Source organism: Sturnira hondurensis, unplaced genomic scaffold (genome assembly GCF_014824575.4).
Source record: "Sturnira hondurensis isolate 20B ecotype Veracruz unplaced genomic scaffold, ASM1482457v3 Scaffold0020119, whole genome shotgun sequence".
In the NCBI taxonomy this organism is placed as follows: Eukaryota; Metazoa; Chordata; class Mammalia; order Chiroptera; family Phyllostomidae; genus Sturnira; species Sturnira hondurensis.
In genome coordinates this window covers 1925072-2061250 of record NW_028092750.1, presented here as the reverse complement: position 1 = coordinate 2061250, position 136179 = coordinate 1925072, and the positions used below count along the sequence as shown (strand labels likewise).

Below are 136179 nucleotides of genomic sequence, written 5' to 3'. Positions count from 1 at the left end.
AGACTCTCAGAGCCGCCTAGGCATCTGACCCAGGCACTGTGCCAATCAACTTGGGGTCGCTCCGCATGGCGCTTCTGTGGTCAGTGGTCCTGGCTCACTTCACCAGCCCTCCGGGCTTCTCTGAAGCCCAGAGGGCCATACTCCCAGTCCACAAGCCACATGTCCAGAAGGAACCAGGGCCATAACCCCATCTAGACTGTGGGGCTTCTGCCCACAGAGGGTACCTGCTTCTCCACCTGGAACAGGGTCTCTGCAAATAAATGCCACAGCTGGAGGCAGCTGAGGGCCACCCCAGGCAGCCGCTCTGGACACCTGTCTTGAGACCATCACCACCATAGGTTGGGACCCCCATACTGATTCAGGGACCCATGTTGGCCGTTCTCCCAGTCTTCTCTGGGCCCATCTGCAGAGGTGCCACCAGGTGAGGGAGGCTGCTTAGAAGCTGGCTGCAGGCCACTGATCCATATTCCAGTTCTAGTGTGTTCTCAGGGCCCAGCCCACCCTCACCTCCTGCCTGCTTCGGATTCTACAGTAGACCAACCCCAGTGCAGCCGCCCATCAGCTTGGGTGGTTCCTCATCAGAGGAAGGCACCCTTGCACCCTCGCTCCTCCACTGTCTCCAAGCGCTGGAGGCCCCCCGGGCTTCCCCAGATCCTGAGCGCAGAGCTAGCGGTGGAAGAGCTGGGATGGGCCTGTCCCAGACTGTGCCCCTAACCCTGGTAACCAGTTCAGATAACCTCTCCCCCTAGAGCTTCTGTCTTCACCCCCACCCCCGGGAGTACCTCTCCAGCCCCAGGGAGGACCGAATGACAGCACTAGCCTGGCAGCAAGAGGACCTGGCTCTGCCACGCTTGGCCCTGTGACGCTGGCCAGCTGCCCCTCCCTGGTGCCTCTGCCCAGCAACCCTTCCTGCCACAGGCAATGAGAAAAGCCAGCGTCTAGTCTCCAGGCAGCCAGAGGGCTGGCTGAGCTACTGAAGCTGCTGGGATCCTCGGCAGCTGTGGTGGTTTGCAGGGCTGGCTGTCGGCTCCATTGCAGAAGGAAAGGCGATGCCCTGCACTGCCCCTTGCTCCTTCTCTGATTCCCTTCCTTCCCCTGAGCAAGTCTGAGTGCAAACACAAGCTCTACCATTTGGTGACATGTGCCCTGGAGTGAGTCATTTCACCACTCTGAACCTGAGTGTCTTTCTCTAGACATAGGGTAATGACAGCTCCCAGGGTTTCCATGAAGGGTGAGATGCCCTTTGAACAGACCTGTCCCAGTGCCGGCAAACAGGAGGCTGTCCGTGAATGGGCCTCCTCTTCCTTTCCTCTGCCGGACCACTTCTCAGCTCCTGGACTGCTCTCTGCCTATGGCAAAAGGCAACTTCTGGGTACCCAAGTTTGCAGGCAGGCATCAGGAGCTTGGCAGAGGACTGCTGCTAGAAAGGACAATGCCTAACCCACAGCAGGGAGGAGCTTGCAGAGCAGGGAACGGATTTCTGGCTGGCCAGTAGCCTTTCTGGGTACCTCCCAAGTCACACCCTGTGCTTGACTGTCCCTGCGCACACGGCTGACTCTAGAATCTGTGAGAAGATTTGCTGCTCCAGTTTGCAAAACTAGTAGTGCCTGACGGGGAGTGGGACAGAGGTGGCCCGATGTTTTCCCCAGAGCGCCGCAAGGCCCCCTCACCCAGCCTCTGGTGGGCCAGCCCACTTCTCCTGCTCCAGCCCCCTACCTTCCCCTTCCCTTGTCCCAGGAACATCTGGTTCTAATCTCCTCCAGTTGCTGTGGCCAAGCCGTTTTATAGCCAATCACCTCAGCTCAGCTTCCTGAAGGCCTCCCTCCATTTTGGGGAAAGGTCCCTTCTTGTCCCTTTCCTTGGGACCCCAACCACCTCTTTTCCCAACACGGAGAACAGACATATACTGAAGCCAGATGAAACTGTCAGGGTTCTCAGACTGGGCCCCTCTCCTCCCACTAGAGGGTGGGGGCTGTCACCCATCCAGGATTCAGAGAAGGATGCTGGCCCAGGAGGAGAGGAACGGGCAGGGGAGCAGGTGCCTGTGCAGAGGAGAGAGTGTGTGTGTGTTGGCACGTCAGTGCATGTGGTTACATGTGTGTTGGCTGTCTGCATGTCTGTGCCGGTGTAGCAGAACACCCACCTATAGCTCAGGGGTGCTCCTGGGTGGCCGCCGCCTCATCTTCCTTCCCTACCCGAAGCAGAGCAGGGCTAACGGGGGCCCGTTCTGCAGTGGCAACCACAGCCCGAGGTTTCCCTCGCCTTTCAGTTCTGTGGCCACTGAGGCTGTCTTCTAACTCCAGCCCGAAGAGGGTGTGTGGGAGGGTGTGCACATGTGTGTGTTCCCATGCAGACCTCTCTCCTTCCACCAGAGGAACGTGGGCCCGGAGTCCCAGGGCGGACTCCACCCGATGCCCTGACCCAGCTTGGCCTGCTGGGTGCCCTGAGCAGCCCAGCGCAGGCGTGTGCCAGACAGCGGCCATTTGCAGCGAGGAAGGAGCAGCCAGCTCTCTGGAGGAGACCTGCAGGCGCAGCCCCCAGCCCTGTCTGCCCTGCCTCAGATGGTTGCCTTCATCTCTCACTAGTGGGGCCCTGGGAGCCATACTTTCCTCCTACGAAACCCAGAAGGATCCACAGAGGGAAGACTGAAGACTTCCCTCTGGAGGACTCTGAATAGCCCTCAGCTGGTGGCAGGAGGCAGGGGTCCAGTTTGGAGGTGAAAAGCTAGACCCTGGTGTCCACTCCCTGTCCTGGGAATTCTGGACTCCAGCTGCTGCCCAAACCCCTTTAAATAAGCCTCCTGAGCATTCATGACTCCACAGCGCCCCCTGGTGTTATTCAGGAGCTAGGAAGGGCCTTGGTGAGCCAGAGACCGTCCGAGGGTCACTGAGTCTGAGACTGGCCCTGCATGCATCTTACAGTGTCAGGTGGGCCTGGCACAAACTGGGGGACATCGGGCAGTGAAACAGGAAGATGCCAGCTCCTGCTTCAGATCCTGGCCACAGGCACCTACTTACTGTAAGACATGGGCAAGCCTTTCCTCTCCTTTGTTCCTCCGTTCCTTCATCTGTTAAATGTGACCACAGCACAGAGCCGTTGAGAAGACTGGAACGAGCTGATGTGTGAAAGCACCTGCTGTGATGCCCGGCACATAGTAGACCCTCAGGAAGTGGTCTTTGCTTTTCAGGTCTCCTCCCTAGCCCTGGGAGGCTGTGCCCCAGCTCTTGGGGACACATATTCATTGGCCCTGAGCCAGGTGGTGTCGGGGAGGTGACTCTGATTTTTCTGGAGCTTTTCCACTTCAGCAGAGGATCATTTTAATAAGTCCATAATAATAGCCGCAGACTCAGACCTGCCAGAGGCGCCCTGCTGGAGAGGGTACAGGGGCCTCTGGGTCTGACGCTGCAGTGGGAAGAGCTCCAAAGGAGGGGCCTGCATACCTGGGTTACACTTCCAGATCGCTTCAGATTCTCTCCTAAGAGCCCTCAGTTTCCCTGCAAAATGCAGGGTGGCTCCAAATGACTTTCAAAGTCCCTTCTGGCTCTGCTTCCTGAGCCCTGAATCTCATGGCAAGACTTGGACACAATTCCCAGTGGCCGGGCTGGGGGCTCTCTGTGTGTCTGATTAGCTTACCCACACTCCCAGCCCAAGGAGAGGCGAGGCTCTCAGGCTGTGGTGGTTTATTGGTACACATCGCAAGCACAGCGCAGGCAGGTGTGCCCCAGCCAGGGGCAGACATGGGGCCAGGGGAGGGCAGCAGGCCACCCCCACAGCAATGCTGCCAGCAGAGGGGGGGAAGGGCCTGAGGGCCCATGTCCTCTCCTTCATGCATCTCCTGGGGCCCCAGACCTGATCCAAGCCACAGAAACAGCTGATCACACTACTCCCTGCAGCTACAGAAGAGGCGACCAGCTGTCCCACCTGCCCCTTACTGAGATATGGCCTTGTTGGCCTGCCGGCCCCTTCTGTTCTTCATCACAGAAATCCGGCTGTCACTGCAGAGGCTGCTGTCCTCCACCTGACATCACCTCCATCATCCCCAGACAGGTAGCTGCCTCTGTCGATACCTCTGTTCATCACCCTGCCTGGTCTGCTTGTCTCAGGAGGCCTGCCCTCTCCACCCTGGTGACCCGTACAAAAGTAGGAAATTGGTAAAAACACTGTTATGCCCAGCGAAGTCTACGACAGGAGCTCCCAGGGAAGGGACCCTCCGTCCACAGGCTCGAGGGGGAGGGTAGACAGTGCCAATGGGCGGGGACAGCAGGTGGGGCGGCAGAGAAACCACAGTCCAGGTCACTCACAGGCACAAGGCAGTCCCAGCCCTGAGGCAGAGAGGGCGAGCACACTGCACGGCCAGGGTGTGCCGGGCTCTGCGGGAAAGCCCTCAGACCTCGTTGCACAGCAGGTGGCCTCAGGGAGGGCAGCAGCCCACTCCTGGCTGAGAAAGGGGTCCCTTTGGGTCTCAGGGGTCTCTTCCCCCCTCCTCGACCTCAGTGGCTGCCACACCAGGCCTCAGTGCTCTGAGCAAGGGAGAAGGTCCTCTGGGGTCTGTATTATCTTCAGAACAAAGGGAAAACTCCAGTAGCCGGGATGCTCCAAAGCCAGGAGGAAGAGGGCCCCTTTCTAGAGCAGACGTGAGAAGAGGGGACAGCTCTCCCCAGGCAGGAGGAGGCGCTGTGGGGAAGGAAGTCACAGCAGTGCAGGAGACTATTTATAGAGGGAGAGGGCCAGGTCTGGAGAGGGAAGACCCCAGGCCCAGCTGAGCAGGGAGGGGCAGCCTGTGGTGGTCCTGGGCGGGGTGGGTGGGCTAAGGAAGAGCACCCTACAGCTCTCTGGGTCCCCCACGGAGGCAGGTAACCTGCAGGTGGGCTGTGGCCTGGAGAGGCCTTCCCCGGGAGAGCCTGGAGGGCACAGCCTCCATCAGATGGGGGCCTGGGATGAAGCAGGAAATAACAGGACAGGTAAGCCAGAGGGAAGGGGAAGTCTCCAGAAGTCCAACCCCCCACCAACCTACTGAAGCTAAGAGCCTTACCAGGCCTGGGTGGGCCATGCCTACCAAGGGGACCACCCTCTGTTGCCTCTAATACCGAGGGATGGGGGAGGGGGAAACGGACAGCGTGGAGGGGGCCAGGGGCCGGGGAGAGAAAGCCAGCTCCCTGAACTTATGTCACCCATCACCGCTCTGCTGGCCATCTCTCCCTAAGCCCCCCAGCTCCCCCGGAGTCCCTAGCGACCTACACTGATGTTGCAGGTCTTGCAACTGGGGTCTTTCTTGGCGTCGGCGGTGGACAAGCTCATGAGCTGGTGGCCGCTGATCTCCCCCAGGGTGCCCAGGGATAGGTCGACGGGCTCGGTGTAGATGATTTCCAGGATGAGGTCCTGGGCGTGGCGGAAGACCAGCTCCCCATCCTCCACGCTGCAGGTCAGGAACTTGTTGCAGGCAATGTCCAGGAGGGGCAAGCGGTCTCGGCAGAAGCGGTCCCCCAGAGAGCCCTTGGGGGCCAGCACCAGGATGGCGTAGTGGTAGGCAGTGTACATACAGTAGAAGTCTGCAAAGTAGAGGTTGGTGCTGGGGTTGAAAAGGCGCTGGGCGGGGATCTGGAAGCGCCAGCGGCCATAGGGGGAGTCCTGCGGGGGCTGGCCTGTGTTGAACTCCGTGTTGCAGCTGAAGAAGACTCCCTGGAGCATGCCGCTGGTCGGGGAGCCGTGGCTGCCGCTGTTGTCCTTCAGGTAGGGCTGCAGCATGTTCCCGCAGTGGGTCCTGCCCACCCGGGACAGGGCCAGAAGGGAGAAAATGCCGCCGGTTAGCTGGGCTGAGGCTTGGCTGCCACATGTGGTGAGAAGGGAGCCAGCCCAGCTCCCAGCTCTCCCACCAGCCATCGCCTCCACCTGTCACAAATAGTACATTCCAGAGTGCAAGAGCAGGGGGGCCCTGGAGGTAGGCTGATCCAGCCCACTCTCTCACCCAGGAGAGGCCTGAACCTGCTGTTCCCCAGCACAAAACGCTTTGGTGGAGCTTGAGTGACAAGCAAGGCATCCCAATCTGGTCTTTCTGGCTCCACCTCCTACCTCCCCCACACCCGCAGGTGACGCCCTCCAGCCACGTGGGAACCCCGCCCCAGTTCTTTCCTGCCTCTGCCTTGGCAGTGCTCTGCCCTCTGCCTGGACCACCCTTCCCGCCTTTTCCCACCTTTCCCCACCTGGCCTGGCAAACTCCTCTTCACCCTTCAAGGTCCAGCATTGGTGTCCCTTCCCCTCTAGCACCTTCCAGGAACATCAGGCCCTGGCACGCAACAAACTTTTGACTGCCTACTACGTGCAGGACACTGAAGTCTTACTCGGCGATCACACACACCTACCACACTCCATCTGTCAGTATTGCCCTCCAACAGACTCTGAGGTTTCTGAGGGGAGCCCTGCCTTTACCCATCTCTGCACCCGGCACACACGCATGCTCCCTGTGTCTTTCCTGCTTTCAGACAGAAGCCCAAACTGGGCTGGTGCCCTCACCACTCAGCTCACTGCGTCTCTTCTTTAGTGCAAACACCAAAGACCCTCCAGGCCCCCACTGCCCTGGGGTGGAGTCAGTGATGCAGTGACGAAGACAGTGCTGGCAGTGGCTTGCCCTGGCCCAGCCTTAGAAGGTCGTGGCCTTGGAGTAGAGTCAGCACTCACGGGGGTTGGGCAGCCCCTGATCCAGCCTCCCTTCTCCTTGGTCCTGGCTGTCCTGAGGTGACTAGTGACTGGTTGGCCCTCTGGGTCTCAGGCTCCCCATGTGTTGGCTGAGGGTGCTGAATGACATCAGCGAAGGGATCAAGAGTTTTTGGGTGTGGAATCCCTCTCTTTCTTCCTAAAGGGAATGACACATAGGGGGGGCCATAGGCAATAAAACTGAAGCTGCTCAGGTTAAATGGGGGCGAGGTCCACCAAACGGCATCCTCAGTGTTCCTCAGCAACCTCTCAGCACCCCCCAAGGGCTGCCCGACGTTCACCCTAGAGCCTCCAGGCTCCCCAGCAGATGGTGTGAAGACCACACCCTTGGTGCTCAGAATTCACTCCATTCTGTGCCCCCTCCCCTCTCCCCTTAGGACCCAGGCCCTGAGCTGGAGAGAAGCCTGGCCTGCCACCTTAGAACCAGTGATAGGAACCCCTCCAGGGAGGACTCCACTGGGACCTTGCTCACCCAGGGGCCCCGGGCAGCCCCACCCGGAGAGCCTTCTCCTTCCCTGGAGCCCAAGCCAGCCTGTGGTGGGAGGTCGGGGTGACCTCAAACAGCCTGGACAGTTGAGGCTGAGGTGGGGGAGGCAGTCGGGGCCTGGCGGGTCACTCAGGGCTGCACACACCTGGCGTGCTGGAAGTACTCCTTGTGGTGGTTGCGGTAGAAGACAGAAAAGCGCAGCATGCGCCCCGCGATCTGCTCGGCCTTCTCTTGCAGCTGCGCCAGGTGCTCCTTGGCATAATCTGCAAGAGAGCAGGTGGGTGAGCTGAGGGCCAGGCAGGGCTCACAGCCCCTTTCCCCTCCCGCACCCACCTCTGTGCTCAGAGCTGCAGGAGACACCAGACATCCGCAGCACCTTGGACCACAGGGGAATGGGCCAGTTGGATGCTGTCTGTCCTCATCACCTCTGCTCCCTTTGTGCCAGAGGCTCAGGACCTCTGCCTCAGACAAGGGCAGGGCTGCCTAGTTATATAATCGTGCCGGGACCCCAGTGCTGCAATCTCGGGCTGTCCTCATCTTTGTAAGAATGACTGAGAAGGGGAGATGTTGAGGCCCTTCAGGGAGAGCCTTCAAGTCCACCAGGTTGGAGGCTGCCCACACCACCCTCAGGGAGGCCGGCTGTCACCACAGGGGGGGCGGGACTCAGCTCTCCAGCTGAGGTGAGTGTTCGGGCAGACCAGGTCTGGGGTGATGACTGCCCTCCAGCATCCCAGGAAAAGCAGAGGAGCCTGGAAAACAGGGGAGTGAAATCTGACCCTCCCCAGGGCCCGGGCCAGAGGCAGGAGCAGGGCTGCTGCTAGCCTAGGCAGCGCCTTTGCACAGATTAGAAAAAGGTGCCCTTTCCTCCTTGCTGATGCGGCCCCAGCCAGGATGCTGGGCTTGGCCAGAGGAATGTGGACTGGAATGCAGCCATCCCCAGTTCTCCTGTTGGAAGTCAATTCCCACTGCACGTGGAGCTCTGGGACAAACTCAGAGGCTTTCCCATAGGGAGAGGGAGCACCTTCAGAGGGTGGCACGTGCAGCTGAGCTAAGAAAATGCGCCACTCAAAAGAAAACAATAGGTCAAGGACACAGCCAAGGGCACAGATCTTGGCTGAGGGTGGAGCCAGCAGTCTGGGACGCCTGGGGCTAAGAATGTCCCCTGCCCCTCCCCTGTGACAGAGGGAGATCTGGGACAGTTCTCACCACGGACACTAAAAGAATGGCCTGTAGCAGGGACAGAACCTGGATCATCAGTGACAAGTACGTGTGAGATTGGTGTTCTGTTTGCTCATGCTGGAATTTCCAAGCTGAGTTCTCTGAGAGTTTGTGGGGTCACTGAATGTGGAGCGTTTCCAGGCTAACTGGAGGCTCAGGACAAGCAGAATGTGGTTGCTCCGTGACCCGTCCACCGGCCCGTGATTGATAAACTGGGGTCCAGCCGCACGACGTGCTGCTGTTCCACTGAGGAAGGAAGGTGTTCTGACACAGGCTACTATGTGGACAGGCCTTGAGGACAGTTGCTAAGTGAGTGAGTCAGTCACAGAGGAACAGCACTGTGTGATTTGCTCACATAGGGTCCCAGGAGTGGTCACCTTTACAGAGACGGAAAGCGTAGCAGTGGCTGCCAGGGGCTGGAGTGAGGGGGGCAGAGCTGTTGCTGAGTGGGTGCGGAGCTCCAGTTTGGGGAGCTCCAACATGAGTGTGCTTAATACCACTGAACTATATGCTTGAAAATGGCTATGTCGGTAACTTTTATGTTACGCGTATTCTACCACAATTCAAAAACCATGCTTGCCCCAGGCCAGAAAAGTGACTCTGTCCCATCATGGAAGTGATGTTGTCACCAGTCTGCAGGCTTTGGGGGACTGGGCAGGTCTCATGGGTATGTGTCTCCTGGGCGGGCAGCCTAAGCCTGCAGCCGGCACACCGCAGGCCCAAGGCGTCTGCCGTGTTAGGGCGGAGCCCCCTCCCGACCACACCTGAACCAGGGGAACAGGAGCCGCAGGGCGGCAGGGCCTCACCCCCAGTGCAGAATTCGACCGTCTCGCTCCAGCCGGACACCAGGTACTCCCCGTCACTCTGCTTCACGGCGGTCTGCACCGCCACACTGTACTCGGTGCGGGGGCTCAGGAACCAGTGGCCTCTCACCGTCATGGGCAGTGGCACGGCCTTGGCCACAAGCTTGGTGGGGACATCCTGAGACATGGGGTGCGGACCAACAGCCAGGAGTCACATTGGGGGGTCATGCCCCATCTTGGCATTCCCTCAGACCCCATTGTCCAGGTGGTCCCATGCCTCCTGAGGGGGCCAGAGTCTCAGGGACGCTAGGCGTGGTGTCCTGGCCACCATTTTCCCACAGAAGCAAGCAGTGGCCATCAGCAAGGCCACCAGACATCTCTAGCCTCCTCCCCTCCCAACTCCCTGATGCCAGTTCTCTTGAGAACTGAGGAGAAAGGCCACTGGGGTGGAGGCCCACCAAGTCGAGGGCGGTGAGACCTCCGTTTTCGAGGGAGACTTCGAGAGCTCTGCACACTGCAGTGCCGTCTCCACGGCAACGGCCAATGCTGAGAAGCCAGGGAGGAAGGGAAAACATGCCTTATTCTTTTGGGAGGAGGTTAAGGGGGTGGTGTTGAACATTCACGTCACCGTGGCAACTGGCCTGCCAAAAGACACCCAGATCAGGGGAGCCAGTTCCAAAGAGAGAGAGGGTGAGTAACCCACATGGCGTGTCGTCGTGGGAACCAGCTTCTTTCTCCCTCACTCTTCCCCCTGCCTTTCTGCCAGCTTGGGAGATGGGAGCCTTCCTCCCACCCGCCCCCACACCAGCTTTAACCCAGGGAAAGGACACCCCAGCCAGCAGGGGACTCTCTCACACTCGCTTTTTAAACCCAGCAAACAGGCCAGAGGGCCAGGCTGCAGGGAGGACTTGAGGGGCCTGAAGGACCTGGCAACAAGCTCCACCCCCGCCCGTGACCCACATCACCCACCGGGTCAGCAAGGTGTCCCCAGGTGTGCTGCCAAAGCCCTGCCCCAGGTTTTCCCACCCCTCTGACACCCTAGTCACGATAACGGCATTCAATGTGTGCTGGGCCCGAGCCAAACACCACACAAACATTACCCCACAGAATCCTCTGACAAGCCCACTGGGGCCGGCATTATTATGAGTCCCCACTCAGAGAGGTTGGGTAACTCCAGCCAGATCACACAGTGAGAGGAGCCTGGACTGGAGCCAGGCCTCCCTGCACCAACCACCCTGTGGCCTCCTGGTGCGCACTCTCCTGCCTCCTTCAGGAGCCGCGGTGGGGAAGACTGCTCCAGACCCCTCACTCACCCGGTGCTTGAACTTGTTGGAGTTCTTATTCTCCTTCTTGTTGAGGTCGATGAAGTAATGGGTGACCCTCTCCAGGTCACTGTTCTCCATGGCCCAGGAGATGCGGAAGGAGTCGCAGGTGATATTATTCACCTCGATGCTGTGGGGCGTGGACAGCAGCTCCATGCTCCCCGGCGGGTTGGCTCCTGTGGAGACCAAGGGGCGAGGGAGAATCAGCAATCTTCCTCCTCGCCGTGTTTTCTTGCTCCCAACATCCCTTGCGGGGTGGAATGTCGAGGAGCCACTGATTGTACTTGCCTCATCAAATCTGATGGAAAGGTTGCACAGGGAAGATTGGGGGCATGGGAATGGAGGTGGGATGGGGCGCTCCCCCCAGGGGCTCTTGGCTTTTCTAGGAGGGGTCTGCAGAGCAGAAGGCACCTGACAGGTGGCAGAGGCAGCGTGAACACTGCAGACGCCGGGCGGGACAGATTGGCAGCAGATGGAGCCGAGGAGGGGGCCCTCAGCCAGTAGGCGTGAAAAGAGAAGGGAGCGGGGGGGGGGGGGGGGGGAGAGAGAATGGTGTGAGGCGTAGGAGAGACAGGAAGCACCCACTGAGGAGACGGTGTGCGGGTGCAGGCAGGAGGACACCAGCAGCCAAGGGGTCAGGGTGCCATGGCCCTGGGGTCGGGCCTCCCTCCTTGCTGGGGTGACTCAGCAGGACTGGGAGGGCAAGTGCCACAGAGCCACGGGTGGGGGCAGGCAGCCCAAGCCACAGCCCTTCTCCCGCCAGTGACCTTCCCACTGCTATTCTTTCCCTTCCAGCATCTCCTGTCGCTTGACTCTTAAACAATTGGTTTTACCTCTGACAGCTGTTGCAAGCTGACTAAGTGCCCATCGTCTCACAGTAGGTGGGCACTGTCATCACCCCCGTTTTACACATGCGGTAGCCGAGGTGGGGGCACTAAGATGCCAAACGTCACACAGCTGGGAAACGATTTGAACTCAGGTCTGTCTGACTCCGGGACGCCAAGGCCCTTCATCATTAGGCTGAGGCTGTGTTCCCTCATGCAGTGTGTGTCACGTGAGTCACGTGTGTGCCATGTGTGCGAATAGGTGCACATGGTTTCACCACTATTTATTTTTCCTTCTTGGTCCTTTTCTCAAGTAATGGCACTTCTTCCCAGCTGCCCGCTCTCCCCTGCCCCGGCTGCCCTCCCAGGAGTGAGCGCACGGGCTCTGTCACCTGCATTCAGCGAGGAAGCGCTGACTCCAGCCCTCACCCTGGCCTGGCTCACTGGAGCTCCAGACAGGGTGGGGTGGGGGGGTTGAGGGGTGAGAGGGGACTGAAGGGACCCTCTCTGGGGCAAGAGCATGAGTGTAGGTGGGACGTTCTCCGGGGCATCTGGCTCAGTACCCCGCAGAGCGCACGCCCCCCGTTCTTCCTCAAGCCCCGTCGAGGCACACCTCAAATTTCTGGAGTGTTGGCTCCTTTTCTCCGCCTTCCCTCTTCTGCTCCTCGCCCAGACACTAAGGGTGAGGGTACCCTGTGCCTTCGAAAGCAGGTACTTCTATTTATAGCTTCCAAAAGCTCCAACCCACACTTCCCTGTCAGTTAAGGCTGTTCTGGAGCCTGGCACCTCTAGATTAACCTGTGGGCTGCCTAGGTGGCAGGCACAGGGCAAAGGATATGGGTGAGGGCCCTTCCCGGTCCTGGAGTGTTACCTGAGCCTTTGTTATATTGTAGCTTTCCACCCTAAAGCTATGGCTGCCTGTTGTAAGGTTTGGCCAAACACCAGTGGCTTCGTGAATCTTATGGTAAATAAGCATGGGGGGGTGCTACTAGGTACACCACAAAACAAAACAGAATGGGAAAGGGTGTCTGGAAACAACCATACAATACACCAGTTTGTGATTCATGGGGACAGGTATGGAGCAGTGGGGAGCTGCCACCCCTGAGGTCCAGTAAGGAGTGCCCCAGGGAGACACCTGTGTGCCCCCACAGGCACACACACTCACTCACACACCCCCACAGGCACACACACACGCACACCCCCACACCAACACAGACATACTCCCGCCCTGGGCAGGGCCTCAGGGGCTTCTTCCCACCCACATGGGGTGCAGCCCACACATACCCTGAGGGCAGGGGTGCCTCCCCCTGCCCAGGACCCCTCAGTCTCCCAGAGGCAGGACAGCCCTGCTCACTGGTGAAGTGTCCAGGACCTGGGCCACCCTCTCCCCTGTACACCTCGAGGAGAGCTGAGACTGCTTCCTCCATGAGAGTGGGAGAGCGGCCGTGAGGGATGCTGGGAGAGCAGTAAAGGCGGGGTGGACCAACGGTGGGCATGAACCCCAGCTCTCCAAGCCCAGATGACCGAGGAAGGGCAGGGTGTGAGAGGCAGGTTGAGACAGCACCTGAGAAACACCCAGACTCCTGAGCGAATCCACCCTGAGACCAGCATTCACACACCCACATGCAGGCAGGCACACACATGCGAACACACACACGCACACCAAGCGTGGCCACCCACAGGCTGCACACGCCTCCTCGGACATTCTCGCTCCCACACACTCCCCTGCGCACTCAGGGGCCCTCCACCACCCTCCACCTTGTGAGGCTGTCCCGCAGTTTCCCCTCTGCTAGCTGCCACCTCCACGTAGACCCACGCATGTTTATGTCCACAGGCTCACACGCACATGCAGACACACCTTCTCACAAAGCCACAGTTTGGGGGAAAGGAAGCCACAGGCACCAACATGCATGTGTGCCACCTCCACACAAGGCACACAACCCATACGCCTGCTTGCACATCCATGTACATTCACATGCACATCGGCCTCTGTCCATGTTCTGATATTTGCTCTCAAGTCTTCTCTAGGCTCAGAGACACAGCCTCTGAAAATGTGTTTGTCTCCGCCGTGCTCTGCCAGCCCCGAGCCTTCACATGCCAACAGGTTTGCAAGCCTCTACGGCTCTGCCCACACTCTCCACCCACCTGCCCACTCCTGCTCCAAGTCGCACCTGCCACATAGGAACCGTCCATCATCATACACTCCCACACACATGACAAGGGACATGTCCACCCCATAAATACACGGCTTCACACTGTCCCCACCAACATGTACCGAGCGAGAGGCTACTCAGATAAGTGATCCCTGACACATGGGCTTCACATGTACAAGAAACATGTGTTCCCAGACATGCCACACAGCAGTTAAAACCCACGCTTGAACATGGGTGCATGCAGACAGAACTATCTACGCAAGCGAGCCTCCAGTCTTCTCACAAGCCTGCATATGTGGTGCGCACACTGACACAACACCCTCTGCCCATGTCCATCCAGAAGAGCCACCACACACCAGAGGAAAAGCTGCCCCCACCCCGCTGTCCCCGTTGGCATTGCTGACTGCAGCAGAATCGTCACGGGGTGACTGACTGTGGTGCCCTGGGGATCGGATCCAGCTGTTAACCCCTTGGCCAAAGTCCCCAGCCGTGGGAAAGGGGACAAGGTCGTTGGCCCTGGCAGTCCTGGCGCGCACCACACGCAGTGGCAGGACCCCAACTCCTAGCCCCCGGCCAGCGGAATCCCTCTCAGGATGGACACAGAGCGCTCCGGGGAGGAAGGGCACTCACCTGGCTCCACCAGGCTCTGCAGAGGAAGACTCGGAGGGGAAGGAAGGGAGAGAGCTGTGTGTGGATGGGCTCCCGGGCTGGGGGCAGCAGCCGGGACGCCTGGGTCACAGGCAGCGGCGCTCGTTGGCTGGTCTCGCTCCTTTCGCAGCTGCCGGGGAGGCTGCTTCCATGCCCCACGGGCGCCCCTGCCTGCTCCGCAGCGCGCGGCCGCTCCGAGAGAGGCGGCGTTCCCAGCCGAGCGCAAGGAGAGGCAGGAGCGGAATCGGAGCGGTCTGGAGGAGAGAGAGGCAGAGAAGGCGAGAAGGAACTGGAGAGCCAGACCCAATCTGGCTCCACCAATGGGATCAGTGGCTGCCCAGCGTCAGGTGACGATTAGCAAGCTTGGTCCCTGCTCGCTTGGGCTGGTGGGAGGGGGAAAGGGCAGAAGGTCTCCGAGGGAGCTACGCGGATGTCTTCCGAGACGGCAGTGGCGGCTGCGCTCTCCCCAGGTTTTCCAGAACACGGGCCCCAGGCAGGAGTCCCTCCAACACACGTCTACTTGGAAATCTCTCGGTGGAATGCAGCCCCCAAACTTTAGGATGCTGGGAGAGGGGTGGGGCTTAGCCCTAGGGCTTAGGAACCTGAAGCGAAGATTCTGATTGGGGGAAGGGGGTGGCCGTGAAGAGGCAGGATCCAGACCAGGTCTGGGAGCTGGGGTGGGGTGGGAGGCAATGTCTGTCTTGGTCTGGGCTCCTACCTTCGGGTGCTCCCTTTTCTTACCAACTCTATCAAGACGTAGCACACAGAAGCCCCAGGAACCTTGGTGGTCTAGGGCAAACCCTCTGGCTGCTTGGATGCCCCCGGGGAAAAGGGACAACAGAGAGAAGTTTCAGGACTGTGAAGGGTGTGCAGAGGCACAGAAGTGGGGGTGGAAGGCACACGCAGAGCTTGGAGTGGTAGCCTTCTAGCTGACCATCTGGACTCAGAGGAGCCCGGCCCTGAACACACTGGCCAGGGAGAAAGTGCACTGTTTGCTGTCTTATCTGCAGGAGGCTTTTTTTTCTTTTTCTTTTTTTTTACCACCAAGAAATGAGGACCCTGTGGGTGGCGCCATGCAGAACACTCAGGGAAATCTGAACCAAGCAGCCAACAGGGAGTACATGCAGGGTGGAGAAGCGTGGGCTCTGCAGACATAGTTAAAATACAGTCCCTCGGACTCAGTACTCAGCCTCTCAGGACTTCAGTGTCTTCATCTGTCAGATGGAATAATTACACGGGTTTATTGCCGTCACTGATTGAGACAAGCACGTGGCTCACTCAGCTCTGGGGCTGGTGCACCAGGAGTGCCGGCCACCTAGCAGCGCTGTTATCAGTGCCATCGCATTGACAGTGTCTGCCGGCGAGGAGCCCACAGTCTCCTAGGGGAGAAAAGATGAACATTTAGAGACACGATTGGGAAACAAGAAGTAGACAACTAAATTGCAGGCTACAGACAAGAATTCTGAGATGGAGGAGTCAGGACCAGCACCAGGGCACAAGTGGGGCCAAGCCAGGTAGAGACTGTGGAAGCAGGAGGGTGGTGGGCGGGGAGGGCTTGGTGCTGGACTGCAGTCAGGAGACAACGGACTATGCAGGCGGGCCCTGGTGAGGGCTTCAGAGAGCTGCTGGAGGCATGAGCTGAGCAAAAGGGACACCCAGTGAGAAGGACTTGGGGGCTGCAGACATCAGCAGCAGGTTGGAGGTGGTGACAGTGGACAGGGAGTGAAGAGTTCACCGAAAGCAGAGATAAGTGGAAGCCGATCCCACCCGAAATGGGTGTGGAGAACCGGAGCAGGTTTGGTCAGATCCCAAACCACAGAATGTGGTGCGGTGTGTCACGCGGAGGCAGGTTCAACCCTCCCTCAGCCAAACCTACACAGAGATGCTGAAACTCCGCAGAGATGCCAAACAATCTCATGGTGATGGCCTGCACCAGACAGCTGGGCCACAGTCTGCTGTCCCTAGGGCCACACTGACGGCTGGTGCGAGGAAAAGGTCAAGTTCTCTGCACCTCGGTTTCCCCCTCTGGGAAAGGCAGTCTGGTCCCCACATGTCCCTGCCCCCTACCTCGGCAGGATGGCACATGGAGAGTGCGTGAGGTCATGGGTCCCGAGCAGTGAACAATAGCCCTCTGAGGGCGCTTTTGTAGACCTGCGTGCCGGCGTCAGGTGAAGGCGCAGCCCTCTCGGGGGTTCTGCCTCTTCTTGCCTCAGAGGATTCTCAGCAGGTCACATGAGGAAACACATGGTAGGAAGAAAGCCGAGCGTGCCAAACAGAGCTCGCTCCGTGTGAAGCCAGACCACTGCCAAGAGGCGCTGCTGCTGCGTCTCTAGCTTTAGTAACTTTTTATCGCACAAGTAATGTGCAATCCTGGTAGAATGACAGGGTTTAACACTAAGCTTAAGAGAACATTAAGGTCTCTCGCGTCCTTACTATTCAGATATAGGCAAATGAGATATATACTTTATAGCAAAAATAGAAGGTAGCAATACTGCTTCATAACCTGCTGTTCTCAGCTACCAACACCTTTTCTGTTCATGGCAAAGTCTCCCCACAAGGTTGTCTGCAGTCGCCGCACGTCTTCTATTGTCAGGCCAGGCGCCCTGTTCCGGGGAGCCGATTCCCCGCTGTCCTGTGAGTGCCACCTTACGCTTCTGCCTTCTAGACAGCACTGCAACGAGTGTTCTCACAGCAAAACCCCTTCCTGCGCCTCAGTTGTATTTCCAGTAAAGCATTAAAGGGTATGGACCATATCTGAATACTGACTTAAACCAATTGTTACCAAAGGAAAAAAATTACCCTGTGTGACAGTTGGGAAATGTGAGTACTAACTGGATATTTGATAATATTTAGAAATTATGAGCTCCGATGATATGTTATGGTTCTTGTTTTAAAAGAATAGCCTTCATATTATGTTATTTATATTACATATTATATTATTTGTGGACAATAGCATGGTATCTGCGATTCCTTATAAAATAGTCTGAGGGGGAGCAGGCGAGAGGATGGGGGAAACAAGATTGGCAGGAGTGGGTAAGTGTGGAAGCTGGTGCTTTAAGATTCAAAAAGCTATTTTCTCCATTTTTGTGCATGCTCAGAAGTTTCCATATTAAATGTTTCAGCCAAGCTATGATGATAATCATAACAAAAGCATTTATTAAGCACCAAGACATAGGGCAGGGCATGCGATTCTCATAACCCTGAGAGGGGAGCCATCAACCCTACTTCAAAAAGGCTGATGGTGGGAAGTGAGACAAAGCGGGGACGTTTACACAAGAAGCAAAATTGGAGCCCTGATTGCGTTAGGCAGCGTTCTGCGAACCAAAATGTCCCCGCTTTGATTCCCAGTCAGGGCACATGCCTGGGTTTCCGGCCAGGGCCTTGGTTGGGGTGTGTGCGAGAGGCAACCCATGGACGTTTTTCTCACACATCGATGTTTCTCTTCCTCTCTGTCTCTCTCCCTTCCCTTCTCTCTAAAAATAAAATCTTTTTTTAAAAAAAGAAGTAAAAGTAGGTTTAAATTCAGGTGTGAGCACAAAGGCTGGTTCTTTATGGTGGAAGAGCACAGAGCAAGCATAGAGTCTGACATAATAGAGATGAGGCTGTCAGTGGAAAAGATTCACAGTCTTACTATTGCTTATGCACTTCATAGACTCCAAATGTGTGCATGCATCTCCTCATGTCGAGCTGAGTGTGGGGACCGCAGGGCCAATGAATGCATACCCATCAGACTGTCCAGAAACACCGGCCTGTGCATTTATACGTGCCAGCACTGACAGGAGCGGGCAATGAATGACTTTCTCAGTGCTTATAGATTTTTTTGAAATTATGTGTAGACACCCTATGACCCTCAGCAGTCACCTATTTTGAACTTACTAACAACCATTAAAGTAATTCTAAAAACTAGACACATTTCTGAGAATTCACTCAACTAAAGCATATAATATTTTTTTTAGTTTTTTAAAATGGGAATATTTAATGGTTTTAGTACATGAAAAGATTCTGAAGTATTTTTAAGGTCTCCGGTAGACTATAGAAGAGACACTAGTGAAATTTTGGAAGGACAAAGGAAATGTCAAAAGGAGAAGATGAAGAACAATGAAGAAAGACTCACAGGTGAAAAGTGGAAGGACTAACATGATAAAACCACAGCACCAGGAGAGTCGCTAAGTTAAACCTGAAGAGGAACAGCATAACAGAAAAACCGAATACCACTGGGCACTGCGCGGCAGGGTGCCAGGGACAAGACGCACATACCGAATACACAACCCACTGCCCCGTCGGAAAGGCCGCCCCACTCACACAGTATCGGCCATACTTCCCCTCTCCAGAGACTTGCATATGGAAGAGCCTATGGAGAAGACATACGAAAACACAACCCAGAGATGGCTTTTCCATCCATGGTGCCAAGGTTCCATTAGTGATGCAATCCACCTGGAAACAAGCCACCCTTCTTCTCATACGCATCCAGATTTATGACTTGGTCTCATGACAAACTGGAATTCACCCATTCAACAAAGTTTATTGGGTGCTTCAAGCACTGTGGCAGACAATGAGGACACTGTCGTGGGGGCAGGAGAAAGATGTGTGCTCTTCCAGGGCTTACCTTCTGGTAAGGGACAGAAAGACAAATAGATACCCTCTATTGGGTGATGATAAGTGCTGAAGAGAAAAATAAGTCAGTAAACAGGGATAAGGAATGGTGTGGGGGAAGTGAGGGGTTACAGTCTTAAATACAGCCCATCAGGGAAGGTGTCCTTCAAAAAGGTGACTTTGGGGGACACACACACACCTGAGTGGCCCTGACTGGTGTGGCTCAGTTGGTTGGATTGTTGTTGAAAGGTTATGGGTTCGAATCTTAGTCAGGGCACATGCCTGGGTTACAGGTTCGGTCCCTGGTTAGGGCACATACAAAAGGCAACCAGTGTTTCTCTCTCTCCCTTCCTTCCTCTCTCTTTAAAAATCAATACGCATGTCCTTGGGTGAGGATTAAAAAAAACAAACCTGACTGGAGGGAATGAGGGTGCCATGCAGAATTATGTGGGGGAAGAGTGTTCCAGGCAGCAGGTACAGAAGCCCTGAAGTGGGAGCATGTCAGATCGCTCCAGAAACAGCACAGGGACCAGTGTGGCTGTAGCAGCATGAGCGAGGGAAGCACAGCAGGAGCCAAGGAGAGAGAACGTGGGTGGACGGACAGATGACGCAGGACTGTGTAGGCCAGTCCACAGCTTCTGGTTTTCACTCTGAAACGGGAACCCACTGGGAGGTTCAGAACAAAGATTTGACCTGTTAATTACGCTGTGTTGGGATTAGACTGAGGGGGGCACCTCGGGAAGCAGGCCACTTAGGACACTATTAGAATAATCACAGCAAAAAAACGAGAGTAGCCTGGGCTGAGGTGGGATGCCAATGAAGGTGGCCAGGAGTGGTAAGATTCTGGGTACATATGAAAGAGCAGACAGATATATCACATGAGAGAAAGAGAGTCAAGAATAACTGTATGACTTGAACTCCTAGAGGAATGGAGTTGCCATGTACTGAGATAGTTTGAGGAGGAAGATCAACAGTTTGGATGAGAACAGCCATCCAAGTGGAGGTGTGGGATGCGCAGGGATACACACCCGGAGTTCGGAGAGGCCCAGGCTGAGAGATGCGCAAGGTTTGAAGCCGAGAAACTGAACCCCCGCCTAGGGAGTTAAGTAGGGAGGAAAAAGGGAAGAGTTCTGAGTACTGGACCCTAGAGGTCTCCAATATTTAGAGCTCAAGGAGATGAGGAGGAACCTGTAAATAAATGGCTTGCAAAATAGTGGCAACAAATTAGAACAAATTACTCATAGAGAACATGTTAGAGCTTGAACTTGGATAGCATCCTCATACCACACATTCCTCTTACTCTACTGATATGTATTCAAAACAGTTCCTTATTCATCTAGTATTTGCAACGCCCATCAGGAATCCACAGGAACAGGCTTTTGACAGAAACTTTTTATACCTTCTGAAAACCTGCACTTAGACCCAGAAAACTATATTTGTTCTCAAAAGTTTTAGTTTCATTAAGTCATCAGGAAAAAATGAGATTCTTTGTTATAAAATATGTAAAATAATAAAAAAATAAATTGAGATCTTTTAGAATTATAGATGTGATTATATGGGGTTCAACTAGTAATGATTTACAAGTTTCTTTTGAGGCTAAACGAATCAACACTCTTTGGGAGAAAATGAAAAGGGAGGTGTTGGAACAAGTAAAGAATGGCACTGAAAATATATTAGCCTAATGAGAGGAAAGGTTGAAGAATTTTCTTTTTAAAAAGAAAAAATTTTAAAGATTTATTTATTTTTAGACAGAGAAAGGGAGGAGAGAGGGGAACATTAAGGTGTGGCTACCTCTCACGCATGCCCTACTGGGGACCTGGCCCTAAACCCAGAAGTGTGCCCTGACTGGGAATCATACTGGCAACCCTTGGGTTCACAGGCTGGTGCTCAATCCAGCCTCAATCCACTGAGCAACACTGGCAAGGGCTGAAGAATCTTCCTTTTTTTAAAAAAAAAAACATTTTATTTATTTATTTTTAGAGGGGAAGGGAAGGAGAGAGGGAAACATCAGTGTATGGTTGCCTCTCGTGCGTCCCCTGTTGGGAACTGGCCTGCAACCCAGGCATGTGGCCTGACTGGGAATCGAACCATGGTTGTTTGGTTTGTAGGCCCGCACTCAATCCACTGAGCTACACCAGCCAGGGCTGAAGAATCTTCTCAAAGAGAAATTATAATAATCATTATCAGGAAGTAACTCCCCAAATATTAAAGGTGGAATACTTGGTTTAAGCCTTCTCTCCTGTTACCCTTTTTTTTTTGGTGAAAAATCCTGGGGGAACCAATAAGCGTCACAGGAAAAAAGGTGGTCAAAGTCATGATTTAGAAACATATTTAATAACTCATAAAATGTTTACAGTATATTGTTAAGAGAAAAAGATTGTAGAACTATATGCAAAATACCTCAATTTAAAAAATACCTCAACTTTCTACATGCATAGAAAAACAACTTCAAGTATAAAGAAGAGTTGATGGGATAATAATAAGTAATTTTAATTTTCTTCTGGGTGCTTTTAAATTTTTTCCAAATTTTCTCTTTTAATAAGGACTTTATTATTTTATTTTTAGAGAGAGGGAATGGGAGGGAGAGAAACACTGATGTGCGAGAGATACATCTATTAATTGCCTCTCGCATGCTTTCAACTGGGGAGCTGGCCCACAACCCAGGCATGTGCCCTGACTAGAAATCCAAACTGTGACCTTTGGATTCACCAGCCAGCTCTCAATCCACTGAGCCACACCAGCCAGAGCAAATTTTCCAAATTTTCTACAAAAACAAAACAAAAAACGAGGAGGTACTACACGGTTGGTGGACCTCAAACTCCAGAGAATGAAATCAAAGCAATTTCATCTAGAGCTCCAGTCAGAAGCGAAAGGCCCCTTGTGTGTAATTCTGCAAGGGGTGGGAAGGGTTTTCAGTTAGGTGTGGTTCTCTTAAAACCAGTAAGAAGAGAAGAAGTTGAAAAAAGTCTGGTTAGAAACCCTAAAATATTAATATCTTATTGTCAAAAAGTTTAAGAGCACTACTCAAAAGTATGTGGAAAAACATGTTCTTACATACCATATACATGTACATTCTTAGTGACGATGCATATTAACACAACCCTTTTTGAAAGTAATTTAGCAACATGGACAAAGAGATACAAAATGTGCATGTTTAGCCCTAGATGGGTGGCTCTGTTGGAGCATCATCCCTTACACCAAAAGGTTAAGAAATCCACCGCTGGTGAGGGCACATACTGGAGGCAATCAGTTGATATTTCCCTCCTTCCCCTTTCCTCTCTCTCTAAAATCAATAAACGTACCCATAGGTGAGATTTTTAAAATTACTGAAGAAAAAAGTACATCTTCTTCTGGCCAGTTATCACAAGTCTGGAAATTTATCCTAGGGATATAATTTTTTGAAGAAAAAACGCCAAGTGCACCAGATGTTCTCTACAGCTTTATTCACAAGAGGGAAAAGAAACGCTCTAAGTGTCCAAACAGGAAAACAGGCAGATCATGACACAGCCACCTGAGAATTACCCAGTCTTTTGGTACAGCCAACAAAGAAATGCTATTTGAAAAGGGAGGATTCAAAATTGTAGTACAAAAAGGCAGCTTTGTTAAGACTGAAAAATATTTTTAAAGTTTTAATAGTATTCCATGTGGCATTCTAGCAGAAATTTTTTCCTTCCCTCAAACTTTCCCTGTTACATGGTTTTCAGGTGGTGTATTTGTGTGGGGGGGTGGGGGATAGAGGGGGTGAAGAGGACCAGTAAAGGGCATTTTTTGTTAAATTACAAATGTTGCAGTAACAATAAAAGTTCTTTAAATTCGACCCTTCCAGTAGAGTATACTTCGTTTTTCAGGTTCCAGGCTTGGACCAAGAGCCCACCTAAGGACCCGCAGTTCTGAGCCCAGCGCGGGTACCACCAAGTACTCGCTTGGTCCGCTGCAGAAGCTCCAGCGCTGCCGTCACAGGGTCACCCCAGGACCCCACCTAGAATCCATGGAAGGGACACCGAGCGAGGGCGAGACCACTGCTCAGCGATATAGTGACCATTCCAAGGTCACCACCGAGCTCACAGTCGCCCAGGGATCCCCGACTGTAGGTCCGGGTCCCGCTTCCTGGTGGGCGCCCCTCTCCCCATTGCGAGCCGCGACCCCAGTGCCCCACGGCTCTTCCGTGGAGAATGTTCACATTGTGCGATGGCGGCCGCCGAGGCCCCCAAGCCTGAGCTGGACAGCTACACGCCCCCTGCCCCGGCCTAAGACCCCTGAGGCGTAACTAGGACAGTCCCCTCTTCCTTTTTCGCCCTCTCAACCCAGCTTTTCCCGACTCCGGGAAGAACCGGGAAGAGAAGGCGGAGGCGAGCGAGACGCCGCGGGATAAATAGTGTGGCCCGCCCCGCCCACCGACCTCATTTCCGCCCGGCGGCAAGATGGCAGCGCCTAGGCCCCGCCACGCAGACTTCCGCCCCACGCCGAGATCCCGGGCACGCTGCGGGCAGCGCCGGAGCTGAAGTTGCGACCCGCGCAGTGTGGAGTCGGGGTCCGTTGGGGTGCGTGCCTGCTTTGTGCCTGGCGGAGGTCTGGGAAGAGGGCTCTCCAAGGGCCTCGGCCGGGATGGTCCTGGGAGTCGCCACGTGGGATGGGAGGAGCTGAGACTCTGCGGGAGGGACGCACAGACTCGGGGGGCGGGCGGCCAGGTGGGTGGGGTTCTGCCTGGGGTCCGCGTGCCCATCTCCTGCATTGACTTTGTTCCCCGTTCCCTCTTCTCTCCCAGGCAACATGTCGGAAGGCAACCCTGCCGGTGAGCCCAGCGCCCCAGGAGGGCCCCGAACTCTCCTCTCCGGGGCCCGGGGGCTTATCGGCCGGCGGCCAGCGCCTCCCCTCACCCCGGGCCGCCTTCCCTCCATCCGCTCCAGGGACCTCACCCTCGGCGGAGTCAAGAAGGTACCCGACTACCTTGAATTCCAGGACGCTGGGGTTGAGACGATGTTAAGTCCTCACGTGCACCAGGCATGGTGTTGCATCTCATGGATCTAGCCCTCAGACTTTTCTGCCTGAACATTCTGGGGAGCCTGTCTTACCTTGAAGTCTAGATGCTGCATGCAAGCCGTTGACATGGTTCTCCGAGACGGGTGAAGGGCAGAGAATTCTAATTAGTAGAAAAGCAACTTGAGCAGCGTTTATTAACTTTCTGTGTTTGGACAGCATTCAGAAACTTATGAAAGTCACGCAGGCATAAACATCGCTGTCAGTTTGAGTTCCAATTTGTCAGGGATCCCATTGGGCACACTTCCGGCCTAGAGCGGAACGAATTCTAGGCGTGACATTAGAGGTTCAGGGTCTTATTCTGTTTAAGACTGTACATGTGAAGAGTAACCCTTAAAGTGGGGAAGGAGGGTGATGACAAGCAGAAAGCAGGCTTTTTTTTTTTTTTTTTTTGGTGGGGGAGGAGAAAGGGAGAGAAACAGCAATGTGTGGTTGCCTCTCATGCGCCCCCTACTGGGGACTTGACCTGCCACCTAGGCATGTGCCCTGATTGGGAATCAGGGCCAGTGACCCTCTGGTTCTCAGGTGGGCACTCAATTTCCTGAGCTGCACCAGCCAGGACAAAGCGGAGCGTCCCTGGGTGGGACGAGCCACCATTTTTTAAAGACTTAATTGCCTAGACAAATTCTGGTGACAGTCTAACATGTCATCTGTGAGTCCTAGCTGATCTCTGTCTTTCTATTGGAGTTCTTTCCCTATGTTACTGATCGAGGAGGAAAGAAAAGAGTTGAGATTAGCTAAATGCCTTTGCTTTTAGAAGGCCTGAGGGTTCTCCTTTCAGAGGGCAGAAACTGAGGGTACTGTTGAAATGGTCTTTGGTGCCCCTTTGTGTGTGTAACTGCTGCCACCATGACTGACCAGTTCTGCCTTTTCAAGCACCTACCTGTCTGTATAAATTTCTGATGCCAGTGTGGAATGTGCAAAAGAGTGGCATGGTGTTCTTGGTCTGTAAAAGATTCCCGTAGGGAGTTTTTCCTCTTCCTCTGTGCTTTGGGATGAGAATTTACCAAATCAGCGACTCCTGTATTTCACTTTCAGAAAACCTTCACCCCAAATATCATCAGTCGGAAGATCAAAGAAGAGTGAGTAGCTGGTATTGTGAATACTCGCCCCTTATTTACGTGCTCTGAATTTGGGCCTGTTGGGAAATAACTAGGTATGGGGCTTGGAAATTTAAATTTGTATATTTAGTTCTTTTCATTTCCAGCTGATAGTAATGTGCAAGTTTAAAAAAAAAAAGTACTGATGCCTGGGAGTCCTTCCCAGAAATTGTGATGTAACTTGTTTTTAATGAAACAGAATGATTGCCTTTTGCAGCCACAGTTGAGAGCCAATAGTTTAGACAAAGACTTACCACGTTTTTCCTTAAGTTCATTTACATGACAGTCTTCTTGTTTTCAATCAATAAAAAAAAACATTTGGGGGCAGTCTATAGAATTCAATTTGAGTCATAGTTCCAATGTAGACTATCAAACAAGAAGGTAAAGTAAAGCAAACTGGAAGGACTGCCCGTAGATAGAGTGAAAAAGGTGGTAGGCATAGGATCAGGTTCTGTTTCTCCCAATGTACAATAGTTATTGGCTCAGGTGGACTGGAGAGCTGTGGGAGGCAGGGTGAGTGGTTTCCTTTAGTCCATTCTCTTTTCCAGGCCCAAGGAAGAAGTAACCGTCAAGAAGGAGAAGCGTGAAAGGGACAGAGACCGACAGCGAGAGGGGCATGGGCGGGGCCGGGGTCGCCCAGAAGTGATCCAGTCCCATTCTATCTTTGAGCAGGGCCCAGCTGAAATGATGAAGAAAAAGGGTACAAAAGCCGCTGGGGCTCCGGGAGGAAGGGCTCAGTGGATTTCAGTTCGGACTGCCCGAGAGAAGGGCGAGGGCAGTGGATAGCCCTTGCTCCTAATTTCGTTTTCCTTGCTGTTGTCCTCTTCCTTACCCCCGGTGACCGGGGTGATTTCCCGCAGGTAACTGGGATAAGACGGTGGATGTGTCAGACATGGGGCCTTCTCATATCATCAACATCAAAAAGGAGAAGAGAGAGACAGATGAAGAAACAAAACAGATCCTGCGCATGCTGGAGAAGGATGATGTAGGTACCAGCAGGGGAGTGGGCCTCCTATATGGCGGTGGAAAGGGCCCAAGGAAGCCAAGGTTGGGGCAAGAATTTCTCTCTGATACCCTGGAAGCCTGGTGAGCAGCAGGAATCTTCCGTTAGCAAAGGGCTAAATAGGCCCTGGCCAGGTGGCTCAGTTGGGGGGGGGTCATCCTGTATATCAGAAGGTTGCGGGTTTGATTCCCAGTCAGGGGGCATAACCAGGTTGCAGGTTTGATCCTCAGTCGGGGGCACATACAGCATGTATGGAAGGCAGCCGGTTGATGTTTCCCACCCCCTCTCCCCCAGCTCTCCCTCCCCCCCTCTAAAATCAATGTACCTATCCTTGGGTGAGGATTAAAAATAATAGCAAAGGATCGGGCTGAGGTGAATTGTAGTCCCAGTGTGTGTGTGTGCTGGCCAGGCCATGTGAACCATCGACTTCCTTGGCAGTTCATCGATGACCCTGGGTTGAGGAACGACACTCGAAACATGCCTGTACAGCTGCCTCTGGCTCACTCTGGGTGGCTGTTCAAGGAGGAAAATGAAGAACCAGATGTTAAACCTTGGCTGGCTGGCTCCAAGGAAGAGGACATGGAGGTGGACGTGCCTGTTGTGAAAGGTACTCTGTGTCAGTTAATACCTCACCTCCTTCTCTGTGGCTTCCTGCCCCCGTCCTGCCTATAGGTCACCTGGATTACTGCTGGTAAGCAGGTCCCCTCTGTTCCAGCTATAAAACACATGGCCTGAACCAAGATGCTAAAGTCGTGCTCTCAGAAGGTTCATGCCGACAGGTCCTGGTGGGCCTAGCCACAGACACCCCTCATTAGAGAAGTCACACAGCTCCTCTGCGCAGCCCTTGTTTCCCTCCAGCTTCCTGGCTGAGTGACAGTGGAGCAGTCGGGGGTGAAGGGATGGGTGCAATGCGATGACATAGAAGGTGGCCACTTGATAGCCTTTCCATTTGTGTTACCTTGGGCAGTGAAAGAGGAGCCACAAGATGAAGAGGAGGAGGCCAACATGAAGGCTCCTCCCAGCGCAGCCAGAAAGACCCCGGGCCTCCCGAAGGACACGTCTGTGGCAGAGCTGCTCAGGGAGCTGAGCCTCACACAGGAGGATGAGCTGCTGTTCCTGCAGCTGCCAGACACGCTCCCGGGCCAGCCACCGACTCAGGACGTCAAGCCTGTCAAGACGGAGGTGCAGAGCGAGGATGGACAGATGGTAGTTGTGAAGCAGGAGAAAGACCGGGTACGCTCAGGAATGAGTTCTGTGAAGTTGTGTGTGGGGCAGTCGGTTGGGAAGGGAAGAAGAGCCCTGTAGGGTGTGCCATCCAGGCTGAATTGCACAAAAAATAGGTATTTGTTCTTTCTCCCCATGAAGGGCTAAGGGCTTTTTGCTTTAGCCTCGATTATATGTGTGTTTACTTTCAACAGTAAAGTACTGAAAAATACACAAATGAGAAAACATAAACCCTCATGTGCCATTACCCAGTGTCAGCAGTTACTAGTGTCTTGTTCGTTTGTTTACTGGTTTGCTGGTGGGGGGGGAGGGTTGTTTTTTAACCACTGGCAAGCAGCCCTAGGGAAAGGCTGTCTTCGGGGAGCTCATGCCAGCCTTTGCTGCTGATCCCTTTGGGAAAGGGTTCATTCATGAAGCATGGGGAAACAGCTCCTTACCCCATTTCCATCCCCTGACTCTTCCCAGGAGGCCAGGCTGGCCGAGAATGCTTGTACCCTGGCTGACCTGACAGAGGGGCAGGTTGGTAAGCTGCTGATCCGCAAGTCGGGAAAGGTGCAGCTGCTCCTGGGCAAGGTGACTCTGGATGTAACGATGGGAACCGCCTGCTCTTTCCTGCAGGTGAGAGCCCATGAGGTCAAGGGCAGAGGCTCTTTAAGANGGTTGTTTTTTAACCACTGGCAAGCAGCCCTAGGGAAAGGCTGTCTTCGGGGAGCTCATGCTAGCCTTTGCTGCTGATCCCTTTGGGAAAGGGTTCATTCATGAAGCATGGGGAAACAGCTCCTTACCTCATTTCCATCCCCTGACTCTTCCCAGGAGGCCAGGCTGGCCGAGAATGCTTGTACCCTGGCTGACCTGACAGAGGGGCAGGTTGGTAAGCTGCTGATCCGCAAGTCGGGAAAGGTGCAGCTGCTCCTGGGCAAGGTGACTCTGGATGTAACGATGGGAACCGCCTGCTCTTTCCTGCAGGTGAGAGCCCATGGGGTCAAGGGCAGAGGCTCTTTAAGAGGTTGAGGCTTGTTGAATAATCAGAATGAGGGAGGAGGGTTTTGGGGATTACCACATTAAAATTGGGACTGGGTGGTGGGCTGTGTGGCGGTTTTGGCTCTCATCACCTTCTCTGTGGATTGGCAGGAGCTGGTGTCCGTGGGCCTCGGAGACAGTAGGACAGGGGAGATGACAGTGCTGGGACACATAAAGCACAAACTTGTTTGTTCCCCTGATTTTGAATCCCTCTTGGATCACAAACACCGGTAAGAAGAGCAGATGGAGGATGCTGGTGGCCATGCCCCAGGCTGCTGTGTGCTCCAGATGTTTTGCGGTAAAATCTGTGCTGCCCAGAAGGGGCCTGTTCAGCCCACCCACTCACTCTGGTCTTTGGCAGCCATTGTCCCAGTTTTTCCCACAGTGTGGATACTGCATGTCCTCACTGCTGGGGGACTTGTCCCTTCTATTTATTTTCATATTTATGTCTTATCTCTTCAACTGACTGCATCTTCCCCGGGGAGGGGCAGGGCCTGTGGAAGAGGACAGGCTCCTTCCCTCTGTGGGAAGTGGTGGAAGGACTGCTGCTGCTCTTGCTCCCTCCCCCCTCCCGAGGGCAGTGGCAGAGGGCAGAGAACAAGCAGGCAGTCTTCATGTCTGAGACTCCACTCTTGGGCCCAGCTCCGTCAGTAACTAACCTTTCTGAGCCTCATACGCCTCACCCAACTAAAACAAAGATAATACCAACCTCACGAGGTCAGTGTGAGGATTACATGGAATGTTGTAAATGAAAACTCTTGCACAAGGCCAGACATACATAGTAGACGCTCAATAAATGTTAGTTTCCCTTCCCTTTGCCTGAGTCTGTTTTCAAACAAGATAGAGATTCTAAGAATCTGTTGGAGGAAGTGAACAGAGTGGCTTTGTCTGCACTTCTTACTCTAGGTCGTTTGCCCCCAGGCCTGAGACTCCGAAGGTGCAGGTTCACATCCTTCTATGTCCTTTTCCTCCTGAGCACTCAGCCGAGTGCTTGCTGTGCCTTGCTGTGGGGTGCTGGCTATAGGTCGGTTCTACCAAAATAAGAAGTCAGATTCCTCTCAGCACCCTTCAGGTGACACGGTGGTCCCAGGACTTGTTTTCCCTGCCCGCACCTCTGCAATAAGTAGCAGCACTCTCTAGCTTCCACTGAAGTATTTCTCAAAAGAGCAATTAATCATTCTCTTAGGGAGTTATCACTACCCTAAGTCAAATACTGCTGGAGAGCAACCCTGCGTAAGACAGAAGTCAGGTGTATTAAATAATGGCCTCTGACATTTGACATGACCTCCCCCTTCAAAAGCTTTGAACCCGAGAGGTATACCTCTGTCTCCTGCACTAGCACCCCCAGGCTTGCCTGCTTGGCTTGGATCCCACAGCCATGCTGGGCTTTTAATGTGTGGTGTGTGCTCTTGTTCTCACCAGGTCATCACACTTGGTCCTTCTCCACCCCACATTGTCCACAGGGTGGGGTTTTTCCCTGGTTCAGCAGGGCATCTTAGTGGTCAGGGTAAGCCTACAGCAGCATCTGGTTATTAGGTGTTGATGTCACAGCTCCCCTTGCTGTGAGCCTGGCAGATCGCCTGGGGAACAGGTGGGCCGTGATAAGAATGCATCCTCCTATCTTACAGGTAACCTTGGGGGTTTTGGTTGGATGTGCCTGCCATTAGTGTCATTGGTCATGGCTGCAGTTTTTCCTACATGGAGCCCCTTAAGCTGCCTAGCCAGCTGTGAGGGGATTCAACAGTCACCCTGTTGCCCCTTCTGTAGCCAAGAGCTCACAGGAGCGCTGTGGTGTGGTGGTCTGGGCTCCTCTCTGCAGAGGACTAGAGCGGAGGTTCCTTGCAGACAGGCGCGTAGAAGCCCTGGTCGGTCTAAGGCTGAGTATGAGAAGCCCACTGCTTTTGTTCTCTGGTCTTTGATGCTTTCTTTTAACTAGTCAATCCCCTGCCAGTGGGCCCTTCCTCGTAATCCTGTCTCCTGTTTCTGTGGTTCAAAAATAACTTCTGCTTTTTTAGGCTAAGCCAAGGCCCAGATTCCTTGGATGTTTGGTGTTTTTCAGTCTTCAGTTCTTTGATTCTTCCCAGAAAACTGAGCAGGAGCATGTGCCACTTTAATCCTCACCATTGCACCGATTCAGGTCTGCGTGACCTGTGTCTGTCCCCTGCTACGCATGTGGGATGTTGTCAGTAAAAGTGTGGAAGGAGGCCAAGGCAAGTCTGCTTTCTTGGCTGAGCCCCTGAAACATACATTTCTACCAACAAATTAATGCAAGTAACGGGAGTAAAAACCCCAAAGCGATGTTCATATGTGGGTGCGCATGTACTACTTCCCGAGTCCATGTGTGCATTTCGTTCAGACCCCACAAGGGGGAACTCTAGGCTTGATCATTTCTCAGTGATGTGGCTCAGTGACAGACGCGGGCTGTAGAGTCAGCACTGGGCTGAATCCAGCTCCACCGAGTCACTTTGGAGAAAACCACTTACCTTCTCTAAGCTCAGTTTGTTTACTTTCCACAAAAGTGAGATAACAGCAGCTTTTTAAATAGGGTTGCTTTTAAATTAGAGTGGGCTTAAAGCATTTATTTGGTGCCAGACAGAAAAATGCTCCTATCAGGATGTGGTCTGCACAAGTAACAGGAAACCAGGCTGCCAGGAACGTCAGCTGCTTCATTACCCCGTGTAACGAGGTCTTGGGTAGGTGGCTGCAAAAAATGGTTAGTGGCCAAACCTTCATCAAGGTTTTCTTGGATCTGCCCTGGCTTGTGTGGTTTGGTTGGTCGGAGCATCGTCCCCTGCACCAAAATGTTTCGGGTTCGATTCTCAGGGCACATGCCTGGTTTGCATGTTTGATCCCAAGTTGGGGCGCCTATGGGGTGGGGGGTAGCCAATCGATGTTTCTCTCTCCCCCACCCCTTCCTGTCTCTCTAGAAGCAATGAGAAAAATGTCCTCAGGTTAGGATTTCTAAAAATACAGGTTTTCTTGGATCCATTTGTTCTGCCATCCTCAGTGTTGCAAAGTGGCTGCTACAGCCCAGCGGTATTTCTTCCAATGACAGTGCCCAAAGCCACAGCAGGAAGCAAAGTAAAGGCAGTAAAGGAACATTCTCTCTGTGACCCTATCAGGGAGGAATAATCTTCAGAAGCCCAAAGGGACTTGCCCTGTGTCTCCCTGACAGCTGAGCCGCATACCCACCCTTCGAGCACTGGCAAAGCTGGTGGACCAGCTTTTTCCCCTGTCACTGGGCATCCTGCTGCCTGACATGGGGTTTTGTTCGTCTGGAAGAAGCAGGAATGACAGACAGTCCGTGAGAGCTGCTGTGATTCAGTAGTTCATAAACTACTGTCATTGCAGTAATATCAAAGTGTGTCTAGATAGAATTTTTGGGAACGCTCAATTACCTTTTACTCTATAAAACAAGATTTAACATTTAATGCACATTTTTTCAGACTTCAAAATGGCGTGCTATGCCTGATAGTTTTAACATGCTTTATCTCACCCCAAAGTAACAACAGTGCTCCCATGTTAAGGAGCACCTTGCATTTCAGATACTTGAGAGCGAGCTGAGAGGGACCATGTCCTCTAATCCTCGCTGACCTCTCCACGTGGTCCAATTGAACCACTTGACCTCAGACGTTCCCCCGGGGCGGGGTAATCATAGACATTTTTGGGAATGGCTCTTGCACTGTACGACACAGCAGCGGCAGCTCCACTAGACTCCACCTGTGGCCTGTCCGGTTTCACCCAACAATCACCAGTCTCGGGATGCTTTGGTTCTCCCGTGTTTTTTTTCACTATTTAATAAGTTACGTGATAAACACTCATTGTTAAATTATTGCCAGTATCCTCAATTATTACCTTAGGATTCTTCATTAAAAGTAGCTTTGCTGAGTCAAACCCTGTGACACTTGACCTCCAGACCACTTGCCCCAGTTCACGTGCCCGTGCACAGTGTAGGAGTTGCTCGTGCACCCAGAAAGGGTAGCTGTGTCGTCACCACGTTGTCTTTAAACTGTAAATGCATCGAATAAAAGATGCTGAGTAGGAGGCCTGACCTGTGCTCACTGACCCCTCTGAAGAGATAAGTACTATTCTCTCTCTTCCCTCCATCAGACGTCAGAGGGGCTGCCGTGCAACGAGCACTCCGCTCCAGCAGTTGGGGTGCGTGCTGTCCAAAGCCGGTTGTGTTTTTCCCAGGCTCCCATTGCCCAGTTGTCTTCATGATCGTAATTGCATAGTTCAATGAAACATTGTATGAAATAGTAAGATAGGAGGGCTGAAAGTATTTTTGATGAAAATGAGATAAATACCTATTTTAATTGAATATAAAGTTGATAAACTATGTTCTAAATTTCTATGGAAGTTCTTATTTCTATGGAAACTAAGGTTAAGTACTTTGAAAAGACTTAATAAAAGTGAGTTGCTCAAAACTACTGTGGCATTCAGTTTAGGCGAGATAAATGTAAAGATGTGGACATCGTAAACATCCAGGGCAATTCTGCATTCAGGTTGCTTCTCATTCTCCTTTTGGAGAACCTCAAACTGGTGACCTTAGCAGTGCCTCTCGGGCGTGTGTAGCTTCCGTGGAGCACTAATCTGAGGAGCCGCACGCAGAGAAAAGGACTGTCCCTCCACCGAAAGACCAGTGGATGCACGACCATTTATAAGTGATCAATTGAAAGAGAATATTTTAAACAGATACAGTTTTTTTGTTAAAAATGTTTCCCCAAAATATCAGTTAAGATTAGGTTCAGCTATGGGAAATAGAACCCCCAAATAAGTGACTTTAACAGCATTTTGTTTTCTCTTGTGAAAACCTGAAGCGTCACAGTATGAGCTCATGGCAGCTCTGCTCCACCAGCCCCAGGGGTCTCCAGCTCCCGGCAGCTTAACCTGCCCGTGGTGTCTAGGATGTGGCCCAGATCCTAACATTGCTGCCGGGGAGGGGCGGGGGATGCCAGGGCTCCAGGCATTGTGCTCCACCCCAGGCAGCCAGATGAGTGGCAGTTTCTTATCCTCCAAATAATGGGGTATCTCGTACCTCCTTTCAGGAAGGTTCCTGGGAGCTGTCCCCACACATTTATGATTACATGCCATGGTTCAGAGAGCAGGGACACGGTCAATCCTTATCTTTATCCTGAACCAGCAAGTACACTCTTAAAAGTCAGGGCTCATCGTGGGAGAAATGACGGGCAGACACAGGGCCAGCCAGCAGCCTCTGTTATATCTATTTAACTTCAAGAGTAACTGACCAGCCCTGGCTGGTGTGGCTCAGTGGATTCAGTGCCGGCCTGTGAACCAAAGGGTCACTGGTTCGATTCCTAGTCAGGGCACATGCCTGGGTTGTTGGCTAGGACCCCAGTGGTGAGTGAGAGGCAACCACTCATTGATGTTTCTCTCTCTCTCTCTCCCCCCGCCTTCCTCTCTCTCTAAAAATAGATAAATCTTAAAAGAATAACTGAACAACCACTGGTCCCAACTGTGACAGAGAGAAGAGCTCCAATGTGCCTCATTTACATAAGCACACCCTCAACTGCAGGGTAGACACGAGCAGCTGTAACCACTTCCTGGCACTCACTCTCAGTGCCTTTGCCCTGCCTGTCTTGCTCATCTGAAAAAACCCCACTTTTGGGTAAGTCTGCATCTCTGCTGGCTCAGCATCTGCCCTGAGGGCTTCAACTTGGCTGGAGAAATGCCCACAACCAAGGGGAGTGGTCTCACCTTGAGACCAATAATCTACATTTTCCTCGTCCATTTGCACCTCATTGCCCAGAGAGCATTTGTCCCCTCCCTCTTTTGGTTAAATCCAACATTCAGTGATTGTTATTTTGATTAAACTAATATGTTCATAGCCAAGCCATATTTATACATAATTACATTTCTTGTAAAACATAGTCCCCATTGTGTTAAACATTTCCTCATTTAAAAAATTTGCTTAGTTTTCCTGGCTGGTATAGCTCAGTGGATTGAGCACGGGCCTGCAAACCACACAATTGCGGTTCGATTCCCAGTCTGGGCACATGCCTGGGTTGCAGGCCAGTTCCCAGCAGGGGACTCAGGAGAGGCAACCATACATTGATATTCCTCTCCTTCTCTCCTTCCCTTCCTCTCTAAAGATAAATAAATAAAATCTTTTAAAAATTTTTTTGCTTAGTTTTCTATGTAGTCAATGCAGATTTTCTCCAGGTATCTACCAGAGCTACCGAATTCCTTTTAACCTGCTCCTTCTCAGTGCGGCAGTCCCTCCGGTGCACGGCTCCCCCGGAGCCCTCAGATGGCCTTGCCACACAGGGCTGTTGTGCTGGACTCCCCTTGACCCTGATTGGAAGAGTCCCTCTGAGTCTTTTGTATTGAGTTTTCCACTTCCTAGTTCCCATTTCCTCTTGCCATTTTTTTCCGTTTACTCCCTCTTTCCACATTTTTCAGTATTTCCTGAGAAAGCATATTTGGCAAGTGACTTGTTTGAAATATCTGAAAATGTCTTTATATGATTAACAAGTCATACTTGATTAGTAGTTTGGCTGGGTACAGAATTCATAATCTAAAATCATTCTACCTCAGATGTTTGAAGTTTTTGTCCCACCATTTTTTAGCTTTCAGTGTTACTGTTGAGAAGGTAATTGCTTTCATTTTGAGTATTTTGTGATTTTTTTCTTAATATATTTTATTGATTATACCATTACAGTTTTCCCATCCCCCCTTCATTCCCCTCCACCCTGCACACCCCCTCCCACCCACCTTCCCCTCCTTTAGTTCATGTCCATGTGTCACAAGTTCTTTAGCTTCTACATTTCCCATACTATTCTTGCCCTCCCCCTGTCTATTTCCTACCTACTGTCTCTGCTACTTATTCTCTGTACCTTCTCCCCGCTTCTCCTCCTCCTCCCACTCCCCTGTTGCTAACCCGTCATGTGGTCTCCATTTCTATGGTTCCACTCCTGATCTAGCTGTCCTCTTAGTTTGCTTTTGTTTTAGGTGTGGTTGTTAGTAACTGTGAGTTTGCTGCCATTTCACTGTTTATATTTTTTATCTTCTTTTTCTTAGATAAATCCCTTTAACATTTCATATAATAAACATTTCATATAATTGGCGATGATGAACTCCTTGAATTTGACTTTATCTGAGAAGTATTTTATCTGCCCTTCCATTCTAAGTGAAAGCTTTGCTGGATAGAGCAATCTTGGATGTAGGTCTTTGCATTTCATGACTTGGAATACTTCTTTCTATCCCCTTCTTGCCTGTAAGGTCTCTTTTGAGAAATCTGCTGACAGTCTAATGGGAACTCCTTTGTAGGTTACTGTCCCCTTATCTCTTGCTGCTTCTAGGATTCTCTCCTTCATTTTAATCTTGGCTAATGTAATTATGATGTGCCTTGGTGTGTTCCTCCTTGGGTCTAACTTCTCTGGGACTCTCTGAGCTTCCTGGACTTCCTGGAAGTCTATTTCCTTAGCCAGATTGGGGAAGTTCTCCTTTATTATTTGTCCAAATAAGTTTTCCACTTGTTGCTGTTCCTCTTCCCCTTCTGATACCCCCTATAATTTGGATATTGGAACATTTAAAGATGTCCTGGAGGTTCCTAAGCCTTTCCTCATTTTTTAAAATTCTTATTTCTTCATTCTTTTCTGGTTGGATGTTTCTTCCTTCTCGTCCATTCCTTTGATTTGAGTCTCACTTTTCTTCCCATCACTATTGGTTCCCTGTGTATTTTGCTTCATTTCACTTAGTGTAGCCTTTATTTTTTCATCTAATTTGTGACAAAAATCAACCAGTTCTGTGAGCATTCTGATCACCAGTGTTTTTGAACTGTGCATCCAATAGGTTGGTTATCTCTTGGTCGCTTAGAAGTATTGGCTCTGGGGCTTTGAGTTGTTCGGCTTCAGCCATAATGTTTTGGTCTGTTTGCGCCTGTTATGTGTGAGGGGCAGAGCCTTAGGTGTTCACTGGTGTGGGTCTACCCAGTCCCTGGGTTGTGACTGAGGGCAGGGTCAGAGAAGGAGAAATGGCATTTGTTGGGCTCTCTCTCAGATTTCTGTCCCCTCTGCTACTTCCCACAAGCAAACTGGGATGTTCTGGTGCTGGTTCCTGGGTGGGTGGGCTTGTGTACATTCTAGGACCCTGTGGATCTCTCCAGCGAACTCTCCTGTGAGGCTGGGAGTCTCTCCTGGCACCTCAACCCCCCAAAGTTTTTTCAATCGGTGCTTTTTGGCTTTATTTTCCGGTGCTTGGGCCCTGTGTTGCACAGTCTGTCTCACTGTCCATTTTTTTCATCTGGTTTATCTGCACATGAATGTGTGACCGTGGTCCAGACCCTCACTGGGTCTGCCCATTGCCACCCCCACGCCTGGGATCTGCCAGCCTCTGCCTGTGCGCCTGGGTTGGTTGGGCAGCCACCGCTTTTCCCTGCTGAGACCCCTCTCTGCCTGCCGCCGACTCCACCCCTCTTACTGGTCTGGATGAATGGTTCATTATTGTTGGACTTCCATACAGTTCAATTTTCTGTCTGTTTTGGTTGCGTTTTTTTTCTAAATCTTTGTTGTCCTTAAATTTGGTTGTGCGAGGAGGTACAGTGTTTCTACCTATGCCTCCATCTTGACCGGAAGTCTCTGTTTCTTCTTTTTGAAAGGTTTTAGGATCTTTTTATCCTGGGTGCTATGCCTGGGAGTTTGCTAGGACAGTTCATTCATCTTCTCAATCTCGCAGCAATTTCACAATTGCAGGCAGAGAACAGAAGTGGCCCAGGTGTCCCAGGGAAAGGGCTGGATAATTCCAGAGGGAACTGGAGTAGTTGCCATTCGAAAGACGTGCATAGGCCAAGACCGCTGGGTCAGGTCTGCTCTCTGAGCTGGTCCTTTCTGACCCTCCTTGGCTTCCAGTGAAGAGGTTTCACTTAGTTCCCAGGCATCTTGTGGGGGACGCACTTGACTTCTACTTTACAGTTTTATCCTAATTAACAGTCACATTTTGTCAGGGAACCCTTTGTCAAAACCTAAGGAACTTTTTGGTGTTTTTCTTTTCCTCTTGTTGCCAGCAGTGTTGTTGGGTAAAATGGACTTTGGTTCTTGACTTTGGCAAAGAAAGAATTCAGGGCCAAGAACTCAAAAGAAAAAGTTTATTTTAAAAGTTGCAGAGGTAGGAGTAGGGAGCCCGCAGGGCTGTGTGGGCTTAGGAAGCAAGTACAGAAGCAAAAGAAGGGCCCTGGAGCTTAGAAGGGGGAAAGGCAAAGGCAATGCCCCTGGGGGGAAGGGGAGGGGGAAGTGAGAGACACAGGCCAGCTCCTCAGAGGGAGAGTGCCAGAGGGCACTTCCTGACACCTTTTCCTAAGTCCCCAGTCCCCCAGCACCCCTCCCCTCTCACTGTCACCTGATGACCCTGCTTCCTGTGTGTTAAGAGAACAGGAACAATGGAGAGAGAACATCGTGTTCCCCCTGCCACATCTCGCTGTCTGTCTGCATCACTGTCCAGGGCACAGCCTTTCCCCTGTCACTGAGGGTGAAGTGTGCTCCTCCGAGACCAGGCCCTTCACTGGGCACTGGATTCTGACCCCTCTTACCTGCTCAAGGATATTGCTCAGCAACCCCCTGCATAAGTGTTAGCACACATGTGTGCACACACGGGCACACTCTAGTTTCCCTCCATTAGATCAGCCTCATAGGATACAAGGAGGCTCCTGTGGATCCATCTTGGACTCAACCAGTTTTTTGGAGACAACCAGTTGTCTCCAAACCTGATGTCCAACTGCCTGCTCTCCCATCCCCTCCTGGATGTCTGTTAGGCAGCTCAATCCTAACTACCAATTTGGGGAAATACAGGGCCCAAAATAACCCATGTGAGTCCAGTCAGCAAAATCCTGTCTGTGTCAACAGGACAAGTGACTCAGTTTCTTCCAGGAACAAATTGTAAGGGGAAAAGGGGGGAAGAATAAGGGAGGAAGCCATAGATTATAAGACATTTAAGAGCTAATAGCACTCAGTGGCAATGTAGGGACGAGATTTAGATAGTGATTCTGGGAACTCCAAGTCTCGGCTTGGAGACTGCACCCAAAGCCCTGCACCAAGTGGACACCAGGCTGTGACTCGGCCTCTGGCAGCTTAGGGCCACGTCCCTGGGACATCCCAGTCTCTTCTGAGTTTCTGTTTGAAAAATATCAGAACTGTCAAAGAAATTGCTGTTTGTTCCAGTTAACACCTGACATAGACTCCTCCTGATCTTTCTTTCTTAGAACATTGATTGATTGATTGATTTAAAAGTGCACCCTGGCTGGTGGATTGAGTGCAGGCTGGGAGCTTGAAAGGTCACTCACCGGTTGATTCCCAGTCAGGGTACGAGCCTGGGTTGTGGGCCAGGACCCCAGCTGGGGGCGCCTCAGAGGCAACTGACAGATGTTTCTCTCACATATGGATGTTTCTCTCCCTCCCTTCCCTTCTCTCTTAAAAAAAAAAAAAGAAAAAAATGGAAAAAATAAAATTGCTCATAATATGAACCTATGAGTCTGGATAGCCTACTGGTCCAGTTGATCCTGGTTGAATTGATCACTCAACACTTGGCTCTTTAAAGGAAAAAAAGGTTTATTTGTTAGTATAGTGCACGGTATGGACCCTGTGCTCCGCTCCCAGCCGAGTGCAGGATGCTTTCACTGCTGGGCATTCCCCTTCTTAGGTTGGCAGTAGCTAGTGACAGGTGTGATGGTGACAGCTCCTCTTGGGCTGTGTCAGCTGCCCATGTTCTGATGGCAGGTAGGGATTGAAGTAAGGCTGGGACTCAGGGGTGTCATCTGAAGAAATGGGGATAGGATGCCCGCTCTAGTCAGCACTCTGTGTGGCCAGCTTCTGACTCAGCTCTTCTGAAGCATTTCCTCTGTTCCCTTCACCGGATTGGTCACCGGTCCACCTCCCCAGTAGCCACAGCAGGGGCTGGGCCTCCTTCTACTTGGCTAATTTACACAGAAGACCCAGCCAGTCAGAAACAAAAATGCAGTCTTGATCGTCATTGACCCCACAACCTTATCCTGTGTGTTTTTCAGTGCTGAGTGGAAATATAGAATAATTCTAGGTGTCTAAGCAGAAAAGGTGAATACAGGAAAATGGGGGTTTGTGGACTGGTTGGGGAGCTGGAGGAGTAAGCCATAGGTTGTCCTCCAGGAATCAGAATGCCAGGGAACTAGCCCACAGCGGGGAGCCGCATCCCTACCTGCATCAGGAGGGGGGCGGGTCAGGGCAGAGGAAGTGAGTTCCAGAACACTGCATAGCTGCAGTCCAGAGATCAGGAAGTCTCCACAGGCTCAGCTGCCTCTGCAGAACCACAGAATGAAAGGTCAGACCCTGGTACACCTAAAGAATAAACCCCACACAGAATGTGTGCCTACTGTGTGCTAGCCACGGTGCTTAGGGTACCTCAGTGACAAAACAAAACCGTCTCTCTCCTGGTGGAGCTGAATTCTAGTAAGGGAGATGGACAATAAGCAGTACGTGGTATTTAGGAGTTGACACATGCTTGGGTTTTTCTTTAAGGGTAAGGAGAGTCTGTGCGTGGTAGTGGGGCATGTCTCTGAGTGGGGTTGGCCTCGTTGAGAACAAGTTTCCCATCATTTGAGAAATGGAACCAGCAGAATCACATGGGAGTGGGGACAGCTCGAGTCAAGACTGGCAAGGAGACTGTCGGGAACAGGAGCAATGATGGGAGAACGGTAGAGGAGGGTGTGGGCTTGGCGTCCAGGTCATGAAAGGCTCTGAAACCATTGTAGGACTTTGGCTATCCTAAGTGATATGGTTAGTTGTAATGAGTGTTAATTAAACTTTAAAGGCACACTTAGCTGCTGTGTTGAGGCAGGGGAAGAAGCAGAGGCACCAGTTAGGAGGCTGCCACAGTCACCCAGGCAACAGATGGCAGTGGTGTGGACCAGTGTGGTAATAGTGGAGGTTCTAAGAAGCACTTGGATGTGAGATACTAACTTCAGGAGAGTCAACTTGATCTGTTGAAAGACCAGACATGGGGCGGCGGGTAGAGAGAGACAAGAATCAAGCTGACTCCACAGCTTTGGCAGCAGAAAACGGTCTAAGTGGTGGAGAGAGCACCTGCACATTCACCTTTAAAATCTCAGTGGGTGGGACCAAGGTCACATGCAGAACCCTAGCACGAGAGACTCTGGGAAATGTAGTATTTCCTTCCTAACTCCCATAATCCAGGCTAGCTCTTAATGAAGAGGCGGGAAAAGACTGTGGATCAACCATATTCCCCATGGTTGATTAAAATACAAAAAAAAGTTTTGTGTTGTATTGTGTGCTCACCACCCAAAGTCAAAATTTGAATGTAAAACTTTCTGTGGCTATATATGCTGCCAAAACAAAGTTCTCTCATTCATGTCCTCAAAACAGTATATCCCGCATGAAAACCCACCCAGTGCCTAACACTAACTGTATACTCAGTGCGACTCTAAAAACTTTCTCCAGGACAGGAAAACCATGGCACTTTGGGGAATGGCTCTTGCGCTGAACAACCCAGCAGTGACGGCTCCACTGGAGGCCGTCTGCGGACTCTCCAGGTTCACCCAGCAGTCACTCACCAATGTCCAGACGTTTGGTTCTCTCATTTTTTTCACTAATGAAAGAAGTTATATGATAAACACTTTTATTGTTAAGTTGTTGCTAATATCCTCAGTTATTACCTCAGGATTCTTCATTAAAAATGGTTTTGCTCACCCTGGCTGGTGTGGCTCAGTGGATGGAGTACCAGCCTGTGGCTCAAAAGGTCACTGGTTCGATTCCCAGTCAGGGCACATGCCTGGGCTGCAGGCCATGTCCCCAGTGGGGAGCGTGTGAGAGGCAACCTATCGATGTATCTCTCACATACTTTTCTCCCTCTCTTTCTCACCCCCCGTCTCTAAAAGTAAATAAATAAAAAAATCTTTTTTTAAAAAAGGCTTTGCTGAGTCAAACCCTGTGACACTTGACCTCCAGACCGCTTGCCCCAGTTCACGTGCCCGTGCACAGTGTAGGAGTTGCTCGCGCACCCAGAAGGGTGGCTGTGTCGTCACCACGTTGTCTTTAAACTGTAAATGCATTGAGTAAAAAGATGCTGAGTAGTTAAGATTAATTAGTTAATATCAGGTTCAGCTATGGGAAGTAGAGCCCCAAAATAACAGTGACTTTGACAGATAGAATTTTATTTTTCTCTTGTAAAAACCTAAGGAGGCACAGCATGGGCAGTATGGCACCTCTGACTGACTTGAAGAATACCTGAGTAACCACTGGTCCCAACTGCGACAGAGAAGAGCTCCAATGTGCCTCATTTACATAAGCACACCCTCAACTGCAGGGTAGACACAAGCAGCTGTAACCACTTCCTGGCACTCACTCTCAGTGCCCTTGCCCTGCCTGTCTTGCTCATCTGAAAAAACCCCACTTTTGGGTAAGTCTGCATCTCTGCTGGCTCAGCATCTGCCCTGAGGGCTTCAACTTGGCTGGAGAAATGCCCACAACCAAGGGGAGAGGTCTCACCTTGAGACCAGTAATTGACTGTATTGTCCTTGTCCATTTACTCCCCACTGCACAGAGGGCACCTCCTGACACCTTTTCCTAAGTCCCCAGTCCCCCAGCACCCCTCCCCTCTCATTGTCACCTGATGACTCTGCTTCCTGTGTGTTAAGAGAACAGGAACAATGGAGAGAGAACATCGTGTTCCCCCTGTCACATCTCGCTGTCTGTCTGCATCACTGTCCAGGGCACAGCCTTTCCCCTGTCACTGAGGGTGAAGTGTGCTCCTCCAAGACCAGGCCCTTCACTGGGCACTGGATTCTGACCCCTCTTACCTGCTCAAGGATATTGCTCAGCAACCCCCTGCATAAGTGTTAGCACACGTGTGTGCACACACGGGCACACTCCAGTTTCCTCCATTCGATCAGCCTCACAGAATACAAGTAGGCTCCTGTGGGTCTATCTTGAACACAACCAAGTCCCCTTCAAGTTTGCAATGGCCTCTAGTCATCACTTTTCTCTGCTCCTCCTTGCAGCACAACTTTTTGAAAGCGTCTTTACCTGTCCCCACATCCTGTCCTCCATCCTCTCCGGAGCTCATTCCTGTGGCCTTTTCCCACTTCACCCAGCAGGTCACCACTGAGGCCTTTATCAAACTGAAAAGTGACTTTGCAGTCCTTGTTTTACTGCCCCCACGGTCCCCTCTGACACAGGTGATCACTCCTTCCTCAGATGCCTTCTTTACTTGGCTCTGGACTTACTGTCCCAACTGTTCCTTATTGTCCCCCTGGAGGTGCTCCTTATCTCCTTTCCTGGCCCCTCCCCACGTCTCCCCCCCTCTAAATGGGAGTGCCCAGGGCTCAGTCCTCAGAGTGTTGCCCTTGTCCTTCACTCTCATTCCCTCAGCAAGCTCATCCAGAGTCATGCTTCCAACTCTCTCTGTCTGTGACTCCTGATTTATCGTCTCAGCCTGGACCCTTCTCCTGTGTCCTGGCCTGATGTCCCCCTGCCTACTCTCCCATCCCTTCCTGGATGTCTAGTAAGCCAGCAACCCTAACTACCAATTTGGGGAAATACAGGGCCCAAAATAACCCGTGTGAGTCCAATCAGCAAAATCCTGCCTGGGTCAACAAGACAAGTGACAGTTTCTTCCAGGAACAAATCTTAAGGGGAAAAGGGGGGAAAAATCAGAGAGGAAGCCATAGATTACAAAATTAAGAGAGAATGGCAGCGGCAGTATGGGGACATTATTTAGATAGTGATTCTGAGAACTGCAGGAAACAGCTTGGAGACTGTACCCAAAGCCCTGCGCTGAGTCGACACCAGGCTGTAACTCGGTGTCGGGCAGCTTAGGGCCACGTCCCTGGGACATCCTAGTCCCTTTTGAGTTCTTGTTTAGAAAAGATCAGGGCTGTCAAAAATTTTTGCGTTTTGTTCTAGCTAACACTTAACTAAGGCTGTAACCTCCCTTGCTTATAATTGTGAACCCTTCCTCTGTCAATTTGAGATGTATATGAATAACCTGTAACTCCAGTGTGTGTCTCCATGAAGTTAACACCATTCGTTTGACATGCTGTCATCAGGGAGCGATGTCGCATGTCTTCCAGCGTCTGGGTGGGTAGAACCCTGACTGCCATTATTTCCAGCCAGCAGATACTGCCGGCCTAGTCACAGTTACAGTGACCATCCCTCAGCAACCCCCCTCCCAGCTCTGTCCCCTGCCCCTCCCACCATTCTCCCTTTAAAATCCCCAGTCCCCTCTTTGCAGATCAGAATGGGACTTCTCTCTTTTTCCTATCAGTAGTCACTGAATAAAATCTGTTTTCACTACTTGAATATCCAGCCATTGCTTATCTTAGACAATGTAAAAAAAAAATCATGAGGCAATCAGGAATATTTGTATATTGACTAGATATTTGATACCATTGAATAATTACTGTTATTTTTTTAAAGCTGGGATAATGGTGTTTGGTTCTGTTTTCCAAAATAACAATTAGAAAAATCTTCTTACTGCTTCTGATAGGGGACTCAAGACTTGGAAAATTTTACCTTAAGGTAAAAAGTTATAAGTCTAGCAAGTAATGTATATGTTAAAGCTTTTGTTTCAGAAACTACAGATAAGGCCGGTCCTGGTTCCTGGGAAAACAGCCGACCTCCTGGTGCACTGCTAGAGATGACCGCCTGGGGACAACTGGAGGCTTTGTGTTCCAGGGAGACAGGCGACCACCCACCCCTGGGAACAGCTAACTGCCCAGGACAGGAATGTTGCAGTCTCTTTCATCTAATCCTCCCTGAATCTCAAAGCCCTCACTGCACCTTGTTTATTCCCTGGTATGAAAAGTCTGGCCTAGAAAGAGAAGGTAAGATGGTCTGTTAGGGTATGAACCCACCATCTTCTCAGATTGCCAGCCATCTGAATAAAGCGCCTGTAAAGATTCAGTCACTGTCATTGCTTATTGAATTTGGTAGTGACAGACAGCCTGAATGCCGGTGTCTTTCCCGGTAACACTTCTAGCTTTATGTCTCTTGACCAAACTAACATCCTTTCTTGTGCAATTATGTGTCTTATTTGATGGACCTACTTCCGCACCCTCTCCCACCCCCTATCCCACCAGTCTGTTCTCAATAGGGCAGCCTGAGAGATCTAAAATGTGCCATACTGTTACAGAACAGACCTGGGGGGGTGAACGATATACTATTACTGAAAGGACCCCCCTTTTCCTCCAGGGTTCCCTCCCACCATACTAGGTTTGCTTTGCCTGCCACCAGAGGAAAGACATCTCTCAATGCCAGAGACTGGTGAAAAGGAAAGGAATTACTTACTTAAAAGTTATGCAGACTTAGAGTAATGAGTTAATATCTTCATTGACATACTAAAGTTCTTTAGAATACCCATGAACACACAGTCCTTCTTTCTCCCCTCTGCCCAGTCCAAGGTACCGTATCTCAGGAAAAGAAGTAGAAGTCTGTGGTTCAGGCAGCGCTTCGGTTCCGTCACCATCCGCTGTGTTGCTGCCACGATCTCCAGTTAATCCACAGCCATGTGGCACCTTCTCAGGGCCCACCAGAAAGAGTCCTTTCACCTCTTTTCTTCTGGGCAAAGTATCTCCTGCTTCCTAAGCCACATGGCAAGGGGAGCACCCCAAAACCATGTGGTCCTAATTCTTGCCCAAGCTGCATGGTCCCAAACCCTGCCAAAATCAATTGGTCCCTGCTCCTCCCAAAATCAATTACACCTGCCAACATTCCTGTACTCTTCCATCTTTACTGGGCTGCCATAGTGAGTCCGAGCAGGCGTGGCCCCATGGTGAGGAGCCAATCATCTCCAAGCTCTCATGCAGGTGCTGTAACCAGGGGGAGCTGCCCCCAGTTATGTCATGGGTTAAAGTCACTCCCATCCCCCTGGCTCAAAGCATGGCCACAGCTATTTAACATACCTATGAAACCAGTTAAAGGTCATAGATATGTGAAATGACCATGCCAGAGGTTAGCTGCAAAGCTGTTGCTATGCCAAACAACTCTCAATGACCCTGCTCCATGTGTCCCATCCCCCAGCTCAGACTGGTGGGGGTGAGGACATCCTATATATATTTTTTCTAATATTTCCTGGACACTGAGTTCTGGACCCCATTACAAATCCCTATTTGGAGCCCCCTCTTGGCTGCACCCGGTTACAATATCCTGTCATGTCCTGTCTCATTCAGAGTAAAAGCCATTTCTGTTCAATCTACCAGACCTCATGGGATCCTCCCTGACCACCATGGCCTCGTGTCCTACTCTCCTGGTCATCCCACTTCAGCCACCTAAGTCTGGCTACTTTGGTAAGAGTGGGCAGGTCCAGCTTCAGGGTTTCCGCATTATTTTCTCACTGCATAGAACCCATTCCCCCAGACACCTTCATATTTTTTAAAATTATATTTTGTTGATTATGCTAGTACAGTTGTCAGGATTTTCCCCCTTTCCGAGCCTCCACCCAGCACCCCCCACTCCCTCAGGCCATCCTCCCACCATTGTTCATGTCCATGGGTCATGTGTATAAGTTCTTTGGCTTCTCCATTTCCTACACTATACTCCACATCCCAAAGGCTGTTCTGTAACTACCTATTTGTACTTGTTTTTTTTTTATAAAAAGATTTTATTTATTTATCTTTAGAGGGGAAGGAGAGAGGGAGAGAAACATCAATGTATGTTGCCTTTCGTGTGTCCCCTGCTGGGAGCTGGCCTGCAGGGAACCAGCCTGCAACCCAGGCATGTGCCCTGACTGGGAATCGAACCGCGATCCTCTGGTTCGCAGGCCCAAGCTCAATCCACGGAGCTACACCAGCCAGGGCTTGTACTTGGTTTTTTAAATGTATTTTGCCTTCTTACATATCCTGTTTTATTTTATATTTTTATAGATTTTATTTATTTAGTTTTAGAGAGAGGGGAAGAGAGGGAGAAAGAGAGGGAGAGAAACATCAGTGTGCAAAGATTGTTTTGTTGCCTCTTAAACACTACAACTAGGAACCAGGCCTGCACCCCAGGCACGTGCCCTGACTGGGAATCAAACCTTTTGGTTTGCGGGCCAGTGCTCAGTCTACTGAGCCACACCAGCCAGAACCTATTTGTGTTTCTTTTTTTAAAATAAAAACCATACACCCTTTTTATTGTTAAGTCATAAAGAGGTATCCAAATTAAAAGCACAAATTACAGGGTAAGACTTAACTATCAGGAGCATCAGAGGAAATGAAAATGGAACTAAGTGCAGGGCTATATGAATTCGTGAACATGGGAGGAACAAGGAGGGACACGGGGAGAACAGTGAACATCTGCTGCAGGTACTAGGGGAGAGGATCTGGTGAAAAATTTGATCTTAGACAAGCACTGAGGTAAAGGAACAATGGGACAAGATACCTGAACCCCACTATGTGCTTAAGAGTCGTCCTCGCCATTGGCTCTGCCTCTGTCATTCTCTCCTTTCTCAGCCTCTTTTTCATCCTCCTTGGTCAACTCTAGCTGGTCCTCCCCCCGATCTTCACTGTCATCATCGTCATCCAGGAGGCGCCTCTCCTCAGCAGAGCCATCTGCACCCCCCTCCACACCCGTCTTCACATTAGTCTCATCTTTCTTCGGGAAGCTGCTGCTCTGCTCCTCTTCTGACTTAGCATCTTCATCTCTCCTTGTTTGCTCTGTTCCTTTTCAAAGTTTTCCAGGCTTTCCACTGGAAAGTGGAAAATCCACTTTTTGTTCTGTCTGGGTCAGTTCCTTCTTAAAGGCCTGAAGATCATGTCCTTTCAACTTTCCAGACTTAGAAGAAGATCCTTGCTGTCCACTCTTAGAATTGAAGCCACTTTTGGCCCTTTGTGAGGTGTTTCCTGATACACACTGGTGTTTCCAGGGCACTGCAGCCCAAGCATAAGAGGAGGAGAAGGGGGAACATGCGCTGGGTAACTGTACCTCCTGTCGTAATAATCCTGCTGAAAGCCTTAGTCCAAGTCAGAAGAGGAGCCATACATCTCCACTGCAGACCATTTCACACCTGCTTTTCCTCAGTTCACTTTTGGTTCTGCAGCCAGATTAATGTCCACAACCTGGCCAGCAATAATTCTGCCATCCTCTCCTGCCGCTGCAGCCTGGGCATTTCTCTCATTAACATATTGAACAGAGGCAAAGTCCTAATAAATGGAGCAACTCACAGTTTTGCCATATTTTGAGGAGATAGTATCCACATCAGATTTCTTGACCACAGGAATGTTGAGATTCCCAGTGAATACACAGGAGTTCATGGAGCGAGGATCTGTCTTGTTGGTAACATTGCCAGTCATTGTCTTTGATGATAAGGTTCCTCACAAAGCTGAAATGTAGCTGAAGATCAAAAAAGTCTCACTCAAGCAAAGTTCCACTAATTTATATATTTCAAGTGATTTGTAACCGGGAGGGAGAAGGGAGAAGATATTTGATTCTGAATCTCCTACTCCTGGGTTCTATGTGGAGTAGATAATTGGTGATCGAGGTCTGAAAGGTGGCCACAACCGTTCAGCCGGTGACCACGTATCACCAACTTCACACTCTGTGGAGGATCAGCTGTGCAAGGCAGGGTGGTGGTGCTTGGATGTGGTCTGCAGCTGTCCACATGGGTGTGCTGGCCCTGGGTTTCCTGGGTGGTGCAGGCCAAGGTCAGCCCCCACCTGTGTTTTGCCCTGGGCCACCCTGCCTGAGTCGTAAAGCAATCTGAGATGGCTGCTACCTGTGCTGGGACTGGAGATTCCCAGGTGGAGCTGATCTGTGCATCTCGGCCGGCTGCTGCTAGTGCCAGGTCTGGGGCTCAGAGGCAAGTTGTTGCTTGTTTGATAGGGTTTAGGAAGTTGTGCAGCCTAACCAAGACCAGCCCTTCATATGGAAATGCATCTTGGGTGGGCCTGTAAGTTGAGTGGAGTGGAATCTCTGGGGATCTCCAAGGCGGGTCAAACAGTGTTAGCCAGGTTGCAGGAGTCCCAGATATGGCGCCAGTCTGACAGCTCTGGCTCTGTGGGGGGAGTTTTAAAAAGGGGGCAATGGCCTCTGTTCCCCTTGATGCCAGGCACTTCAGTTTCTCCCTGCGTGCCACTGGTATCTATCAAGCCACTACCGTGGTGCTGGAGCTCAGACGGAGTGAGTCTGAATAGGTGAGTCCGTGTGTGGGCTCTTTAAGAGGACCTGCTTGGAGCTCCAGAATTTTCTACCACTGACTCAATCCTTGCTAGTTTTTGCAGCCAGAAGTGGGGACTTATCTTCCTGGCACTGGAATCCTGGGCTGGGGGACCAGGTGTGGGGCTGGGACTCCTCACTCCCAAGACATTCCTCCAGAATTTTTATCCACCACTTCTGGTGAAGAACCAGCCTGTTCCACATCAGCATCCCTCCTACCAGTCTGGATGGATGTGGTTTCTTTAATTCTGTAATTGTCGGACTTCCATTCAACTTGATTTCTGATGGTTCTGAGTGCTGTTTTTTCTATATTTTAGTTGTAATTTTGATGTAGTTGAGCAAAGAGGCAAGCCATGTCTGCGTATGCTGCCATCTTGACCAGAAGTCCCTACATACATCACCATCGTGTTCTGTTTCCTCTCTCCTGTTAGGTCTCTGAGGCTTTCCCTGTTCACCCTACATAAGTTAGTAATGTCCCATCCCTGACACTCCTTATGCCCCATTCCTGCTTTCTCTTTCTCCATCACATTTATCACCATCTGATTTAATTTTATTTCTTTTTTGTCTGATATCTCACATAAGCTATGTGAGAGTAGACTGTTTTGTTCATTACCATATCCCCAAAGCTTAAAATAGTTCCTTTCACATAATAGGCCCCAAATAAATGTTTGTTGAAAGAATAAAGGAATGACTATTGTGTGCCATTGTAAGTGCGTGACAGAGTTTGTTAACCACATTTCTGAGCAAGTGAAAAAAGGACTTTTCAAGTCTGCTAGCTTCCTAGCAGCGGAGACTGTCTTTCCCATTTCTGGGGAGAAGGACTCACCAACTGTAGGGTAAATGGAGGCAGTCTGGCTTCCTCACCCAGATATCTGGGGAACTAAGATAAGCTGTGTTCTCATAGCCTTGAGACTGGGTCTGATAAACTGTCCCCATAGCCTTGAGTGGGCTCACATGCGCAGAATCTGTCTGTGTTACACAATGTATTCTGGCTCCCTGATGACTTTGTCTGTATTTAGTATATCAGGGAGTTAGGGGCTCCCTGTGCAGGGAGAGAGAGGGACAGGTGACATGCAGTGTGACATGCAGGGATATGCAGGGGACATGCAGCTTGCAGCGTGCATGGCTCGTCCACCTGTGAATAAAGGCATGTCAAGCATCTCCACAGCTCCATGAATATGCTTCCATCTGCCCAAGTCCTGTGAACCTGTCTGGCCTTGACAGGCTGCAACACACCAACCTAGTGGGCAGGGCTTTGGCCAACTTCATGTGCTGTCCTCCTGGCTTTTGCTACTGAGTGTGTAGTCGATCCCGGTGTTTCCCATGAGTGTACTGTGATTGCTCAGAAATGTCCAAAGAATTATACCAATGGGAATTAGTTCTTGTAGAAAAGTGCTGATGTCTGTGGGACCCCACAGCCTGTACCTCTTTGGGAAAAAATCCTTCTGATTGATCATTTTCCCGACCAGAACCCTGGAGGGGGTTGTTGCCTCCCTGACATGGCCAAGAGATATACCTCTTTTAAAAAGTGGATCTCAGCTTGCAGTCTGTCTGTGAGAACCAAACACCCAAGAGTGTTAAAACACACACCCCTACCCTAGAAAGAGGCCTTGTGACTGATATTTGGGGGATAGGAAAACTTGGATTCAACAGATAACAATGTGGGGAGAACCCAACATGCCTCACTTGTGGAAATGTAAGTCTGCAACCTGGCCTGAGCCAGCCCACATTTTCAGCTTCGCATGAAAAAAGGCAGCTAGCTTTTTAGGGGAAACCTCATCCTCTTCCCCACAGCCTAAGGAGAGCCATTCTCTCAATAGGCCCCTCTGTCCACAGAGGTCCTCCGGATGCCCAGGCCTGGTTCACTGGTGGTCTGGCGAACCTGTGTCTTCTACTGGGCTGCTGTGGCCACTCGACAGTGCCAGCTGAGTGGAATGGAAAACAGATGTGGTCGCTCCACTCAGGAGGCAGAACTCAGAACCATCCTCACAGCTCTGGCCAGCAGGCCTATGAATCTTGTCGTATTTTTACTAACTCTTGGGCTGTTGACAACGGCCTGGCTGTTTGGTTGGCCTTTTGGAAAACTACAGACTGGCAGATTAAACTATAGACTTCCCTCTTTGGGGCCACAAACCATGGAAACAAATCATGGCTGTTGATGGAACCACCTACATCATCATCTAGGTGCCCATGGTGAGGGGCCATTCTCCGATGAGACCACTGGAATCAAGCTGCGGATTGAACCTGCACTGCCCAGACCTTTGCTGCCCAGACCTTTTATTGAACCAGACACACGGCAGGCCCACCGCCGTAGGGTGGGCACTAAGTAAAGGTCTCTGTGCTTCAGATGCACCAGCTTTGACTGCGTGTTGGCCCATGACTCCGCAAAAAGTGTCTCAATGAGGGGGGCCCATTGCACAGGGAGAGGCAGGTGAGTCTGGGCAACTTTGCCCCATCCTGGGACCGCTGGTGGTGGCTCACCACGGTTGACTTGTCCAGTGTGCAGTGCTGCTGTCTCAGTCAATCCCCTGACTCTGGCCAGACCGTTGTGGCCTTTCATTATAATCTTTGTTATATTTCTGGACATTTGCTGTCTGACAATGATACACCTTTGATCACAATGAGCTCAAGCCACTCCAGGGTATTTGATGGACCGTCCTCACCGCCCACTACCCACATGCATCAGGTTTGTTGAGTACTGAACTGCCTTCTCAAAAGTCACCTTAAAATGGTTTCTGACCCTCCCTCTATTGCCTCCCCCTGGTCCATGAGAGTTAGTTAGTAAGGCAGTGTGCTCATTAAATATGGCTGTTCTTTGAAAGCGGTCATTTCTTCTTAGCCATCCCATGGGTACTCATCAAGATGAAAAGGTGGGGTGTTTTATACACCTGTTCTGAGAATTTGGGATTCCCTTGTAGGCATGATATTTCTTTCTTTGTCCTAATGGCACACAGTGGGGCTGGTTCTTTCACTTCTGGGGGCTGCCCAGCACAAAGGGAGACTAGGGGATTCGAACTTAATGCTGACTCAGCCTTTTAAAAGTATTAACTATTTATACAATTTGTTAACATTCACATTATTAATTAATATCAAGTGTGACGATCTGATTTTGAATTTCCTCCCAAGAATCTTGTCCCCCAAACTGAATAACAATTCTGTCGGATCCACAGTTCTGGAACGGTGTCCCAAGGCACCCCTGGGCACCGCAGCGGCCAGCCCATAGAGCACCGCAGACTACTTTAAATGTTCAAGGGAAACAGAATGATACTCAGCAGCTATAGGATGCTGTGTGGACTGTAAGTACAAGGCAGATCATGGTTTAAACAGTAGATTGTTATTCTTTTAATAATGGTCTGCCTCTGTGTAGTAGGGTTTTCTGTGGTTGCTGTGATAAAAAGCAAGTATTGTGTGTCACAGCGGACCAGAAAATGGGGAAGGCAGTGTCCAGCCTTAATCTGAGGTTTGAGAAGTTGTACAACACCCAGTACATCCCCTCAGCAAATAATTATGATGACCTAAAAATAGAATAAAAGCCCTGGGTGGTGTGGCTCAGTTGGTTGGGTGTCATCCCGCAAAGTGGAAGGTTGCTGGTTTGATTCCTGGTTATTACAACACATGCCTGGGTTGCAGGCCAGGTCCCCAGTTGGGGCATGTGCGAGAGGCAACTGATCAGTGCCTCGTTGATTTTTCTCTGCCTCCCTTGCCCTCTCTCTAAAAATGAATAAATAGCCCTGGCCCATGTGGCTCAATGGATTGAGTGCTGGCCTGTGAACCAAAAGGTCACTGGTTCAATTCCCAGTCAGGGCACATGCCTGGGTTGCAGGCCAGGTGCCCAGTAGGGGCCACATAAGAGGCAACCACACATTGCTGTTTCTCCTTCTCCTTTCTTTCCCCTCTCTCTAAAAATAAATAAACAAATTCTTTAAATAAATAAATAAATAAAATCTTAAAAAATAGAATACAAGTATTATCTTTTCTTTAAATTTACATATATCATTTATGAAATGGCCACAAAGTTGTGAGAACATAAATATGTATTAAGGTATTTGGACTTGACAACTTAATAAATGGAACCCTTAGGTATTTCTTTTGTCCTGAGTTGTTATGAAAAAATTACTGGGATGCTAGGAACACAACAGATTAAATTTTATAAAAATACCCTTTTTCCTGTTGTACCTGATTCTTCTGGACAAAAGGTCTGGGTGTGACAAATGGTAGATTTATAGTTACTGGAATGGGACACAGTGAAGGAAGAATAATGACTTAGGGAGAGACCGCTTCAGTCTTGGGGGGGGCGGGCAGGAAAAAACAAAGGAAATTAATGATCTTGGTCTGTCAGAACTGCCCAGAAACTTCTGGTTCTCTCCAGTTGTTGCAAGCTCTTTAAACTGAATTGACTGCTGAGTTGGCCTTCTTCCGCCAGGTGGCGCTGGTGATGATTTGACCACCATTCTCTTTCATCTCTACTAGGAGACGTGGGGGTCAGGCCCAGCTCCTCCCCACCCTCACAGAACACCTGCCAGCACTTCCGGATCTCTCCACCACTTCCCCAGCCGTTCGCTGCTCAGTCATTCCACTCTGTGATGGATGCATCCTTGAATGAGCTCTGTCTCCCTCCCTAATGAAACCCTGGCAGGACGAAACCTTAGTGTCAGGCTCTGCTTTCTGAGAAGTCTAGGCTACACCACCACCTATTAGATCCTATTATTATTACTTTATTCAGTCAACTGCTTTCTGTTTTTCATTTCAGACTTCCCTCCTGGAGTCATTTTTCTTCATTTTTGTGTTTGGACTGGACTTCTTGATTCTACAGTATTGTATCTTTCATCAATTGTGAAAAATTCTCAGCCGGTAACTCTTTCAGTATTGTCTCCTTCCCAAACTCTGTCAGATCTTCTGTCATAACTGTGATCTCCATGTCTCTCCGTCACTTTCCTATCTCTTTGTGCCACATTCTGGGTAATTCAGATTTGTCTTCTAATTCATGTCTCCTTTAAGCCACGTGTATTCTCTTGTAAAAGCTTTCCTCTGAATATTTCATTTCAATTTTTATACTGCTCATTTTTAGAACTTCTGTCTTTTTTAATCTGCCTAATAAATTGATAGCCTTTGTTCTTTATTCGTGGTTTAATTGCCACTTTTATTTCTTAAAACGTGTTAAAAATGCGTTTATACTCTGTGGCCAGTGACTGTTTTCTGAAATCTCCGTGGGTCTGGTCCTATTCAATGTAGTGTCTGTTTATTTCTTACTGTGAGTTTTTAAAATAGATTTATTAAGCTATATTTTACATATCATAAAATTTACTGTATTTAAGTGTACAATTCAAGAATTTGGGGCAAATTTAATGACTGGTACAGACACCACCATAAACCAGCTTTAAAACATTTCCATCCCCCTAATAAGATCCCTTAGGCCCATTAACAGGTCCTCTTCATTCCCACTCCCAGCCCCAGGCAACCACTAATCTTCATTCTGTGTCTGTATATCTGTCTCTTGCAGGCTTTCATATAAGTGGAATCATGCAACATATGGTCCCTGGTGCGTGGCCTCATTCTATAGCATGGCGTAGTAGTCTGTTCCTTTTTGTTGCTGAATCTGTCCATTGTGTGGTATGCCACGTTTTGTTATCCATGTACCAGTTGGTGGACATTTAGGTTGTTTTTGGGCGTTGACTCCAATTCATAATGCTGATATGAACACTTGCATGCAAATGTTGTGGTAATGCATGTTTTCATTTCTCTTAAGTAATCATCACGAAGTGGAAATTTTTATTCCTACAATAATTTTTGGCTTAACTTTTTGAGAAACTGACAAATGTTTCCCAAAGTGGTTGCGCCATTTTACATTCCCAGCAGCCATGTATTAGGGTTCTGGATTTTGCCACATCTGTTTCATATCAGCCTCAGCCTGTCTTGTGGCCAGTCCCCACAGACAGTGCCCTGATCAGAGCCAAAATTTGTAGTTGGCCCCACCCTTGTGGTTCCTGCTGCAATGGCAAGATGCACCTCAGCAACAACCACCACAGCACTCAGAAAAGGCAGAAATTATGACTCACAAGTCCTGGGGGCAGAGAAAGGGAGTGAGGATCCGGGACTCTGCCTTTATTAGGGTACAGGGTAGGTGGCCTAGGGTTTCACAGGTTTGCTCTTTATTGGCAAATTTAAAACATAAGAGTAGGAATTAGGGTTCGGGAAGGGAAAAGCTGGGGCATTCAAGAGATCAGTTATCTTAAAAAAATTAATTGGTTATCTAGGTAGTCCAGGGATTTCTAAAAGGAGGACTTCATAGGTGGGGCAGTCTAGTTCTTTATCTAGTTGTGTAGTTGACAATAGGTTTATTCAAGATGGATCTCTTTGGACTGTGTGGCTCTACAATCAAAAGTTTAATTTCAGACTTTTGGTCAAGATGGAGGCATAGGTAGACACACTGTGCCTCCTCACACAACCAAAAGGAGGACAACGACAATTTAAAAACAAAAGGCCAATTAGAACTGACCGAAAATTGAACTGTGTGGAAGTCCAACAACCAAGGATTTAAAAGAAGATACACTCATCCAGACTGGTAAGAGGGACAGACACAGGAGAGCGGAGAGGACTCTCTTAAGGTGGTGGCTGAAGGACCCAGCTCGGGATTGTGGAGCCGGATGCACGAGGCTGCAGCTGGCTTACAAGGCTACGGCGGCTGGTGGAGCAGGCGGTCTCACATTCTCTTGTAGATAAACTGGGAGGAACAACTGGGGAGCAAGACAGACTGCACAACCCAGGACCTCAGTTCAGGGAAATAAAACCTCAAACCTCTGATTGAAAACACCTGTGGGGGTTGAGTCCGCAGTGAGAGAAACTCCCAGCCTCACAGGAGGTTCCTTGGAGAGACCCACAGGGTCCTAGAACATACATAAGCCAACCCAACCGGGAATCAGCCCTAAAAGGGTCCAATTTGCTTGTGGGAAGCGGGGGAAGGGACTGAAATCCAGCAGAGAGCAGAGCAAGCACCATTCTTCCCTCTCAGACCCCTCCCCGACATACAGCATCACAGTGCAGCTGCAGGGGTTGTCCGTCCTGTTGAACACCTAAAGCTCCACCCCTCACTACGTAACAGGCACATCAAGACAAAAAAAAAATGGCCCAAATGAAAGAACAGATCAAAGCTCTGGAAAACATACAACTAAGCCACAAAGAAATAACCAACCTATCAGACGCACAGTTCAAAATACTGGTGATCAGGATGATCCCAGAATTGATTGGATTTGGTCACAAATTAGATGAAACAATGAAGGCTATGCTAAGTGAAATAAAGGAAAATGTACAGGAAACCAACAGTGATGGAAAGGAAACTGGGACTCAGATCAATAGAGTGGACCAGAAGGAAGTAAGAAACATCCAACCAGAAAAGAATGAAGAAATAAGAATTCAAAAAAATGAGGAGAGATTTAGGAACCTCCACAACATCTTTAAACGTTCCAACATCCGAATTATAGGGGTACCAGAAGGGGAAGAGCAAGAGCAAGAAGTGGAAAACTTATTTGAACAAATAATAAAGGAGAACTTCCCCAATCTGGCAAAGGAAATAAACTTCCAGGAAGTCCAGGAGCTCAGAGGATCCCAAAGAAGTTGGACCCAAGGAGGAACACACCAAGGCACATCATAATTACATTAGCCAAGATTAAAATGAAGGAGAGAATCCTAGGAGCAGCAAGAGAAAGGGAGACAATTACCTACAAAGGAGTTTCCATCAAACTGTCAGCTGATTTCTCAAAAGAGACCTTACAGGCAAGAAGGGGCTGGAAAGAAGTATTCCAAGTCATGAAAGGCAAGGACCTACATCCAAGATTGCTCTATCCAGCAAAGCTTTCATTTAGAATGGAAGAGCAGATAAAGTGCTCCTCAGATAAGGTCAAGTTCAAGGAGTTCATCATCACCAAGCCCTTATTATATGAAATGTTAAAGGGACTTACCTAAGAAAAAGAAGATGAAAAACATGAACAGTGAAATGGCAGCAAACTCACAGTTATTAACAACCACACCTAAAACAAAAACAAAAGCAAACTAAGCAAACAACTAGAACAGGAAAAGAACCACAGAAATGGACATCACATGGAGGGTTAGCAACAGGGGATTGGTAGGGGGAGAGAGGGGAAAAATGTACAGAGAATAAGCAGCATAGAAGGTAGACGGTAGGTTGAAAATAGAGAGGGGGCGGGTAAAAATAGTATAGGAAATGTAGAAGCAAAAAAACTTATATGTACGACCCATGGACATGAACTAAAGTGGGGGTATATGGATGGGAGGGGGTGTGCAGGATGGAGTGAAGAGGGGGAAATGGGACAACTCTAATAGCATAATCAATAAAATATATATTTTAAAAAGTTTACTTTCAGGGACTTCTACTGCAACATCCTTGCTGATGGCTATTACTATATTTGTCAGCTAACGCTGCCATAACAAAAATCACAGATGGGGCAGCTGAAACAACTGATATTTATTTTCTTACAGTCCTGGAGGCTAGAAGTCCATGATCAAGGTGCTAGTGAATTCGATTTCTGGTGAGGGCTCCCTTCCTGGCTTGTAGGCAACCACCTCCTCACTGCGTCCTCACATGGCCTTTCCTCTTTGTTCCCGTGGAGAGAAAGAGAGCTCTCTAGTGTCTTTTCCTCTTCTTATAAAGATATCAGTCCTTTTGGAATAGGGTCCTACCTTTATGATGTTATTTAACTTTTTTTTAAAGATTTTATTTATTTATCTTTAGAGGGGAAGGGAAGGAGAGAGGGAGAGAAATATCAACGTATGGTTGCCTCTCGTGTGCCCCCTGCCGGGAACTGCATCCCCTGCTGGGAACTGGCCTGCAACCCAGGCATGTGCCCTGACTGGGAATTGAACTACGATCCTCTGGTTCGCAGGCCCGCGCTCAATCCACTGAGCTACACCAGCCAGGGCACGTTATTTAACTTTAAGTAATGCTTGATAGGCCCCGCCTCCAAATACAGCCACATTGGGGGTTAGGCTTCAACAGATGAATTTGGAGGGCACACAATTCAGTCTGTAACATTCTGCCTTCTGATCCCCTCAAACTTATGTCCTTTCCACATCAAAATACATTTAGCCCCAAAGCTTTAACCCATTCCAGCATGAATTCCAAGGCCAAAGTGTCATCTAGATATCAAAATCAGGTGCGGATGACAGCCGAGCTATGCGCCATCTTAAGGCAACGTTGCGCCCCAGCTGTGGACGCGGGAGGAGAAACCAGCTTTGCCCCTGGACCTGTGGTGGGAGTGGCAACTCTGCGAATCTCTGAGTCACCTTGAGGGTGATTCTCCCTTTTTTTTTAAAGGGTAAAGCATGATGAATAGCTCTATTGTCCTGTCCTTAGAGCCCCAGAAGTCCCCAATCCCCCCTTTAGAAACCCTTCCTTTACTTCTTCCAGCATCTGTCCCTTTGGCCCAAACTGGCAGTGTTTTTGCCAGCATGATCCCATCTCAGCTCCTAGCTTCTGTGGAGGTGGGTGATAATCTCTGAATGGAGTGGTTTTCTAGCCACATGTTTGGTGTTCTCTCTAGAACAAACTTCCCTGTTCTTCCAATAACTTCCCAAATCTTCAAGTTCTGCTTTCTGTTTCCTTAATCTTCCTTTCGATTTATCTCTCTCCTCTTGTATTTTACAAGAAGCAGTAAGGAGAAGCCAGGCCAACACCTTCAATACTTTGCTTAGAAATCTCCTCAGCTAAATATCCAAGTTTGTGGCTTGTGAGTTCTATGTTTCACCAAACACCAGACCGATCACAATTTAGTCAGGTCCTTTGCCACTTACAACAGGTACCACCTTTCCTCCAGTGTCCGATGGTATGTTCCTCACTTCCAGCCCAGCTCGCATCAGAAACACTTAATGGTCATATTCCTACCAACAGTCCCTTCAGGCAATCTAGGCTTTTTCTAGCATGCATCCAGAAACTCTTCCAGTCTCTCCCTGTCACTCATTCCAAAGCCACTTCCACGTTTTTATGAATTTGTGGCATCAGCGCCCCACTTCACAGTGTCATCAAACTCTGTACTGGTCAGGGTTCTCCAGAAAAATGTACCCATTAGGATTGTGGGGGAATAACAAACTCTTCTTTACTCTCAGAGTTCTTCTGTCTGCTTGGTCTAATAATCACATACAGACATGAAACAGATTAGAAAGAGAAGAATACCAAATTTAGTACGTACACATGTATGGGAACCCCCCCATACAGGAGAGAGTCAGAGACCCCACCTGCACGAGAGGTTCGGAGATAGAAAGGGGCTTGAGGTATGTAAGACACCTTGAGCTAGGGATGAGGAGATGCACCTGGGGGGCTTGAAAGAGTCATCACAGATTGACAAGAAGAACAGATATTTCATAAAAAGAAGTTTGTCCTGCCCTACAGATAGGTCAAAAGAGGTTGTCTCTGACGATCTCACATTATGGGCAAGCCCCTGATTCCAGTTCTTTCAGGTAGTTAAATGAAATGAGGGGCAGAAGTTTTTCTTGAGCCTGCAACAAAAGTTGCCTTTAGCTCAAAACAATCTGCATGCTACAGAGACACATCTTGGAGTGACTTGTTCTGGACCCCCACATGATATATAAAGAATTGGCTCAGGTGATTATGCAGGCTGACTCCGGAGCTGGGGACTCTGGAGAGCTCATGGTGTAGTTTCAGTCTGAGTGAGAGAACCGGAGAGCTGATGATGGTGTTTCTCTAAAGGCTGGCAAGCTCAAGGTCCAGGGCAAGTGAGTGCTTTAGTTTGTTCCAGTTCCAAAAAAACCCCTAATGTTCTGGTTCTAAGGTAGTCAAGTAAGAGGAATTCTCTCTTATTCCAGAGAGGATCAGCCTTTTTGTTCTATTCAGGCCTTCAACTGATTGGATGAGGCCCACCCACATTACAGAGGGCAATCTGCTTCACTCAGTCTCCAGAGTCAAATGTTAACTTCACCCAGAAACACCCTCTAAGAAACACTCAGAACAACTTCTGTTCAAACACTTGAGTGCCCCAAGGCCCAGTTCTTGTAGTGTATACATTTAACCATTACAGTTATTGTCTGTGGTCTTATAGCCACTCTAGTGGGTTTGAAGAGATATCTCACTGTAGTCTTCATTTGCATTTCCCTGTTAATGGTATTGGGCACATTTTCATGTAGTTAATAGTCATTTGTATCTTTTCTTTGATAAAAAATAGGTTCATATCCACTGTCCACTTTTTCAATTGGGTTGTTTGTTTTTTTCTTTTAAATATTTATTTATTTTAGACAGAGGGGAAGGGAGGGGAAGGGGGAGAGAAACATCAATATGCAGTTGCTTCTCACGCACCCCCTACTGGGGTCCTGACTTGGCCAGCAACACAGGCATGTGCCCTGACTGGGAATTGAACTGGTGACTCTTTGGTTTGCAGGTCAGCACTCAATCCACTGAGCCACACCAGCCAGGGCTGTCTTTTTCTCATTGAGCTTACCATGTTCTGTGATTTTTCTTGTGACCTCATATTAATTGACATATTTTTAATGTGGTACCTTTGGGAGCCAGGTTGAGGGTGTATTCCTGGAAGGATCTGAATTTACCTCTGCCTGGAACCCAGATCCACTACAGACGTAGGTCCACTTTTAGTTAAATCCTCTCTGTAATTTCTAAGCTGAACAGGTAATGTGATGTTCTCCCTTAATCTTTCTGTGGCTCTGGTGACTGTATTTTCTGAACAACAACAAAGTCAAAATACATGGTCAGAATGGAAGTACTTATGGGGACCAAGGGCTAGAGTGTATGAAGTCGTCAGTGCCTGGGAAACCCAGACTGCATGTAGCTATAGGACCATCTTCGCCCTGAGTTTTCAAGCCTGGCAGGGTCAGGTGGACAGAATTTCGTGTTATAAAAAATATCATCTGCAATTTAATTTTAAATACTTTAACAGCATAATATGTGCGCATTGTTTTTAATTGATATCCTAGTGATGGTAAAATAATAGTTGAAGTGCCCTGATGAGGAAAACAAACTCTAGGAGAGGTTGATTAGCTTTTGGAAGGTTCTAAGTGGGTGTCCACTCTTTAGAGAACTTTGAACATCTTTATCTCCAATCAATGTTAAGCTTATATAGGTTTTCCTTTGGTGAAATAAACAGTATGTGTGGTGTACTGGTTGGCAACAAATACTGCGCAGAGGTCACCTACTCCTTCTTGACAGGATGTAGAAACCTAGGGACCCCAATACATATATGCCCTTTGTAATGGTGCTGTGGTCTAGATGACAAAACCGATGCCTTCATAAAGTTATTTGAGGATTGCTATTGTGAAGATCTGTTGAATCCTGTGCCTAAAATATTACTTCCAAAGCATGGAATTAATCTTTTATGAAAGGTTTGATAAGAATACCTAGAATCACAGGGAGCTGGGGCTTTATCAAGGTTACAAAACAGTTTATATAACTGTTTTTGAGTGTACTTGCTATTAAATGTTTGTATGGACAACAGAATAACTCTGCCTATATGTTATTATAACGTGAAGTTGTGCAATAGAACTTACAATATTATGACATAATGTTAAACAAATAACATCTACAAAAAGTGACAGAGGTATTCTGCTAATAGATTCCTGCTTTGAAAATCCTCCTGCTCCAATAATTTTCAAACTCTATTCTAATTTGGGAAGGAGAGGTGAGTACTTGCATGAACAGGTTAAAACAAGGTATGAGGCTTGGAAAATGCTTTTGCTGTACACCATGCAGAGCATTTGCTGGTCTCTACAGGGTAAGCCAGGATCTCTGAAGCTTGACTCCAACCACCTCAAACAAACTGGGATTGGATAGGGGTGCAATTATTTGCCAAAATGGTTGGGAGAGGGGGAGAAATCTTTATTTCTTTGGGTAAAAGTATTCAATAATAGCAGAATTAAACACCAATTTATATAACTTGAAGAAAGCTCTTCTTGGCTCACAGATTTAGAAATCAATAAATAAGGATAGGCAACATTTATTGCAGATAATTTACTCTTTGTGCTAAGTATTTTACATACATCACCTCATGAATGTACGGACATTTCCATACAATCCTATGAATGGATGCTTTAGTCCTATTTTATATGTAAGGCAAGTGAAGCGCAGAGTTCACACAACTAGGTGTTTGTAAACCCAAGCTTACTCTTTTTTATCCATCACCTATATCCCTATATCCTCTAACTGGAAAGGATGGGGCAAGTCAATTTCAACATGAGCGAGTGAGCTTAATCCGTTTACAGGAGTTGCCCACAGAATGGGCGTCGGGATCTTTAAAAGTGACACATTTTAATGCTTTGGTTCACTCCTAACTTCAGGACCCCCACTTCTAGCACCCCTTTGGTACAGACCTCCAGTGGAGGGAGGCTGCTAGAAAGGGAGCGGCTCTTTTTGCAGGTGAGCCAATGAGATGACGGGATCTTGTGAGCGGCACGTGTTTGCCCAATGGGCTCTGTGCTGAGGCCCACGAGGCGAGCGGAAATTCGGGTCTGAGCATGTGGGTCCTTGGGTGTGGCGGCTGCGTTGCGCGCGGGGTACTTCTGAGCCCTGCAGAGCCAGGCGAGGGCTTGGGCCTTGGTGAGTGGTGTCTATGTGAGTGCGGAAGGCCAGGGAGGCCAAGCTAGCTTCGGGACAGGCCAGTGGGCTTCGCGGCTGTAGCTCGTGGTGGCGCGGTGGCCCTGCACGCCCACGGCGGACCTGACCCTCCCCCAAAGGCGCGAGGGGCCTCGCACGCCCAGCGGGCCGGGAGCAGGAAGTGGTTATTCGAGGCTGCGTGTGCGGGCGGACGCAGGACCTCGGACCTGCAGGAGGTAGGAAGGTGGCCGCCGGAAGAGGGAGGGCACTTTAGCGGGGTTTGAGTGTTCGCACGTGTTCCTTGGCCCGCAATCGGGGGGCAGGACCTCGGGTTTGGGGGGTGGTGCTTTTCTCTGAGGGGGCAGGCGGGTGGGAGTTGCCTTTGGGGCGGGGCCTCCCTTCCCCTGGTAGGCCCCAGGCCTAAGGGCCCAGCCAGGAGCTCGCACCTGGAGGTGGGAAAGTGGGCCTCGCCTGGGACCTCTCCCTTTTGGACCTTGCAGTGCTCACTAATCAAAGAAGTGCCTCCTGGGAGGGAATGCTCACCTCTGTTATCCATGATGACGGAGGGGTTGGGGGAGTGGGGGACGAGGAAGATTCCAGAAGTCCTTAATTGGTAGGGGTTATGGCGCATCTCAGTGTCCCGGGTAGGCAACTGATTGTTCTGGATTACACAGGTCGTTCTGGGAAGGTGAGAGCCAAAAGGCCAGGCTAACGGAAAAGGAGTTTAAGAAATTAAAGGGGGAGAGTCTTTGAGGAAGGGGGACGTATCCTGATTTTTTACTGTGAAAGAGGATAGCTGAGTTAAAAATCTTTTCGTCAGATCCCAGACCCTCCACTTATCGTATTGGCTTAAGAATTATGTGTCAGTCTTTTCTTTACATGCGTAACCTGATTTCCCTGTTGCTAACACGTACGACTGGTTTGCAAAAGTTAAGAAGGAGCTTAAGTTTTCAGTTAGGAAAGGTTCCTTCAGGATCAGGAGTAGGTGAGGACAATGAAGGAAGACCCTTTAAGAAGGATTCCTGAAATCCTTGTAGAAATTCCTGTAGGTTATAAAGTGACTTTGAAGAGTCCCTGAGATTTGGGAGGCCAGAAAAGCCTCATTTCGTTACCTAGGGGAGAAAAAAGTGTTACATCTCCCCTGACATTCAGCAGGTATTGTAGGCTCAAAGCAGAAAGGGTCTGTACGCTGGAGACCTCAGTTTGGTGGAGTTTGAAAAGTTTTGTAGGAAGAAATGGAATAATATTCAGAGAAGCTACTAAGGAGATCAAAGAGGAGATGTAATACTTTAATGTGATAATGAGCTGGCAAAAATTAGCTCTCTGGTAAAGGAAAAAGGCCCAAAACAAGGCAAACCCATAAGTATTTATTGACATTATTACAGTATGTCTGTGTTAACTATTAATTTTCTTATGCCCGTACATAAACTGTACTTCTGCCTAAAACAGGTAGTTAACATATGGGACTGAGCTCTCCAAGAGGTTGTTCGGGTAGGAAACAGAAAAATTCAAGGAGGACTTAGCCTTAAGAGACTGCTAGTGGAGAGTGTTTAGAATATTCTGGGCTAAATAGAAACTTTGACGTGAACATGATGTAGGAGGCTCGTTGTATCACTGGTCTGACCAAAAGTAAGTCTGTCTTTAATACTTTGTGAGTCTGTCTTGAAGGAAAAGGAAAACGATTGGGAATCTAATCTTTGTAAAATGCTGGCAGGTAATTAACCAGAACAGGATCCCGCAGTGTTCTCTGCAGCCTTCTAATGGATCCTGTCCGACCACCCTTCAGGGGCCCTTCCCCTGGGCACCCATTCCAGTGTGTACGGATGCCAGGCTCTTGGCCACAAGCTCCTAAACCTTTGGCCTCCACTCTGGGCAGAGCAAGACCTGTAGGCAGAGGCTGCCTGTTTGGAAAACCAGAGGAGCCAAGCTCACAGAGTGGGCTTGCACAAAGGGTAAGGCTGTGTCTGACACATAGTAGCAGTGTGTAGCTTGTCATCAGAGAAAATAATGGATCTCAAAGTGCTTAGAAAACTGTGAAGGTCTAAATGTGAAAATGAGGGTGGGTTTGTTTGTTTGTGCCCCCCCTCCTTAACAAGTAGTTGCATCTTCTGAGCATATATTTCAAACCCTTCTAGTTGTGAGTCTAGAAAAAAATGCCTCATGATCAATGCCAAATGGATTTGGGTAAATGCCTTAGTCCTCTAGCATATATATATATAAACAAATACATAAATGATAGGTTTAAAGATATATCCTTTTGCTCTTCCTGAGTGTTTTGATTTTTACTCTGAATTTGGTTTTGCAGTATTTAGCAGCCACTCCTACCTCTGAGGTAATTATTATTAAGAATTTTTTTTAAGGAGGCTTTTTGCCCAAATCTTTTAAAAAGGAGAATCTTCAGCTTTTGCTACTGCTTGTATGTGCATTCTTAACTCCTAATTATGTAGAAATTTTAAGATGGTATTTGTCTGTAATTAATAAATCTCAAAGAATAAAGAGTTAGCAAATATGGGGAAACCTAGTAACACAGTTATGACTCTTTTAAGTCGAGTTGGCAGTGTCACGTATAATGTTCTATAAAAAGAAAATTTGGCCCTGGCTGGTGTAGCTCAGTGGATTGAGCATGGGCCTGCGAACCACACGATCGCGGTTCGATTCCAGTCAGGGCACATGCCTGGGTTGCAGGCCAGTTCCCAGCAGGGGACTCACGAGAGGCAACCATACATTGATATTTCTCTCCTTTTCTCCTTCCCTTCCCCTCTAAAGACAAATAAATAAAAATCTAAAGAAAAAAAATTAAAATATATCGGTGACCAAACCAAGCACTGTCTTAAAAAAAAAGAAAATTTGATGACAGTAATCTTGTGTTGTTACTTGGATGCATTGCTGGAGCCTGTGTATGGCAGTTTGAACTGGTGTAGCAGCAGCAAACTTTGACTGCTGTAGGAAAACAACAGTAACTTTTGTTGGTTGTTGTTAAAAATGACCCCAGGTACCTTGAAATGATTCAGTGCTTTTGAAAATTTATTAATCAATATACTCATATCCTCCTGAGTGTACTGGTCCACCTTGGGTATATGGAAATAAACCAGAGAAATATTGAAGTTAATTCTGTTATACTATATATCAAATCATGGGCTTTAGCTGTTTATGCTTCAAAACCTAATATGACATAGTTACTACATGTTTTTTAAAAAGTAAACATTTTAAAAAACAGATATTTTAATTCTTTGTTATAACATTTATAGAATTTAAAGAAGATGATTTTTATTATTTACCAAGACTTTAAGAAAGCCATCAGTGTTTCTGGGGTTTTAAACTATACCTCGGAATGACTTTATTCTTTGACTCTCCATAGGAATCTGTGGGTTTGGTCTCCATGTTCCAAGGACTAGGCCTTGAAACAGAGTCCCAGACCCCTGTGAAACAGGAAGTGCCTTCTTTAGGTATGTGGAAAACTAACTTGAGAGAACGTGGTAGTATGTATGATCGCTTTATTCTTAAATTCGTACAGTTTATCTTCACAAAAATATACAACCTGCTCAACTCACAATCATAGCTGGGGTTTGATCCTTCTATCTAGGCAGAGGCATTTTAGGCCGAGGCTTGCCTATCAGTGTGATGCACAAGGAAAAAGAAGAACCCCGTCCTGCGTTTCTGGACCCATCAGTGTTGGCAGCTGGGGATAGCAAGATGGCAGAGGCCTCCATTGGTTGGAATAGGTGGGTAAAGGTTACTTCTTAGGAGATGGTCAAATTCAGATGAAGTATCTCTGTAAGTCCAAAGGGTGACCCTAAAAAGGTTGTATTGCCCTGGCCAGGTGACTCAGTTGGTTGGAGCATTATCCTGTACACCAAGGTGTTGCAGATTTGATTCCCAGTTGGTGCATGTGCCTGGGTTGTGAGTTCAATCCCTGGTGGGGTCTCATACAGGAGGCAACTGATAGATGTTTTTCTCTTTCTCTCTCCCCCTTTCTCTCTCTAAAATCGATAAATTCTTGGGTGAGGACTAAAAAAATTTTTTTTAATTAAAAAAAAATGAAGAGGTTATATTATCTCACAAACTCTGCATGGTTTTATATTAAACAACGAATACTTTCTAAGAGTAGTTAGCAGCTACTGATTCAGCTAGTCATTGGAAAAGGGCAAAAAAGTAGTGCTCCACTGGGTACTTCACAACTTCATGAAGTTAACCTGTTGTAGTGATTCTTTTTTTTTTTAGAGGAACTAACTTTTTTTTAGAATGGATTTTTAAATATATTTTATTTATTTATGTTTAGAGGGAAAGGGAAGGAGAGAGGGAGGGAAACATCAATGTATAGTTGCTTCTCATACGTCCCCTGCTGGGAACTGGCCTGCAACCCAGGCATGTGCCCTGACTGGGAATTGAACTGCGCTACTTTGGTTTGCAGGCCCTCGCTCAATCCACTGAGCTACACCAGCCAGGGCTGTTGTAGTGATTCTTTAATCAGAGGGAGTCAAATCCCCACCTCAGTTCTGCAGTGGAAGCTTGGCCCTGAGAGGCAGTGTTAGTAGCAGTTGGTGAGTGAGTCAAGTTGGCATATTGGTCTTGGACAGAATCCCAAGGCTTTCATCCCTCTTACTAACTCCTCCAGGAAGAGAATGTGGACTTGGAGAGTCATTTAGATGGGGCAGAGGTAGAAGCATGATTCAGAAGGTCCTGATTTGCCTCTTTTCAACTTTTCAGAATGCTTGGAAGAGGGAGTTCGGACATGCCTGTGTTGCCGTTGGGAAGAGCAGCTGGTGGCATAGGCAGAGGCGTGTGCAAGGCTCCTGGTGCTGTCACCATGCCTGCCCAGCAGCCATCACTGCCACTGCTGCCCCTGTCCTCACTACACTCTCTGGATCACCTTCCACTGGGGACTGCAGAGCACCAAAAAAAGTAAGTCAGGAACTCAGCTGTCTCTGCTTGGGAGTGCAGTGGGGGCGGCGGGGCTTCTGGTAGTGTTATAAATGTGTCTGTTGTGTCTGAAGTCCTCCATGGGTGGTCGGTGCTGCAGAGTTGTTCGCTTTGTTTTTTCGCTCATGGGGAGAATGACAGAGAGGTGGGGCAATCCCTACTGAAGGGAAATGGAATTAGCGATACATAGACAATATGTACCAGAAACTGAACTTGTGATTTCCCATTTCCTTCTTCATACAGATGTAGACAGTTCTTTGTCATGGTGAGGATAAGGAAATCACTTAGGAAAAATATAACACAATTCATTTTTCTCTGTATAATTAATTCTTGTGTTCTTAGTTAGCTGGCCTAGTTTATTCCAGTAATATCACTCAGACAAATAGGGTGACCTTGTTTCTTTAGAGATTGCCACTAGCCTTCTGTCTACTAGCTACTAGTCATTTATCTACTAGCCTTCAAACTTTGCTTTTGTATGCTTCAATTCTTGCTTTGTGTATCTGTAAGTAAAGTATAAAATATTATTTACCTGTTTGTGTATGTTTGTGGTATGTGTGGGTGCTTTTGTTTTTTATTTTTCCAGAGAGCTTTTTATGAAGCAAGGATCAAAAGGAAAACCTCAACCTTTGGGATTGAACCTTATCAAAATACAGTGTCATAATGAAGCAGTTTATCAGTATCATGTGACTTTCAGGTATTCACAGCTTTTTTCTCTGCATTGTTCACTTCTTAGAGAGCAGTAATGACATCTTTCACCTGGAATTACTAAGTTTTTTTTGTATAATTCCTGATGAACTTCTCCCCTACTCCCAAAATAATACATGTATGAGGATCCTTGCAATAAGTTTAACATTAAAAAATTTTTTTTAGCTCTGGCTGGTGTGGCTCAGTGGATTGAGCACCAGCCTTCGAACCAAAGAGTTGCTGGTTGGATTCCCAGTCAGCACATGCCTGGGTTATGGGCCAGGTCCCCACTAGGGGGTGTGTGAGAGGCAACCACACATTGATGTTTCTCTCCCTCTGTATCTACCTCCCTTCCCCTCTTGAAAATAAATAAAATCTTTTAAAAATAATTTTTTAAATTTAGTTATATTGCCAATTCAGATTTTAACCTAGTAGGTACAGTTTTATGCATGAGATTAGAGATTTACTATGAAGTTAAGCTTAAGTTCAGGGCCTTATACTTCAGTGGACCTCATTGCATGACCTTTTAACTTATTTTGTATCTGTAATATTGTAGTCTTCTTAAACAGAGTCTCTCTCCCCTAATGGTGTGAGATGCATGCCTCACAAAACCTGGGTTCTCCCTACTTGAGTCCCACATCACTGGTACAAAGTAGCTACTAGAGTTTTTCAAAACTGTAAGGTTTGTGGTAATGAATCAATAAAAAGTTGAAATTTCCATGAGTGAAAATGGTTAGGGAAAATCTCATAATACAGTTTTGCAGGGACATAGCCATACTCATTGGTTTGCATATTGTTTCTGGTGTTTCTGTGCTGTGTCAGCGGAGTTGAGTTCTTGCAACAGAGACTGTACGGCCAGTGAAGCCTGAACTATTTACTTCCTGGCCCTTTGCAGAAAAAGTTTTCTGACCCCGTGTTCTAACCTCTGGGAGAATGTTATGGCGTTTGTCTTTGGGGGTGGAAATCATGGGTGGATTTTATTTTTTGTGAACAAGTATCCTTGGATCAAAGCTTTTAGTCAGAGTATTTGAATTTTTAAAATGACCACTAGATGGAGCAGTAGTTTATAGACACTGCTTTTCTAACAAACCAGTAGTTAAGACTGCTGTTTGAATGAAATTGAAATAAAATCCTCTTTGTTATTTTCTAGCCCCAACGTGGAGTGCAAAAGCATGAGGTTTGGCATGTTGAAGGACCATCAAGCTGTCACCGGAACTGTCACTGCTTTTGATGGATCCATTCTCTATCTGCCTGTTAAGCTTCAACAAGTGAGATTAAACAGAAAATGTACTTTCAGATGAAACCTAAGGGTGTTCTGGTGCTTTGAGTGATAGGAAATCAAACTTCCTGAACATTTGAGTCCTACTTTCCTATTGTTAGAGGGAAGTCAGACTTTTCCTTGACAAAGGAATGACAAACTGAGAAACTTTAGATTTGAGTTCTTTTATAAGAATTCCCTTCTTGGCGTAGGAGGAGTGGTTGGAATCCTTTGACCTCAATGATAAAGAATGGTTTAAGATTTCAAATTTAAAGGGATGTTTTACTAGTTCTCCATTGGGTATCTCTCACCAAATCCAGTCTGCTAAAAAATATTTATTTGTTTATTTTTAGAGAGGGGAAGGGAAGGAGAAAGAGAAGGAGAGAAACATCAGTGTGTGGTTGCCTCTTGTGTGCCCCCTACTGGGGACCTGACCTGCAACCCAGGCATGTGCCCTGACTAGGAATCGAACTGGTGACCCTTGCTTCACAGGCCGGTTGGTGCTCAGTCCACTGAGCCACACCAGCCAGGGCATCACTAAATCCAAATCTTTTTTTAAAGTATTTTATTTATTTATCTTTAGAGGGGAAGGAGAGAGGGAGAGAAATGTCAATGTATGGTTGCCTCTCATGTGTCCCCTCCTGGGAACTGGCCTGCAACCCAGGCATGTGCCCTGACTGGGAATCGAACCGTGATCCTTTGGTTCACAGGACCACACTCAATCCATTGAGTTACACCAGCCAGGGCTAAATCCAATGTTAAATCCTGGTTGTCATGCTGTGATTTTGTCCGGTGTGAGCAGCAAAGTGAGTGGGAAATAAAAAACATTTAAAATATTTTAATGTTTTCTGAGACACAGTTGGATTAGATTAGGGCTTGGAAGTTTTGTCATTTCTTTTTACTTGCATATATTTATTTGTAGGTTCTTGAGTTAAAAAGTCAAAGGAGAACCGATGGTGCTGAGATCAGCATTAAGATTCAATTGACCAAGATCCTGGAGCCCTGTTCTGACTTGTGCATTCCCTTCTACAATGTTGTTTTTCGTCGGTGAGAAAACAGCTGATGTCTTATTTCCTTTACCCTCAGTCTTATAACAATGCTCTTTAGGAAGCTTAGGTGGTACTGCACTATAGTGCGTATAGAGATGAGTTTGGAAACATTTAATGAATAATGGATGTTATTCAGGCTAAGTTACTCAAAAGTTATCTCAAGTGATTGACCAGATTTGGGTATGTGAAAGTAGGTTTGAGGTAGTTGGATGGGGGATGGGTTGAGGAACTTGAAAACCAGGTGTTGAAAATGCACATTTAATTGTGTTAGTGGTGGGGCTACTTGAAAAGGTAGTGTGTAAAAATTTTTGCTGGAAGAACTTTTTCCCAGATACAGACAGATCATAACTTTTACACTTTTTTAGACTCCCTAATTTTCTTAATGTTTTTCCCCCCAACCACCCCGCTTTTTTATGGAACACAAGATCTAATTTCTGTCTAGCAAGCTGAACTGTCAGGAACAAACGTAACTTCCTCTGCCAGACCGATAGCTGGTAGTAGCTGATAGTAAATTGAGAAGCTGACTCTTGGGAGTTTTTTAGTTAATGGTGAAAATAATATAAATTAAGCCTGGGAAATCAGCTCAGTTCTTGGTTACCTAGTGAACAGGAAAAGCTGCAATCAGTTGTATACACCCTGAGATAGATGACAAGGCAACCTTTCTCACTCTTTTGTTAAGAGTGTTCTCATTGTGAAAGCTACATTTTGTGTGTGCTGAAGGCAGTGACGTTGTGACCTTTCAGGCTTCCAGAGGAAATGGTGCTAGAAGTAATGGAGCCTAATAATTTTTTGGATTCTTCTGCTAGAAAACCCTTTCTTGCTCTTTATTTCAGGGTAATGAAACTTTTAGATATGAAGCTTGTGGGGAGGAACTTTTATGACCCGACAGACGCTATGGTCCTGCAGCAGCACAGGTTGGTGGCATGTGCCTCTTCCTTCCTCACTTTAGAATGTCTGGAAAGAAATTTTTCATTGAAATCACCATCTTTAGGACAAAAATCTCAGCAGCATTTTAGGATAGTGAATACAATTTATCAGTTAAATCTCTTCTGTAGTTTAGTATTTTGTTAAGTTCCCCATGATGTTGATTTAATTGAATTTGTTTCCTGGTGCTTTCTCATTGCTGACTAGGGAAGGACAGTATCTGTTCCAAGCATTGTTTCAGGTGAGGGCATGGAATTGTCTGTGATTCTTTTAAAAACCTAAGGTAAAGCCCCCCGTCTCTTCAGATTGCAGATCTGGCCAGGCTATGCGGCCAGCATCCGGAGGACGGATGGTGGTCTCTTCCTGCTGGCTGATGTCTCCCATAAGGTCATTCGCAATGATTCTGTGCTGAACGTCATGTGAGTGAATGGTGGGATCTACCTTTAATAAGCTAATAAGTTTCTGAAAAGCTTGGTAATAGTTGGTAATGAATATAGAATAGCCATTGTTCTCTTCAGGTTTTAGTTGTAGAACAGATGAAGAATGCTGAATGGAAGTGCGCCATTGCCTGAGTCCTGCCAAATTAGAGGGAGAGTTGTGTTCTCGGTCAAGAAGGCTTGGCTTAATACAAATACACCCTAAGTTTTTGTTTAAATGTTACTGTGGCAAATATTTACTGTAGTAAGTATAGATATGTATTATTCGTCATGGCTACATGAAGTGCATTTGTGATTCGTTTATTAGACTATGTACTTAGAAATGGAATTACTCCTTTTTTACAGATTTTATTTATTTATCTTTAGAGGAGAAGGGAAGGAGAGAGGGAGAGAAACATCAGTGCGTGGCCACCCCTTGTGCATCCCTTGCTGGGAACTGCCCCACAACGCAGGCATGTGCCCCGACTGGGAACCAAACTGTGATCTTTTGGTTCGCAGGCCCGCACTCAATCCACTGAGCTATACCAGCCAGGGCAGAATTACTTTTAATTTGTTGATTTTTAGAGAGAGGAAGGGGGGAGAGACATCAATTCGTTATTCCACTTACATATGCATTCGTTAGTTGATTGTTGTATGTACTATGACGAGGGGTCAAACCCACAACCTTGGTGCATCAGGATGATGCTCTAATCAGCTGAATTACTTAGTGAAAAGGCTGAGCATTCGGTGTCCTGGCTGAGTAGCTCAGTTGGTTAGTGCTGTCCTGATGCACCAAAGTTGCGGTTCTGTGCCCGTGAGGGCGCATATAAGAATCAGCCAGTGGATGCAGCAGTAGGTGGGACAACAAATTGATGTCTCTCTCCTCTCGCAAATCAGTTTTTCAAAAGGCTGAATATTTTAAAGACTTTACATATTTAATATAACAAGATACTTAAAATATATTGACAAATTACCTTCCGGAAGTTTATTCAGTTCATTTTCCCACTAGCTGTGTACAACTACTGGGTGTTACTAAGTTTATAAATCTCTGCTTATCTGAGATATTTATTCCCTCTTTTACTCAGCTTGGTCATATACCAGAGTTGCAGGACATATCCGGTAACAAAACAAAGAAAAATCCCTTTCCTCATGGAGTTTATGTTGTAGTCAGGTCACAAAAAACGATAAGTAACAAGCATGGTGAGTCAGCTGTATCGTATACTAGAAGTGAGAAGAGCTGCAGAAGCAAGTACGAGGCTGACACAGGGCGGGGGAGATGAGCACTAGAGGCGGTCCGTGGGGTGGGAGTGGAAAGCTGTACTTTAAGTGGAGTGATGAAGCTCATTTGAGCCAACTCTTGCCCGAAGTGAGAGTTAGCCAGGTGACTGTATGGGTAAAAGGGACTTTGGCAGAGAGACAACTGGGATAAAGGCCTTAAAACGGAAGTATGCCTGGCTCATTCCAGAAGAGTCAGGGAAGCGATGTGGCTGGACCAAAGCCAGGTCAGAGTATGGAAGGATGGAGCAGATGGAGGACAGAGGGCTCTGTGGGGCTAGTGTAAAGATTTTAGCTTTTTTTTTTCAGAGTCAGATGCAGGCCTTGTAGCAAGGAGGGACGTGGTGTGACGAGTGTAAAAATAATACATTTGTAGGTTGGGGAAAAGTAGGGAGACCAACCAGGAGGCTGCTGTGATCCTCTGGGAAAATGAGGGAGGCAGCAGGCGAGGTGCTGAGAAGTGCTTGGCTTCGGGATATGTTTTGGAAGCAGTGTTCAGCCAGTTCTGTCACTGATGTGGGGTGTGGCAGAGATTGAGGGTGGCTCAGACTTTTAGGTGGAATTTGTAATGGTTTATGCTATTTCCTGATTACGGGGGGCTGTGTTTCTTCTCTCACAGGGCACACCCAGCCCTGGTTTATGCCTAGAATATAGTAAGCGTTCAAGAATATTAACTATTTATGTTTTCTCCCTTCACCTTTCTGCCTAGATAGGTCTAGTTATTTTATGTTTTACGTTTTCCAGTGTTAACTTTCTGGCATTTATCTTGGTGGGATCACCGTGATTGTCTTGGTGCTATTAGAAGATTTATTGAAAAATATTTTTCTTTAGATTTAAATCACTACCTTTGTTGTATTCTAAAACTCTTGGAATTATTTCTGAATACTTCATTCTGATTCACTGGTTAAAACCAATGTGATGTTGTTTTAATTTATTATGTTTTAATATTTGTCAAGGAATTCCATTTTCAAAATTTTCATAGTGAATGCCACCCACATATTGTTTTGTGTGGTAAGTTGAGTAATTTAGTGAAAATAAGAAAAAAGTCATTGGCATTCAATTGGCCTTGAGTGGGGAGAATGTCTTCCCATTCACAGATATGGCATGTCTTTCCATTTATTGAAATTTGTTCTATTTTTATTAAAGTTTTACTTTTGTAAAGTCTTATTTTATTGTGACAATGCAAAATCTATATGTATAGGTGAGCTATGTAGTATATATTATGATTATTTTTGTTTTCTGCACAATTGTTTAACTTGGATATAAAAACTGTCTTCATTTTCTGAGTACATAATTGTTCATGTACTTGCCACTAGTTTAACTTCAAATTCTCCTCATGCTACATTCCAATGCTGTTTTGTCAATTTCATCCTTCCCTCCCCCAAATTCTATTTCTTGGATTGTCTAAATAGAATTACCCCTAGCTCTAAGTACCTGTTCTGCAAGATAGTCAGAGGTCCTGTGTCAGGCCTCGCCCCATTATGTCCTGCACACGAACCCTGGGGTGTTTGTGACCCTCGTCCTCAGTCCAGCTGCAGTGTCCAAGCACTTGGGGGCAGAGAGGCTGACCATGGTGTCAGATGTGGGGTTCTGCTGTCTGAGTCCTGCCTGGTACCCTTACTGCTATTACAGGCTTGGGGATTTGCACCTCTCCTCCCTTGTGGAGGTCAGAAACGCTCCCCCCTCAGACACCAGCAGTTTCTGTCCGAATCAGGGATGGCCCAGGGATGGGTCATGTGTTTCTCACAGGATAGTGACCCAACCAAGCTTTGCCAAATAGGGTTAAGTTTTATATGTTGCTATTGAGTTCTCAATAATGCATGTAGTGACCCATCCCCACATCAGTCAGTGTCATCTTAGAAATCTCAGAGTCTGAAAACCCGACTGGCTTTGGTTTGGTCTGGCCACTCTGGAGGCGGGCTGGACAGCCACGGCCCTGGGGCTCCTCCAGGCTGCAGTGAGGCCTTCCTTCCCTCTAGCAGATCTGCCCTTGGGATCCACGACTACTTTTTCCTGGGGTTACTTGCTTGTTTTGGGAAAGGCTGCATTGAAGGAAATGTTTTTGATGTTTGAAATGTCTTTTATTGTACCTTAATCTGGGCGTGAAATTCTAGGTTGGAGACAATTTTTCCTCAGAATTTTTAAAACATTTCTCCAGTGCCCCTTTTAAAAAAATTATCTTTATTTACATTTGCATATTCTTTCACAGTGAAAGTGTTGTTTCCTTATTTAAACTTAACTTTTTGGGTGTTCTCATAGTAATGTTCTATTTGAATACATCTTATTCCCAGGTTTTTCCACTTATCCTCTTGGTGAGTAAGCAGCTGTTTCCTATGCCATCATTCTATCTTTTTAACCTTATTTATACCTTTTGGGAAAACTCAAAGCTTGCTTTTGGTATTGCTTAATCCCTTCTTTCTCTTTTCCCGTATTTTCCCCCAACTTTATCTGTTAAATAGTGAATAGGTACTATGCTTTGAACAACTTATTATTGTAATTTAGTAATTTATTTTAATATTGGTAGCCCTTCCTCATTTATATTTGTACACAAGCCCTTCCTCATTTATATTTGTATCTTGCTTTATCTTTTCTATAACTATTTTCACATTTATTTTCCAAATTAATTTTAGGATCTTTTTGCTGAACTTCTCAAAAATGCCATTGCAATTTTGCTCCATTGTTGTTTTGCTTTCTGAGTTGCCCCTGAAAGAAATCTGAAGCCGTTCTGATTTCTGATGCCAGAATCTTCATAGGTTCCCACCCCCGCATCCCCTTGGAAGCTTTGGGAGCTTCTCTTTCCTCTGGTCTTCTGAAATCTTATGCAGTCTTCTTTTTTTTCACATTGCTTAGAAATCTGATAATTTTTCCTTTGCCTGAAGAACCCTCTGTAGTATTTCCTTTACTGTAGAATCTGCTGGTGACATATTGTCTCAGTTTTTGTTTATTTAGAAATATTGGGTTGGCCAAAAAGTCCATATGGTTTTTTCGGTAAAATAAGAGAGAGTTTTCATTTTCGCCAATAACTTTATTGATTTGGATATTTTGAGTGTGTTGGCTCTCTACCACATGGTAGAACGTTAATTGTTCTCAATTAATGTCTTGCTTTGGTCACTATCCACCTCAGCTGGCCTACCTGACCAACCGTGGAGCATCATCTGGTGAGAACCCACTTTGGACACATTTGATCAATCACAGCATCTCCTCCGTATACTGTACAAATCTTTTTCTGCATTTCAGTTGTATTTTTTAGAGGTATTTTACTTAGTTATTTTTAGAGAGAGGGGAAGGGTAGGAGAAAGAGAGGGAGGGAAACATCAATGTGCGGTCGTCTCTCATATGCCCCACCCTGGGGACCTGGCCTGCAACCCAGGCATGTGCCCCAAAGGGGAATCCAACTGGCAACCCTTTGATTTGCAGGTCAACACTCAGTCTACTGAGCCACACCAGCCAGGACTCAGTTGCATTTTTACCTCTCTTGAAATAATAAAGTATAATATGCTGAAAATATGAATTTTCTTCCATCTTCAGTATCAAAATGGCTATACAAAAATTCACCTATTTGATAAGTTTTTAGAAAAATGCACACTGATAAAACAGCTGTCATCATACAATCTAACAAAATTGTTGAATGAATTAAAGACAACTAAGCACTACCAGAGCCATCTTATGGAAAAAACCCAAATGAGCTTTTTGCCAACCCAATGAAAATGTGTTTTATTTCTTGCCTTAAACTGAGAATTCTAGGGTTGGCAGTTACTTTCTTTAAGCACTTTGAACATATCCCATTATCTTTTGGCACATAATGTTTCCATTGACAAATCAACTATCTACCTGTGTGATTGGAGTCTTTGAAAGGTATTAAGTCCTTTTTTTGTTTTTGTCTTCAGTTTTCAGAAGCTTTACTACAGTGTGTCTAGATGTGGTTTCCCATTGTTTATACTCTTGGCCCTTCTGCAATCCTCCTGAGTGTGGGCTGAATCTGTTAACTTGTTTCTAATGAATATAGCAGAAGTGATGGGATGTCACTTTTAAAAAAAATTGGCGCATAATAGACATAGTATCATCCTACTAGTTCATTCCCCTTAATAGTAAATAAACATATCTTTGGGTGAAGATTAAGAAAAAGAAATATAAATCCTTAAAGATGCATGATTTGCAAATATTTTCTCCCAGACTGTGACTTGTCTTTTTATTTCTTTTAATGAAAAGGACCAGACATTTTAATTTTGATGAAGTCTAATTTATCAGTTTTTTTCTTTCATGGATTATGTTTTGGTGTCACAGTAAGAAATTATTGCCTAACTCAAGATCACAAGATTTTCTACGGTTTATTTTAGGTTTATCGTTTTCACTCTTACATTTAGGTTTGTGATCCAGTTGAGTTACCTTTTGTGGAAGATAGTAGGTAATGGTCTGGGTTTGTTTTGTTGTATATGAATATCCAGTGGTCACAAAACTATGCCTTTCTTACTGATTTACCTTGACACCTTTGTTGTAAATGTGTGGGTTATTTATTTCTCTCTCGTATAATTTTATTTTATTTTTAAAACTATTTTGTTTACCTTTAGAGAGAGGGGAAGGGAGAGGGAGAAAGAGAGGGAGAGAGACACAAGTGTGTGAGAGCTAGCTCCATCAGTTGGCTGCTCATCACACACCCCCGGCTGGGGGGACCTGGCCTGCAACCCATGCGTGTGCCCTGACTGGGGGGCGTCAAACCTGCTACCTTTTGGTTCTCAGGCCAGTGCTCAATCCACTGAACCGCACCAGCCAGGGCTGTTTCTCATACTTTGAGCTATAAATTTCCCTCTGACCACTGCATTAGTTACAGCCCCTGATTTTTTGACATACTAGTTTTGCTTCCTTTCAATTCAAGTTACTTTATTTCCCTTGTGCTTTTTTTGGATTATCGAGTATGCTATTTAATTTCCAAATATTTGGAGATTTTCTGTTTTTGTTTCTGATTTCTAGTCTTACTCTAATGTGTGTGGTTGGAGAACATATTTGGTATTGTTCCCACGCCCCTTCCCAGCTCTGAAGAACCACTAACCTACTTCTGTCTCTATAGATTAACCTGCTCTGGGCATTATGTATATATGAAGTTATATAGTATGTGGTCCTTTGTGACTGGATTCTTCATTATTCATTTTGAAGGATAGTTTCACTGGATATAGATTTTTTTGCTTGACGTTTATTTTTTTCTGCCTGACGTTTATTTTTTTCTATCCTTGTCTTTGAACATGTCATTATACAGCCTTCTGGCCTCAGTTGTTTCTGATGAGAAGTAGGTTGTTAGTCATATTGCTTCTCCTGTATATAATACATCGTTTTTCTCTTATTGCTGTCAAGGTGTTCTCTTTGGCTTTGGCTTTTTGGCGGTTTGTCCATGATGTGTCTAGGTGTGGCTCTCATTTTGTGTAGCAAAATTAGTATTTATTGAGCTTCTTGGATCTATCGGTTAATGTTTCTCATCAAATTTGGGAAGTTTTAAACCACTGTGTCTTTTAATACTATTTTTGTTTCTTACTCTCCTTCTGGGCCTCTTATTACATGCTTTTAGCACTCTTCATATTGTCTTACAGGATTTTGAGACTTCAGTTGTCTTGAATCTTTTTCTGTCTTTTAGCTTGGATATCCTCTTGATTTATTTTTACGTCTGTGGTTATTTATTTTGCCATTTTAGTTCACAGGCCAGTGCTCAATCCACTGAGCCACACCAGCCAGGGTTATTTTGCTCTTTAAATTTGCTGGTAAGCTCATCATACCAGTTTTTCATTTTGATTATTGTACTTTCAAATTCTATAATTTCTGTCTGTTTTGCTCTTTAGTTTCTATTACTTTATTGAGATTTCATATTTGTTGACTCACTGTCATCTTATTTTCCTTTAGTTATTTCAGCTTATTTGTAATTGCTGCTTTGAATTCTACATGTGCAAAGTCTAATATCTGAGCCCTTCAGAATAAGTTTCAATTGACTTTATTTCTCCTGATTGTTGGTCACATTTCCAGTTTCTTTACATATCTAATAGTATGTAATTGAAAACTAAACATTTCAGATACTATATTGTAGCAAATCTGGATTTTGTTCTATTTTTCTGAGTTTTAAAAAATTCTGATTTGTCCATACTTAAACTGTGGGCTCTTTATCCTCTGCGGTGTGTAGCTGCTGATGTTTCTGCGTAGTTTTTCTTTCTTTTTTTTTTAAATAAAATTTTATTTATTTATCTCTAGAGAGGAGGGGAAGTAGAGAAATATCAATGTATGGTTGTGTCTTGTGAGTCCCCTGCTGGGAACTGGCCTGCAACCCAGGCATGTGCCCTGACTGGGAATCGAACCGCGATCGTGTGGTTCGGAGGCCCGTGCTCAATCCACTGAGCTGTACCAGCCAGGGCTTCTGCGTAGTTTTTCTATCCTTGTCTTTTTAGTTTAACCTCCCTTCCTCAGGGCTCCACTTTTGTATAGCTTACTGGTTCACATAGTGATTTGGGCTGAAGTTGTACCTTACAGGTTGAGCCCATAGGGCTTCTGTCCTCTGCTGATGAATCTGTAGAACTTACTCAAAGTTACAGGTAGTTCTCACATCTGTCTGGGCTTTTTCCTGAGTATATGTAAGTTTCCCAATCAGCCAAGGACGTGTGGTGAGCTTAACATAAGCCCTTCTATGTCTGTTTTCCAGATTCTGTCTGTTAAATTTCTAGCCGGTCTGCAGTTTGCCCCATCCTGGACTGCGTCAGGGTAGCCAAACTTTGGTTTTCCCCTAGCCATTTGTACCTGGCTTGCCAAGCATTGCCGCCCCTGCCCTCAGGTCGAATTACCCTACTTTGGCAGGCAGAGGTACCGTTCTCAGTGACCAGAGTGGTGGAATGGGTTCCGTAGGGTCCACCCCCAGCGGGGAGATAACAGACACCTTCTGTTGTCACAAGAAACTCAGCAGTTGTTAAAAAGGAAATGCTTCTCGGTTTGTTGTCTGCCTTGGAATGATTTCCAGTATCCTAAGATGGTGTTTCTTACAGTTTTGTCCAGTTTTACGCTTGATTTTTATAGAGAAAAACTGCTGAGATCTTCATACTGCCACGAGAGTTGTTTATAAATCTTGTTTGAGATATAATTAATGTGCCATAAAATGTACCATTGTTAAGTGCTTAATTCCCTGGCATGTAGTATGTGCACAGATCATTGGGTGTAAAAAATGGTGAAAGCTAAAGAAGGCCACCGTCTAATTCCAGAACCTTTTCGTCTCCCCAGAAGAAGCTCTACTCATTATCTCTTTTGATACTTGAAATATGGTGTTTTCAGAACTTTTTAGATCCAGGTCATTTTTCATTAAGTTGCCAACTGTTTCTTGCCCTTTCAGTTTGATCAGCCCTTCAGCTTAGTTACTTTTTATTTCTTTGATTATTTCTCTTCCATCAGTTATTTCATACATATCTTTTCTCTCTTGGACTTGTCTTCTACATCTGAGTATCCTTTATCATACTTATCTCTGTCATTTTCTCGAAATACTAAAAAATTCCCTAAACCCATGTTTTTCTTTAACTTATAGATTTGATTTCCAAACTGAGATTTGCTGCCTCCGTTACCTTTGCTAGGACTTCTGAAAGTTGGCAGTCATGTTTTCTATTTCCTTAAAGGAATCTCTGTTGCTCTCAAATTACTCTCTTCATAGATTCAATAACCTTTTGAATATCAATGAAAGTAAGAATTACAGTTATATGCTGTTTTCTTTTCTAGCATTAGCTTAGTTTTTTTATTTTTCCCTTTTTTGCCAGTTTTCTAATATTTATATTTTAATTATATTTCTTGACTTCTAAAAGTGTTTGTGAAAAATTTCAAGCATTTACAAAAAATAGAGCGAATAGTATAATAAACCCTGTCATTCCTATTTTATAGATTCAGCAATTACCACCTCATGGAAAACCTCGTTTCCTTTTGTCTCCTACCATTTTCCTCCTCCGAACAATTATTTTAAAGCAAATCCCAGACATCATGTTTCCTTCACAAATATTTCAGTATACATCTGCTAAATTGATTTCCATTTAAAAACATGATCATAATGTCACTATTACACCTACATTTTTAATTCCTTACGATCATCATTACATTGGTATGTTCATAGGTTTTCCTGTACCAGGCTGTCTTCATAAATCAAAACCAGTACTGGCATAGTTTAGTTCTTTGGGATCAAAAATGACTTGTTTGAATGTAGTTGTTCTAAGAAACTCAGTATTTGTACTAACATGAAAGACTATCCACATGATACTGTTAAGTCAAAAACAAGTTGTAAAACAGTGTATATAACTGATTACACACTTTGGGAAATTATTAGTGTTCAGAAACTTAAGGAAAGCTGAGGGAAGGAAAGTAGGTCTCTATGAAGACTGGATTGCAAACCATGTTTAATTTCTGTTTTATAATTGTGTTTTTATTTTTATTTTACAATGAACATATAACACTTTTTAAGCAAAATTACGGTGAAGATGAAAAAAATATCAATCTAGTGAGAAAAATGGGCAATAGATATTTTACCAAAGAATGTTTTAGAAGGGAAATAAGTACATGGAAACATACTTAGTGCCCTTAGCCATTAGGTAAATGCTAGTTATAACTGTAGTGAGATGTCAGTGCACATCTTTAGAGTAACTAAAATAAGCTATAGTGAAAAATTGTACCAAATGCTGGGAAGAATGTAGGGAAACTGTCTCTTGTGCACTGCGAGTGGGAATGTAAAATGGTTCTGCCACTCCAGAGAGTTTGGCAGGGTTCTTTTTGTTGTTTTTTTAAAATATATTTTATTGATTATACCATTACAGTTGTTCTATTCCCCCCTTCATTCCCCTCCACCCGCACACTCCCTCCCCCACCTTTCTCCCCCCCTTAGTTTATAACCACGTGTCTCAAGTTCTTTAGATTCTATATTTCCCCCACTATTCTCGCCCTCCCCCCTTCTATTTTCTACCTACCATCTATGCTATTTTCTGTGCCTTTTCCCCCCTTCTCCTCCTCCCACCCCCCTGTTTCTAACCCTCCATGTGTTCTTCATTTCTATGGTTCCACTCCTGATCTAGCTGTCCTCTTGGTTTGCTTTTGTTTTAGGTGTGGTTGTTAATAACTGTGTGTTTGCTGTCCTTTCACTGTTCATATTTTTCATCTTCTTTTTCTTATATAAGTCCCTTTAGCATTTCATATAATAAGGGCTTGGTGATGATGAACTCCTTGAACTTGACCTTATCTGAGAAGCACTTTATCTGTCCTTCCATTCTAAATGAAAGTTTTGCTGGATAAAGCAATCTTGGCTGTAGGTCTTTGGATTTCATGACTTGGAATACTTCTTTCCAGCCCCTTCTTGCCTGTAAGGTCTCTTTGGAGAAATCCGCTGACAGTCTGATAGGAACTCCTTTGTAGGTTAATGTCCTACATTATCTGTCCCCTTATCTCTTGCTGCTTCTAGGATTCTCTCCTTCATTTTAATCTTGGCTAATGTAATTATGATGTGCCTTGATGTGTTCCTTCTTGGTTCCAACTTTCTGGGGACTCTCTGAGCTTCCTGGATTTCCTGGACGTCTATTTCCTTTGCCAGCTTGGGGAAGTTCTCCTTTATTATTTGTTCAAATAAGTGTTCCACTCGTGGCTGTTTCTTTCCCCCTTCTGGTATCCCTATAATCCGGATGTTGGAACCTTTAAAGATGTCCTGGAGGTTCCTAAGCCTCTCCTCATTGTTTTGAATTCTCATTTCTTCCTTCCTTTCTGGTTGGATGTTTCGCTCTTCCTTCTGGTCCATTCCATTGATTTGAGTCCCAGTTTCCTTTCCATCGCTATTGGTTTCCTGGGCATCTCCCTTCATTTCAATTAGTTTAGCCTTCATATGTTCCTCTAATTTGTGACTATAATCAACCAGTTCTGTGAGCATCCTGATAAACAGGGTCTTGAATTGTGCTTCTGAGAGGCTGGCAATTTCTCAGTCGCTGAGAGTTATCGGCTCTGGGACTTTGAGTTCTTCTTGCGCCATCTTTTGGGCTGTTTGTGCCTGTTCCGTAGCAGGATCGGAGCCCTAAGGTGCTCACTAGAGCAGGGCAACTAAGTCACTGGGTTGTGATGTTCTATGTGGGGGCGGGGTCAAAGAGGATCAATGGCGTCCCCTCTGCCGCTTGCCGACTGCCGCCACGGCCCCCACCGCGCCGTGCCGCAGCCACCACCGTCACTGGGCCCACGCGTTTTGTTCCACTGCGCACGAGTGTGCCACCGCCGTCAGCCCTCCACCACTGGGTTCGCCCCCTGGGGCCTGCGTGGTCCGTCTCACTGTGCGCGAATGTGCAACCGCGATCAGTCTGCCCCACACCCCGACTGGTTCCGGGCTGCCTGCGCGCCTAGGTCGGGGGATCTGTCCTGCTCGACCCTGCTCCGCTGCTGGCTCTGCCACTCTTGCCGTCCCCGCCCCTCTTGCTGTCCCCGCCCCTCTTGCTGTCCCCGCTGAACCGTTCGTCGTTGTCAGACTTCTGTATAATTCAATTTTCTGGTCTTTGGGTGTGTCCTTGTTCTCCAAACCTTTGTTGTATTCAAACTTGGCTGTGGGAGAAGGCACAGTGTTTCCACCTATGCCTCCATCTTGGCGGAAGTCCTCACTCATAGATTTTGGCAGTTTTATATGCGTTTAATCACAGGACCCTTGCAGTCACATTCTCGGTATTTTTCCCAGAGAAATGAACATTCAGATGCACGCAAAAACTGAGACACAAATGTTCATAGCATCTTTATTTGTAATAGCAAAAAAGTGGAAACAACCAGGATGTCTTTCAGCAGGTGAATGGTTAAACTCTGGTACCCCCATACAATGCAGTTCTGCTCAGCATAAAAACAAATAAGCTATTGATACACACAGCACCCTGGGTTGGTCTCATGGTCGTTATGCTTAGTGAACAATGTCATTTTCAACGGTTGTGTGATGATGTTCTACTCATACAGGGTTCTCAGAATGACAAAACTGTACAGAGAGAACACAGATTAGGGAAGGGGAAGGAGCATGACTATGATGGGGTAACATGAAATAGTTGCTTTATGGTGATATGGAGCAGTTTTGTGACTGATTGTGGTAGGAGCTACACAGATTTACATGAGATAAAATTTCATGGGACTGCACACATGCAAATCAGTGTATGCAAAACAAAATGGTAGAGACTGAAAAGGGCCCTGACTGGTGTGGCTAAGTGAGTTAGGCATCATCCCACAAACCGAAACATTACTGGTTCAATTCCTAGTCAGGGCACAAGTCTGTGTGTGGGCCAGGTCCCAGGTTGAGGGTGTGCAGGAGGCAACCAATCCATGTTTCTCTCATGAATAAGTATTTCTCTCACTCTCTTTCTCCCTCCCTTCCACTTTCTCTAAAAATAAAGAAATTAAATCTTCAGAGAAGAAACTAAACTAAATAAGGTCTGTCTAGTTAACAAGATTGTACCAATATCGGTTCCATAATGAGATCTATGTACAATTTTGCAGCTTCCTTTGATTTTATAATTATTTCAAAATAAATGGAAAATAAAAGAATTTTTCATAGGAGGTAAATGAAACTAAATATGTTTCATTTAGCAGCCTGATCTGGTAATATATGTTGTGAATCTCAAAAAAAGATTTATAAAATACGCAGAATGGATTTAGTGTTTTGATTGTGGAACCTTCTTCACCCCCTCATGACCTCTCAAGGGACTCGTGTTCCTGAGGAATATTCATTCTCTGGTGACACTGGCCCACAGAGAAGAGTCCAGATTCTGCTCCTTAACTTACAAGGCAGTTCGCACTTGGAACCTGCGGGTCTGTAGCCTGCATTTAGCATCTTCTGTCCCTCTTTCACCTACTCGCCCTCCCCAGTCCCAGGTCCCTGATTGTCCCCTGCATACCACTGCCTCTGCCTAGAGTGTCACTCATTCCTCTGCCCTGGTGCCTGTGCCTGGCACATTGCTTCTTCAGGTACCAGCTTCCTCTGTAAACTTTGCTTGACTCCCTGGGCATATTTAGACATGCTTTTGCAAGTTTCCTGTGTTGCTTTGTTTACAGCACCATTAGAGAGCTGATTGCAAGGGTTACATTTGTCTACATGAGTCTTTTCATCTCTGCATCTTTAGCATCTTTAACAGTGCTGCCCTTCTGGTGAGCACTGTAGTTTCTTCCTTCAGCTAGGAGGGACAGGTGTCATTTAAAGGGGGTTGTATTGACCCTCTGTAAACTATACCCTAATAATGATGATAGAAAACAATGATCATTTTGATGAATGAACTGCCTTATTTTAAGAAATACAGTGGTTTTTATTAATTTATAGTTACTGGTTTTAATTTGATTTTTAATCCTTTCAGTATTTTTGTTGATAATGTTAAAAAGAAAAGGGATGGACCAGGTGGAGTTTTTTGGTGCTTACAGCTGTGAGTTTGCCCCTGAAGAACTTATTTGCATCCCGATCCCTTTTGTATAGCTCTGTGTAGGCAAATGTGATCCACAAGTCTTTTGTCTCTTTCCAAAGGCATGCCATTTATCAGCAGGACAAGGAAAACTTCCAGGATGAGTGCACTAAGCTTCTGGTTGGCAATATTGTTATAACCCGATACAACAACCGTACCTATCGTATTGATGATGTGGATTGGAATAAGACTCCAAAAGATACTTTCACCTTGTCTGATGGGAAGGAGATCACATTCTTGGAATATTACAGGTGGAGAGAAGAAATTGGGCTTGGTGGTGGTGGGGGAGGACATAGATTACCATTCTGCATCAAGATAACTGAGTTCCATAGAGGTATAAAATGGGACACTTAAAATAATTGGATTGGCAGTGTGCCTAAGAATGAATGAAATTGGACCTCAATATGCCACCTGTACAATTTCATTACTTTTAGTACTTTCGGAAGTTAATTCATGAATTATTCTTAGGATTTTTGAATTATATTTCCTTTGCTGGTTTGGTTAGAAAGCTGGTCAGAGAGATTGAATGCAAGTCATTAATCGTTCGACTATCATTTTGCCTTTCTAGTTGCCTAAGTCCTTTAGCCTGATGGAGTTTTAAATAAATTTTTTCCTTGACCATTAGCCTATACCTCCTCTATTTAATTGCAGCAGTAATTTGAGCCTGCTTTTTCCAGTTATAAATATGCTGTGATGAGTTTAAGATGGCCCTTGACAAGGGTATTATGAAAATTTGTACCTCAGACCTGGTTAAAAGACTCAGACTATGTTGCTATAAGCATAGTGATAGTGATGCTGATTCTGAAATTTTTCCTGCCTCTGCCTTAAACTGTAGCAAAAACTATGGGATCACAATTAAGGAAGAGGAGCAGCCACTGCTGATCCACAGACCCAGTGAGAGACAAAATAGCCAGGGGACGGTGAGTTGGGGGAATCCATCAGCCTTCTTCATGGCCTTGGGGGCCAAGCAGCAGTGATTACAGCATAGCTGGAGAAGGCTGTTGCAGAGTTTTGTCTGTGTCTTCTAGCCAGAGGTGCCACCTCTGTAGGGTTTGCTTTTGAGGTCTCCAAAATGAGCTAAATGATCACGTGAATGAGTTGGATTAAGAAATCACGAGGATTTTCTGCTGAAGAAGATCAAAACATTGGGTTCGTTAGGGAAGTTTTAGCCATTTTAAGAGGTCTGGGGCTTGGGGGGAAGTGCTTTGACACCTGACTATTCTGTCTTAAGTGTGAACGCTATAGATTGACAGGGTTAGATATGGTAGATGCACCAGCCTGAGAGGATGTCTTAGTTTCTCTGGAGGCTCAAGAGGGACAGAATTTTTTGTCTAGTTCTTTCTCTCCTTTTGACAATTTCAATATTTTCCCCTTTACCTGATACAACAGCTGTAGGTGTTGTGACTGAGGGGAAAGGGGTAGAAGACTTGCAGTGATTTGCTGCCCACCAGGGTTTTCTGTTCCTTAATTTACCAGTGTGATAGCCCTGCTGGGCCAGCCCTGGGCACGGCATGTCCTATGCAGGGCAGGGGAACAGGATCCTCCTTTACTGCCTTATTTTCTCTTCTCTGATCTCTCTTCAAAGCTGCTAAAAGGTGAAATCCTGCTGCTGCCTGAGCTCTCCTTCATGACTGGGATCCCTGAGAAGATGAAGAAGGACTACAGGGCCATGAAGGTGAGAAATGCCTGCTTTGAGCAGGAGGCCTTTTCAACAGCAGATTTAGCTAGACCTGTACCAGGCATACGTCTTTACCTGGGGAAGTTCATCCTCCCAAGCTCCAGTTTTCCTTTCTGTAAACACGGTCCAGCCCTGGCTGGTGTAGCTCAGTGGATTGAGCACGGGTCTGCGAACCACACAATCGCGGTTCGATTCCCAGTCAGGGCACATGCCTGGGTTGCAGGCCAGTTCCCAGCAGGGGACTCACAAGAAGCAACCATACATTGATATTTCTCTCCTTCTCTCCTTTCCTCTCTAAAAATAAATTAATTAATTAAAACAACAACAACAACAAAAAAACATGGTCCATGTCCCTTTCCCCACACTGAAAAAGCCAGTTCAAGCTTCTTTTTGAAGGATGTTAGAACAGTAGGGTGACTGGATTGTAAGGTAAAAGGAAACAAATAATTCTCCCCTACCAATCCAGTGGATGACTGCAAACTGGTTATTTGGTCATAAATGAGATTCTTTGAGAGCACTGAATTTTTTTGAACATTTCTATAAGTCCAGTTTATTTGAAGGAATGGAGGAGATGATGTAGGAGGAAGTCAGCAAGTCAGAGGATGAGGTAAAAGGACAGAAGTGTATCTTGTGGGGCTGGGGTATGCTGGAAGTTTTAGGCTCAGTATCTGTAGGAAATAGCTGAGGAGGAGATGAGTCCAGACGCCGAGTGCTGCACCTGCACCCTGTCTGTGGCTGCTGGCGTGCTCCGTGCACGAGACCCACTGCTGCCTCACTCCTCCGGCTCTTGTCCCTCTAATCCTTGGACCACGCTGGCCTCAGATGCCACACGGGATCGTTAGTAACATCATAGAGGGCTGGACATGACATGGCGCTTCAAATTCCTGTAAGAGATTTCTTTCATGTGTACCTTCTGATACTTCTGCTTTTAATCTGTGGGTCAAGGGTCCTCCTTCCTTACAGCTCCCAGTTGCCTAATGACTTTATGACCACAGAGCTATCTGTATAGCTTCGTAGACTCACCTGGACTGCCTCTTGGGGAGTAACAGCTGTATGATTGCTTAGTCCCAGAAGAATAGATAAACAAACACAGAATTCACGTAATTTGATTCAGAATCTTCACACACACTTGTTGTGCACTTGGTAGATATTTAGAAAGCAACCGTTACTGGCTAACCTCTGGACAAAAAAAGTGACGTTAAGTGGCTGCTGCGATATGGCTAAAGTGTAAGACTGGGTGTGGCTTTCCATTGTTATTCCCAAATATTAAATAGGTAAAATCACACCTCCTTTGCTCTTGTTTTATAGAATCTTTTAGGAATTTTAAATTCAGAGCATGGCATTGAAAAAGAGGTAAGACTTAGATGTCATGAGAAAGGAAGAAATAAAAACATTTAAAATTTTTTTATGATTAAAATTTTAATCTTATACCTTATTAACATTACCAAGAGACATTTATTAAAGTCCTTAGAGATATTTCAAAATTTCTGTAGATTTCAGTGGGGTTTCTTATGAAAGCATTGAAGCCTCTGGTCAAGTGGAGGTGTAGGTAAACACACTTCTCCTCCTCACACAATTGACAGCAAAAATTACAACTGGACTATAAAACAAATATCACCCAGATTCGTCAGAAAATTGAACTGTATGGAAGTCCAACAATCAAGGATTTAAAGAAGCCACATTCATTCAGGCAGGTGGGGGCAGAGACACAAGGAGAGGCACCGAGATGTGGAACAGGTGGTCCCACATTCACATACGGTGGATAAAAATTGGGAGGGATGCCAGCCCCAGATCAGACCACCAGTCTAGGTTTCCAGTGCCAGGAAGATAAGTCCCCATAACTTCTGGCTATAAAAACCAGTTGGTGTTGGTAGAGCACAAGAAACTGCACCATTTTCAGGATATTCCTCTTAAAGGAGCTGCAAGGGTCCTGGGACTTAACGCAGACCCAACCCTTCTGGGATTCAACACCAGAGCAATAGCTGGAAGGGCACCAGTGGCATACCAGTGGAGAAATTGAAGTAGCTGGTGAAAGGTTGAGCACCAGGGGACAGCTTCCTCCCAGGCAAAAATCCAGAGGCCAGGCAGTACCATTGTCCCCTCTCTGTCGAGCCACAGAGCAGTGACATGGGTTGCCCCACCTTGGCAATTACCTAAGGCTTTGTCCTACAAAACTTCCAGGTGCACTTTCCTATAACAGGCCATACCACTAAGACAAGGAGTCAGAGCACCTGTACCTAATACACAGAAACACAGGGAGGCTGCCAAATTGAGGAGACAAGGAAATACGGCCCAAATGAATGAACAGAACAAAACTCCAGAAAGAGAACTGAACAGAATAGAGATAAGCAACCTATCAGATGCAGAGTTCAAAACACTGGTTATCAGGATGCTCAAAGAACTCACTGGGTACAGCAACAGCATAAAAAAATGACCGAGGCAGAAATGAACATTACATTAAGTGAAATAAAAATCTGCAGGGAATCAACAATGGAGGGGATGAAGCCAGGAATCAAATCAACAATTTGTAGCACAAGGAAGGAAAAAGCATTTAATCAGAACAGCAAGAAGAAAAAAAGAATTCAAAAAGTGAGGATAGACTAAGGAGCCTCGGGGACATCTTCAGACATACCAACATCCAAATCATAGGGGTTCCAGAAGGAGAAGAGGAAGAACAAGAAATTGAATACTTACTTGAAAAACTAATGAAAGAAAACTTCCATAATTTGGTGAAGGAAATAGACATACAACTCCAGGAAGCACAGAGAATCCCAAATAAGGTGGACCCAAAGACAAGATGTCATAATTAAAATGTCAAAGGTTAAAGAGAGAATCTTAAAAGCAGCAAGAGAAAAGCAGAGTCACCTACAAAGGAGTTCTCATAAGACTATACTGATTTTTCGAAAGAAATTTTGCAGGTTAGAAGGGACTGGCAAAAAGTATTCAAAGTGATGAGAATTACTCTATCCAGCAAAGCTATCATTTAAAGTGGAAAGACAGATAAAGTGTTTCACAGAAAAAGTAAAGCTAGAGGAGTTCATCAACAAGCCATTATTGTATGAGATGTTAAAGGGACGTATCTAAGAAAATGAAATTCAAAACTACGAACATTAAAATGGCAATAAATTCTCACTATCAACAGTTGAATCTGAAAAGCAAACAAGCAGAATAGAAACAATCATAGTATGGAGATCATTTGGAGGGTTATTAGCTGGGGGGCGGGGGAGGGGGAAAACGGGGAAAAGTTCCAGGGATAAAGAAGTACAAATTGGTAGGTACAAAACAGGATAATGTTAAAAACAGTATAGGAAATGAAGTAGCTAGAGAACTTATATGTGTGTATGACCCATGGACTAAGGGTCGGGGGGGGCATTGTGGGATGGAAGGGGGCTATCAGGCAGAGGGAGGCAAAGGGGCAAATTGGGGCAACTGTAGTAGCCTAATCAATAAAATATATTTAGAAAAAAAAACACTGAAGACTGATTGGGGTTTATTTAACCTCATAGTGAAGAAAGTGATACTTAAAACTAATGATCTTCATTTCAATTGTATTTAGGATTTGACCCAGCACATCAACCTGAGCCCCAAACAGCACCATAGTGCGTTGGAAAGCTTGATACAGAAAATTTCAAAGAATGAGACAGCCAACAATGAACTGACACGTTGGGGACTCTATCTGCAGAATGATGTACATAAGGTAACCCAGAAAATGTGATGGGGCAGGAACCAGTGATTCGAGCTTTGTGAGACTCAGTGGTCGCTTCCTATCTTATCTTTATTTTAGAGTTCTTTTTTTTCTTTTTTTTTTGGTCCTAGTCATACTAATTGAATTTCTTGGACTTAATTTGTCTAGTATTTCCTACAGATTCTTTCTCTGTATTTTCCAGGGATCCTAGCTGTTAATTTCCAGTCAGTTAGGTAGCAAAAGGGTTATTGACTTAAACGTTACCACATTTTCAGTTTTCCAGCCCAAATTACTTTCATAAACATGAGTTTGATCCTTTATACTTTTGCTAATGTGGGTATTGTTATTGATTGAGTTAAATAGACTTTTATAATGTTAAAAAAATTTAAGATTTTTTGATTATAGATAAAGTATGTTAATTTTTTTAAAAAACTGAACAGTAGAAGTTATGGAAAGTAAAAAGCCTCCATAATTACTTCCCCAGAGGTAATCCCTGCTGAGTACGGACTTACTCAGTTTCCTACTGTGTGTGCCTTATCATTCTTTTCTTTTTTTCAAAAACAGGATTATAGTTAGAAAGTGATTTTAAAGATTGCAAAAATAGTCCATTATATCGATATATCATCAACCTGATTATCTTCCTATTTTGGGACATTTAGGTCTAACTGATTTGTTACTCTTAACCTTACTTTGTTCTTTCATTATGTTTATGCTTTTTCCTTTCAAATTTTCTTTTGTATAAAGTAGAATGGTAGTTTATGTTCAGCATTAAGAACTTGTACCTTTAATTTTCTACTTTCAATTTTTCCCTTAAAGTATATTTGAAGATTATGTTCCTGTTCACCTTGAAAGTATAATTGTTTTGTACACATTCTCTGCTTTTAGAAAGATAGCATTGTCTATTCCCTTTCTTGGGAGACCATGTTGGAGGTAACAGGGCAGGTCTGTAGTGGAGCTGAGCCGTCCCCAGGGAGAACAGTATCAGTGGTTTCTTAGGTAGTATTTGCAGATGGTTCGGATCATAGGTACTTTCTTTCTGTTTAGATTGAAGGACGTGTTCTGCCAATGGAAAGAATTAACTTAAGAAATACTTCATTTATCACATCCCAGGAAGTAAACTGGACTAAGGAAGTAACCAGAGACCTTTCCATCTTGACCGTAAGTGACTTTCAGTGTGGCGGAGGGAGGACCAGTATTCCTGAAACGGCGGGAATTAGGAAGGAGGAAGATTTAGTGTCTTCATTTTGAGAGAAAGTTCCAACGGAATTCCCATCCTTAATTATCTGCTAAACAGGCTCCCTCAAAGAGAATAAGGTGATGAGTTGTTAGAGGTAAGCCCATGGTATTAGAAAAAGAAAATAAATTGCTTTGGTAATTCATGAAGTGCCAGCCTACCACACACTCTTCCTTTCTCTTCCCCCTCTTTCTGCCTGAGGGATCCCGGGAGGTGTTTTTATTCATGAAACAAGCAAAATTAAAACAGTTCCCTATCAAGAGAACCAAAGAACAAAATGGTGTGTAATTATTTTTAAATATTTCCAGCTAAGCTGGTCCTTGTGGCCACACGTAAAATACACACATCTGTTTCTAAACTTTTTGTGGAAATACAGTACATTTAAAGAAAAAAATTACACTTTTAAGTGTATAGCTTGATGGACTTTCACAAGTTAAGTAGACCTGTGTAATCAACACAAAGGGTTTAGAAGCAGAACCTCACCGGAGCCCCAGGAGTGCCCATCCATGCTCCTAGTTCCTCCCTGCCTCTCACCCTCACACACCCCTAGAGCAGTCACTGCCCTGACTTCGAACAGCATAGATTTGTTTCAGCTGGGGTTTTTTCAAATTGAAAGAGTTTATTTAGAAAGTTGCAGAGTTGGGAGAAATGAGCCAGCTGGGCTGCGTTGGCTCAGGAAACAAGTTACAGAGGCAAAAGAAGGGCCCCTGGAGCTTAGGAGAAAGGCAAAGATAATGCCGGGGTTGGGGGGCGGAGAAGAGGTGGAGTGGAAAGGCTCTGTGTGCTCCCCAGAGGGAGAGCACATGCTGTTTTGATTGTTTTTGTACTCGAAACCATACAGTAAACATTCTTGTATGTCCAGCTTTGTTTCTTCAACCTTGTATTAGTGAGTTTCACTCGTATTGTTATGTATGGTTGTAAAGCTTCCATTCTCATTGCGTGTAGTATTCCATGCCCTGATTGACTTACTAGACATATCTGTGTTGGTAATAGGAAGTAGATAAGGCAGGACTCAGGCCAAGAGAGTGAAAAGCAATTTACTTTCTAGTAACATCTCTGTGGTGTGAGTTTGGAGTGTTCAAGTTACAGGAAGTACTAAAAATAGCCTGTTGTTGTTCCTAGGTCCCCATGCATTTCTGGGCACTCTTTTACCCAAAGAGAGCTCTGGACCAGGCCCGAGAACTGGTTAACATGTTAGAGAAGATAGCTGGCCCCATTGGCATGCGCATGAGTCCACCAGCCTGGGTTGAATTAAAGGATGATCGAACGGAGACCTATGTCAGAACCATTCAGTCCATGCTGAGAGCAGAGGTAATGAATTTAATTTGAGTAGATTTATAGGATGTCTGTTGTAAAATACTTTGAATACTTGATTTTAAATAAACCTTGGTTATCAGTCTGCTGTGAAACCTGTGTCTTTCTCATGTGCATGTGAAATACTGACAAAAATAGCCTGTATGCCTGTCAGTTAATTTTGCTTCTCTTATTCTATGTTGGCACGCTCATGCTAGTGTTCTGTTCATCACGTAATTGGCTCAGGGAATAGCTGACTTAACTTTGTTTGTTATCTATATAGAACATTTCGTGCTCAGAAAGCAACTTCTTGGGCCAGGTGCCTTCTTGCACGATTCAGTACTGAGCTATTCCAGTTTGGTCTGGCTCTAGATTCAAATTGCTCTAGTGATGAACTTGGCAGGTGGCCCGTCAGCTCAGTGCTGATAGCCGATCAGGATCACTGGAGCTGAGCAGGTCATAGTCCTCACAACTCAAGTAGTTCAGGCCTGTAGCTCTTACTTGTATGTAAGGGAAACAGAGGAAGAAGATTGAGGAGGAAACAAAAGCAGAGGAAAGTTTTTGGAAGTAATTAGTCCTTCTGGGATCAGTACTAGAATAGATTAACTTGGTATCCTAGCTTTCTGTGTTTGACCCACCACTCTGGGTGTATCCATAAATAGCACACTCCTGTTCTCTTTCTCTCTGTAATTTCCTCCTGACTTCCCATGCCTGCTGTATTCTGCTGTGCCCAGCCCCCACCCCTGTGCCTGGTCATTGATAAAGTCTGCTCTGCTTCCATAGGAGCAACCCAGTAGGTCACTCCCCCATTTCACAGCCTCTCGTATTCTCTTCCTGAGCATGTACTGCCAGCAGTTTTCAGGCACTGTTGATATGAATTTCATTCATAATGTGTACCAGATTCAGCTCATTTTGGCATTGCTGTGACTCTGTAATCTTCATGGCATTCTGTTGTATTGTTCTCTTCATTAGGGGTCACAAACTCAGATGTCTGCTGGAGCCAGATGAGTCACAGACAAGTGGAGTGGGCCGGGAGGGGACTATGATGGACTAAAAAGAGTAAACCCCATGACTGTAGATAAGAGCCCAGCATTGTCAAATTGATTTTTAACTTTTTTCAATGGAAGCTGAAAAACCTAGATTTGCATATGTGTGCACTTCCCTGTGTTAAAGTGCTAATAATAAAGAAAACCTCATGAATCATTGTAGGGACTGAAGAGCCACATCTGTTTGCTAGATCCAAGCCCCAGATAGGCTCCCCGTGTGCAGCCTGTGTTCTACGTGACTTGGAAGTTTTTTGATGTGATTGCTGGAACGTCCTCTGAGAAGTCTTATCTCACACTGATCTTGATTTCCGATAGACTACTATTGATTTATCTTTAATAGCCATTTTGGCCAACTTATTACTTCACTGGAGTGCTACTTTTATTTATTTGGACTTTGAAAGATCCTCTATTTTTAGTACTGGATCTCTGAAGCAGTGAGGGGTGAAGGGTGCTGATATGGGATGTGCTGCTGGCATTATCATTTCTCCTCTAACCAGAGAGAAAGAGTGCTACGTACGGATTTGGTGGTAGCTTTATTTTCACCCGCATTTGGCCCTGAATCGTTTCTTGAGGTACTGAATTCCATGTGTCCTCAAAGTTCTGTGATTTGGGTATAATAAGGTGCTTAGTTTACTGAAGAGAGTGGTAAAAACATCGCAGAGAATTGAAAGCAGAATGTAATAAGTAACCTTTGCATATTTTCAAGTCTGGTCCTTTTCCAGGTATCTTAAGCTTCCTAATAAATAAACGAGATACTTAGCTCTCAGTAATTTTTGGTAACACATTATATATCTGTGCAAAGAAGCCCTGGACCCAACATTCGGTTCAGGGACCCTTTTCTGTATTAGAATGTCCACCATTTCTGTTTGAGTCCTCTCTCTGCATTAAAGGGGCCTTGGCTTTGCAGACTCTCAAACGGCCTCTAACTGGAGCCCTGTCAGAGTTCCCAAGCCCAACTTTTATGTACTTGATCTCCTCCAGGGGAAGATTCAGATGGTCGTGTGCATCATCACAGGCACACGTGACGACCTCTATGGGGCCATTAAAAAGCTGTGCTGTGTGCAGGCTCCAGTGCCTTCACAGGTGAGTGGGAGCCAGACAGGAGATGCAGGTGGAAACCAGCCTCCCTTGGGGCTTGAAAAAGAGTGGGTATGTGTGTGCAAAAAGACTGAAGTAACTGTTAGAAGCCAGCATGTGTAGGCCCTCCTACAAAACCTTCCCCTATTACAGTAACCTGGAGAAGGCAGGTGGCTGCCTTTGGGTTTGCAGATGAGTACTTTGGCGTGTTCAGAGGGTGAGTCTCCAAGTGGTTTTCTGTGACTGGCTCCTGAGAGTACAGCCTTCACTCAAAGAGGGGGAAGCTGTTTACCTCTGGAGGCTGAAAATTTACTCTGCATGAGATCTTTTGAAGATTTTTGCTTGTTTTTCAATTTTAGTTTGTGTTTGTATTGTGTGTGTGTGTGCATGTGCCTAGAAACCCTATAATTAGAACTATTAATGCAAAGTGTATTAGCTGCTAACTGGAGTTTCTTAAACAGATAGAGTATATACTTTGGATTGTTTACCTTGTCTCAGAGGTTGACAGTGTCTTCTTTCCCCACACCTTTTGGTCCCTGTGTTACAGGTCATCAATGCCCGAACCATTGGTCAGCCCACCAAGCTTCGGAGTGTGGCACAGAAAATTTTACTTCAGATTAACTGTAAATTAGGTGGTGAACTCTGGGGAGTGGATATTCCTCTGGTGAGTGATGCTGAGATAAGTCTTCATTCAAGTCAGCTCTCCGGAGAATCCTGCCTACCTATTTTCCTCGTGGGGTTAGCCTACTTTCAATGCTTAGTTGTCTCAGTGGAGCTCGTTGCCTGTTTTTGTGTAGCCCACGAGCTAAGAATGGTTTTTGCATTTTTTAAATAGTGGAACAAAAATAAAGCTAATATTTTCTGGCAGATGAAAATTACGTGAAATTCAGTGGTCAGTGTCCTTAAATGCAGTTTCATTGGAAGATACCCTACTCCTTTGCAGATTGTTGTGGCTGCTTTTGTGCTGCCGCGGCAGACTGAGCAGTTCCTGTGGAGACGTTTGGCTCACAAAGCTTGAGACCAGTTACCCTCTAGTTCTCCACAGAAAAAGGGTGCTGTCCCCGGTCCACATCTGTGACTTCGTGTTGTGTGCCTTTCTGAGAACTTACTCTCCTGTGTTGCTTTGGGGTTCAGATAGTAATTAAAGATGGGTTTTTTTTCATTTGTTTTTTGTTTCCTAACACAGAAGCAGTTAATGGTGATTGGGATGGATGTTTACCATGACCCCAGCAGGGGCATGCGCTCCGTGGTCGGCTTCGTGGCAAGCATCAACCTGTAAGCACCTTGCTTCGTGCCACTTTGTTCGATGACCTCGTCTTGATAGCTAATCTTACTATAAATACAGCCAGTATTTTTGAGTATTTCATATTATAGTAAAAGTATACTTTCTTTTACCTAATACATAAAAGTATATTCAACTCCTTCCTTTTATATCTTCCTGCAGTATTAGTTTACACAGTCTCTTTACCAAACTTGTCACGTGTGTAAATTTGTTCCCTGGCTGCCGTGTAGTCTCCTTCAGAATGGGGGCTATTTTTTGTCAGTGGTGTTTTTTTTCCCCTAGAAGTGAAGGGGGTTTTTGTTTATTTGTTCTGACTGTAAAGTTAAGGCATGCCCATGCAAATATCTGCTGAAATTTAAAAGTGAGGTTTTTTTATGGTTCATTTTCTTTTAACCACTACCTCAGGTATGATGTATATATACTTTCAGGGTCTCGGTTATGCATGTACTGACACACAGAGGTGCTATATGTGTGCAGGTACAAGTAGCATAGTACTTTGTGTACTGTTCCTCAGCTTGATTTTTGTACTGAAATGGTATGTTTTGGACATTTTTCCATATCAATACAAGTAATTTTCAACCAATTGTCTTTAACTCTTGTGGGGAGATTGTTGTATGCCACAGCACAGTGTGCTTCGCTAGTCCTCTGTCGGTGGATCTCAGTACTGTCCAGTTTTTTAGGCTGGAAGCAGTTTTGTGGCAGGTGTCCACAACTATGCCTATATTTTCACATTCTGTGTATGGCGCACACACACCCACCAGTCCCAGTGTGTGTCACATGTGGCTTCATGTGTAGCATAAATAATTTGCTACCTGTTGTTGCACTGGGGCTTAGAGACACCTCTGCGTGCTGCCATTCACGCTGTGGGCCTTCCTCTGTGAGTGTGTGTTCATGCTTTCCTCTTTCTCTCTCCTTACTCCTCCACCCCAGCACCCTCACAAAGTGGTTTTCACGAGTGGTATTCCAGATGCCGCATCAAGAGATTGTGGACAGCCTGAAGCTATGCCTGGTGGGCTCCTTAAAAAAGTTCTATGAGGTGAGGAGAATGGGAATCCTAAAGTTTTGGGGGTTTGAAGGACTGTGTACCTGAGCACTTCCAGAGGCAGTCTGATTTGGTGAGAGGGATCCCACCTTGAAGGCGAGTCTCTTAAGCAAACCAAAGGGTTGGTCGTTGCTGAGCAGTCAGCTTGACAGGGCTGTTCTCTGGCTGCTGCTTGTACAGAGCAGCCTACAGAGCTGAATGCTTTCATTTGGTTTGGTAAATAGTGATTATTTCCCAGGTTGTCAGCCTGATGCCTGTAGACAGAGTCTTCATGCCCTTATCAGGGAGACTGGGGGTAAATTTCAGCAATTAAAGCAGTTTATGGATTTACCCAGCTTTATGGCTGTCATTAGGCGCTGGCGCTTTTCATTTGGGTTCAAGACAAATGCCTCCCTATATGTCAGCCACAGAACTCAAAGGAATGCTAACCACAGAGAATTGCTGTCATTAAGCTGATACAGGGTCTGGAAAAATGAACTAGCAGAATACTAGGCTTTGTCTTTGCCAGTACATCAAAGCAAGCACTGGTGAGTAACTTTCATTTCTTAGGGTCAGAGTTAGTCCTTTGCATGAAGATTAATCAAAAAGAAATTTAATAATTTCATGTGATTAAACTCAGTATCTAGAACTCTTCCTTGTTTCTTTTAGCGTGAATGTTTCTTATTGTGTCCTTCAAATAGTTTGATATTGTTTCAGGATTGATTGTAAATTATGTAGAAGTAAGTTGAATTTTTGTCTCTAAGGAGGTCCCTGTGATACGTTACTTTGCTACCAAGTTCCACCACACCTTCCTTTTTCTTGTCATTATTGCTTTCCTTCAAAGTTCTGTCTTTTAGGCCCATGCTCAAAAGTTACTTCTGTGAAGCCTTCCCCTTTACTCCCCGCCACCCTGGGCCCTTGCCCCTGCCAGTCTTACATTTTTATGTTCCTCTCCCAAAGCCCTTAGGTTATATTCTGTGTAGTGATCAGCCCATCCTGCCTTATATGAATTTCTTGTATCATTATGTGTCTTTCCCTCTGGGTTGTAATTTACTTGAGCACACTCTGGTTATTGATGGTGGTGTAACAAATTACTCTAAAACTTAGCAACATGCAGGGAGCACCTGTGGTGTTCACAGGAGGTTGGATGGGGCACAGTGGACTCCAGTTCCTTCCCATGCGGCCTTGCCACATTTGCTCACTTGGGCGTCCTCACAGCGTGGCGTCTGGGTTCAGTGCATGAGTGTTCCGGGAGACTGAGAGAGCAGGTGCAAGTCATGTCTCCTTTTATACTTTAGCCTGGAAGGTCATGCAGTGTCACTCCTGCTGCATTCTGTTTGTTGACTAATGCAATATGCTGAACATTTGGAGGAGCCAGTGAACCTCAGTTTTGCCAGAGAGGGTGAAAGCAGTTTATTTACCCTGTCAGGCCCCTAGGAACTCTAAAATAAAGATGTAAAAATACAGTTCAAGGTTATGTTATGGGTTGAACTGTGCCCCCCGCTCCAAAAAGATGTTGAAGCCCTACTCGTGAATGTAACCTTATTGGAAATAGGGCCTTTGCAGGTGATCCAGTTAAGATGAAGTCACTAGAGTGGGCCCTAATCCAGTGTGACTATGTCCTTATGAAGAGAGGAGATGGGGACACAGACACACATACATGTAGAGGAAAAGCATTGTGAAGACACAGGGTCATAAAGGAACACCGGAGGTGACCAGGAGCAAGGAATCATGGGAAAGACTCTCACAGGCCTCAGAAGAAAACAGTCCCGCCAGTGCTTTGATTTTGGACTTCTCGACTCCAGGCCTATGGGACAGTATATTTCTATTGTGTGAGCCACCCTGTTAGTGGTGCTTGGCCATGGGCACTCTGGCAGGGGAGTACACACCCAGCTTTTGGCACCTGCAATTTTGGCCCTGATCCAAAAACCACTACACCAGGTAGGAAAAAGAGTGTCACACTCCTGTGGGGGAAAACAGAGAAAAGTGTGCTGATACCTGCATCTGCCCCACCCCAGCCCCTTCCCTGGGTCCCACAGACGGGGGAGAACCTGTCTGGTGGGCTGCCCCTCGTGTGTTGTGTGCCTGCACACGTGAAAAACTGTGGTAGCCAGCCCTCACACCTTTCTTGCCTCCATTCCAGATGAAGTGTTTCAGTGGCCCGTCCTAATTCTCCGTCCAACTGTTACTCTGAGAATGAAAGTGTGTCTTTTGGTCTGAAGAAATGGGACTTGGTGAGCTAAATTGGTGAAATATCTTTTTTTTTAGTCCTTTTTTAGTATTTTGTGCAGTGGCATCTACCAGCAGGTATGCAAAGCCCCACCCACAAAAGGCGTCTCTTTTACTCGGGAGCTGTTTGTAGCCCCTGGAGCCCCAGGGTCAGTGTAGCTTGCCAGTTCTGTGCAGGGCCTTTCCTCCGGAGTCTGCCCCGGAGAACGCCGTCTGCATTCTTTGTTTCTCCTCTGGGCACACAGAGTAGTTCTTACTGGTATTTTGCACATGAGAGGGTGCAGGAGATATATGTCTAGATGCAGCCCACTTCCACATTGCTGCAGCCCTCAGTGTCCACTCACTCATGGGCCAGGTGCCACCTCAGGCAAGTGCCCCAGGAGAGTTGCTTGCTGGTTTCAGCCACTTTCTGATCCTGGGACAGGGTAATTAGTCCCCATTCACCCTCCCCCCTACTTCCTGGTAACATCTACTTTGCTTTCTGTTTCTGTGAATTTGCTGATTTCAGATATATTTTATAGAAATAATCATAAAATATGTGAACTTGTGTCTTTGGATTTTTAAAAAAATATATTTTATTGATTATGCCATTACAGTTGTCCCACTTCCCCCCCTTCATTCTTCATTCCCCTCCTCCCTGCACATCCCTCTCCCACCATCCCCCCTTTAGTTTATTTTCATGTGTCACAAGTTCTTTAGATTCTGTATTTCCCATACTATTCTTGCCCTCCCCCCATCTATGCTACTTATTCTCTGTACCTTCTCTCCCCTTCTCCTCCTCCCACTCCCCTGTTGCTAACCCTCCATGTGATCTCCATTTCTGTGGTTCTGCTCCTGATCTAGCTGTCCTCTTAGTTTGCTTTTGTTTTAGGTGTGGTTGTTAATAACTGTGAGTTTGCTGTCCTTTCACTGTTCATATTTTTTACCTTTTTCTTAGACAAGTCCCATTAACATTTCATATAATAAGGGCTTGGTGATGATGAACTCCTTGAATTTGGCCTTATCTGAGAAGCACTTTATCTGCCCTTCCATTCTAAATGAAAGCTTTGCTAGATAGAGCAATCTTGGCTGTAGGTCTTTGGATTTCATGACTTGGAATACTTCTTTCCAGCCCCTTCTTGCCTATAAGGTCTCTTTTGAGAAATCAGCTGACAGTCTGATAGGAACTCCTTTGTAGGTTAATGTCCTACATTATCTGTCCCCTTATCTCTTGCTGCTTCTAGGATTCTCTCCTTCATTTTAATCTTGGCTAATGTAATTATGATGTGCCTTGGTGTGTTCCTCCTTGGGTCCAACTTCTTTGGGACTCTCTGAGCTTCCTGGACTTCCTGGAAGTCTATTGCCTTTGCCAGCTTGGGGAAGTTATCCTTTATTATTTGTTCAAATAAGTTTTCCACTTGTTGCTCTTCCTCTTCCTCTTCTGGTACCCCTATAATTCGGATGTTGGAATGTTTAAAGATGTCCTGGAGGTTCCTGAGCCTCTCCTCACTTTTTTGAATTCTCATTTCTTCCTTCCTTTCTGGTTGGATGTTTTGTTCTTCCTTCTGGTCCATTCCATTGATTTGAGTCCCAGTTTCTTTTCCATCGCTATTGGTTTCCTGGACATCTCCCTTCATTTCAAGTAGTTTAGCCTTCATATGTTCCTCTAATTTGTGACTAAAATCAACCAGTTCTGTGAGCATTCTGATCACCAGTGTTTCGAACTGTGCATCTGATAGGTTGGCTGTCTCTTAGTCATTCAGAAGTATTGGCTCTGGGGTTTTGAGCTGTTCTTCTTGAGTCATAATGTCTTGGTCCCTTCGCACCTGTTACATATGAGGGGCGGAGCCCTAGGTGTTCACCAGGGCAGGGAGACCTAGTCTCTGGGTTGTGACACTGTATATGGGGTCAGGGTCAGAGAGGGGCAGTGGCGCTTGTTCCACGCTCTCTCTCAGATTTCGGTCCCCTCTGCTGCTTCCTGCAAGCAAATTGGGCCCCTCTGGTGCTGGTTCCCCGGTGTATGGGCCTATGCATCCCCCAGAACCCTGTGGGTCTCTCCAACAAACTCTCTATGAGCCCAGGAGCCTCTCCTGGCACCTCGACCCTTGAAAGTATTTTCAATTGGTGCTTTTAGGCTTTAATTCCCTGCACTGGGGCCCTGGTCCGAGTGGTCTGTCTTCACTGCCTGTTTTTTCACCTGGTTTATCTGCGCGTGAATGTGTGACCACGGTCAGCCAGCCACCTTGCGCCCTCACTGGGTCTGCCTGTTGCCACCCCACTCCTGTGATCTGCCAACCGCCGCCTGCGTTCCCGTTGGTCCAGCAGCTTTTTCCTGGGCGACCCCCCTCCACCAGCTGCTGACTCCGTCCCCTCTTACTGGTCTGGCTGAATGGTTCATTGTTGTTGTCTTCTGTACATTTCGATTTTCTGTGTTTGGGTTGCATTTTTGTTACTAAAACTTTGTTTTTAAATTTTGTTGTTTTCCACCTATGCCTCCATCTTGGCCGGAATTCATTTTTGGCTTCTTTCATTGAGCATATTTTTAAGGTTCATCTAAGTTGTATATATCAGTACTTTGTTACTTTTTATGGATGAAGAGTATTCCGTTGTAAGTGTATTTCACAGTGTTTATCCGTTCATCGTTAATGGACATTTTAACTGATCTACCTTTTGACTATACTGCAGCTGTGCAGGTGCTTCTCTGTGTATTTGTTAGAGTACCGATCTTCAGTTCTTCCGGGTATGTACCTAGGAGTAAAACTGATGGGTCATACGGTAACTCTCTGTTTAACTTTGAGAAACTCCCACACTGGTTTCCACAGTGGCTGCACTGTTTTACATTCCTCACAGCCATGTGCGAGGGTTCCAGTTTATTCACGTGCTCACTAACACTTCTTGTTTTTCATTTTTAAATTAACTTACATTTCTTTAATGACCAGTGATGTTTGTATGTTTATTGTCCATTTGTATATTCTCTTTGGAAAAGTCTTTTCAGATCTTTTCCCTACATTTTCATTGAGCTTTTGTCTTTTTGTTGTTGAGTTATAAGAGGGTTTTTAAAAAAACATTCTGGATACAGAACCCTTGTTTGATACAAGATTTACAAATATTTTTGCCTTTTCTGTAGGGTGTCTTCACTTTCTCAGTAATGTTATTTGATGCACAGAAGTTTTAAATTTTGACAAAGTCCATTTCATTTTTTTCGTATTTTGTTCCTATGCTTTTGTTGTCAAATGTAAGAATCTGTTGCCAAATCTGACTGAGATTTACTCCTGTATTTTCTTTTAACAGTTTCTGCTTTAGCTTTTATATTTAGGTCATCGATCCATTTTGAGGTTCACTTCGTGTGAAGTGAGGGAGAGGTCCAACTTTATTCTTTTGTGTACAGTTGTCCGCTTGTCTCAGAAACTCTTGCTGAAGAGACTGTGTTCTCTTTTCATGATAAGGTATTGGCCTTCCTGTTAAAAATCAGTTGGCTGTAGGTGTTTGGATTTCTTTTGTTTTGTTTTTTTAATTGAATTCATTGGAGTGACGGTTAATAAAATTACATAGGTTTTGGGTATACAACTCTACAGTATATCATCTGTATACTGTATTGTGTGCTCACCACCCCAAGTCAAGGCTCCTTCTATCACCATTTATCCCTGCTGTACGAATTTATTTCCGAACTCTAAATTCTATTCCATTGGTCTGGTGTCCATCCTCATGTCAGTAAAATGCTATTTTGATTGCTGTTTCTTTTTAGTTAGTTTTTAAATTGGGAAGTGTGGCTCTCCCAGTTTAATTCCTTTTATGATACTATTTTAGCTATTTGGGCCACTTAGAATTCCATATGAATTTGAGTATATGTATTTCCATTTGTGCAAAAAAAGCCATGGAATTTTGATAAGATTTTCATTGAATGTGTAAATAGTTTTGCAAATACTGCCATCTTCATAATACTCAGTCTTGCAATAAATGGCCCTAAGGTATCTTTACATTTATTTAGGTCTACCTTAATTTTTCAGCAGTGCTTTATAGTTTCCATGTAAAATTATGTTACCACCTTGGTTAAATTTATTTCTAGGTATTTGATTCTCTTGCATGCAATAATTATAAATGAAATTATTTTATTAATGACACTTTTAAATTGTTCATTACAGGTATATAAGAATGCAACTTGTTTTAGCATGTTAACCCTGAACCCTACAACTTTCTGAATTTATTTATTACCCTTTAAAAAATTCTTTGGGATTTGAAAATTCTTTGGGACAATACAATTACATTACATTATCTGCATATAGAGGTAGTTATACTTCTTTCTTTACAATTTTGATGCCTTTCATTTCTTTCTTTTTTCTTAGTTGCTTGGGCTAGAATTTCCATTACAAGTTTGAGTAATAGTGATGAAAACAGGCATTCTTGTCTTTTTCCTGATCTTAGGGGACAGTTTCAAGTATTTCACCAATTAGTATATTAACTGTGTGTTTTCCATGAAATTCCTTTATCCTGTTTCCTTCTAATTTCTAATTTGATGAGTGTTTTTATATTAAAAGTGTGTTAGATTTTATCAAATACTTTTTCTGCCTTTTAATTTGTAACAGTCTTGTTCAGATTAGTACCAATCTAATTTCAGTAATATAAGAAAACTCTGGCCTTGTGTAGTTGTAGTCTCTCTCTCTTCCTTTGTTCTAATTCTGTATTACGGTTCTCCAGAGAAACAGAGATCTGGAGTAGGGTATTATGTGTATATAAACAGATTTATTTTAAGGACTTAGCTAACATTTTTGGAGGATAGAAAGTTGAAAATCTGCAGGGTTGGCCACTAAACTGGATACCCAGGGAAGAGCTGATGTTTCAGATCGAGTTTGAGTCATGCTACTTCATGCTCCTTAGGCTTCTCGGATGTGCAGTTAACTTTTTCTTCAGATTTGGGAATTGTTAGTCTACCATTTGTGCACATTTTTCTTTTGCCCCCTTTTCTCTCCTACTAGACTCCTGTTGTGTTGGTATGCTTGACAATGTCTCACAGGCCTCAGAGGCTTCATTTATATATTATTCCTTCTGTTTTCCCTTTCTATTTTCACACTGGATAAACTCAATTGACCTATCTAATAGTTTGTAATTATTTCTTCTGCCTGATCAAATGTGCTGTTAAGCCTCTCTAGTGATTTTTTTCATTGTAGTTGTTATACTGTTCAACACCACAGTTTCTGTTTGATTGTTTCTTATTTTTATCTCTTTATTGATAGTCTATTTGGTGAGACACTTCTACTTTCCTTAAGGTCTTTAGATGTGGTTTTCTTCAGTCTTTGGATAGTATTTGCAATAGTTGGTTTAAAGCACTTGTCTAGTAAAACCCAACATATAGGACAGTTTTTATTGTCTATTTTTTTCCGTGTGTATGGACCATACTTTATTTGTTGGTATGTCTCAAAAATTTTTATTGAAGAATGGCTATTTTTAATATAATGTGGCAACTCTGCAAATGGTATTTCCAAACACAGAGATTGCTGTTACTGTTGCTTGTTTGATGAGTTTCTTGGCCTGATTCTGTGATCTCTGTAGTCTAAAGTGTGCATAGCCACCCAAACCTCCCCTTTTTAGCTTAGTAACCAGGTAATGGCTGCACAAAGACTTCTTTAAATGTCTGGGACTTGTTCTGCCCCCTCTAGGGACTGGTAGATGACTTTTATATCAACATGGTTGGTAGTGAAGCTGCAGGCATAACAGCTACTTCAGAGAAAGAGGAGTGTGCATAGAGCAAGGTAAAACAACAAAATCATTGTTCTTATGAGATGCAGTCCTTTTTATTGTATAAATGCTCTTCAGATTGTTGAAAGTTTTTGGTGACTAGCAGTAGTTATAAATAAGTTGATTTTGACCAGTTTTGCAGTGTACTTATTGCCTAAATGGAGGAACAGATTTTTGGAGATCCTTTTACATTCAAGAAGTATTCCCTGAGGAGTGCTTCATCTGAGGGTGATTGAGAGGTATATAAGCCCTTAAAGTAGACTGTGGCGCATCTTAGAAGTACTTCAATCCATAAAATCAGATATGATAACACAGAGTGCTAGTGTTCCCAAGTTTTTCATAGTATTAAAACTCCAGACACTGGGAACAAAGAAACTTAAATCTTTTCTGTGTGAAGAACACCATTCTAAGCCCTACATTATTTCTGTTAACAGGATTGTAAATACTATGTTTGGCATGCAATATTTAAAAAGAAATACATTAAACATACACATATGTATGTACACATGCATTATGTGTGCATATATATATACATTTGTATATATACATATATGTGACAGGTAATATGAAGTGTAATTGAAGAGTAATAAAGCAAAAAAGAATAAGAAAGCCAAGATACAAAAAGACAGAAAGCTTAGACATTAGCATATTAGACATACGCTAATTATGGAAGAGGCAGCTGAAACATAGAGGCAGTTGAAAAGATTTGCAGGATGTTTGAAAGTTTTTAGACCAGGGCCCCCAAAGCAGTGGTGGTCCTGAGCACACTCCCCATTCTTTGGGCTGTGAATCTAGAGAACTAAAAACCAGGAGTAAAGAAAAACTATTGGTAGACCAACTGTGATTTATATCAGTCCTTAAGTATGGGTTTAGGTGAGCTATTAATTTCACTGCTCACTTGCCAGAATCAATTAAACTCTCTGAAGGAAAATTAACATTATCCTAGGCATTGAACTGTTTCTACAATGTCTAGTAATCAATAAATAATAACTCATAACACATGGAGAGAAAATGAAGGCACTAATACCAAGAAAAACAAATAATTGATCTGGATCCACAGAAGACTCAATGAATTGAGCAGACACATTTAAAAATAGGTGCACTGAATATGTTCAAAGAGATAAAAGATAACGTTAGAAACTTTAGAAAAGAATTAGAAACTATTTAAAAAGCAATTGGAATTTCTAGAATGGAAATTATGCTAAACAAATTCACTCAATGGATGGGTATATTAGGTTGCTAGAGCTTCCATAACAACATACCATAGCTGGGTGGCTTACAGCACAAATATGTATTTGCTCACAGTTCTAGAGGATGGAGGTCCAAGATCAGGGTGCTGGCAGGCTTGGATTCTCTAATGGTCTTTGTCCTTGTCTTGTAGATACTGTATTCTCTTTCTGGTACATGGTCTTCACCCTTTGTGTGTCCGTATCTTCATCTCTTCTTGTTATATTTAGTTAGGGCCCATCCCAATGACCTCATTTAAGCTTAATAACTTCTTTATTTAATATTTTAAAAGATTTTATTCATTTCTTTTAGAGAGAAGGAAAGGGAAAGGAAGAGGGGGGAGGGAGAGAAACTTCTGTGTGTGAGAGAAACATTTATCGGTTGCCCCTTGCACATGCCCCAACTGGGAACCTGCCCATAGCTCAGGCATGTGCCCTAACTGGAAATCATATCAGTAGCCTTTTGCTTTGCAGAGTGGCACCCAAACAACTGACCCACACAATTCAGGGTTTAGTAACTTCTTTAAAGCCTTCATCTCCAAATACAGTCACATTCAAAGGAACTAGGGGTTAGGATTTCAACATACAAATTTTGGGGAAACACCACTCCTTGCATTAAAAAATGGGTAACAGTAGTGTAGACTTAATTGAAGTAGTGAACCAAGTGAAAAGTACATAAGAAAATCAGACTGAGCCTAGCTGGTGTGGCTCAGTGGATTGAGTGGACTGTAAACCAAAGGGATGGCAGTTCGATTCCCAGTTTAGGGCACATGCCTGGGTTGCAAGCCAGGTCCCCAGTAGGGGGTGTATGAGAGGCAACCAAATATAGATGTTTTTCTCCCTCTGCCTCCTTCCCTTCTCTTCTCTAAAAATAAATAAAATTTTAAAAAGATAAGAAAAAGAAAATCAGACCGAAGCATTGAAATATGAAAGGTTAGAAAATATAATAGGGCAACAGACAGGAGGATGTGAAGTTAAAATATAATATATGCATAATAAGCATCCCATAGGGAGGTTAGAGAGGGTGTGAGAGGAAACATCTGAAAAGACAATAGTAAAGAAGATATATATCCCAATAGTGATAGAAGATATAAGGCACAGATACAAAAAATTTAACGAATCCCAAACAGGATGTATTAAAAATAAAAGTAAACTTAAGAGTATACTTATATAAAACTGGTGAAAGTAAAGACCTTATATATCAAAGGAAAAGAAAAGAATTTCCCATCAAAGGACCAAAAAAATGGAATAATAGCTAACTTGTGAAAGGAAACAGCATAAGCAGGATAATAAAATAATAGCTATAGCCCTGGCTGCTGTAGCTCCGTGGTTGAGCGCGGGCCTGCGAACCACACGATCGCGGTTCGATTCCCAGTCAGGGCACATGCCTGGGTTGCAGGCCAGTTCCCGATTCCTGGTGGGGGACGCACGAGAGGCATACATTGATATTTCTCTCTCTCTCTCTCTCCTTCCCTTCCCCTCTAAGATAAATAAATAAAATATTTTTAAAAAATAGCTATAAAGTGCTTAAGGAAAATAAATGCCAAGCTCATTTTATGAGGCCAGCAGTATTCTAATTTCAAAACCAGATAAAGATACCTCAAAAAAAAAATAAAATTACAGACCAATATTCCTGATGAACATAGATGTAAAAGGCATCAACAAAATATTTGTAAACTGAATTCAGCAATACTTAAAAAGACCATATACCATGACCAACTGGGATTTATTCCTGGGATGCAAGGTTGGTACAATATTCATAAATTAATTAACATGGTACACCATCTAAACAAAAGGATAAAAGTTATATTACTATTTCAATAGATGCATGAAAAGCATTTGATAGAATCTGATACCCATTTATGATTTTTTTAAAAACCCATCAAATTGGGATTGGAGGGAACATACCTCAATATAACAAAGGTTATACATGACAAACCAGCAGCTAACATCATACTCAACTGGGGAAAACTAAAAGTGTCTCCTTTAATATCAGGAACAAGACAGGAATGTCCACTTTCATCTCTCTTATTCAACATAGTACGAGAAGTCCTAGCCACAGCATTCAGACAAAAAGAAGAAATAATAGGCATCCGAATTGGAAAGGAAGAAGTAAAATTGTCATTATTTGAACATGACATGATACTGTAGATAGAGAACCCTAAGGATTATACCAGAAAACTGCTAGAATGAAAATGAATTCAGTAATGTAGCAGGATACAAAATAAATATACAGGAATAATTTGCATTTTTATATAGCAAGAATGAACTGTCAGAAAGGGAAACTAATAAAGGAATTTCATTTACAAGTGCATCAAAAAATACCTAGAAATAAATTTAACCAAGGAGGTAAAAGACCTGTACCGAGAAAATTATGACACTGAAAAAAGAAATTGAAGAAGATACAAATAAATGGTAGTGTATACTGTGTTCATAGATAGGAAGAATTAGCATCATTAAAATGTTTATACTACCCAAAGCAATCTATAGATTCACTACATTTCCTATCAAAATAATGATCTTTTCACACAACTACAACAAATAATCCAAAAATGTATGTGGAACCACAAAAGACCCCAAATAGCCACAGCAATGTTGAAAAACAAACTTAGAGATGTCATGCTACCTGATACCAAACTATACTACAAGACTATAATAAAACAGCATGGTACTGGTATTAAAATGTCTGTGGGTCAGTGCAAAAGAATAGAAAGCCCAAAAATAAATGCACAGCCATATAGTCCATTAATATATGACAAAGGTGGCAGGGACAGTGGGGTAAAGAAGTCTATTCAATAAATGGTGTTGAGAAAATTGGGCACACTATATATAGTAAATGAAATTAAACCACCTTCTTACACTGTATAGAAAAATAAAGTTTAAATGGGTTAAAGACTTAAATGTAAAACTCAAAACCATAAAACTCTTAGAAAAAAACAGTAAAATCTTACGACATTTCACCCTGGCTGGTGTAGCTCAGGGAATTGAGCGTGGGCCTGTTAACCAAACAACTGCGGTTCCATTCCCAGTCAGGGCACATGCCTGGGTTGCAGGCCAGTTCCCAGCAGGGGACGCACGAGAGGCAACCAGACATTGATATTTCTCTCCCTCTCTCCTTCCCTTTCTCTCTAGAGATAAGTAAAATCTTTACCAAAAAATCTTACAACATTTCTGTTAGTAATATTTTTTTCTGACTTACCTTCTGGGGCAATGGAAATAAAAGAAAAAAACAAATGGGACTACATTGAAATTTCAGTGCTTTTAGTTCCTTGAATTGTTGAGTAAAAGTGAAAGTACCAATTAATATTACACTTTGATACGCTAAAGTTTTGTGTTGTAGTTTCTGGGGTAGCCAGTATAAGAGTAATAAAAGAGTATACAACTACCCAATGAGGAAGAGAAAATAGTAAAAAAAAAAATTTTTAAGGAAGAAAAAAGAGTGTAGACCATGTGAGACAAATAGCAAGCAATACTTTAACCTTGAAAATGTTCCACTAAGAGAAAGAATCCAGTCACAAAAGATCACGTATGTGATTTCATTTATAACAAATATTCATAACGGAATACAGAGGAAAGAAAGTACATTATGGTTGCTTGAGGCTAAGGTAGGGGTTAGTTGGGAGGGCGAGTAGGGAGGTAATGGCTAATGAATATGGAGTTTCTTTATGAGGTCATTGAAAAGTTATAAAATAGACTGTGGTTTGGGTGTACATATTAGTGAATATACTAAAAGATATTGGATTTTGCACTTTAAATTGGCATATAGTGTATGAATTATGTATCAGTAAGGATAATTTTTAAAAACTTTTAAAAGAATTGTGTAGAAATTCCTGGAATTGCAAGAAATAGAGTAAATGAAAATTTCACTACAGGGGCTTTACAGAGATTTGATTAGGCAGAAGAAATAATGAGTAAACTTGAAGATAGATCAAATGAGCTTATCCAGTATATGAAAAAGCAAGAAAAAAAGAAAAGAAAAATGAATAGAGACAAAGATCTGTGGGATACCATTGTAAAAATCATGTGATTCCCAGAAGGTGAGTAAAGAGAAAGTATGGGGGTAAAGAGTGTTGGAAGAAATAATAGCCTGCAATTCCCAAACTTGAAGAAAAACAATAACCAAGTCATCTAAGAAGCCCAACGAACACTAGGTAAGAAAACCTAAAGATATCCCTACCTAGACACATCCCAGTAAAACTGCTGGAAGACCAAGAGGGCATTCTGAAAGCACCAAGAAAAAGCCACTTACTGTGTTCAAGGCATCTTCAATAAGATGAGCTGACTTCTCTCATTAGAAATTATGGAAGCCAGAAAGCAGTGGAATGCCATATTAAAAATGATGTAAGGAAGGTAGAATCAAGAATTCTGTACCAAGAAAAGCTATCTTACAATGAGGAAGAAACCTTGGTAATATGCTCAGTGATAGAAATTCTAAACCTAAAAAGCCACATTTATATTGTTCCATTTCTATGAGATATCCAGAGTAGGCAAGTCCATTGAAACAAAAAAGAGATTGATTACTGGTTTTCAGAGAATGAGGACATGGGCAGGAATGTGGAGTTACTCCTATTGGGTAGTGGGTTCTTCTAGGCATGATGAAAATATTATGGAATTAAATAGTTTTGATAGGTCCATACTTTTGTGAATATACTAAAAACATGGAGCTTCTGGTCAAGATGGTGGTGTAGGTAAACACAACTTGACTCCTTGCATAACCAAATCAGAATTACAGCTAAACTGTAGAATAACCATCATTCAGAACGATCACAAAACAAGCTCAATGGAAGTCTTACAACTACGGAATTAAAGAAGAAATTGCATCCAGGCTGGTGATGGGGTGGAGACCTGGAACTGGCTGGTCCCACACCCATGTGTGGTAGATAAAATTCAGAGGGGTATTTCAGGAGCAAGGATTCCCAGACCCATCAGTCCAGGGTTCCGGGGCCCGGAAGATAAGTCTCCATCACTTCCAGCTGTAAAAACTAGCAGGGTTTAAGGCTGTAGAAGACAGAAACTCTGGAGTCCAAGGCAGTTCCTCTTACAGGGTCCACATGCAGACTTACTTGGACTAGCTCCATCTGATCTCCATGTGTGGGGGCAACGCACTGAAAGGTTTCGAAGACCTATGGAGAAGACTGAATTGTCTGGCATCAGGGTGAGAATGACGGGGGTGGGCAGCTTTCTCTCAGAATTGCTGGCAGAGGCCATTGTTCCTTTTCTGAGCCCTCCACAGAGCTAGCAAGTGGGCACCATATCTGATACTCTCAACCTGGCTCACACTGTTTACCCTACCTGGTGATTTCCTGAGGCCCTGCCCATCCAAGCTGTTTTCAGTGGTTTTTCCATATCAGTGGCTTGTCTTGGTTGATGCTTCAGATTTTCCTTAATTCTCTCAAACAAGTATTACCTGGCTTTAGTGAACCCTGTTCCTCTTGTTAAGTTGCTTCGGGACTGGCACTAACAGCAGCTGACCTTGGTTCACAGCTTGGCCTTGCCTAGAAACCTCCAAGCCCAGCGCAAATAGCAGTCAGCTGCAGGTTTCTTTGTAGCTTATATTGTGTGACCCTGGACAGAACTCAGGCAGTGGCTGACCTTCAACATGCCAACACTAATTGAGACTCAACTGCAAGAGGAGTGTACACAGCCTGTACATTGGGCACACCTCGAGTACCTAACTTGGGTAATAGGAGGATGTGCCAGTGGGTCCTACAGGACATTTACTATAATTAGGCTACCTTACAAAACCTGGGAGATGTAACAGCTCTACCTAATACATAGAAATAACCACAGGGAGGCTGCCAAAATGAGGAGACAAACATGGCCCACCTGAAAGAACAACAAAACTCCAGAAAAAGAACTAGAAATGTAGACAAGCAATCTACTAGATGTAGGGTCAAAACACTGGTTATAAGGATGCTCAGTGAACTTAGTGAGGACCTCAGCAGCAGAAAAGAGCCAGTTGGAAAGGAAAGATACACTAATTGAAATAAAGAACAATTTACAGGGAATCAGCTGTAGAGTGGTTGACGGTGAGAATCAAGTCAGCTCGTTGGAGTATAAGGAAGCAAAAAACAACCAGTCAGAACAGCAAGAAGGAAAAAAAAGGATAGTGTAAAGAGCCTCTGGGGCAACTTTAATTTTGCCAACAATCATATCATGGAGATGTGGATGGAGAGCAAGAAATTGGAAATGTATTTGAAAAAATAATGACAGAACTTCTCTGACTTGCTGAAGGAAATTCACAAGTCCAGGAAGTACAAAGAGTCCCAAACAAATTGGACCCAAAAAGACCCACACCAAGACACATGGTAATTAAAATGTTAAAGGTTAAAAACAGTCTTAAAAGTAGCAAGAGAAAAGCAGTTAGTAGCTCCACAAAGGAGCTCCCATAAGACTGTCAGCTGATTTCTCAAAAGCAAATTTGCAGACTCTTAGAAGACATTGCAAGAAATTTTCAAAGTGATAAAAAGCTAGGACCTACAACTAAAGTTATGCAGCAAAACCAGCATTTAGAATTGAAGGTCAGACGTAGAGCTTCCCAGATAAGAAAGAGCTAAAGGAGTTCATCACCACCAGACTAGTATTATATGAGATGTTAATGGGTCTTCTTGAAGGCGAAGATAAAAAATATGAACAAAAACGGCAATAAATAGACATGTATCCACAATTGAATCTACAAAACACTAAGTAGAACAAAAACAAAGAGAATGTTTTGATGGTTGCCAGATGGGAGGGAGATTGGGGGATTCATGGGTAAAAGTGAAGGGATTAAGAAGTACAAATGGTAGTTACAGACGTGTCGTGAGGGTGGAAAATATAGCATAGGGAATAGAGCAGCCAGAGGCATATAGATGCATGGCCTGTGGACAACAGCTGTGGGGATTGCCTGAGGAAGTGGCTGGGGGCCAGGTAGGTGGAGGCAAAGGGGGGAAAATTGGGACAACTGTAGTAATGTAAGCAATAAAATATTTTTAAAAACACTGAATTGTGCAGTTTAAAATACTGAAATTTATGGTATGTGATTTGTATATATTTCCATTTTTTTTTAAAATGGGAAAGTTAAGATACTTTCTTCATGTAGAAATGAATTGACACTGGATGCTAACTCTCATCAACATGAAGAAATAAATGCCACCAGAAAAGACTACTATGTAGATAAATATAAAAGAGGCAAAAATTGCCCTGGCTGGTGTAGCTCAGTGGATTGAGCTTGGGTCTGCAAATCAGACAACCGTGGTTTGATTCCCAGTCAGGGCACATGCCTGGGTTGCAGGCCAATTCCCAGCAGGGGACACCCAAGAGGCAACCATATGTTGATATTATTCTCCCTCCTTCCCTTCCCCTCTAGAGATAAATAAAATCTTTTTTTAAAAAGGCAAAAATGCACTTTTGTTTTTAACTCTCCTTCTGTAATTTCAGAGACAAATACAAAAGTCCGTAAATATAAATCTGAGTAGGTGTATATCCAATATTTAATTATGTAGTTTGTATGACAGTAAGAGAGGAGAGGGGATGGAGCCAAAAAGGAGCACACTTTTAAAAATATTAATGCAATTAATTTTGTATTAACCAGATGAAATTATTTTGAGTCAATATGTTAATTGTAATCCCCAATGGGGACACTAAGAAAATGCATCACAATAAAGGAATTAAAATGGTAACTTGAAAATGTCTATTTAATACAAAATAAAGCTGTCACGGGAAAATAGAAGAACAAAAAAGATGAAAAGCACGTGGAAAACAGGCAGTAAAATGGCAGATGTAAATATTAGCTTATCGGCAGTTACATTAAGTGTAAACAGACTAAACACTTTATTTGGAAAGTAGAGACTAACAGCATGGATTAAGTAAAAATCTGTAGGTGTGCTTTCCACAGAGGACACATTTTAGCTTCAAAGACTAAGTTGAAAGTAGAAGCACGGAACAAGATACACCAGGCAAATAGAAACCGGCAGAAAGCTTGTGTGGTTATACTGTCAGAGGAAGTAAACTCTAAGGTACCAGTTGTTACTGAAGGCAAGGAAGGACACTATAAAGGCAAACGTGTCCGTTCACAAGGAAGACATGCCATAAACATATGTGAGCCTAACAGTGCAGACCCAACATACATGAAACAAACAAATGATGAAATGGACAATTCAACAATAACAGTTGAAGACTTCAAAACTCCCATTTTCAGTAATGGGTGAACAAGTAGGAGAAGATTAACAAAAGAAAAAATAGACTGGAACAGCACTGTTATTGCCCTCACCATGACAGACATCTGTAGGGCATCCCACCCAACAAAAGAATACATGTTCTTTTCAAGTGTGCATGACACACTGTGAGAGACCACATGTCAGGCAAACAAGACTCAAATTTAGAAGGATTAACGTGAAATTCAGAAAGAAATTTAGGGAATTCACAAAAACATGGAAATTAAACAATACTCTTCNATAACAGTTGAAGACTTCAAAACTCCCATTTTCAGTAATGGGTGAACAAGTAGGAGAAGATTAACAAAAGAAAAAATAGACTGGAACAACACTATTATTGCCCTCACCATGACAGACATCTGTAGGGCATCCCAACAAAAGAATACATGTTCTTTTCAAGTGTGCATGACACACTGTGAGAGACCACATGTCAGGCAAACAAGACTCAAATTTAGAAGGATTAACGTGAAATTCAGAAAGAAATTTAGGGAATTCACAAAAACATGGAAATTAAACAATACTCTTCAATAACCATGGGGTCAAAGAAGACAGTAAAGAGGGAGATAAACTGTTTTGAGATTAATAAAAATAAACACAACATGCCAAAACCCATAGATGTAGGTAAAGCAGAGCTTAATGGAACATTTATAACTGTAAACACTAAAATTTTTTTTTTTACTTTTTTGGTTTTCAATTTTTTTTTTCTTACAAGAATCTCCTGACGTACTGCCCTTCTTTTAGGCAAAAGGTGGTTCTTTTCCACTTGCCTCACTTGGTGTTTTCCTTTGCCTGGTTTGTGCTTCTCAAGACACATCTGCTGCCTTTTCCATGAGTTGATTCCTAATCAGTTTGTGAGCCCTTAATCGTCAGAATCCTCACAGCAGTACCTGTCATAGCATGTAAGAGATTTGGTCGTACGCTTTTTGTTTCCTTGTGTAAATAAGTGGCCTGTTTGCTGATCACACCCAGCTCCTCCGGTTTGGCAGTAATGGGAAAACATCCACGTGGGAAAGAAGTGGCGGGACTCTGTCTAAGTCTTCATCCCCAGAGATTTTCCATCTGCCTGACCTTTCTGGGGCTGATTCCTGTCTTCACCTCCGCACTGCATTAAAGGATTATGCTCCTTCTCACTCATTCTGGCTAAGCTTGCACACACTCCACCCCTTAATTTTTGTCACACAGTTGAGGTGAACTTGGGACTTGGAAACAATAATTGACTAAAGGTTCATGGAAATAAACACACAAATCAATAGACAACTGTGTAACCTGGCTTAATGATCTAAAAAATAAAGTCTCAATTTAAAAGCATACGGTGAGATACCACCTCACACACACTAGGATGGCTAGAATTAAAAAAGTGGAAGTGCTGTCGGGGGTGGGGAAATGAGAACCCTCACGCATTGCGGGTGGGATTTGAAAACGGTGCAGCTGCTTTGGAGAGCCACCTGGCAGGCAGTTCCTCAGGGTGTTCTTGTGGAGGTACCACGTGACTGGTGTCTTTACTCCTAGGTATATACCCCAAAGAAAGAAAAACGTGTCCTCACAGAAACTTCCACACAAGTGTTTATACCAGTATTACTCATAACAGCGAGAAATAGAAACAGTCCAAGTGAAGGTGGACTGATGAATAGCCAGACAAAAGGTGACACATTCTGCAATAGGTGATTATTGATGAAACCAGTGACGGACTGATAATCCTACAACATGGAAGAACTGTAAAAACGTTATATTGAGTCATATTAATTAGTCACAGGAGGCCACATTTGATTGATTCTGTTTGCCTAGAATACCCAATCCAGAGAAACAAAATAGGGTACTATGGTCTGGGGGTTGGTTTGGAGCAGTAGAAGTGACTGCTAATGGGTATGAGATCACCTTTGATCGCCTTTGTGGCGACGAACATGCATGCTCTCAAGTTAGATGGTGGTGATTTTTGCACAGTTTTACAATGTGGAAACATTTGTACTTTATACCTTAAAAGGGTAACTTTGATGGTTTAGCAAATTAAATCAGTTTTTAAAAAGCATTCCTGAATCTCCTAGCTTCCAAAGGAGGTAACTTGGTGGCATCAGCAAAATCAGCTGCCAGAGGAAAAAGATTTAAAAGCCTGCCTTGTTTCCCTAGGCCTCTATTCTTCCTCTCATGCTGCCCAGATCTAAAACCTTTACCTAGGTTTCTTAATATTTCGTCCAGCTTTTCCCATTGTCCTCAGCTGCAGGCTTTCTCCTGGTTTTCCACCTGAAGCCTCATAGGCAGCTTAAACCCATCTATGGCTTAATTTAATATTTAGTATTTAGATTTATATTTCTAGTCCAACAGTTCTTGAGGTTTTTTTATCTAAGGAACACTTAGGTCTTAACATGTGAGTTAATATATTTTAACATTTTTAATTTAAAGTTTATTTTGTCTGATTAATGTAGCCAACCCTAGTCTCTTTCTGTAACTAATGGAATATCTTTTTCCATTCTCTCATGTTCTCAGTTTGTCTCTAACTGAGCCTGTTTTTTTTTTTTTTTTTTTTAAGATTTTATTTACAGGGGAAGGGAAGGAGAGAGGGAGAGAAACATCAATGTGTGGTTGCCTCTCATGAGTCCCCTGCTAGGAACTGGCCTGCAACCCAGGGATGTGCCCTAACTGGGAATCGAACTGCGGTTGTTTGGTTCACAGGCCCACGCTCAGTCCACTGAGCTATACCAGCCAGGGCCTGTTTTTTAAAAAAATTAATTGTTTAAATCCTCACTTGATGATATGTTGGATTTTTACAGAGAAAGAGAGAGAGAAACATCAGTGTGAGAGAGAAACGGCAGTCATTAGTTGCCTCCCATGTGTGCCCTGACCAGGGAGCAAACCTGTAACCTTAGTGTGTGGAATGACACTCCAGCTGACTGAGCCACTTGGCCAGGGCAATTGGATACTGTGTTTTTATTTATTCTGCCAGTCTCTGTCTTTTGGTCGCAATGTTTAATTTATTTACATTTAAAGCAATTGCTTCTATCCTTTTGCTGTTTGTTTTCTATACACCTTATAGATTTTTTGTCCCTCATTTACTGCATTACTATTTTTGTGTTCAGTTGATTTTTTGTAATGAACTGGTTAAATTCCTTTTTCATTTCCTTTTGTGTATGTTCAATAGCTATTTTCTTTGTGGTTACTATGGAGATTTCATTTAACATCCTAAAGTTGTAACACTAATTTGACTTTATAGCAGCTTAACTTCAATAACAATATAAAAATTCTACTCCTTTCATTTGTTATGTCACAAAATTACATCTTTATGCGTCTATGTCCCAATATGTAAACTAACAATTCTTTTAAATCTATTTGTCTCTTAGTTACATAAAAATACTAAGTTCCAATAATATTCTAGGTTTTAGACTAATGGTTTTTTTTTAAATGTGCAGTCTTTTAAATCAAGTAGAAAACAGAAAGTATAGTTACAAGCCATTGTTACAATTATACTGATTTTATCATTGTTCGTGTATTTTTTTCCTTATTGGGATCTTTATTTGTTTGTCCACATTGCTTTATGGTCCTATCTAGCATTCTTTCTTTTCATCCTTGTACGGCAGGTTCATTGGTAAGTCCTTCAGCTGTTGTTTACCTGGGAATGTCTTAATTTCTCCCTCACTTTTGTAGGAGCGTTTTGCCAGGTGAAGGTTTTGGATGAGTGTTTTTCTCTTTGGCCCATTGACTGTATCAGCACACTGCATTCTGGTCTCCAGTTTCTGATGAACAGTCTGCTGATAACCTAATTGAGGATCCCTTTTATGTGATGATTTGCCTCTATCTTGCTACTTTCCAGATTCTTTATCTTTGGATTTTGAAAATTAGATCATGTATCTTGGTGTGAGTTTCTTTATTTTTTATTTTAAAATTGTTTCATTGATTTTTAGATAGAGAAGGAGAAAAATATTAATGTGTTGTTCTGTGGGGGCGAATTTCCTCGCAAGTCCCCCCCCCCATGTGCCATGGATGAGAGTAAACATGACTGAGACATGATCTGCTTGGGGAGGAGAGGTACCCAGTTTCCCAGAGGAAAAAGGCCTTGAGCAGTGGCCAGTTTCTCAGGGGAAAAAGGCGTTGAGCCCTTTTCTCCAAGGGCTTGTATTGGGTTGTAATACACAGGAATACAGGGTGGCAAGGATCAAACAGTAGATAGTCTAAGTCAGAGTCTGTTAGGCAGAGAGTTTTAAGGTTTCCTGCTTGAACCCTTATCATATGAATGAAAGCACTCTTAGCAGAGCAGATTTCACAGGTTTATCAGGAAGTCTTTGTGATGCCAGATTTTTTTCCCAGGACATGCTCTAGCAGGGCAAGGAGCCGCACCCCTCTCCATCAGGTACTCAGGCTTAAGAGCCAGGAAGCAGCCAGGAAGCAGCCAGGAAGCACTTCTCCCAGAGGACATGGGGACTTGGGCTTTTTCAAAACCGGGGGGCAAGAGTCCATTGNAGATTTCACAGGTTTATCAGGAAGTCTTTGTGATGCCAGATTTTTTCCCAGGACATGCTCTAGCAAGGCAAGGAGCCGCACCCCTCTCCATCAGGTACTCAGGCTTAAGAGCCAGGAAGCAGCCAGGAAGCAGCCAGGAAGCACTTCTCCCAGAGGACATGGGGACTTGGGCTTTTTCAAAACCGGGGGGCAAGAGTCCATTGCTCCCTCTTTGTTGCAGCCCCCTGAGTCCTTCCATGATGGTCTCCCAAGTGGTCCTGTCTGGCCTAGGTTGCCCCTCCTCTGTGAGGGGACTTACCTGTCATTGACTTCTGACCAGGCTTTGGGGGCAGGGAGGAAACACTGTCTCTGAGGCAGTGTTTGCTACAGAGACAAGCTTTGTCTCCTGCTGCTCACGTTCATCCTTAGCCACAGGGGGTAGAGAGTTCCAATTCCTAAAACCAAGCAGAGCAGTCCACAACATTGTTCCACTTATTTATGCACTCATTGGTTGCTTCTTTTATGTGCCCTGACCAGAGATCAGTTCTGTAGATCAAACCCGATGACACTCTAACCCACTGAGCTACCCTCTCAGGGCAGTGTGGGCTTCTTCAAATTCACAGTATTTAGAATTTATTGAGCTTCTTGAATATTTATTTTTTTAAAATATATTTATTTATTTTTAGAGGGGAAGGGAAGGAGAGAGGGAGAGAAATATCAATGTGTGGTTGCCTCTCGTGTGTCCCTTGCCAGGAACTGGCCTGCAACCCAGGCATGTGCCCTGACTGGGAATGGAACTGCAGTTATTTGGTCCACAGGCCCGAGCTCAATTGCTGAGCTACACCAGCCAGGGCTTGAATATTTATATTATTGTCTTTTATCTAACTTGAGAGGTTGTCAGCCATCATTTCTTCAAATATTCCCTCTTCCTCTTTCTTCTCCTTTTGGGTCTCTCACAATGTGTATGTTGATTGACTGGTGTCCCACAGTTCTCTTAGGCTGTCTTTTCTTCCTTTGTTTTTCTTTCTGTTCCTTAGACTCAAGAATTTCCATTGTCCTGTGTGCAAGTTCACTGATTCTTTCTTCTGCCTGCTCAAATCAGCCTTTGAATTTGTGTAGTGAACTTTTAAATTTCAGTTAATGTACTTTTCAGCCTCAGAATATCTTTTTGGTTAATTTTTAGGTTTTCTCCTTTTTGATAGTTCAGTTTTTGAACATATTGTTTTCTTTACTCTCTGCATACCTTTTAGTTCTTGGAGCATCTTTAAGATAGTTGTTTTAAAATCTTTGGCTAATGTATCTGCCATCAGATCTTTTTTGGTAACAATATCTGTTGACTTAATTTTTCCTTCGAATGGGCTATACTTTCCTATTTTTTTTGATGCCTTGTGGCTTTTTGTTGAAAACCAGATATTTAATGTGGTAACTCTGGAAACCAGATTATCCTTCCCCAGTGTTCGCTGGGTTTTTAAAAAAATTGCGGTTGTGTGTGCCTGTGCTGGGGCTCAGCCAGCAGTGCGTGTGCAAGGTCTTCCCAGGTCCCTGCGGAGCCTTTCCCCCAGCATGCGTGGTCACTCTCCAGTTTTCTCCCATGGATGCAATTGTTTTGTGATGTCCTGGTCTTCAGTGTCTGACCCCCAAGAGCGGAAAAGGACAGAATAAATGAGTGCAGGGAGGAGTGGCCTCTGCCTGTGAAATCCCCTGGGAGTCCCTCCAGCTGGCAGGGGAAGTGCAGGAGCAAGGGCTGGCAGCCTCTCTCTGTCCCCCTTCTGGGATCAGGGGCAGCAGTCAACAATTGGAGCACAGGTCCCGATATTTGTAACATGGGATCAGGCAAGGTGGCTGACAGTAGGGGATGGGGGGCTGCCACTGTGCAAATTGCTAATACTAACTGCAGTTTACCCTCTACGTCTTCCCTTGGAAGTCGCAAGCCTTCAGCAGACAGACTCCAGAGTTCCCGAATAGTTACATCAGACAGATTCTGTCAATGTAGTTGTTGTCTAGGTGGGCAGACACATTCCTGCAGCTTCCTACTCAGCTGTGTCCCCAGAGTCCTGCCTATCTGTCCCCTTGTTGACCTGGTGAACTTTCCCAGAACTCAGGCCTCCTCATCCTGCTGCCCACACTCACGCCTGGCATTTGCTCCTTGAAAGCTTTAGAAATCCACTGCTCACCTGTGAAGGCTTCCCTCTCTGGACATGCAGCCGTCATGTCTGGTCTGTATCATTTCTTATCTGCTGGTCTTGGACCATCCCAAATGTGTGCTTTTTATATTGTTTTGAATTTTCTGGTGTTACCCTGGGAATGGAGGTTTTCTGTATCTTTGGATATCCTGAACTGGAAGTGTTCTTTCATTCATTCATTCCTAACCATCTTCAGTCTGTTTTGTAGATCATTGCCAGGATCAGTACCAGGATAAATTTGGGATTGATGTGTAGGTTGGTCCTCAATCATTTACTTAACCCTTGTCCAGCCGCAATCTAGGCCTCTGCTCATGCTCTACCTGGGTCCTTTTACCCTTCTTTGCTGGCTGAATTGTCTGCTAATTCTTTCATCATGCCTGTTCCTGAGGTGTAATATTTACTTCTCCCTTCAAAGAACAAATGTCTCATATTTCTCTGTTTTCACAGCATTTTATTTATACCTTAATTATGTTACAGTGTGTTGAGAGCATTTGCTTTAGGTATCCATCTCCTGATTCTCATTTGAGTTCCATGAGCATTTGGATGGTACTGAAGTAATTTTCTAATTGTATGAGGCTGGAACAGTGGCTCATAATTACTGGGTGTTAAGTGTGTCTGCTGTGAATGAATGGAGCCATCCACCAGAGAATATCTCCGACTTCCAGCAGGTGCTTGCTTCCTGCTTGACCCTTGCCGTTGCCTTCAGTGCTAAGGGTACCAAGCCAAACAGGCACACTTCTGCCTTCAAGGCACCCATTAATTTATTTCTTTGTGTACTGTTTTAATAACATACAGTGCATTTAACATCTGCGTGTCCATATTGTGATTTGTGGTATATCCTGACCTCTCCTCAGAACATAATTTTATCATTTCTGACGTGAGGAGAATGGACCAGATGGCTAGAAAACTTACCATTGTTGACTATCAATAGGTTTTAAGCTCCTCAACAACAGGAATCATGTCTTTCCTGGAAGCTTACATGGGGCAAAGTATAGTGTCTCGTACTCAGTGGTAGGGTAGCACATTTTAAAGAGAGAGCTGATATCAGTGAATACTTGAAATGAATTTGATTCTGTTTTTTTCATTCCATTGATACTGTTTTGCCCCTAGTATGTGCTTAGGAATATCTGTATTTCCTTGATCTTACGTATATACAGAGAGGGGCAGGTCATAGCTGAAAAGCAGCAGTCCTGGTCAGTCCGGGATAGGATTTGGGGGCCCTACGTATCAGTAGTGCCAAAGCTGAGAAAGCCGGGTTTGGTTAGGAGAAGGCACCTTGATTGGTAGTCCCTCTGGACTCCCATTGGAGGCAGGAGGCAACTAAAGCCTCTTCTCTAAAAGGTGGAAGAGGCACTAGATGGCCAAGGCAACACAGACAAAAAACGTGCTGCAAACTGGGGCTGTAGTTCCAATCTTGGAACGTGAAGGTGATTGCAGGTTCGTAAGTGTCGTACTTGAGTGGCTTAGGAAAAAGGAATATTCATAAATATTTGAAATCTGAACTTAGGCTCCAAAAAGGTTCTGGCTGATTATTTTCAAAAAGGGTTCTTTGAAATGAAACTTCAATTTTTATGTAGAGTAACCTATAAATCATATGTAATATGTGCATCTTTTAATTCAGTCATATTTTGGGTTTTTGAGTGGAACCGTGAACAAAACCCTAGAGGAATCATACTCATAATCAAACCTCACTAACTGTGAATTAAATGAAAGCACTTTTCAGAGAACTCCTAGTGTAAAATGGACTCCTGGAGTCAAAACACGATGAGAACATTTGATTTGAAACCAGGGACAGTTTACCGTGACTGTTAATTACTCAGTTATAGTAAAACTGTTTCACATTATACTTGATTGTAGGGTGATATTTAGCAAAGTACCCTTTCACTTGTTAGCAGCTTTCGATGTTGCTGTTACCTAAAAATGTGAGGATATTGGGACTGTGGGAAGTGGGGTCTGCAGTAGAGGTTCTCTAACAGCTCACCTTGTTCACGGCCCAGGTGGTAATTAGTGTTAAATCCAAGTAGGAGATTGATTTGGCCCATCGTTTTCCTACTTCTAACTTATTCACACTGTTTGAGGATGAGCCATATCATGTGACTTAACAACTTGCTTATTTGGCTTTTGTGTTTTATTGATGGCTTTGCTCTACCAGGCCTGTTTTAGTGCCCTGAGGAAGTGTAGGAAGGACCAGAGCTTTCCCCTGCCCTCTGACACTCCTTGGTGTCTCCAGGCTGCCCTGGGCAAGCTGTTCAGTGCCCATGGGCACTGACCTCGGGGCTCCACTCTCACCCCAGGAGGTGTCATTTCAGGTGAATCACTGTCTCCCAGAGAAGATTGTGGTGTACCGTGATGGAGTGTCTGATGGCCAGCTAAGGACAGTTGCCAACTATGAGGTTCCTCAGCTACAGAAGTGTTTTGAAGCTTTTGAGAATTACCAGCCCAAGATGGTGGTGTTTGTAGTTCAGAAGAAAATCAGCACCAATCTGTACCTGGCTGCTACCGAGCACTTTGCAACTCCCTCCCCGGGGACTGTGGTAGATCATACAATCACCAGCTGTGACTGGTAAGTAGACAAACCATGACATTTTAGCAGCAATGCAGAAGTTATTCATTCCCTGGGTATTGCAATGGGCAGTTGCCTAGAGAGATGTAGAATGGAATCCTCAGAGATTTTACTGTTAAGAAATAAAGCTTTAATGTGGATATAAAGTACAGCATAGGTAATATAGTCAATAATATTGTAATAACTATGTATAGTGACAGGTGGATACTGGAAATACTATTTCTAGTGGGGAACACTTTGTAAAGTACATGATTGTCTGACCACTGTGCTATGCACCTGAAACTAATACAAAAGAATACTGCATGTAAAGTGTAATTGAAAAGATGGCTCAATCTTTAAAAAAAAAAGTTTTAGCCCTGACTAGTGTAGCTCAGTGGCTTGGGCATTCATTGTCCCGTAAAACAAAAAGTCGCCCATTTGATTTCCAGCCAGGGCACATGCCTGGGTTGTAGGTTTGGTCCCTAGTCCAGACACGTGTGAGAGGCAACCACACATTGATGTTTCTCTCCCTCTCTTTCTCCCTCCCTTCCCCTCTCTCAATAAATAAATGAATAAATAAATAAAGCTTTAAAAACTATTAGAAAAAACAAAAGTTTTTTTACCTCTTAGGTATAAAATGTTGAGCATACATTTTTAAGATTCATGCTTAACGAATCTTAAGGTGCACAGCATAGTGGTCAGACAGTCACTGTGCACACAGTTATGGGAGTTTCTACAGTGATTCTCGAATAGCCTGTTGAGTCAGTAGGACCTGAGTTCTAATTACGGTTTGGTCCCTGTGTGTTCTCGAGCCAGTTTTTTGACCTCGCTGAGCCTTAGGTGAAGGAGCTGCAATGATATTCAGGTCTTTTCCACCTCTGTGTGGTCGAACCCCACCACATCATTGCTCTGTCCTTTTTCCTTTCAGGGTGGACTTCTACCTCCTTGCCCACCACGTACGGCAGGGCTGTGGCATTCCTACACACTACGTGTGTGTTCTCAACACTGCGAACCTGAGCCCCGATCACATGCAGAGGTGAGCCGACCAGTGCTCTTTCTCACTCTGCGGCAGGGTCGCTGCCCACCCTCAGCAGTATTTACCCCTTGACTTTCTTCACGTTTTTCATAGCAATGCTGTCTTTTTTAGGAGTAATTGGTAATTCTGTTGTACATTTAATTTACTGGAAGAGCTTTAAAAAATATACTGATGTTCAGGCTTCACCCGTGAGTATTCTGAGGCATTTGTGTTTTTAAAAGTGTTCTTGATAATTATGAAATACAGCCGACTCTGAGATCCAAAACCCTTAAGCTCAGACTATATTAATAATTTGCTGGGGTTCCAACCCTTCTGTAGCCTCTCCTTGAGGCAAAAAATAATTTTTTGTCTTTGTTTTGATATAAAAACAGGGGGCACCTAAAGTGAGGGAATTTACTTGTGTCTTTCAGACTCACAAATGGTGGAAATAGAAACAATTGCACTTAAAAATAATTATTTCCAAAATTGTGTCATGTAAAAAAAATAAATTTAAAAAAGGTACATCTTGTATTCCTTGGTGCCCCAGTTTCTGGAAAGTCCACACCCGTAAGTGCAGGACCACATCCCGAGTGACAGTGGGAAGTAATAAGGATCATATTTTCTTCTTGGCCTGCAGGTTGACTTTCAAACTGTGCCACATGTACTGGAATTGGCCCGGCACCATCCGAGTTCCAGCTCCTTGCAAGTATGCCCACAAACTGGCTTTCCTGTCAGGACAGATCTTGCATCACGAGCCAGCCATCCAGCTGTGCGAGAACCTCTTCTTCCTGTGACTGGGCCACCCGGATACGGGCTGATTGGAGGGATTAGACTTCTGAGCCCAGCTGCGACTCCCCAAGGATCCAGGGATTTTCATGTTGATGTTTTCCCTTTTATCAACCTAGTAGGATAAGATGCCTTTTTGCCAATTTTTTTCACTTTTAAACCTGGTATCACCAAGAAGCAAGTTCTATTCTAAATATCAGCTGGAAATTGCCTGGTTGTCTTTGTAAAGTAAATGGGGGTGATAGTGCCACTGTGCACGGGAACCCTCGAAGGACCTGCAGAGCCAACGGAAGCTACAGAAGCCGGCAGAAGCAGCAGTCACACCTGGCTCTGCCCACTAAGCAGGTCCTACCTATATCTGGCACTGAAGTGATAATGAAGTCACTACCAAATTTCTTAAAGCGGAGTTGCTTTATTTGGGCAACTGGGAAAGGTAATAACAAGGCCTATGGGGCAAAGTTTTTCAAGATACTGCTGTTGCTGGCGAGTGTGAAAGACACTAGGAAAACCAGCTGGTGGTATAATCAGGCCCTTGCTGGTCTGATCTCTGGGGATTGAGTGTGTGGCACCTATAGCCTGAGCAGGCCTTGAAAGGCAGTTCAGGTCTCCCCTGCAAGAGGCCAGGTTATGTCTTTCTGTATATTTCAGTTACTTCACAGTAGACCATGGCGATTTCCTCCTCTGCCCACCACACCTTTGTTCATTGTAACTGATTTTTATTTTTGCAGTTTTTAATTTTAGAGAGAGAGGGAGAGAGAGAGAAACATTGACTTGATTCACTTATTCATGCATTCATTGGTTGATTCCTGTATGTGCCCTGGCTGGGGGGTCGAACCTGCAACCTTGGTGCATGGGGACATTGCTCCAACTAACTGAGCTACCTGGCCAAGGCCATAAATTTCAGTTTTCAAATTAAGAATCAGAGCAGGTGAAACTAAACCGCAAGGAAGGTTTATGATGGGGTGTGAGCTTTTCTTGAACCTTTCTCCCAGTTGTGTGGCCTTCTTTTCTGTTGCTATATGTTTGTAAGTTGAATCATTCATTTTCCTAACTCAATAACTTTTTCCTGGATGTTGGCTCATTTTGTTAGGAAATTTTCTGAATCCAGGCTGAAGTTGGCTTTGGAAAGCATGACACTTCTGCCAAAGTGCAGACATTTCAGCTGAGAAAGTTGTCACTGTGCCTGTGGGTTTCAGTGTTTGGGAGAAGCCCTGGTTTTTGCATTTATTTTCCCTGTTTTAAAATCTTCTTTCAGTCCCTTCAGAGTTACTTCATGCTTACTGTGCTTTAACTGGGTTTTAAAAGCTAATTTTATTTAACCTTTTCAAATTTTTACTTAATTTGTGGAGTGATGTCAGGAGGGGATAAGTCAGAAATTCCCATTTTATATGACAGTATGTAAGAAGAGAAACTTCAGCTTAAAACTCCTGAGAAGAAAACCAAGCAAACTGTCAGTTTGTCACAGAGCTCAGCAGCAGTTGAGGAATTCTAGGTATTGCTGGTCCTCAAGTGCACCCTGGTCTTGTCTGGGGTGCGGGACATGCAGGGGAAGACCTGGAATTTACAAACCATTGCATCAAGCAAGTTGCAGCACTGGTCTCTGTTAGTTTTCTCTTTGGAAACATCTGGAGTTGCTCTTCAGAAGTTGGATCTCTTAATACTCATTTTCTCTTACGTAATAAAAAAATACTTCAATATAATACAAGAATTTCTTCACTTTTTATTCTTGATTTTCTTGCTTTGCTTTCCAGTCTTTTAAAATTTATTTTTAGAGGGGAAGGGAGAGAGAAAGTGAAGGAGAGAAACATTAATCGGTTGCCTTCTACACACATCCAGCTTGGGACCTGGCCCTCAACCCGGGCATGTGCTCTGACTGGGAATTGAACTGGTGACCTTTTGGCTTGCAGAACAATGCTCAATTCACTGAGCCACACCAGTCGGGGCTGTTTCTCAGTCTAATGCAAAATGGTTGAGTCACCACTTAGGAAATAAAAACAAATTTGTATATATGTGTAGTTGTGTTTGAAATAATGGCGTCAATACATTGATATTGTATTTTTTTTTTCCTTCTGAGAGCCACAACACTTGGTAGAATTATTAATTTATAACTTGTCATGCAAGTAATAAAGGTGGAGCTCTAATACTAGTAGCCAGGTGATTTCACTGTGACGTGGATAGTAAGATTTTTAGAAAAGACAGTAACAGTCTTACTTATGGAACAAATGAAACACTTGTTTGTATGTGTGTGTTTTGTCATGTTTTTTGAACCTCTTTCTACTCGGACAATTTCTGTTAGTCTACGTGAGAGCTGGTTTCCCTCCCCTTTTTCTAATGCTTGCCCCTTTTTGCATGTACTTCACGGTACCTTCCCAAAGCACCCTGGTTGCTTGCTGCATTACTACACCCCATTCTTCCATTCCTAAATGATGCAGTGCTTTTGAACTCATGCCAGAAAGGATCTAATTTCTATACAGTGCTCAGGGCCCTTTTAACTTGGGCAGCATTTTTCTGAGTGGTGTAAAAAAGACATTTTCCAAATGACTAGCTGTTTATATTGAAAATGTTAAAATTTGTGTCTGAAATTTCTCAGTGAATTGGGATTGTTGGAGAAGATCCTACTCTCTCTCTCCGTGGCTCTCTATCTGAGTTTCTTAGTAACTTCTCCTGTCTGGACTTATATTTCTTTCTTTAAAAAAAAAGAAAATCAAGACACTGAAAAGACAAGCCAAAGACTGGACAAAAGTATTTGCCAAAGATAGATCTGATAAAGGATTCTTACCCAAACTATATGAAGAACTCCTAAAACTCAAGAAAGCAACCTGATTAAAGCTGGGCAAAAGACCTAAACAGACAAATCTTTTTGCCAACTGTATATTTCACACCAAAGAAGATATACAACTGGCAAGTAAATACATGAAAAGATGCACAACAGTATATGTCATTAGAGAATTACAAATTAAAATGAGATACTACTACACACAGGCCAAAACACTGACAATGTCAAATGCTGGTGAGGATGTGGAGCAACAGGAACTCCCATTCATTGCTGGTGGGAATGCAAAAGGGTACAGCCACTTTGAAGAACAGTTTGGCAGTTTCTTACAACTAAATATACTCTTGCCATATGATTCAGTGATCACACTGTAGTTTTGCTCTAATAAACTGAAAATTTATATCCACACAAAACCCTGAATATGAATGTTTATAGCAGCTTTATTCATAATTGCCAAAACTTGGAAGTAACCAAGATGCCCTTCAGTAGGTGAATGGAAAAATAAACTGGGACATCCAGACAATGAAATATTCAGTACTAAAAATAAATGAGCTGTCGAGCCACAAAAATACCTGGAGGAAACTTAATTGCGTATTACTAAGTGAAAGAAGCCAATCTGAAAAGGCTACACACTGTATGATTCCAACTATATGGCATTCTGGAAAAGGCAAAAACTGGAGATGGTAGAAAGAGGGGTTAGAGAAGAGGGTTGGCAGGGCACTGAGGATTTTTAGATCGAGGAACTATTCTGTATGATACAATGGTGGATACCTGTCATACATTTGTCCAAATCCATAAAATGGGAAACATTAAGCATGAACCCTGATGTAAACTATGGACATTGGATGATTATGCCATGTCAGTGGAGTTTCAACAATTGTAACAAATACACACTCTGGTGGGGGGGGCGTTAATAGTGGGGGAGGCTGGCTATGTATGAGAAATCTCTACTTTATGTAGTTTTGCTATGAACCTAAAACTGGTTTTAAAAAATAAGATACAGAGAGTTCTGGTTAAGATGGTGGCATAGGCAGACATGGCTTGCCTCTTAGCACAACCACGTAAAAATTACGACTAAAATATGGAACAACCATCACTCAGAACCATCACAAATCAAATTGAATGGAAATCTGACAAGTACGGAATTAAAGAAACCACATCCATCCAGACTGGTAGGAGGGGTGCAGGCGTGGAATGGGCTGGTCCCTCACCCATGTGTGGTGGATAAAAATCAGGAGGGATAATCAGGAATGAAGAGTCCCAGACCCACACTAGGCCTTCTAGCCAAGGGCCCGGTGCCAGGAAGATAAACCCAACTTCTGGCTACAAAAACCAGCAGGGTTGAGTTTGTGGAAGAAATTTCCAGAGCCCCAAGTAGGTCCTCGACCCACACATGGGCTCACATATTCAGACTCAGTTCCTCTGAGCTCTAGCCCCGGGGTAAACAGCTTGAAAGACACCAGTGGCACATAGGGAGAAGCTGAACTGCTTGGCATCAAAATGAGCAAAGGTCATTGTCCCTTTTCTTAACACCTCCCCTGCCCCCAGAGCTGGCAAGCTGGTGTCCTATCTTGACTCTATCAACCTGATTAACACCGTTCGACTCACTTTGGAGATCCCCAGAGACTCTGCCCCACCCAATTTATGGGCCCACCCAAGCTGCTTTTCTATATGAATGGCTAGTCTTGGCTCCTGCTTCATATTTTCCTAAATCCTATCTAACAAGCAACAGCTTGCATCTGTGAGTCCCAGGCCTAGCACTAAGTGGCAACCAGCCTAGAGTCACAACTTGACTTCACCTGGGAATCTCCAAGCCCAGTTCAAGTAGCAGCCATGTCAGATTGCTCTATAGCTCAGGCAGGGTGGCCCTGGGCAAAACAGGTGGGAGCTGACCTTGGCCTGCACCACCAGGAAACCCCGGGGCCAGCACACCCATTGGACAGCTACAGACCACATCCAAGCACCACCACGCTGCCCCTGCACAGCTGATCCTCCATGAAGGGCAGAGATTGGTGATGAGTGATCACAGCCAATCCTTGCAGCTGACTGGGTGATTCCTTCCTATTCATCTACCAACAGCAATCGGGGCTCAACTGTAAGAGGAGGGTGTACTCAGCTCACATAAAGGGCGCACCTTGAGTACCCAGGTTGGGTGAAAAGGGAGACTGTACCACTGTCCCCTACAGGACACCTACCACCTCAGGCCACACTACCAAGACCCAGAATCAAAGCAGCTCTACCTAATACATAGAAACAGACATGGAGAGGCTGCTAGAATGAGAAGACAAACATGGCAGATAGGAAAGCAGATCAAAACTCCTGAGAAAGAGCTCAATGAAATGGAAATAATCTGTGAGATGCAGAATCAAAACACTGGTTATAAGGATGCTCAAGGAACCAAGTGAGGACCTCAATAGCATACAAAAGATCCAAGCAGGAACAAAAGATAAACTAATTGAAATAAAGAGCAATTTACAGGGAAACACCAGGAGAGTGGATGAAGCCAAGAATGAGATGAATGATATGGAACATGAGGAAGCAAAGAACAACCAATCAGAACAACAAGAAGAAAAAGTCCAAATAAATGATAATATAAGCAGCCTCTGGGACAACTTCAAGAGGTCCAACATTCGCATCATAGGGGTGCCAGGAAGAGACGAGAAAGGGCAAGAAATTGGAAATCTATTGGAAAAATAATGAAACTTCCCTAATTTGGTGAAATTAGGGAAGAGACATGTAAGTCCAGGAAGCACAGTGAGTCCCAACCAAAATGGATGCATAGAGGCCCAGTCCAAGACACATCATAATTAAAATGCCAAAGTTAAAGATAGAGAACCTTAAAAGCCACAAGAGAAAAGCAGTTAGTTACCTCCAGGGGAGTTTGCATAAGACTGTTAGCTGATTTTTTTCTAGAAACTTTATAGGCTAGAAGGGACTGGCAAGGAGTATTCCATGTCATGAAAAGCAGGGAATTATAGTCAAGATTGTTTTACCCAGCAAAGCTAACACTTAGAATCAAAGGGCAGATGAAGAGCTTCCCAGAAAAGAAAAAGCTAAAGGAGTTCATCATCACCAAAGCATTATTATATGAAATGTTAAAGGGGGTGCTTGTTTAATAAAAATGAATATCAAAACTATGAACAATAAAATGGCAATATACACAGATCTATCAACAATTGAATCTAAAAAACTAAGCAAACAAGAAGAAGAGAATCAAGGATATAGAGAGTGACTGATGGTTGGCAGATGTGTGGGTAGTGTGGGGGAATGGGTGAAGAGGTGAGGGGATTAAGAAGGACATAAATTGTACTTCAACAATAAAAGTGGAAAAAATTAGAAATAAATACATTTTTTAACAAAGTACAAATAGATAGTTGCAGAATACCATGGGGATGTAAAGTACATTATAGGAAACGGAGTAGCCAAAGAACTTATACACATGACCCGTGGACATGAACTATGGGGAGAAGGGAGAGGGGGTGCTGGGTGGAGGGGAGAAAAGGGGGAAATTAGGACAACTGTAATAGCATAATCAGTAAAGTAAAATTTTAAAAAAATTTAAATGAGTAAATGGGGAGACTTCTGGCAACATGGCAAACTGAACAGACCCTACTGACGTTTGCCAAAGTAGAAGAAAAAAGCTTTTTTGTTAAGTAGCTGAAGTGGGGGGTAAATGGAACAAGGAAAAGAAGGGGAGGAAGAAAGGAGACAGGAAGGAAAATATCAAGGTATAAAAGTGGGCAGCCAGATGGAAGTAGATGATGATAACCCAGCCCCCAGGGCTATGGATACAGCGTGGCACTCAGGTTTTTCATTATAGGTAAGGATAGAAGGTGCAGCCGCAGTCCCTACAAGGTGCATGATTGCTGGAGTGAAATCCACTTGAAGAGAGCTGGAACCTGGAAGGGAGTGGAGAGGCCCTGCCAACCATCCAGGGTGGCAGCAAGAGAACTCAAAGGTAAAAAGGCATTTATGAAAACTCCCCAAGCCTGGGCTACCTACAGGTGTATGTAGTCTGAACTTGTATTACTAGCATGTGGAAGGACCACAAGCTGAAAAATTACCATGAAGACTGGTCCAGACTGGTGAGCACCCTGAGCCCTGTAGAAACAAATGCTAAGTCAACTGGNAACCTGGAAGGGAGTGGAGAGGCCCTGCCAACCATCCAGGGTGGCAGCAAGAGAACTCAAAGGTAAAAAGGCATTTATGAAAATGTGTATTAGAAATACACATTTTGTATTTTCTAATACACAAATGTGTATTAGAAATACACTACTACAGGTGTATGTAGTCTGAACTTGTATTACTAGCATGTGGAAGGACCACAAGCTGAAAAATTACCATGAAGACTGGTCCAGACTGGTGAGCACCCTGAGCCCTGTAGAAACAAATGCTAAGTCAACTGGATTGCAGCACCGAGAGGTATAAATGGGAACACTGGAAGAGTAGAGAGAGGAGAGAATAAGAAGGTCCAACATTTCTCTAATAGGAGTTCTTCCAAGTTAAAATAGGAAGAATGAGCCACACAATATGGGAGACAGAATTAGAGACAAATGTGAATCTTCTACCTGAAGAAACTCATTGAGGATGACAGAAAGAACATTGAACTCTAGGCCTGCTGGAGTGAAACTCTAAAACACCAATAACAGAGAGTTTTAAAAAACAAGCACACGTGGAAAAGATTGCTAACAAAGAAAAGTTTCTAACAGTAGGCTGTCATCAACAACAATAGTTGCTTAAGAATAAAAAGAATAAGAACTCACTGCAATGTCAGGTTAGAATTCTGTTTCCAGTGAAACGGTCATTCAAAGATGAGGATGAACGTAATGATATTTTAAAATAAAGATCAGAGCAGAAACTAATGAAATAGAGAAAATCAACATTAAAAGTTGGTTCTTTGGAAAGAGTGACAAATGGGCAAACCAGCTAGATTTGCCAAGGGAGAAAAAAGACTCAAATGACTAAAACTAGGAATGAAAGAGGACTACTGATCTAGAAAGAAAATGGATTATATGGGGATTATGTGAACAATTAAAAAACAACAATTTGGGGTATCTTAAATGAACACATTTCTATAGGTAACTTGCTACTGAATCAAGCATTACTCTTGCCGATTGCCTTTTCCCTGCTAAACCCACCAGAGGACAGCAGAGATGACAGGCCTCTAGAGGTGCTCTCTTTTTGCCGGTCAGAGAGTAGGCTGCCGGGCCTCCAACATGACCGGGTAAACTAGAACCTTCACGTTCCCTCTTATCCTCTTAAATCAGTGAAGTCATTCCAAAACACAGAAAAGTCATTTTTCTCCTTCGGAGTGTCATCGAAACCTGGTTGGCCATTGGTTTCTCTCTCCAGTCCCTCTCCAGTGAGCCTCCCAGCTGCAGAGTGGCTCTGCCGCAGCCCCTGCTTGTCAGGTTGCCCGCCTTGCTGATGCCCACCACAGAGGTGCTGTGATCTGCTCGGGCCCTGGTCCCACCCTGTACACACTCAGGGCTGGGGCACTCACTTCTCTGGTTCCTTTCCCAGGGACCGCCCTCTCCCCTCAGCTACAGGAAACCTGCCTGCTTATCCTTTGTCAGGTAGCTGTGGTATCTTGCCAGAGGGAAGTAGCAGTCCTGAAAATGTCAGATTTTTGTGTTTTGTTCTCTTAAATATTGCCCAACATCCAACTTAGTGAGCTAGCCTATTCATTCGTCCAAAAATACTGATTGAGAATCTGTTATGTGCAAGATACCATGTTAGGGGATGCAGGTATTCACAGAAATGTTTGGCGAGATTGAGACAGATTAAGGTCTAATAAGTAGGTTAGGGATAGGAGTGAAATAATTTCAGGGGGGGAAATGCATAAACCATATAAAATGTTTTAATTCTGTGGATCACGACCCAGTAATGGGTCATGAAATCAATTTAGTGAGTTACCACTTTTTAAAAAATTGAAATAGAATATAAAATATTAGTATATTGCACATACTAAAGAAATTTTGTAAACTTTTTGTTTGCTATTTGTACTGGAGTTACAGTGTAAAATATTTTAAAATGTGGGTTACAGTAAAAAAAAATTGAAAGGGCAGGCCAAATAATGCTTTGGAAAAATAAATTTTAGAAGGGAGGTGGTGTTGAAGAGTTAGAATTTTGACAAGTGGAAATGGGGTAATAAGAGGGAAGGGGGGCATATTAGAGAAAAAGATAGAATTGGGACCCCCATCTGGGCACTGTGTGAAAAAATAAGTACTATTCAGCAACGAGGATGGTCTTAGAGTAAACCTATAGAATTTTGTGCAGGGGTGGGTATGGAGAGTTAAAACCTTTTGATTTCAAGCTGTGTTAATAATTAATTGTATTCCCCTAATGGTTACTGATAGCTTATCAGCTTTGGTGGACTTTGGGAGCTGTACCCTTCCTCTGGCTGCAAACACACCGGAAGGCTGGGATAGGCCCTGTGGTGGGTGTCTCGTCCCGCCTCTTCCGCCATCGCTCTGACAGGTGTCTTACTCCCCTGGGTGGAGCACATGCCTGGCCTGGGAATGCTATCAGGTTGCTTTGGGACCTCAGTTTTCAGAAGAGATTCATACCCTTTGTAACATGTATTTTTGGCCCACATACTTTTCAGAGCCCTGGGTGTTGGAAGCATGCTTGTTTTACTGAATCTCTGGTGTTTCTCATTCCTTTTCCCAGAACTTGAAGGATGGGAAGGAGTGGTCAAGACTGGACCAATTCTGACAGCGCCATTGGAGATGGGGTTAGGAATCCCCAACAGATGACATAATGTCTGAAAAATACTCCACCTTTAACCAAGAAACACAAATATAAAGGGTCATTACAAAGATGACAGGGCTCTGAGGGAAATTTTGCAAGAGATAATATTATTTTGAAATCGCTTGGAAAATGAGAGTAACATCACCCATCCCTTACCCACCTGGAGCACTGTAATTGTAGGGCGAGAGTAATAGACTGAGCAACACCCAGGGCCTAGCTAGTCTCTTCAAGAGCGGCAGAAACAATCTGCCAGTTCTGGCTGTGCTTCAGTGCATTCTTTTCCCCTTGCTACCCAGCCCTGAAGGGCAAGCTGTCATCCAGCCCTGGGTTGTTCTTGTCACTTGCTCCAGAGATTGTCTGCTTTCCTTTCCATGCGCCTGGCCATCAAGGGCAGTTTCTCTCTGCCCTTGATGTGGTGCCCCTCCCCTTGCAAATGCAGGCCCAGAGTCAGCCAGGCACCAGTCTCTGCCACAGGTACNGCAGAAACAATCTGCCAGTTCTGGCTGTGCTTCAGTGCATTCTTTCCCCCTTGCTACCCAGCCCTGAAGGGCAAGCTGTCTGTCATCCAGCCCTGGGTTGTTCTTGTCACTTGCTCCAGAGATTGTCTGCTTTCCTTTCCATGCGCCTGGCCATCAAGGGCAGTTTCTCTCTGCCCTTGATGTGGTGCCCCTCCCCTTGCAAATGCAGGCCCAGAGTCAGCCAGGCACCAGTCTCTGCCACAGGTACTGACTAGCTACAGCTCTGGCCGAAGGCCCTTCGTTTTAGCCCCCTAGACCCAGTTGGCAGCTGACTTAGCTGCAGAGGAAATCATACTGGTGTCCAGTGGAACAAAACAATGAGAGTTTAATGGGTGGCTTATTTTCTCAAGAAATTAGCATTTTCAAGGCCTGATAGCCATCTCGATAGGACTCTCCCAAGTCGGAAGAGATTACTAAGACAGTCCTCACACAAAAACAAACATTTCTCTGCTTTGGGTTAAGAAATCTGTCTCTTTCAAGAGCCCGATCACTTAGGGCAGTGGTGTGACATGGAGTTCACACCATGGAGTGTTAATGTGGTTTATTAGGCACGGGAACAGGAAGTTTTGTTCTTTTGACGGGTGGCAAATTACAGAAGAACCATCATCTGGGTGCGTCTCCTTCTAGGGTGTATTTCAGAACTGGGTTGGGGAGGGAAGAGAAGCTTTTTATATTAACCAGATGTGTTAAAATAGACA

The 136179-nt window shown here is 45.1% G+C and overlaps 3 protein-coding genes, 1 long non-coding RNA gene and 1 pseudogene across 6 annotated transcripts; 2 read left to right on the top strand and 3 right to left on the bottom strand.

The window, feature by feature from the left end:
• Positions 1–3663: 3663 nt before the first annotated feature.
• On the bottom strand, positions 3664–14720 carry PHYHIP (phytanoyl-CoA 2-hydroxylase interacting protein). Of its 2 annotated transcripts, none has more exons than XM_037028793.1 (5): positions 14149–14720; positions 10533–10717; positions 9223–9397; positions 7344–7461; positions 3664–5761 (listed from the first exon to the last, which is right to left on the bottom strand). In XM_037028793.1, the coding sequence occupies exons 2-5, from the start codon at positions 10695–10697 to the stop codon at positions 5227–5229; spliced, it is 993 nt and encodes a 330-aa protein (XP_036884688.1). In that variant the 5' UTR covers positions 10698–10717; positions 14149–14720; the 3' UTR covers positions 3664–5226. The 2 variants fall into 2 exon arrangements, with proteins under 2 accessions (XP_036884688.1, XP_036884687.1); XM_037028792.1 differs by having other exon boundaries at positions 10533–10726; positions 14149–14719.
• Positions 14721–23163: 8443 nt separating this feature from the next.
• Positions 23164–28956, top strand: POLR3D (RNA polymerase III subunit D). 2 transcript variants are annotated; one of them, XM_037028788.1, is made up of 9 exons: positions 23164–23290; positions 23525–23694; positions 24835–24878; positions 25445–25596; positions 25757–25881; positions 26338–26506; positions 26867–27132; positions 27589–27741; positions 28255–28956. In XM_037028788.1, the coding sequence occupies exons 2-9, from the start codon at positions 23530–23532 to the stop codon at positions 28375–28377; spliced, it is 1197 nt and encodes a 398-aa protein (XP_036884683.1). In that variant the 5' UTR covers positions 23164–23290; positions 23525–23529; the 3' UTR covers positions 28378–28956. The 2 variants fall into 2 exon arrangements, with proteins under 2 accessions (XP_036884683.1, XP_036884682.1); XM_037028787.1 differs by having other exon boundaries at positions 23164–23300.
• A 17549-nt stretch (positions 28957–46505) lies between these two features.
• On the bottom strand, positions 46506–47641 carry LOC118975071 (heterogeneous nuclear ribonucleoprotein C-like; annotated as a pseudogene).
• Positions 47642–63566: 15925 nt separating this feature from the next.
• On the top strand, positions 63567–126170 carry PIWIL2 (piwi like RNA-mediated gene silencing 2). The gene is made up of 22 exons (XM_037028904.1): positions 63567–63791; positions 65198–65285; positions 65423–65561; positions 66547–66741; positions 67343–67453; positions 68594–68711; positions 69624–69748; positions 70584–70664; positions 70980–71093; positions 84868–85056; positions 85641–85725; positions 86391–86480; positions 90040–90180; positions 91213–91326; positions 92525–92713; positions 94723–94824; positions 95366–95482; positions 96005–96093; positions 97031–97136; positions 123404–123657; positions 124565–124672; positions 125289–126170. The coding sequence occupies exons 1-22, from the start codon at positions 63600–63602 to the stop codon at positions 125443–125445; spliced, it is 2904 nt and encodes a 967-aa protein (XP_036884799.1). The 5' UTR covers positions 63567–63599; the 3' UTR covers positions 125446–126170.
• On the bottom strand, positions 71905–91583 carry LOC118975160 (uncharacterized). Its single transcript, XR_005064016.1, has 3 exons — positions 91571–91583; positions 79943–79947; positions 71905–71966 (listed from the first exon to the last, which is right to left on the bottom strand). It is a non-coding gene; the product is annotated as an uncharacterized LOC118975160 (long non-coding RNA).
• Positions 126171–136179: the final 10009 nt, after the last annotated feature.

Excerpts from the sequence above, each read along its gene's own strand:
- PHYHIP (XM_037028793.1), bottom strand. The coding sequence starts at position 10,697 with ATGGAGCTGCTGTCCACGCCCCACAGCATCGAGGTGAATAATATCACC. Across the intron at positions 9,398-10,532 it reads CCAACAAGTTCAAGCACCGG|GATGTCCCCACCAAGCTTGT; the intron begins GTGAGTGAGGGG and ends CCCATGTCTCAG. Across the intron at positions 5,762-7,343 it reads GAGTACTTCCAGCACGCCAG|GACCCACTGCGGGAACATGC; the intron begins GTGTGTGCAGCC and ends CCGGGTGGGCAG.
- POLR3D (XM_037028788.1), top strand. The coding sequence starts at position 23,530 with ATGTCGGAAGGCAACCCTGCCGGTGAGCCCAGCGCCCCAGGAGGGCCC. Across the intron at positions 27,133-27,588 it reads TGAAGCAGGAGAAAGACCGG|GAGGCCAGGCTGGCCGAGAA; the intron begins GTACGCTCAGGA and ends GACTCTTCCCAG. Across the intron at positions 27,742-28,254 it reads CCGCCTGCTCTTTCCTGCAG|GAGCTGGTGTCCGTGGGCCT; the intron begins GTGAGAGCCCAT and ends GTGGATTGGCAG.
- PIWIL2 (XM_037028904.1), top strand. The coding sequence starts at position 63,600 with ATGGATCCTGTCCGACCACCCTTCAGGGGCCCTTCCCCTGGGCACCCA. Across the intron at positions 94,825-95,365 it reads AGGCTCCAGTGCCTTCACAG|GTCATCAATGCCCGAACCAT; the intron begins GTGAGTGGGAGC and ends CCTGTGTTACAG. Across the intron at positions 95,483-96,004 it reads GGGGAGTGGATATTCCTCTG|AAGCAGTTAATGGTGATTGG; the intron begins GTGAGTGATGCT and ends TTCCTAACACAG.